General features: G+C 35.5%; 1 protein-coding gene across 1 annotated transcript; it reads left to right on the forward strand.

Annotated features, from left to right (window-relative positions):
• The first annotated feature begins 49,985 nt into the window (after window positions 1–49,985).
• On the forward strand, window positions 49,986–121,472 carry LOC140164876 (uncharacterized). Its single transcript, XM_072188253.1, is given in 10 exon segments — window positions 49,986–50,922; window positions 69,197–69,370; window positions 69,372–69,557; window positions 76,220–76,384; window positions 77,242–77,295; window positions 85,890–85,982; window positions 97,106–97,175; window positions 98,944–99,089; window positions 108,234–108,410; window positions 112,503–121,472. Coding segments are annotated over 10 exon segments (1,458 nt in total). The 5' UTR covers window positions 49,986–50,574; the 3' UTR covers window positions 112,548–121,472.
• Window positions 121,473–132,830: the final 11,358 nt, after the last annotated feature.

Raw genomic sequence — 132,830 nt, forward strand, 5'->3', positions numbered from 1 at the left:
TGAGATCCATCTTCCAGTGAGCCTCTGACAAATACATTACTGTCACATTGCTGTGAAATATCACATGGCAATGAGCATCAAAATATTTCACAATAAATATTGCATGAGAATTTTTATGCTCGTACTAAAACATAAATAATTCATCATTAATGGGGAAATGAGCAAAGAAACGACTTGAGCTAGATATGAGAGGAAACTGTGAACTATACCGCTTCTTAAAGTTCAACGCTCTACCCAAGTCTGATGCAGTTGCTAATGGCGAGCGGCAGCCTGAGTATAGTATCGCGATTCATAATTTGTACAAATCATACATTTTGTTTTTGTCAACAACATATTAAAAGTATCCCCTTCAGGAATAATCTATATGATATAAACGATGTCAATGCTCCTCGCTTTCAAACTTGGATATCTTTTTCTCTGTATTGTTCATAGCATACTGATTATTTTAGTCCAAACTTGATCCTAAAGGGTTATATGTTTTCACCAAAATGTAATGTTATGATTTCTGTTTTATGCATAAAATATGCAGGAGGGAAATGCATGTTTCAAGCATATAGCCCAGAGGTATGAATTGATCATATTTCTTGACAGTTCATATTTTAATACCAAGATTTTAAAATCGAGAATTTCTATACCCAAAAAGTAATTTTTTCAAAGTATTTAAAAAAACGATTTCCAAGTTTTACGCAGGTTTGCCGTCGGACAAGTTTAGAACTGTCAAGCATTTGTAAGGAGTAGCTATGACTTCTTCAGGACAAAGTACATAAGAATGAGACATGTAGACCACCTCTTGCCTATACTGATGGCTCTGAAAAGAGCTGTTCACTGAAAACTGCCCCTTGTGAACAGTGAACAAGCAGACCTCGCCTATCTGCTAATGTTGAAGTTTTTGGTGGCTCTGAAAAGAGCTGTTCACTGAAGATTACCCGTACTTAGGTACTTTGTCCGGAAGAAGTCAGAGCTACTCCTGACATAGTACACAGAGTAAAGGTTTCCATACAAACAAAAGACCACTAATACATATCATGTTTTATATAGTTTTGCATAACAATCTGTATATTTGTGTTACATTGGTAGAATTTGAGCGATTTCAATTTAAAAAATGCAACAATGATTTACAAGTTTCTTATTTTGTCAATTGATATCTGTCAGTGTTTGGTGAAAAGAGATTTGTTGAATAAATGGATTTTAACCAAGTTTGAGTGCAATAATGATGGCAAATAATTTGATGGAAATTGAGTTGAATGATATTTTACTGTACTCATATGCTGTGTGGTTTATAGACATTTATCTCTGCATAGACTATGATGTATCCAATGTCATGTTTTCTATTGATGTCAATAATGTAAAAAGGAAATTTGATATAAATAGTTATTTTTGTAAATTGAATGTTTCTCCAAATCTGTCAATATTTATGAGGCATTCAATCTCTTTCCATATTTCACTGTTGATTACACGCTGCATTATGTTCAACCTTTACAAAAAGATGACACAATAGAGCTTTAAACTCAAATAATTACCCATGTGTCAGTTTTGTTCTCAAAATTGTCAATTTATTTGTCCAGGATTTGCAATGACCTTTTCCTTCTATCTCCAACTTATCTCAAAATCCATTGCCTAAAGTCATCCATTTATGTTGTTACTATCATATTAAAAAATGCAATGAACTTGTTGCAGCTAGAAACATTGGCATATTTATTATGAAACAGTCAATTTTTATGTAGAACCTTGGTGTAATGCCTGCAGTGAATTATGAAATATCTTGTGAGCTCTTTCACTCATCAATTTATATGCTAATTAATGATAGGTTCAAAAATTGTTAAGTTGTTGCATTTTATAAAAAAATAAAATCTGTGAATAGAATATGCAATTTTTTGTAGATATTAGTTTCAGTTAACACATCAAAGCCTGTCAAAGATGTATTGATGGTGTCTTTTTTCCCACCTGTCACATAGCAGACAATAAAGTATGATACATCATTGATGAAATCAAGCAAAACATCTCTTACATGTAGCAAATTTCGATGTCATTTGCTATTTTATAAACCCTCACAATCATCTTGTAACCTATAATTCAGTGAAAACCCTCAGCAAAATGGACTCAACATGCACTCCTCCGTCTTGCGATCATGTCAGGAATATTGTCTTTCATAATATAAAAGACAAAAGAAGTGCTTGCTTTTTTTGGGACCATTTTCTGAAATCAATTTTCTCAACTTGTGACTCAATTTACATGATCACATCTGGAATAGGAGACGGGTTGTATATATCCAATTGCTATAGATGTAGGCTTGATTTCATACTCTTGACAGTACAGTAGTACACATGTTCTAGATATTCCATATGCTATCTGCGGGGGACACTTGCTTGCATGCATGTTGTTGCCTGCCATCTAAAACTCTAGTATAAATATGAGGAATAAATAAACAGGTAAAGGTGAACATGTTGTTGCTCTTGGACAGAATGTAATAGTATGTTGGCATGAGATGAAAGATAAGGAGAAGAAGGAGAGGCAGCTTTTGTTGCTCATAGACGGTATTGTGATTTGATAGTATATTGGTACAAATAATTCAACAAATAAGAAAAGAAGACATCCAAATGGGAAACCATGTTTGTCATGTTTGTAGAAGCATTTCTGCTCAGAGCTATAGTTTTGTGATATGATATACAATACACGAGATAGTTGTTTGGGTGTACCAGTGAGGCACAGCCAGCAGGGATTGGTGAGCATGGTGAGGGGGATATGTATTTCATAGTGATATCATGTCATCTTAAATTGTAGGATTTGGGGCGAACAGCTTTGTGTATGAAATGTGAGGAACTTGCTATACCACTTGTTAAAATTGAATTTGATTAATTATATTTGTTTTTATCAGTGAACATTGTAAGTCATTGTAAACATGCTTGGAGAAAAATTTGCAATTTTACACTTATAGCCCTAAATCAAGGTCCACAGATGAAAAGCATATAATTCACAGGGCACTTCTGGTCGATTTGTGGTTGGTAGATGCATGATCTGGGCAGCCCAATAAGAGCTGTATTGGGGCACTCTGCCCTGCTATGATGTCTCATACAAAATGAAGACTAAGAAGACACACCATAAAAACATTTTTGTATGATTGAGGGACGCAGTTCTAAGTAGCTGCAGAACCCTCACCAGTCTATATCTAGAAATCACCATCACACCCTGTATCAGCTCCCTCAGTGGTCATGCAGGTAAACCAAGAAAATAAGCAGGTATAGTTCCAGTGGAATTTCAATCTGTGGCTTACATCACAAGAAAAAAACTAGTGATGGCACAACTCGGCCTGAAGTCCTTTATACATCATTTAATATTTGCATTAAACTCAGATCTGAAGTACTGTTGATTTGAACAAATTGAGCATTCAAGCTCATTCATGCAGTCTTCCTTTGGCCGTCCATGTCAACAAATATGGCCGTTCAGTATTAGTGGGTCGTCTACAAGATTTGCTTTCTTTGCTTGTCGCTTGCGGTATTTTATACGATGACCATGTCTAGCTGCATCCTGTTATTATTGACTCAGATATATGTAAATATCTATGACCCCGCAATGAGCAGTGTAGCCCCAGGGGTACGTCAATAGTCGATGGGGGACTGGGGGTTGAGACACTAATGGGTGCCTTGGCTGCTGGTGGAGCCATGGTTGATGATCCCAGGGCTTCATCTCATGGTATTTGCTCGTACAGTGCATCATGCTTAAAAATATATAATGTATAAAATAAAAGGAGACTGCATAACCTTGTAAACAAACAAAACAACAACAAAACCAGCAAGCAACCAAACGAGCAATATTTAAGCATATCTTAACCTATTTTTCTGTGATTTATTTCTATCATCGCACAAGGACAGACATGTTTGTGACAATCGGAAAATTTAGGTTACCAAATATGTAAAATAGAAAGCTAGAGTTTGCACAGAACTACTTGAATTTCATATTATCCACTCTACTTTGTTGCAATTAATTCAACAAATCTTAACCTTTTACTTTTAAAACTTAGTATTTACTTTTACTCCATAATTCATCAAAGCAGATGCTATGTTACCCCTTTATGGATGCGAGTGAGGCTCAGACATTTGGTGTGGTTATAACATTATTTGGTTCACAATTGAAGAATTTGGTTTTTATATGTGCATATTTGGAATCTTCATGACAAATACATTTAAATGAGTACAAACATGTCTAGTTTTGGTACAGTGGTACCAGAATTATATTTCTGTCATTTTGCACAAATCACAGAATTGGTTAACCTTATCAGCTGCATATTATAAATACAGACTCTGCTCATGAATTGTACATCGTATTTGAGATAACAATCCATCTACAAAATGCTGGAAAAAACAAACCATTTGAGAATACAAGCAAGAGACGTAAAATCCCAATTCACCGTAGAAAGAAAGATGTAACAGGATTAACTACCATAGCAATAGTTAAAAACAACTTTTGAATATATCGCACTGCACTACAAGAATGTTGCACTCGTCACCTGTGTATATGTCTGCAATCGTAGGTTGAATACAATACCGCTCCTTTCCAAGATACTAATCTTACAGGTGCGAGTGATCAGCATGATATGAATATTCTATAGAATTATGATCCAGGTCTTTATCCCTGTTCTTTGACATTTATGGATCAATGCAGAGATACAGCGTGAACGTAGGAGTGCAGTGCAATATATATTCAAAAATTGTTTGAACCTATTGCTGTGGTAGTTAATCCTGTTACATCATCACTTCTATAGTATTGGTTCAGGGGTTCTTGGGATTTCAGATATTTTACTAGATATTTGATATCAGTAAAAAGAAGTAATGTGAAAACAATTAATATTGATGGTAATATAAAGGGAGTAACCCATATAATGGGAATAACACAGCAAAAAAAATAAAGATGGTAATATTATCTGTAACAGGATCAAGAAAAACAAGTCGTTGATAAAATCAATTTGAGAAATGGTGAAAAAGAAGGCATAAAATCCGTATTGTATTTCATTGTTTGCTGCTTGGTGAAAAATTATCAAAAGTCGAGAAGAATTAAGTTTTTGAGAGATGGTATTCTTAGCATGTAGTTGCTTTTTAATTGAACAAGAATATTTTTAAACTTTATGAAAATATGAACATCGATTTTGCTTTCGACCAGCAACTCATTTTGCTTGGTGGTGCCATATTTGTAATGTAAACTTTGTTGGGTTCAGTGATTTTTAAGACATGGACTAATTGATACCTTTGGATGACCAGAAGTAATTGTATAAGACGAAAAGCACTTGTTCCATTTCTCAATTCCCTAGGCTTCATAAAATGACATATGGAAACAAACAATATAGATGATGATCATTAAGCCTCTCCACGCAGGTCTCCACTGCAGACGACAAGATCCAAATTTTCTTCAAAAATTTAAAAATTCAGAATCGTACATTTTCATGATCATATATATGGAATAAGCATGAAAAATGCATTAAAATGAGTACAAACCCGGGATACAAACAAGCCCGGTATTGGTTCAGTGGTTCTTGATAGTTGAAACAATATCTCAACACTTAGGACTTTTTATGTTGATGCCTATAGCTAGCACACAAGGCATTAAGAGACATACTCGTGAGGACATGACATTGGGTACAACTGCTTATTGATGGTCATCTTTAGACATGATAATACATTAAGCATGTTAAGTGCATGGAGACTGAAATGCTGACCCTTTTCTCCATCTGGTATTTGCTCACCATCTCTATAGTCAAGGTGTTATTGATTAAGGCCTACAGCTAATAAAACTAATTTATACCAAAGACTTATGCCATTTTATATCTTTCCCTGGTGGGTTCTTGTTCGGCTTATTGACAGTTGCTCTACACACTTAAAACTACGGGGTCAAAAAATGACCCAAACGGGGTCATTTTTGACCCCAGCATAGTTATCAACTAAACACCATACCACTAACGGGGTCATTTTGACCCCATCGGTCGGGTCATTGCAATGACTACGTATTTGGGTCAAATAGTAACCCCATTGGGGTCAAAATATTACCACATTTCGGGGTCAAATGAAATAACCCCTTCAAAAGGGTTGCCTTATTGGGTTACTTAATGACCCCATTTCGGGGTCAAATGAAATGACCCATTTGAAAGGGTTGTTTAAAAGGGTTACTCAATAACCACATTTCGGGGTTGTTTGGATTTTTTTAGTAGGCCTATGGTCATGCTGGTCCCACCAGGACATAAGTGTGTTTCTGCACAGAGAAAGCATTACATAAACAGCAAACTGCAAAATGCATCTGTGTATCACACTCACACACAGTCAGTCATCGCCTATGACAGTTCACGTATTATAAGCTTACATGATATAAGCTTATAACAACTGCAGCCAAGACACCAGCCACGACAGCATGAAATTGGAATGAATCTGCGTGCATAGACAAGGGTCTATGCATCCTTGCAGTCTCACTTTTCAACTAACTTTTCATATTCCATCATGCAGACAAGCACACACGACAATCCGCTGAGCTGCACAATCAGAACAAATATGGCGCTGATGTGACCACGTGAGCTGATGCACACCGTGTGTGCAAATAGTTCAAATGCAAGTCATTATAAAGTTGACAAATTGGGTAACCCGGTCAAAAATTAGTTTTATTTATTAATCAACAAACATTAATTGCAGCTCATGTTTAAACTCACTTATGAATTGAGATTTTCAAAGCGGAAGATTGAAACTGATATCAATGCGCGACGGTATCGGCAAAATGACCACTAAGTTTTTGACCACGTTCGTCGTGGCTAAAATGACCTCGTGAATGTGGTCAAATTAAAACAGTACAACCCCCTTGAAGGGTCAAAACAACCCCAAACGTGGTCAATTCAAAATGACCACGGAAAATATAACCCCGTAGTTTTTAGTGTGTACATTGGTCTCATGAGGACGCTTTTCGCTTGCTATGAAGATTCCCTTCAGCATGTTCAGTTGTTTATTGATGTACTGATGATGCCTAGAAGCGAGTTGGTTGTTGGCAAATACTGTCGGCATGCAGAAACCGCTTAGGCAAATTTTGCCTGGACTACTCTACATTTTGCACAGCGATCCTTCGTTTTCAAACATCAAATTTGAAGGAAAAAGAATTTCAACAAATTTTGAAAACTATTCAACTGTATGAGTAGAGCTATTCCTAGCATTGGTTCAGTGTTCTTAAGATGCATTTTCAAACATATCGTAAGTTCTTTTTTTGCACTTCGCTTATACTTTTCAAGGGCTTTGTGGTTTGCGAATGTGGCTATTCAGGGCTTGATGACAAACTTTTTCATTTACAAGGGATGGGGAAGGACTACGATATTTTATACAAACTATTAAAATTTTAAATCATGAATTCTATGTGCCAACATTGCACCAGGAAAATGTCAAAGGAAATAAATAGTAGATTGATTGAGTGCTGTCGTCAATCTTGTGGGACTATTATGTGTACAGGTAAACCATCCAGAAAGTGCACTTTTGAAAATCACCTAGCATTTGGTTTTCTTAGACTTTCGCATCAAAATCTAACAAATAAATTGGTAAGACTGCATGATTCAGCATATTGAGCAATATATATATACACAAATATATAGCTTGCTTTGTAAAATTGTAGTTTGAGCACGAAGTCGTCATACACACGCTGTAGCACATGACCAATCGTAAATTAACCAAAATACATATGCACTTTTTTTGCATATTCTATATACGGAAGAGAATTTAGAGCTTTGCGTCAATGCAGTTTTCATATTCACACTGTCTTGAACAGAATTGATAAAGTTGCTGTACATTTACATCCTCCTGCAGTCAAATTTGTAATTGGATTGGTAGCACTAGTGCACATTTTGTAACGAAATAGAATATATACTAGAGCATGGCGAACTTTGTATCCCATTTACTCATCTTACTTAATGGTAGTCATTCATTAAAGGGGTAGTGAGTGTACTTAGGGGCTAGCCTCCCTAAATGGCTAGGCATTTAAATTGAAGCAGCCTGACGTGTGTAGATAATGGCTTGCGTAGTGTCGAGATCTTGTAAGGCAATGCATTATACAAAAAGTTCAGGTGTCTCGCAAAAACTGGATTAAGATATTTTGGTCATCGATGATGTGACAAACTCTGGGCTAAGACAACCATTATGTTAATATTGTGAATCTATTTAACTGAAGTAAATGTCTTGATGATGAGGTGCGCATCAAATGTGATATATTCATTTACTTGAATTCCAATTTAGGATTGTTTAAATCATTACCGGTTTGTAATTATGATGTAAATTTCTTTGAAGTAAAACACGCTATTATTTATATTGCTGTCAGATTGTAAAATATTAAAGCAAGTCTCTTAATAATATTGGTTACTTGAAATGTGCTCTTTACTCTGGTACATCATCAATGGCAGTGCCACAGGGGACATGGGAACATCCCCCGATTCCCCTGGTAAAAATGCAAAATTAGGAAAAATTCCAAATTTGTTGATTTTTGACCCCGCCCCCAAATTCACTTTTCCCCCAATACCCCCTCTGACAAAATGTCTAAAATGTCTGGTGTTGCCACCATACATCATTATATCAAAAAAAATTAAAAATTATTAGTATTATGGTGCAATTAATCTGTTTTCTTAAACATGTGGAATGGTTCTAATTAGATATATTTACAAGGTTCATCTTCAATATGCAAGCACAGGAAATTCTGCAAGACAGATATTTGAGAAAATCAACGTAATCAATAATGGTAAAATTCATTTGTGCATTTGCTCCACAATTATTGATTTGTAAACTTGTAGAATGTAGCAGCCAATGCTTCCATTATAATAGCCATGAGCATTAAAGGATGTCAAAAACACTGAAATTATTTACAATTGTGAAAATTAGATTTGTACTAGTAGCCGAATTCAGCAGCCATATTGTAAAGCAGATACAATGCAATGAATCAGGCATCTTGCAATTAACCATAATAAATTAGTGCAATCAGAGGAGCTACAGTCTTCCTATTAAATGTAAAGCATATAAATGAGGTCATATCGGTCTGAGTGCAGTGATTTAGCAGAGTGCTAGTTAATTGCGTTGATTTGTGTTGCTGCCATTTTATTTGGACTAAATACATATTTTCAAATTTATAATCATATGAAACTCAAAGTGTTTTTCTTTTCTTTAATTGGCGAAGGAAGGTAATTCCAACATAACATTAGTGTTTATGAAAGGTATTATATTGTGAAATACAAGTACTATTTTTAATGAGGTCATTTCGTAAAAAGAATCATTTATGCTGAAGTAATGATTAAATTTCAATATGCTACATGCTTTCAATTTACATTAACCTAAACATACATAATTTCATGATCATGATGATTTTGAATTAGTGTCATTTTATCAACAATGTTTAATTTGTGATGAGGCAAATGTGCCATCAACATTTGGGACTCTTCATGCGGTTAAAATTGCCGTATATATGCATGAAAAGTGTTATGTGGCACTTTTTTTCCCTTCAGATCAAATTGCTGTCTGAATTCTAAAGACCGTGCTGACGATTTTGAGATGCATAAAAAGATATGCACACATAGCCATTCACGGATTAAGATGAAACAAGATCAGGGATGAGTGTAATAAGTTTCCCAAAAGACAGATGGGTAGATAAAGCTCATGATTCCTTAATCAGTGCAATTATTCATTTTAGGTGCTTCCTTAACTAGTACTTAATCGTACTAATGACAATGACCCAAATTCCGCATGCAGTGTTTTACCACTTGAATATATTCTTCACCTGATTCGTTTCATTAGAATATCAATCATGTTGATAAATTTAGGATATTAATTTGATGAAAAATGACTCTTAATGAAAGCGATGCTACATTAAATTGGTTAACTGATGAGCTCAGTCCCTTTGAACATCCACCAGCAGCTGTTTCTGTGTAATTATGTTTGCAAAATTGATAGGATTTTTATAACTCCCTCTGTATGACAACACAGCGTTAATAGTATTGTAATATATAAAATGTCATAAAAATGTTGATGTGCAAATATGGCTGTGATTTAAGTGTGGTTTCCCATCGGCAATCTATAGCAAGTTTGGATGTTAAATATGGCAGGCTGCATGGATGTATATGTTATGCGCAGACTACACAGCATAAATATATAGCTACAAGCATTGTGCTATTTCAGTTAATATACATACACCCCATATGGAAGATGTGATCTTTATCTTCCACATACAGAGTGTGAATTTCAAATGGGGTTATACCTGAATGGGCGACTGCATTTGAAATCTACACCCCCTGTGTGGGAGATTAAGGTCATGTCTTCTATAGGGGTGTATAGATTTCAACTGGAATAACACATTTGACAAGTTGATCAAATCATTTGCGTAGTGTTCTACACATCATCAGAAGTAGAATAACTAGACTCATTTGCACAGACAGTGCTTTGCATCAATAACCATGCATGTGCGATTGTGCGTGCACATCATGTTATTTTAGTGCCTGTACTGGTTCTTCGTTCAATGACCTGGAAGTGAAAGCGAGATAGGTCAGATAGATGAAAGGTCATGCAGAGTTGTGTTTTCATTAGAAAGAGGAGGAGGAGCAGATGATGCAGGGCTGAGTCATAAACAATGATGACAGATGTGGGAGGAGATTATGGTAGCTGATCCCTGTGATTGCTGTTTCTGTAAATTTATGCATGTCAGGAGATGGAGGAGCCTTTAGATGCTGGGAATAGGGGGTCTTGTTTGGGTTATTCTTGTCTTGGTGGTGGTATTGCACATTTAGGTGATTTCAGAGTGTGTGCATGCTACCAAGTGTGAATGTTGCTGTGTAAAAGAGCTAAGATGAATGAGAATATTCTGTGAGAATATTTTTGTTCAGCATGTGCATTTTATTGGTCGTATTCAGAGTTGAAGTGCCACATTTGTGTGTATATGCCCATGCATACTTGCCATACTGTTGGGAGGGAATTCTAGTATTTAGGTTATACTCTAATAAGCATGGCATAAATTAAAATGGTGCATATTTTAATGATGTAGAATGATTCAGATCACTGACACATACAATATCAAATCCCCAAATATGTGTCAGTTATATATGAAAAAAGGTGACAAAATGTTATATGAAAAAAGGTGATAAATGCTTAGATTTAGATTTGAAAAGAAACCTAATCTAGCGTAAAAAATTGTGTCATCAGGAACAAAATGCAGCTGCATGATGAGCTGTTCATTATGTTAATTATGTTGACAATAACAGAGCCATGATATTTCAATTTCTAAATTAAGCTCTATATTTGATCAAAATAGATACCCAAATGTTGATTTTTTTGTTTCCCTATAAAGAAGGTAACAAGAAAAAGGAAGTATAATTAATAAAAAATGAAAGAATGCTAAAAGATGCAGCCCCTTACATTAGGTTAAGCCCGCTCCAGATTTATAATGAGGGTGCCATCCATTGTTCTACAGGTGCTCAAAATTGGTTTCCATGGTAAACTACCAATCAATATTTTTGTGTTGTGCGAAAAATGTTACTTGTGTAATACTTCTTGCATTCATAATGTTATACCTTCTGCCTTTTGTCTCAACAATATATGTTGTGTAAATTTGAATTTGACTAATTTGTTTTTTATTTTTCTGTTTCCTTTCCATGTGCTGTTCATTGGACACCTATGATTCTCCATTTGAATTTGGCCTATATTTCAGCAGGTAAGTGGCTCAAATGTAATCAATAAATAGTGGGACAAAATGTACAATTTTGTGCCATTGTAAACCGGTATTTGCAGATTTGTATAAATGAAATAAAATCATCAATACCACCTGCTATAGTGTTTCTTGTCCCAAGTTGAGAGTAACACCATATTGGATGTCAGTGGCGATGCAATTTACACTGTTGCATCACCAGCCTACGAGCATCCCACACTTTTACGCATGTCTCGTTGTGTTAGGTTAAAATTCACGATTTGATACTGCCACTGCGACCTCCAACATGGCATTACTCTCAACATGAGATGAGACATCCTGTAGCCCTAAACCCTAACCCTAAATCTAATCTTAATGTTAAGGTGAATGGCCAGTCATATTTGTGTTGATCCTTTACACGGTCATCTCAAAACGAGGTTCTACCTGCAAATTGCATGTTTTGTGTGCAGATGACATACATATGCATGCTTTAAGTAATGTGTATGCTTTGTAAAAGCTTTCTAGTTTATAGCGCATTGCCAGAAAGTATGATGAAGAATCATCAAAAATGCACTTTTTGCGAATGCAGGTGCAGGGAGAACATTATTTTGGTTGCAAGATGGTCAATATATAACTAGGGTGAATACTAACCTTAATTGAACAATAGGCAGGATTAGATGTTTGCACATGGGTGGCTGGTTGGTTGTAGCAGTTGAAGTGACAGCAAAATGTGACATGTTCATGTGCTTGAAAATCCTGTCTTACATCAACAAAACCTTAAACATAACTCTAAAACATGCAGTAAAGCAAGAACAGGGTATCTGACCTGGTATGAAATGTGCAAAAGTAATTACATATGTAAACCATGCAGATAGATGGTATTACACCACTAGCCACCAGTCAATAGCCCCCTCAATAGGCTGGTTCCTGCTCAGGCATATCTACCAGATGTTGAGATCAACCAAGTTACCACCCTAACATGATAGAGACTTGTAGCTACTTATACAATATGCATCCAAGTACCTCACTAGAAATTGATTGGTTGATTGATTATTGATTAATGATTTGATTGATTGATTTGCCGGTTGATTAAATGCCTGCATGCTTTTAACATGTTCAAAAGAATAATAGCTCATATTTCCCCCGGTCTTTGCTTATAAATTCGTAATATTTCCATCAGAATATATATAATATACACCAAAACTTTTCTCTCCTAATATTTCCACCATTTCATACCATATTTCATACATATTCTACTAAAACATAAAATTGTTGGATGCTATTTATGTTCCATACTAAGCTTCAATCCTGCATGTGATATTGAACAACCTGTTTTGTAGTGCTTACACATCCATTTATCAATACGAGAAAGGCAGGCAGATGACTACAACCAAAATCTCAAGTACGTCAAATTATGTTTTTCATAAAAATAGAGTGCCTATGTTAAGCAGACCAAGCAGATAAAGAAAATTCAGCTTTGTAAAAATACTCCTCTCCTCAATGGCATTTTCATTCCAGCGCATTGGGCTATTCAGGTTGAAATCCACACACCCCCCTATGGAAGACATGACCTTAATTTTCTGTATAGGGAGTGTGAATTTCAAATGGGGTTATACCTGTATGGGTGACTCCATTTGAAATCTGCACACCCTGTGTGGAAGATTAAGGTAATGTCATCCATAGGGGGTGTATGAATTTCAACTGCATTGATAACCTGATTCTTTTAATTCAAGTACGTTCAATCAACTTTACTCTGTTCAGCTATTGTAAGCCACTATTTTCGAGGGAGTTATAATTTCACTGAATTACCACGCTTGTTTTCAACTTATGTAATCTGCTGTGAAATTATCTTTGGTTAAACTTACAATATCTGAGAATATAAGTGAGAATTACTGAATTTAGCTCGAAAGTATACAATTTCTTGTTGTTTGTTGTTGCACACAGGAGAGACTTGCTTCTACTCTGAAGGGTGACAAAGTTGGTAGGATCAAAAACAACAAACCAGTTGACAGTATTTCTTTGATATATTCCTTTAATTATCTGATTAAAGCATGGTTTGGGAAAATGAAATCTGTATGAAAGAATTGCTATAGACAGATTTGTTGGAATTGTGCTGACAGTATGTGTGTCTCCAAGACCCACTTTGAGTTGGTTTGAATTGATGAAAATTTATGTTAAAAGGGTTTTTTTCTTCATTTGCAGAATCAAATTGGTATTCTTAAGGGGATCACAGTATTGATTTAAAGTACTTCTTTCAACAAAATTTATCATAAAATGTTCAATTTGCATTTTTAAGTGAAATGATTGTATGAATAAGTTTGTTTTGAAAAAGAATGTTCTAGAAAACAAGATCTGCAACATGTTATTCTTGCTATGCAGACTTTGTGGATTTATGTATATCGGTTGTGAAAAACAGGTATAACAATGACTTTTGCTTTAAAATGTTCTTCAATTTGTTAAATTTATTACTAAATTAGTGATAGATGTTCTGGAAGTTCATTCACTTCCTCTTTTCACTACAAGTTTGAAACGCCCTAAAAAATCAAATCACAGGGATTTTGACAAATGTGTGTGGAGCATTTTTTGCAAAAATATTTTGAAAATTTTCTGATTTTTTCCCAAACAAATTTCAGTCAAAATCACTACATTTTGACTATTTTTAAATTTATACAGCTAAAAAAATCCTCCCCAAAATGCGAACTCTGGGTCAGCCCGGCCTGTAGAACTGTCTTATTCACCTAATATATTTTCCTTTGCATTCATAAGATGACACAGGCCTATTGCGTAGGTTATGACAGATAAGCTATCAATATCCCCAGAAACTTGTAACCAATATGCTGTGAATAAGATGGCAGTTGACCCATTCCAATGTGATCACAACCTACCCGACTCCAGAATTTAAAATAGACATATAATAACATTATTCGGTATAACGTATCTTGGTGGCATATCGGTGAAACTGACATGGCATAGCTTAGGTGATGGATTAGGGGAGAGGGTTATGAATATGATTGAGGGAGCCATTTATCAAGTTGCCGTCGGGGGAGTTGGTGGAACAACTTGAATTAATACAGGTACTGTGCTGCTTCTTACACCTCAAAAGATAGAACTCCATAATTTTGTATAGAATTACTGTGCCCTATAAAAGTGTGACTTTGTTCCAATTAGATAGACATTTTCTAGACATGAAGGGGATTTACGAGACACCCCACCCCTCAAATATTTTGGGTGAACTAAATCAGGATAGATAGAATGAGGGAAAGAATTATTTTTAGTTATTTAAAAAATATTTTGCCCCAATATTAAAATATGCAAGGACGGTTATTCTGTTTTTTGTACGAAATATTGAACAATACACATTCAATATTTCTGAATAGAGTATGGAATGAAACCATGAGTTGTTCTCCAAGATAACTCATCACTAGAAACTCGGCATCTTCTTTACTCCCCATTACTTAACTCTTTGTTACCTAAACTTCTGTCATAAACTGTGAAATATATGCCTGCTCATCAGCCATAACTGCCATGGTAATTTCAGAAGGTAGACCGGGCTAGAAAGAAATCACTGACATAGTTCATTGTAGTTAACAGAAGGGACGCACGAGGCACATGCGGTTTTGCCATATTTGTAAATAGCGTCACAGCAGGACTGCCATCTCTCTTTCCAAATATGGACTGGAAGCTTTCCCATTGACAGCCTGAAGTGTGGCGTACTTTGATATGTTTCCCTTCATTTATGTTTGCTTATTTTGAAAATTTAACATATTTTTTTGGTGTGGTGAACTTTATCAAAAATAACAGGAGAATACATGCAAATGTTCAATAATACCTTGCAAGTATAGGGCAGGACTGAGCAACCCTTAAATTGACAAATCACTGAAGGTTCATTTTCCTTCAAATCACAAAAATGTCTATATGCAAAAATATTGGCTTTTACAGCACAATATTTTTCATATTTGTTAATAAGTCACACTTCTTAAAAAAACTGCTTACATTCAGAACATTTAAAATAAAACTTAGTACTGTAAGTTTCCATTGATTTGTTTTACCAGAATATATCTTATTCACTAAATTACAGTCCCAGGATTACAGTGTGGTGTTTGAATGTTGATTTCACTTTTTTAATGTAAAAATACTAGGGCTCCATATCCCTGTTATTAGAATATTTTCCCATTTGGTTTGTTAATACATCTTTTATTCATGTCATTTTCAATCAAACTTGGGCACAAGCAACTTCCACTTCTAAGAATTCAAAATGTTTTAATATCTATTTTTAAAATTTGTATTCTTTGAATATGATACAATTAAAATAGAACTCCTGGAGCACACAATTGTCGATTTATCTTGTCAAATTTTATCAGTTTGTGGCGCTTGACATGTCATTAATGGCAACAAAAAGTGAAGCTGTTATAGCATTTAAAATAGATGCAATCAAAAATAGAATTAATGAAATGTACATAGAAATACACAGGGTTTGTGTATATTTAAGGCACTGAATTCCTGTGGCAAATTGAACGAGGGAATTCAAAGTACCTTTTGCCTTGCATATTGATCGACATTTAAATAGCTTATCATTTTTACCCATGTCAGTTTTTGAGATGTTTTCTCTTCCTTTACATACGATATAACTCTATAGTAGGTGGCAAGGTTTAATTTAAAAGACAAAAGTGCATTTGGGTTTTTAATTAGAGGACTGCCATCTCTCTTTCCAAATAGTGAAGCCTCTAATTAACTGCGCATCGAAGTGTTATTTGGAGGCATTGTGAAAATCTAAACATTTTGCCTTTGGAACCGAGGAATATCCCGAGGGCAGAATTGAGCAACCCGAGGGATATTCCGAGGTCCAAAGCAAAATGTTTAGATTTTTCACAATGCTTTATATATAACCGATGCAAAGTTATTAACCTCATTCATTCGCACTTTGATCTTTTAACTTTACAAAATAACACAAAATTTTCCTCAAAGTTTGTAAAAATAAACAATTTTACATCTTCCCTTTCCCAAAATCGATCAGGCTAAAACAAAGCGACCAATAATAACAAAAGTGCGTACAGAATCTGTGCAAATATGGTGCGCAATCCAAATATCCTGGAGGCAGCCTTGCCAGCATTTGATCAGTTCGTTGGACGCTATCATTAATGGCACAAAAGTGGCGCACGAGAAGTCAATTGTAATGCGACATTGGAACAATTACGCATTTTGCGGTCAATTGTGAGATATTAATGACCTCGATTTTGCGGCGTTTTCACAAATATAAAATATATGATTGATCGCACGCATCGCGTTTATTAATGAGGTTATGAATGTTAAATAGGTAATTTTTTAAATAATATGTAATTTTTGGATTTTAAAATTAATGTTTAAGCTGTTTTAACAGTTAAAACTTTTCCTTAAAACATGTTTCATTTTCATTTTTGTAGTTATTGCATGTTATTTGATATTGCTATAGCTAAGAAAATTGGTACATGTAGATCCAGACAGAAAAAGTACAAAAAAAGTAAAAATGCATGTCAAATAAGGCCCTGTAGCCTGTTTGACGATGGTATTGACAGAAGACATTTCGATCCCGCATCAGTTTGGCAATTGAGACAACTTAACAGCACTGAGGATTCAGAATTTATCTCAAACAGACAATTGCAGACAGACACTTAGGTGCCGTGGTATAAAATAACCAAAAATGCATCAATATTTCACATCCAACTCCCATGTAAATGACCATTTCATCGAGACTGATTGGTTGTGCTGGAACAAAAAAGGAATCATATTTCATGGTGGTAAATTGTTGATGATGGATTGGGTGGATGGAGTTTTGACCACTTGGGATATTTTCTTGTTTTTGTTTATTTGTTTGAATGTACCATATCAAAAAAATGTTCTGTAAATGTTAATTATTTTATTTGTCAATTCTGTAATAGTTTTGTATTCTTTTGTTATTTGAATTTGACGCTCTAGGCGAAGAAAAATACCAAAAACACCCTGTTTTACTGGGCCTGACCGACCCGGATTTTGCATTTTGGAATGTTATATTTAATTTAGCTAAAATTATGTAAAATCGGCCGTATTTGATCAAACGTTATTATCCCACGCCTCTTTTTTGACTGAAAATTTTTGGTGATATTTTAGGGTCATTTTAACCTCTGGAAAAAAATGAAAAGGACAACAAAATCTCAACCCTACTTCAACACTCCATCCGCCCATACAACAGGGTTGGGTTGTTGTTTTTTATAACATACATGATGCCTACTCTGCCTGGTTAGTTGCATTAGTTATTTTGTGGTTTCCATTGTTTTCAAACATCTATTTGATAGTAGTAGTCATTCTATAGCTTCTGTTGGGCCATAGTCAACCAATTCCTTTTCTGTGTGACATTTGGCTAAGTTTATACTTTTATAGGACTCATGAAAACTTTAAAAAAAGCAAGAGAGAAATTATAAATTTGAATGTCATGATCTTTCTGACGTAGGCACTTATATTTCTCATGTGCTGCGTGCCAGTAATATTTTTTCTTCTAAAAATAGCCAAAATTGTCTTCACCAATAATATTAATGATGCTCACGAAGGGCTAATTGCATATCAGCTGATGGTGAACTTAGTCCTCACAGTTTACACCGGTGTGTGTGTACTGTTTATAAAAATAACTTGAAAACTCATGGACTGACCCCTAAGGAATCCTGCTACCCATTTGGTTTATATGTGATACTAGTAGTAGCTAGGGCTATCTAGTTTGCCAGTCATGCATGTTTTAGAGGATGGTCCAGACATTTATCATATTGCAACATATGTTCAGTTATCATGGTATCTGTGATTAAAGAGACTTGTCAAGTTATCACAGGATTTAAATGGTGCTTTGGGTGCCATCTTGAAAATCGCAACAGAACGGAAATAGATGCATGCATCATCAATAGTCGCCATGGTCACCCAGTTGTAAAACTAAACTCAAGTATTGACCTCATGGGATCTTGAATTTATAGGTAAAGGTTCAACCCTGGTGACTGTAGTTATAGCTTGGGATATAGGAATTTAGTTTGGTCCAATCAGAGGGGAGTTGTTTATGGGCCAAGTGTGCCAGCCATTAGCAGCATGGTTGACATAGCTTATACAGACATTGCTGTAAATCCGCACCTCTTTGCCCTATCAATACAGTTTTGAATAGCAGTAGTGGTGAGATGGACGAAGGTAGGCAATGATTGGAATCTCAGCCAAGTGTTGACTGGTCCATGGTGGAGATGATGAGGCCCCCATCCTAGGCCATGACCATTTTTGACTTCCACTCATAATATGAACACCATTGTGTTGGTATAGTACACAGGATTTTTAAACAACAAAAACTCTACGGGAATCCTGGGTTCTTGTTTTGGAATATTGTTACTCCAATTTACCTAGAGAGAATCTTGGTTGGAGACAGATTACATCCTCTTCAGGTAGGTTGAATTGGGACTACAGATATGTAATTTGTGTTGTTGATAAACTAGCGGGCGCAAAACTACACAAAGCAGCGGGTGTTGTTTATTGCTATGTTGTACCTCTGGGTATAGTCGCAAGATTCAATTACACATGCTCCAGAGAGTGGCTCTAATTAATGTGAAGTAGTAATTAGGAGGCTGATTCCATAATTAGTCGAGTTGGCCCGCAGATAAGATTGTGATTAGAAAGAAAAATAAATCACTCCAGTAGGAGATATTTTGTATTAGTGCATGGGATGCATATATTGGCCTGAATATATGAGGGCATCCATTTTGAATGTTTATTTTTCTAGCAACAATATAGTTGAATAACATTTGACATAAGGTTGACTTCCTACTGGGGAACTATGATCGGACCTCTGTGCTTTGAGGATAAAATTACAAGTAAAAGTCATCAGTTTGATCTAGATCAGATAAGTTGTGTCCAAGATATGCTAATTATGAACTAATGATAGGAGACAACAAAACAAGGACAGGTCACCATGTCAAATATTAGATGTCATGTCAGTCCTAGTGGCATGGTAGATTTTGATACTTATTTTATTTAATACATTCTTGGCAAAGGCAATCCATCCCATACAGTAGGCATTAGGTTTCAATGAGCCTAATTCCTCTTAATGAAAACTTAATTTGTATAAATATTAGCCTCGTTAGGGCTATAACAAGATAACCCTCCTTCAATGTTGATATAAATTATCTTCAAAATATCCTGACTTAACAAAAGATGCGTAAATTGTGAAGAACTTCTACTCTATTTATAAGATATTGCTTGTGACAAGAGATTGAACTTATGACTTCTTTTTGTTAAAAGTTATGAAAGAAATTATGTTGAAAGAAATGATGTTAATTAAGAAAACATATTGTCTACCTCTATCATATTCCTTGAAGTCAACAATAGAAGTTTTCATATATTGGGAATAGAGATTCAACTTGGGAAGATATTGTTTTAAAAGTTAAAGAGGAGTTTTAATAATAAATATAAAAATGAGTTTGGTCAAGTTTGTGTATATTATATTAAACAGCCCGCTGCAGAGATTCAGTTTGGGATGTCATTGTTTTAAAAGGTAATTATTTTTAGAAAACTTGCTCTATTGGATACCTCTGCACTCTACAAATGAGTTGGCCAAGTTTTCATTAATATGCATGACCAATCATCTAGTGATGCATTCAGGCCAACTGGAGACAAGCCTGCTCTACCACCTCTTCATCTTGCTTGGTATTCAAAACAAGCTACTTCATCATGTCTTGTGCATGTTTACAGTGTCCTCTGGGATTGGTAGACATGCCCAGCTAAGCAAGAGCAGAATTCCTTACCATCATAGATAATTTGTTCCTATATTGATGAAACTAATTGTAATTCAGTACACCTATGAGCTTTCCTTTGTTCACAATTTTGTAGTACATGTGATTTGTATACTTTTCTACTGACTTCCTTAAAGATGTGAAAATGCCAGCCCATGTGATTGACCTATCTCAACCGTGTGTAGAATCCAAGAGCTTTGTGTCTCTTGCAATGTGAAGAATGAAATGTACATATTTTTCATTATTTTCTTTGTTTTTGAACACTTTCTGAGTGCCACACAGAAGGATGCAAAGTGCCACATGTGGCAGTAGTGCCACTAGTTGAGAACCCCTGGCCTAGTCTGGCCCAAAGTGAAATGGTGTGGGTTATTTGAGCAACATATTCTCTAAAATTACGTGTTTATGAACTTTATGTACCATAATATAGTATCAAAGTTCAAACCAGCCATTCACCTTCATAGTAAATGATTTTTGGCATGCTACCCATATTTCCCACAAGGTTATCATAGATTAGCTCCTAAGCCAACTTCCACTTCCACCAAAAAACTTTGACATTTCTTTTGTGTGTATGAAGATGAAATTTGTAGGGTCAACAATTGTTTTCCTCATTATTAGTGACCTTATATTGAATAACATAATCAAGTTAATATTGAGTAATAAGCTGGGTTGATTGAGAGGGCTCATCCATATAACTTCATTCCTCTGATTTATCCAACATGAAATAGGATTTTGTATTGGAGCATAATTTGAGGAAATCTAACCCAAGTTTATAAAGTCCTTTTGTTTGGGCAGTTGTGGATTCCCATGGATAGATCTAAACTCACAGAAGCCCGGCACAGAAGAGTGCTCATGCATGCTACTATAATGTGACAAGTACGCAATAAATGAAATTGAGATATAGGCAGTAAGAAGATCCTAGAAGAAGTTATATAGGTCAAATCCGATTCCACACATTCCTACACCTCAATGGCAGCCATTGAAGTGGGCCTCATGACCAGGGAACATTTTGCAGGGGCATGTGAGGTCAAATCCCACCTGAAATGTGAAATGATGCAGACTTTGCACTGTGCAAGGGAATTTTAAACTGTGAAGGTCTATAATAGCCTACATTTTGCATGGAAGTATGCCACTGCATGTCAGCTGGGACTTGGGAATGTTAACATGTTCATTATCAAAGCTTTATGTGCTCATTATGGCAAGTTATTGGTAATAACTCAATTTTCAGCATTTCCTATAATTATTTTGGTCTGCCTGGAATTGACTGTCATATGTCTTCTATACTCAAGATTTCACTCACATTAAATTAAAGCATTTATATCAAAAAGCCCAAAATCAAAGGGAAATTCACAATCCGTGGAAGAGTTTGGAAGATGGAAGTTATGTATCAGGTCCTAGGCTATATAACTATATGATTAAAAAATATAGACACAGATATTAATACATTTCACAACACTGTGTTTCACGCCAAAGCGATCATCAGGTGAATAAATTAAAATTGAAAAACACGATGATCAAAGGCCTTTCCAAAACTCCGTAACCAGCAACTGCTGCAGTGTCGAAAAACACACCTGGCGAGTATGGCGACAACGGTAGGTGGTGTAGGTTATGAGAAAATGAATAGGCCTAAACATACCATATAAAACATTACTTTTTCTTAACATGGCTATGACGACATTTGCTTATCAGCTCACTTCTTTTGTTGCGAGATTCTTGGATTACTCATTTTGAGTTTAAGATTGCCATTTTTTTTTTTTTTTTTAGGTTACAAATTCCTGATTTTCTCATTTTGGTGTTGGTTTTTGAACTATATCCCAACTGATGTTGAACTTTTCATAATTTGTGTTTAAGTCCCCAAACATATTTCGATAGTTCTGTCTCCTTTTTGTATTTTTCCCAAAAGACTTAGTGTGGTTGTTTACCTTTCCTTAAATGTACCGCCTGCTAATCCAATATATTGCTTTGATTCATTGTCTGAGTTTACTGTGGCTTTGTAAACTATAGCTTGAGATAAGCACTTTCCACTGAGAGGACAGCTGTCCTTTTTCTACAATTACACTTTTTTCGGGTGGCTTATCGGCGCCACGTCTGATTTGTGCGTTGTGGGATTTCATAAGCGCACTATATTTCTCATGCAACTATAACTTACTTTCACGCTGTTCTTGTTGAATATTTTAAACAGCTTGCTCCCTCTTAAAAATGCTTATTAATTAGCAAATAAAAGTACCTCCACGTTTGTTTTAACGATTCTTACTAAATGGCGGATTAAACCATATAACCTTTTTTTTCTGCTTTTATTCTTCTTTTTGCTATTATCTTGTTTCGTAATTGATATTCTCCTTTTCACTGTACTGGATTTTTCAGAATAGCCACATGAACTTACGCTTACTGATATGCGTTTAATGGCTGCTTGGTCGAAAATCTCTTTGCTTGAGGACAAAGTAGAAATTCTCTTACTGATTGCTGCAGGTATATTTCTAATAATTGTTGGTGGATGGTTAGATTCATATTTGAGACAAATTGCTGTGCCAATTTATTGGTACTGATCTGGTTTGATATATACAGGTGGATTGTTCGGCTTACTGTAACGGCTTGTAGCTTTCGTTGATAAGATTCAGATTAACATCTAGAAAATTAACTGATTTAAGGTTCGTTTCAACTGATATTCGCAAGTCGTATGATTTGAACATTTCTGTGATTTTCTTTCGCATTCTGTCTGCGTCACTTCCGGAACATTAGAACAGCTAACCCATCATAGCGGTATAGTCCCACGCTTTCCGCTCCAAGGTTTGTTTCAAGGTCATAAAGTATGAACAAACCTACTAATTCGCAGATTTCAGCGCCATCGTAAGCACCCATTGCTATCAAACGCGTTATCGTTATTTTTGATCCACGCTCTGCCAAAATGGCGTCGAACAGGAGAGTCTTTTTGCATGCATGATTGTGTTCTGTTCCAAGTCTGAAATACTTACAAACCGCTTGGCCCAGTTTAAGGCATCCATTAACAGTTTTTCTGAAATAGACGGGTAAAATTCTACTACGTCGAAGGACGAAATGTTGGTTCCGTTTTTCTGTTTAAGCTGTTGAACCATTCTAGAACTGCAGATGTGTTCCGCCATTGTTTTACCTCGATTTTGTCCTTATTTCTGCATTGAACGGTCAACATTATTTTGCTAGCCTTTCCCAGTTAAGCTTTTGTTGGATTTATTAATCTGCATTTTGGATTCATCTCAAAGTTATCTTTGTGGTCCTTTTAAATGAAAGCCTCCTTAGCGTATTTTGTCTATTCTTTCTGTGAGGTTTAACTTCCCGGCAATACTACAAAATTCCTGATCAATTTCCGTTACTGTTTTGGGCTAGTTTTATGCGATTTGAGTTATGTTTTCTAACAGTTTGCTATATTCAGTATTGTCCATTTTATAAATGTTTCTTGATTTATCAGCTTGCACGGAGATCTTATCAGATGAGTTTATTTTCCTAACATCTTCCTTCAGCTTTGTTTGAAATTGGTCACTTACTTGTCTAAATTCGATATTTTCCACCATTTTAAACATATCTTCCTCGAACTCTGACATGTCTTCTATTTGTAACCTTTGTTTAGAAGAAAAAATGGCAATCTTAAACTCAAAAATGAGTAATCCAAGAATCTCGCTCAACAAAAGAAGTGAGCTGATAAGCAAATGTCGTCATAGCCGTGTTAAGAAAAAGTAATGTTTTATATGGTATGTTTAGGCCTATTCATTTTCTCCATAACCTATGTCACCACCTAATTTTCATCATACTCGCGCCAGGTGTTTTTTCGGCTGCCTGGAATTGACTAGGTTACGGAGTTTTTGGAAAGGCCGTTGTTCATCGTGTGTTTCATTTTGAATTGATTCACCTGAAGATCGCTTTAGCGTGAAACACAGTGTTGTGAAATGTATTAATATCTGTGTCTATATTTTTTTTAATAGCTCTACCATTTATTGGTATCGAGCACTGTATAGCTGTCTGTGATACTGTTACTTCTTAATAACTATATGATTATATTGTAATTATTTGATTTTGAACATAATACTTTAGAAAGTTGCAAAAGTTAATCATACAATCAACAACCAACTAAATTAAGATGGCTATAAAAACAAGAATTAAATGAAAACTGTAATGCATACAAATTCAAGATTCAGATTCTATAGTATGCCTATACTTGGGAGGGTCTTGCTGAATGCTGTTAGAAATGTCCTGCAACTTAATTTGATTACTAAATAGTAGCAATAGTAAACCATTAAGGTCATTAAGGTCACACAAACAGACCTGAATCTAATTAAGCCCATGTCTGGTATTAAACTTGCAAACTTCATTCACACAACATGGATGTGGGCTTGGAATATGATCATGAAATAGCAGAGGAAGTTCCCAAGTCTGTCTTTGATGCAATCAAATGCAATACTTCGGCAACCAATTCATTTGTCCATTTTCATATATTATTATTATTCAGCACAGTGAACTTTTCATTGTGTGATAATCAGTGCGTTTCTATTATTCTTGTCAATGTCCATTAATTCTAAAATTCCAAAAAATCAGTTGTATGTTCCTGAATAGTGATGTACATGTAGGCCTAATTGTATTCTTGACCAATTTTCCAAGACCATGTCATCTTTAAGGTTGGGTTCAGCTATGCCCCATTATTTTCAATTTCCTCTAAGGCCCTTTAATACAATTGATTCTTAGTTTCCTGTTTCATGCTTGAAAACAAGGGATGAGGTGACTTTTAATTATTAATTATTAATTAGGCCTATCTATTATTTTCTTTATTTTAATACAAACGGTCGCAACCTACATCAACCCGTTTTGACTAGGAACATGCATTTAATTATTTTACAACTATATGTTTGATTTTATACATTAGTAATGGTACAGTTATGTTCTTTGTTTATTCATCATTATAGTTGATATGATCAAAGTCAGAAAGTACCAAATGGAAGTCATTAAAAGTTATTTTAAAAGAGAAAAATAAAAATAAGACTTTGGACGCGGGCAGGAAACAGGAAACTAAGAATTGATTGTAAAGGGCCTAAGAAGTTAACATTTTCATTCTCTAATTTTCTTCTAAAAGTTCTTCTTATGAGAACACACTGACAAAATCCTGCACAAAAAAAAAAAATAAACAAGATAAAAGTGGGAGTGCACACTACACCTACTTCCATTCAACAATAACTCAACAATTTACTCAAAAAAACCTCAAAAGCATCCCTAAACTGTGTTTAGGGGGCTTGATGTAGGGCGAAGGGGCTACTCGGTGATAATGGGTATTAATTTTTATCCAACACATTCAAAGGTCATGAGTGTTAGTCAGTGTGGTACAAGCATTATTGGGATATAGAGAACTGTGCATGTCCTTAAAACAGATTAAAATCTCACAAAATACTTGTGATTTTTGTTTATGACAACTTGATCAACTTGGCCTAGCATTTAGCATGTTTCTATTAGAAATGTTGCTGAATATTTTATAGCCCATGACCTTTGCACAAACTCTGGTGAAAGTGGGAATAATCTCACCTGTTCTGATGAGTTGCTGTAAACTTTTAACCCTCAACATTTAGAAAGTGGTTTTAGTAAATTTGACAATGTATTTTACCTCCCTAAAGTGACAGTGTGTCAGTGTATTACAAGTCATGGTGATAGTCATGGTGCTTGTCACGTAACCACGTTTGTAAATTATTAAAGAAAACAGGGGGAAATATTTGCTCAGGATATTAGCAGGAAAACAGTGTCCAGTGTCCTTACTAAAATAGGCAAAGGGGAAGTGGTTTTTAATTAGGGCCTAAATTAATTAATAAAAATTGTTTTTACTCACTTGCAAAATGACAGGTTTTTATGCTATCGCATCAGAAGGGGAAAAGGGAAGAAAAACCTCAACTTTCTGCAGCTGTCCATGTCTGACTGTCCATGCCCAACTACCAGTTTATGTACACAAGGGAGCAGACAATGGTTTTGACCATTGAAGATTTTATGTCCAAAATAAAACACATTCCAAAGAAAACAGAAGTTTGTATCAGAAAACTGCACACAAAGCTTTTGAAAGTTCCACAGTTTGTTCGCGCAATTGTTTTTGCGACATTTTTTCATGCTTTTGTGTTGCTTTTTCAATTATAAAAAATAATAATGTAAGGGGGTTAGCACAGCCTTTTTTTGCATTGTTCATGAGACAACCCTCTTTTTTCTTTGGCCTAAGCTAGGTCTTCTTGAAATTCACAAAGCGCAATGACATGAGGACAGAGGAATCCAAAATAAGGGAAGTGTTGCAACCCCAAGAAAGACTGATCTTGAAAGTGTAATACTGCCCTCTGTTGTTGAAATCTTCTGTGGGAAAGCCCTGTGTCATGGATGTGGGATGCATCACTGTGCTGTGTGGCTCATTGGTGATTAACATGTGATGAATCAGTGTGGCTACATGCATCATGGATGTGGATACCACGTGTATGGTAACACACAAAATAGATGACATAGTTCCAATGAAAAAGCCAAAAGTGAAAAGTAATGTGCTGCAAGCGCAAGAAAAAAACTGGATATTAATATCATAGCCTAAAGTGATCACACAATTAAAAATAAGTTGCCTAGATAGGTCTAGATAAGTAAATACATAATAAATGAAGACATGAAAGAATGAACACAAATCAGTTAGTCTGAGAATGAATCAATGAGTGAACACATTTTCCAAACTAATATTATTTGACATGATGACAAACACTTGAAACAGGTCAGAATCCTTTTTGGAATGAGGGGCACATGAATTATATTTTTTCTTCCATATTTGGATCTTTTTTGGATTTGGCTTGGGTACATTCATATGAACAGAAATTACATTTGTGAGTCATTGACATACAATTCCAAAATATAAATTTAACTTTGTCAAATATTCCCAGTTGCTGCGATGGGTTGATACATGTAGAGCCCATAGTGACACACACATGGACATGTAATTAATAATCCTCTGACATTTTCTGATCCAGATTTCAGTTTGTTCCATTTTAATAAATTTCTGCCTCAATGGAATGGGCAGTGATTGCATTTCAGTATGATAACGAACAATGAAGAACATCCAACTAACATGATGGTTATCCTTCTCTTAATTAATTTCCCTGATTGCAAAACAGGATTTGTGCCATAAATCATCACCAGCTTTATCAATTTTCATTTTTGATTGAAATGGACTTGATTTTTGAGTTCATCATCGCAGGATGTGCAGCTGGGCTGAAATGGAATTGCTGGAAATTGGATAGTGGCGAGATTCGTTAGCAAATAAATAAACCACAAATTTTAATATCAATAATCTAAACAGTACTCAAATGCAATCTAGAAATTTCCCATTAGGTTTGACATGTGAAGGGTGAGAGTTCTCATTTAAGTTGCATTGAAAATTCACTAGAATTTCACGTTGTCTAACCTTCGTTTTGTTGCCTTTGTTTGCTTTAGTTAGAAGGGGTGTCACAGGTGAGGTTCACATGGAAATGGAATTTTTCATTTTCATTTTTCTAAAAAGAAATTTTGCATCATATCACTATTTCAGGAGAAGTGAGATCTATAAGTTTGTTAAAGGCCTCACAGAGCACGTACTGCATCATGTTAACTTAGTTAAGGCGTGTCTTCTGAGAAATCACATCAATCTCATTAGCAAAGAAGGTTCTCAACTCTAAATCATAAACATTCCCATTGAGATAAGTTTGTTGCACATATGATGTTGAGAGTGCCATATATTTATCCATGCATGGATGCTGGGTGTATATTCAGTTTAGACCTGGAGTCAGAATTCTACACCATTGTTGACATAGAATATGCTATGTCATCTCCATTTAATTCAATGTCAACTTCTCATCATCGACTCTCTGACTGCTCATGATGAACCTGGACATGTCATTGACCTGACTGGACCAGAGTAGAGGAAATAAAATGGGGAGCTGATACTAGTGCTCAGTTTAGACACTGAACCTGCTTGTTGTGGCAACTTGCCTAAAATAATCCGCAACTTGCCTAAAAAAAGAATAATCACTGATGACTATCTGTTGCTAGCAGGAAAAGCCATTGTTTTGCTGGCCAAATGGAGAGTTTTTTAGTGGCATGTCCAGGGGGGCTTTGGGTGCTGAAAATCATGTAAAAGTAGCCGTTTTTGGCGATTTTAGCCTTTAAGCCCCCGCATAATTCTGAAAGAGGGGCTGAGGCCCTCGCAACAAAAGACCCTGGACACCCCGGTGTTTTTAATAATAATTTTGCTGCCCTTTCTTGGGGCACTTGCCCCCTTGCTATGGCAAATTCATTGCAGCTTGGTACTGAAAATAACAATGTTTAATTTTGTTAATTAAAAAAAGAGTAGATGTAAATGAGAAGAATGTCAATTTTGCTCAGAGTGTCAAATATCATTAAAAATAATATCCCATCTCTCTGCTCATCTCGTAGTTGACATAAACGGTCTACCAGCATTCTTGAAGTTGATTGAAAAGCTTTAACACAGCATTGCAGCTGTTTAAAATGTGAGGAACATTTTTAATGTTTATCTTTATAACTTAGATGCATTATGAATTGAGTATCTTATTTACTTGTCTGCAATTCATGTTAAAGATGCAACTCCTTGAATAAAAAGTCTGATAAATCAATGATATTTTCAAAGCTGTATCAAGATTTATCACTAAATGAATTGTCAAATTCAGCACAGTGATCTATCCATTGTGTGATAATCAGCATGTTTCTACTGAGCAAATATGGGGTAATGCAAGGAATATGTGGTAATGACCCCAGTAGAAACAGCTTGCATGAAGGCTGATGCAGGGTGATGTGAGTTAACCTCACCAATAGTTACACGGTGACGTGCCCAGTAGAAATAGTACAAACCATGTGACAATTTAGTGGGTGACACCAGAAATCTCACTTAAACCCTTCTTTTTCCAGAATCTATGGACAGACTATGTAAAACAAGAATGTCTTTAAAAAGACAACGCCAGCTTGAAGGACACACAATTTTTTTTCTGGACTTCAGCCCTCCCCAGTAATAAGTGGGTAGTGAATTGTTACCCTACTGTCACAATTCTTTGGCATCACATTGCTCATCGATGGAAAGTGAGGTCTGAATTGGCAGGTAGCATAGGATGCCACAACTAGTTTTGCATGTTCAGGGTGCTCCTGTTGGCAAGGGTTACCATGGTTACTAGTATAGTGTAGGTGTCATGGATTTAATACAATGCCTTTGAATCCAAACCAGTCTAAGATCCTTATAAATTGTAAAATTGCATCAACTGTAAATCTTCTGCATAAACTGAAATCCAGATTTGAATTGACTGAGTGACATGTGCCAGTGAAGACTCATTACATATTTACAGTTTGTACACCTTACTATTTGCTTAATCTGGATTTCTGCTGTGTGATGAGCATAGCTCATCAAAAATAGGAGAAGTATAATGAGAAAGTTGTTCAACTTCTCTCTGACACTGGGCCTCTCAAGAAAGTTTTTGAAGTATGACATACTGGCCTAGTTTGATGTGTTATGTTTGGATCAGTCTTGTTGATTCTAAGGTTCAGAATCACTATCATGACCTCATTCAACACATTATTGGTATCCATGTGCATCTTTTTGATCCGGTTCCATGTACATCCACAATCTGGGTCAAGCTGTAATATAGCTCTTAATCAGAGCCTTGTGATTTGATGTATTGGAAGTTTAGTCTAGTGACTAGGGCACAAACAATCCCTCTGATCACCAGACTGATCACCACAAGTCCTGAGACTGCCCCATTTAGTGACCGCCGCCAGCCCAGCAGGTTGATTCACAGGCACATCTAGAACAGCTCAGAGAGGGTAGGTCATGGTTTTCACATGTTGTTTTTAACATGACAACTTTATTGAGGACTCAAGCTCAGAATCTGCTGGATGATGTGCTCATATTTTGTACTAAATGGAACACCCTACAATACATCTTGCAAGCAAATTATATATTCAAGTTGGATCAACTCTGAGCATATGGATATAGTTTGAGATCTAAATCTACATTGATCTGAACTTTGCGTAGCCAGGACTTTTTCAGAGGGGAGGGGGCGTAGACAAGTAGGGGCAAAGTGGGAAATATTTTACAAAAATGGTCAAAAATGGATAAAAGTACAAACAATTTTCAATATCAGGACAGCAAGCAGGGGAGATAAAAGAGGACAAGAGTTCTCACAGGGGGTCAGATTTCCCATTTCCCCTGGCTTTACCACTGATCTGAATCAAAGTTGAATAAAGAAGTAGGGCCTACATTGAAGATAACCAAAGAATTGTTGTGGCAGATTGGTATTTATCAAAGGTTTCTGCATAAAGCAGCTTTCAAAATCGGGGTTAGACTCATACCACAGATTCTAGAATCTGTGCTCATACTGGCTGTGTGCAAACTGCATAGACTTGATTTATAATCTAGGCAGTAATATTCAAGATGGAACACAAATCTTAATGTATAGAGGCACAGATCAAAGACTTATAATAGTAAAAGCATAACTTGAAACTTTGATAAACAAGACATATGATGATGGTACTTTGAACTCTCTAAATACCATTTCATGTTTATTCAGCTCATCCTATTATGATGTGAGGTTTTCTGGCTGCTAACAAACAGCATCTGGAATGTATTGAATGAATCTATTTCCTATTCCAAAAAAATACACCACTAATTTTTGGGGATTACAAAAATATTATCCTGTTTTGCCAAATAAAATATAGGTTGATCTTAATCCTTTGATTAGTTCGAACTGGAAATAAAAGTCAAATTTCAATATTTTTGCAATTTGAGGGGAAATTCAAAGACTTATATTTGGAGTTTAGGCTGTGAGTTTGCTCATAAATTTAGGTTATTGGTAATAAAAGATATTAGAAAACATGTTTTACAAAAATTACAATATTAACCTGAAATTATAGTGTCAGTACAAGTCTTTGGGTTTGATTGTCACAAGTTCACAACATATGCAAAGCACCCTAAAAATACTTTTTGGGGGCCTTTATTGCCAAAAATTGACCAAATATTAAAAGTGGCTTTCATTGCTAGTTAGAACTAACTAAAAGATCAAGATTTAGCTATGTTTCATTTGGCAAAACATGATAATATTTTTTAATCCAAAAAATGAGTGCCATATTTTTCTGGAATAGAGTTCTTGGGTTTGGTTTTGTATTCTGTGTACACCGCCTGACAATGCTTACCACGTATGTTCTCAATTAAGCATGTAGACAAACAGAACAACGCTTCAACATTTAAAAATCTATCAAAGAACCGTATGCTAGAACAACACTTATGAGAGACAGTCTGCTGAACAGAACTCTTCTATCATATTGACAAAATGTACATCAGCTAGGTAAAGATGCTCTTCTATTTAAATAGTCTATAGTGCATAGAATGGAGAACCAACATGAAGCTTTTCAAGTCAGCTACATACACATCAATGTTCTTGTGCTCGTCTTGAATATTTTTGCATTAAAAGCTGTATTTTTACTATGTTCATCTTCGCCAGGGGTATATTCACATGTTTTTACAGGAACCTTACAATGAATGATGTAGGATTATAAATGATTTTTGTATATGGGATTATGCATCTAATTTGCTCCTTTGCTTCTGAGTAAATTTTTGCAGCTCCTTCTCTAAAATATGTAATATGGTGGGACGGGAGGGATTTAGGTTGTGCCTAAATTGACTTATAAATTAAGCGCCAGAGGCGAATCTTTAGTTATTTATGATGTAAATTAAGGGACAGACTAGTTGCCTGCTTACTCAAACTGCATTGAAAGGGGGACAAGCATCAGGATTGCACATCAATCTTCCCACTGCAATCCTTTCCTCATGCCATTGAAAGTCAACTTTCCCCCCAGAGTTCATGCCCTGTTAAATGATGAACATATCATCTTTGTGTGTACAGGTGAAAGTGTATTCCTGACTTTGAACATCTTCTTATACAGTTGGGAGAAATTAATCAAGTAATGATGAAAATAGTGCTCCAGCAAGCAAACAGTCATGTTTCCCCATCTCATGTATGATTAATATGTGAGAGTGAAACTGAAGAAGCAAAACCATCTGCCTCTGTGGAGATGAATGACTGATCGGTTACAAGAAATTGGTGTGTGTGTCAACTTGATTTTTGCATATGAAATTCTACTCATCAACCTATTAATAATTTTGATTATTATTTATTGATATTTTCTCATCAATAGTACACTTTGTGGACTTATTTTGATTGGCAGGTAAAAGAGCAAATTTTCTCATAAAATTTGTACAAAATGCTGCATAATTTATGTAAAATTGTGTACAAAGGCTTATAATGGTGTCACCAATTGGATGTCTTGATTAACCATGAAACCCACTTCGACTAATAAATACTAGTGAAAGCCCCATGTTAGGTGACACTGTAAGAAATTAAAAACAGCCATTTTGTGACCTAAGTGGATTGATTTTGACAAAAAAAATCAGAAATTTGCAAAATATATTTGCAAACAATGTTCAGACTTCTTTAGATTAGTCAAGCTTTCAGTCATTTTTTAGGGCCATTTAGCCTCTTTCATGGAAAAAAAATCCCAACCAACCAACCAACCGACCGACCCTATTTGGAAAGTCCGCCCACTGGTAGAACAGGTTTGTTTTTTGTCGCCTTTTAGACATCATTTTATTTCATAACAAAATTGAAGCCTGGAATGTTTCCATCTGATGAAACATGCTGCCAGCTCATATCATAACAAATTTGTCATACACCAGTATTTCATACGTCATTCAGCTCTCGTCAATTAGTGGAAGTTTCTCCTCTCTCTCCTCTCTTCTAAATCCTCCCTTTCAAAAACCAATAAATTCTTCATAACAAATATATATACATTTGAATGGAAGGCATCAGGCACACTTACCATCCTGTTAGACCTGTCAGAGATAGGCCCTAGCATGATGCATACAGATTTAGAGTCATTAAGGAAAATGAAAAGATAAGGTGGTGTAGAAAAGAGATGATGTACAAGAGCCTAATTGGTAGATGGTAAATTACTGGGTGTTGGCAGGATGGGTATTATACATTGATGCACAGTCACAAAATATAACATAGTGCTAAAATGCATTTACCTGCCATCTAGGCTAAGCATATTACCGTACATTGCTCTAGTGCATTTTGTAACATGTATTGGATTGCTTTTTTGATGTGACATGAACGATAACTTTCATCAGTTTTCTCAGTTTTTGAAGACTGTTACTTAAATTTCATCATCGTAATGGTAAGAAGCTTGTGCTTTAGCATAAGTAGGCTATAGTCTATACAGACTTGCGTAATTGAAAGTATGCTAACCTAATATTTTGCTGCTGTGCAGTTAGGAAATTCAAGTGTTGGCTCAGTATAAAATGGTAAAGTCATATAGCAAGGAACGCATTTGTTTGTTTATTTTGTTCTCTATAAGCTTCTTCAGAAGTAAACCTGCTGAGAATTTCATCCAGGAAGCCGGTCTGGCCAAGTAGCCACTTGCCTCAACTTTTGCTAAGTTATTGGGATTTATAAGTCACACACATATGGCTACCTTATGATAAGTCACATTGCTGCCTTATGATAAGTCACCTGGCTGCCTTATTAATTATACCATGATGGGTTGCCTGGTGCTATTTAGTGATAAATTTGTGAGGTGTTTAATTTTGACAGTCAGCTAACTTTGGTACAACTAATATTACTAAAATATCCTGTACAATGTACATTATATGATAATCACATGTAACATAATTCCAGATTGGATCGTTTAACCCATGGTCACATGACAATGTTGCATGATGGGATTGTTTATCCCATTTTCCGAAATAAGAACCGCATGCCAAAAAAACTTGTGAAGTAGGTCGTAGTTCTACCGTCCAGATGTTACGTCTCTTAGATGATGGCCAAGTTGCAATTCCTCGTATCACCTTCTACCTCCTTCGTCATTCATCACACCCGTTCCAAGCGCTCTATATACATACGAACGTGTATGGTTTCTATAAGAAATACCAATAAGAATGCTAGCAATGGGGCCACAGATGAATGACCAGTATATCCCTCCTCCATCCATCCATCCATCCATCCCCCATCTATCCATCTATCTATCTCTCTCAAACTGGCCATATGTAATGCATTAACCTTGTGATATTTTAATATCTGGTATATAAGTCAGGTTAATAAAGAAAGTTCAAACTTCACACATGAATGTGTCTGTATATGTCGGCATCATTACAATCTGAAGTACATCTTGGTTTTGCATGGATCTTACAAATGTGAGCTATGGATGTGTGCAATTGGCAATGTGGATATAAATTGATATAAAAATGGGTATACTATTATAACGAGTTGTGTGAAGTTGTAGTTATATGTGTCTTCGGCAGTTTGGTCTTTACGGTAGATGTAGAATATGTTGTATTTGTCATTTCATGGCAGGATTAAGGATACTCATTTAGCACTGATTAGGATACCAATATAGAGTTTATCAGGTTTATAGCCAAGTTGTTTGGGATTGCAATGCATTAGTACTTCATCACTCTACCATGTGTCTACTACATGAAGGGTGAATCAGTGGATCCAATGGTACTCTTAATCTTGCAATTTGCATCAGGGGATCGAAAAGGTTTGATTGGAATATGCAAGGAGCTGATCTACTCTGTCAAAAGATTCAGGTGCTTACATACATTCTACTCTCTGGGCCTCAGATGTAACTATCCAGACTTATCTGTCGTCTCTACTTCATTTATGGACCATAGATTGTGTCTGGGTTACAAAGATCGCTGTGCTTGTAAACAAATGAAAATATGTACACATCAAGTTGGACATAATTGTAATCATATTTTTTCTTTCTTGTGATTTTCTTTCATATTTGGACATCTTCTGTTTTGCTCTCCTCTTTGATGTACCGGTACTTGATTCAGGTAAGTGAATGTATATTGACCTTAGTAATGAGTTTTAGTTAAGATGCGGAGTAGATGCACTGCGGATGAATGCTTGGCTGTATTCATCCAGCATGCGTGAGCCTTGTTCAGGTTCACTGGATTGACAGTAGGACAGTACCTTACAACATCATCTTCTCTGCATATTGTATCAATTGCGCCTCATAACTGAAACTTATTAGTATCAGAAAAATATCGGGGCTTTAGGTAGGGAAACCACTTTGATATGGAATCATAAGCTTTACATTTAGGAGTAACCAGCATTTGTGTCCAGGTACATTTATGATTATCAATTGAGGGCTCTACTCCTTCACTATCTATGCTCCAGAGTAGCATTGCTACTGTGTAGTTAGGAAGAGATAATGGTTGAGGTCCAGTGCGATTTAACCTTTTCCTAACCTTCAGGATGATACGAATCTATTATAGTAATCATATTTCACTTTCGTCCATATGAACATCTTTATATCAAGGACTTTTTGAGATTTTCTTTGTTTTTGAAGCAGAGTGATGTTTTAAATTAAACATCCACTGATGACGAAAAGAAAACAAAGTTGGTTCATGCCTTTAATGTGAAGTGTACTGAGTAAGGAGCACATTATTCAAAGCACATTTCAAGAGAAAACCATGAGGTACATGGATAACATTATGCACAACTAACTGTTAACCAAGTTCAAGAATACATTGCTCAGTAATACAGTGTCAGATAGGAGGAATACTTGCTATTCTTTGGTTCACCTCAAGTCCGTATGGCAATGCTTTTCGCAGTTGCTGACAAACCGCCCTTTTGCGTATGTTCAGCGCGATTACCTATACATGCACGATTCGATATTGTGACTAGTGAAATACATAGCTACGTCACTACCAAACTTGAGGCAAACCAATGTATAGGTTGATTAGATTAGGGAGACATTGTTTCTACACAATGGCATTATTTCTTCCTGGTAAAGTTTGCATCTCCTTTGTTATGTTCTTTAACCAGATTCAGTAACCTAGTTTGAATGAAGGCTGCGGAGTAGTTCAACATTTTTCCAGGCATTTTCGGTGTTCCACAGCATTTTTAGGTTCTCCATTGCGACCTTCTGGGGTTTTTTTCGGTTCAAGTGATAAGCTTTGTTTGTTGTTTTGTTTGCCTGATTGTTGACTTTTGCAGGGGCAAACGCTGCGAAATTGGTTAGCCACTGCAAAATAACCCATTGTGTCTGTCACAACTGGTCTTGTACTTGGAATATTATGGTAGCCCTACGGTAGGGGGCTTCCACATTAGCCAAATGTTATGTATCTGTTGTTTTAAAGTTTTTTCAGCAGAAAATTAAAGTAGAATATCAATTGAAGTTGTAGGCCTATAATCCCAGCAACTTCTGGTGATAATATCAATACCTACCAGATAATTGCCACCTTTGTAAGTGCTACATCTGAGCACCAGAAGCAGAAAATGCACCTCCATTCATCAAGTTGAGTTGCATACAGGATGAGTTCATCAATTTACAAGTTGTAATATGCATCAACTTTGTTACAAATGAAATTATTTGTTTTCAACGTTCAGCACCCAGGTTCAGCATAGACATTTATGATTATGTATAGGAAATTGTAAATAACCTAAATAAATATGGATGAATTTTGTGGGTGGGTTGCCATGCATGTTTCCCCTATCATTGCAGCTTTTAGTTTTAGCATGAAATGCAATACATTGGGAGAGACAAGTATAATTTCAGGTTTTGATTTGGTTATACTTTTTCATTATGATGGATTCATCATCTTTTAGTATTCAATATCATGGAGTGTGTGTTCTTGTATTTCCTGCGCTTATCTGTCTGTCGTCAACTCCAGTCTTATATTTCACCTCGGTATCAAATCAATAATAAATATTACTGCTATGATTCAACACAATTTTGCTATTGTAATGTGTGGCCATGCCAGTGAGATCAGTGATGTGAATAATTTTGTGAAATAAAATTTTCATCAAAATCAATTTGAATGTAGAATAAGAGCAAATCAAATGTGCCAGCTGTTTGACCTTTGACACGCATGATTTGAACTTTTGACTTAATATCATTTTGTTTCATGAGAAACATTAACACTGACTCTTAGTGTCAGCATGTTACTGGTAAAAGCCCAACAGGATAGATTGTCACAAATTTATTAGATTGAGTTTAATTCAATCTGGTGAAATGTAGGGTAAGATGTTGTGATTTTATGGATCTACACTCTGCATTATATGATGCAAGAAAAAGAACAGTTTATATGGAACACTAAAAGTGTAAAGTACTTAAGTGTTAAAGGTTTTCAATTTACAATACCATTATAACCAGACAGGATGCCTAACCCTTCTTCATAAAATGGGTCAGTATTCGCATTAAAGCCTGTTGTGTGGTACATGGAAGAAATTTGTGATTTGCAAGGAAAATTCCTTCTAAGATCTTCTGTTGGAAACTACCGACCCATCTCCGTCATTCCTGTGGTGATGAAATTGCTTGAAAGGATAGTTCATGATCAGTTTCATGAATATCTCTCTAGTCATAACATGTTTTCTAGTGAACAATCAGGCTTCAGACCCCAACACTCGACTCAGACAACCCTCCTTGAGGTTTCCGACTACATTCTGAAAAATATCGATGCTGGTCATCTTGTTGGTGCAGTATTTTTTTGGACCTCAAGAAGGCGTTTGATACGGTTTGTCATCCTATTCTTATTAGAAAGTTACAGAGTTTTAGTGTTGGGGGTCTGGAGCTTGATTGGTTCATCTCATATCTATCAAATAGAAAGCAAATTACTCAAATTGGCACTGCCATTTCAGATGTTGCTAGTGTAAATTATGGGTCAGGGATCCATACTAGGCCCTCTTCTATTCACATTGTACATAAATAGTCTGCCTGCTGTGGTTTCTCATTTGCCATGTAAAATCAATCTTTATGCAGATGACACTGCTGTTTTTTTTTTTGGTAAATCAGCTGTTGAAATTGCTAAAAATCTCACTGCATGCATGACTAGAGTTGCAATTTGGATGGAAGAAAATGGACTTACTCTGAATGTATCAAAAACAAAATCCATGCTTTTTGGGTCTCATTTTAAACTAAAGAAAGCTGCCCTCTCAATGTATATATTAGAGATGATCAAATTGAAAGAGTGCCCTCTTTTAAATACCTTGGCTTACATTTTGATCAAACCCTATCCTGGAATGTTCATGTTGATAATGTTATTAAATCTGTGGTGAAATATATTGGGTTGTTCTACAGAATAAGAAAGTATCTGTCTCAGGAAAGTCTTACCATTTTACACAATTCCCTTTTATTGCCAAGAATTAATTACTGTGATATTGTATGGGGCAACTGCAGCAAGTATTTATGTGACAGAATAGAGCGCCTCCAAACAAGATCAGCCAGGGCTATTCTAAGGAAACCAATTCAAGACAAGTAATGAGTATCTTCAGTAAAAAGATGGGGTGGGAAACTTTGGAAAAGCGCAGAAATTACCATCTCAATCTTGCTGTTTTTAAATGTCTTTCTGGGCTGGTCCCAAATGCTTTGTGCAATCATTTTTCACTTGTAGGAATTCACACACTCTCAATACTCGCTCGAAAGTGCTCACGGGAAAATTAGACCCATTAGGCCTTTTCTTGAATATGGCAGGCGCTCATTTCAATATAGGGGGCTCTTGCTTGGAATCAACTCCACAATTCAATCATTTCTCCGCTACAACCAGTACTGGTGTTTTTAAATCAAGATTCTATCCAAAATAGTAGGTTTATAAATTTCTCTTGCCACCAAACATTGGTTTAAAATTTAGGCTCTTTTGTTGAGTATTTTTAAATAATAGGCATTGCAATGATTGTTACAGGATCAACTTTTGCCAAATTTCTTTTGTTTAAATCTTTTGCTGTTTGATTATTGTGTTCTATCCTTATTTTGTAGCCACTAAGTTTTTATCCATTTCCTTTGATTATTTGAATGTAGTTTGTTGTTTTTGAAATCCTGATTTAAATTATTATGCTGGCATGATGTTTTATCATTTTAAAATTTAAATTCTCATAGTGCAATAAGAAATAATAATAATATGAATTTTGTCAATGTATTTGAAAATGTAGTCTAATTAATGCAATATAGTGTGTGCTATGTATTATTTTTTACCTATCTTTTAATATTATTGTTGTACCCAAATAATTTTGGTAATTCATGTAATTTAAGTTAATATAGTAATTATTCTAAGTGTTTTGTAATTATTTATTTGTATTTTTGTATGTAATAACTGGGCCATATGGAAGAACAGGGGAATACTTAAATTTTCCCCTGAATATGGACCCAGTATAAAGAAGAAATAAACAAACAAACAAACAAAGAGGGAGCACCATGGCTTTGTTTGGGCTCTTGATGTACGATGTGAATGCTGCTTTTTAGGTGTCCAGGTGTGATCTAACAAATTGTTTAACCTTTACATGTAGTCATAATCATATACATGCTTTTGTTCTGTTTGGTTCAGACATTAAAATACTCCAAAGAGAACTATTTTTTCTTGACAGTACAGTTCTTTCAGAAGCATACTGTATGTAGACATGGTAGATAGAGGGAGTGCTGTGAGCTGTGATTGTATTGATGATATCAACACCATGAGAAGGGTAGGAATTGTTGTTAATGGGGTTCGGGGAATTCATAGGAAACAGGGGGTTGTTCAAGATCAAGGACAAACATGTTCCTCCCACATGTATTACACAATTGAATGTGTGTATATCATGATTGATTTGCAATGTGGGGGTTTGTGAATTGTGGCATTTTCACCCCCTTCTTGCCCCCTTTTTATTACAATAGTCATGTTTCCATGTTCAGACAGTAACTTACTATTGATGGTACCAATTACCATGATTGCCATCAACTGTCTGCCCATTTTACCTGTAAGTGTAAGCATGCTTGCACAGTTACAGTCACTTCCAACCATTGTTGTTGGTGAGAGCACTAACAACAAAAAATCATGTAGTTAAATGGTTCTAAAGGCAAGTAGTAACTCGTAAGCTAACAAGAAGTGCGCTTACCCAGGCACTACCTGCAAGCTTACTTTCAAAGGTAGCTAACTAAGGTACTTATATATCTGAAAATGACTTATGTTTACATCCAAACATGGGTTTTTTGTATGCTGTTATTTGTTATTTTCTTGTTTGTTGGTTTATTTCTGGAAATAAATACTGAAAAATGAAGATTTACCATAACGAGTAACCCAGCTTTATCAAACTTTCTTACGGAATATCTTTCAATAAATCCGGTGATGGCGTGATCCAAATCAAAGCAAATAGCTTTGACTGATTTAGATGGAGGTTGCGTTTAAAATTGATGGGCACTTACCGTGATTTATCGCACAATAATATGTTTGGCCTATAGGCATATTGATGACGATCAGGTAAGCTACTATGCCAGGTAATAGTAATCAAAAAGTATGATGTATTCAATCCAGTGTGCCAAGACAAAGTACAACAGTTACCAATATTTGTATGATAAATTTTCTTGCTTTATAATTGCTAACAATTTCAATTCACAATGTCAGCAATTTGATTGCCGGCGTTCTTAAAACACTTAAATGTTAATTAAATTATTTGGTAACGTTGCAGTTTAGCTAAAGTACTGCAAAAATTGACTTGAGCAGTATAGTCTAGAGCAGTATAGTCTAGAGCAGTATCCACTTGCAACATTCTACAGGTGGATACTAGTCGATAAGTTCTTTACGTAAAAACCTCTTTGATACAAAATCTGAGATGGCCGCTGGGGAACGGAAATCAGAAAATACTTTAACGTAAGAGGAAGTCTTGGACAGGATGCATATTTCATGAACCAAAAACGGTCAATTATATTGAAAGAAGATAAATGCCTGGCCTCTTTTCTGTCTCCTTTTTCCGTCTTTTGTAGTTTGCCATCAATGGTAAGTCTAATGAGGATTGGTTATTTGTTAACTTTAAACACCTGCTTGCAAACATGTTACCTTACGGATACAAAGTTACAAAAATATGCTGTAAGGTAGTCGGGCCATAAAAGTAAGGGTTTTAGTGAACCAAAATAGCTACATTTTGTACTAAAAATAATCCTTGTCCATACTTTTTGTTATAGAAATCAGTTTCAGTAATTATGCATTAGCCTGTGGAACAGACAAGCAAAGATATTAAAGGGTGTTAAGAGACCTTTCTGCATCCCTGTAACAGTTTTGTCAACTATAACAATTTTGTCCTTTTTAATTAGACCTCTTTTTCTCAGGATCTGCTTTGGAAACAGATATTTTTTGTGTAAAAAATATGCACAAAAACATTCAAGAAGTGTACACCATAGGGAACTGTACATAGGGCTACAAAAAGGTTGCACTGTAAAAAGTAGAAATGTGTTGAAGACTTTTGATGACATCTTACTGTTGACTCTAAAGGGGGGCCTACATGAATTGTTAGATTCTGGCCCTTAGTTTACGGATTTTGTTTTTCAAATCATAACGATTACTGATGATTAAAAAGCAAATATTATGGTGCGTAATGAGCTGTGTAATTTACCTGCCTTGTTGTGGTGCACCTGCATAGCTCAGTTACATCTGAGTGAGGGATAGCAAGGTTTTGGCTGGCAGGGAATTTGAGACATGTTGGTATGGCTTGTTCTGTAGACCTTGTGAGACTCCCTATAGGGCTCAAGGCAATTTGTCTCATCAGGTGGGTTCTCCTTTGTATCCTCGTAAAATACCTTTTAACAAATTACACACGATTTTGTGCCGTTTTTAATCAGGCAAGCTTAATCATTCCACTGCTTATGCTCCTCTGCAAGTTGCTCAAGTGTTGAAAGGTGATATTATTGCACTCTTGTCGCAGCGCAAATGTCTGAAGCAGAGTTGGGTGAAGAGGATAAGAAGAAGTCTGGGTAAAACCATCTCAGCAGTTGTCCCAGCTTGCTTCTCCAAACCAACCTATGCCCTGGTAGGCCCCATGGTATTCCCCTTTCAACTACCCACTTTCACAGCATACTAAGACATGTATATCACGGAGAACACACAGAACAGAGAGAGACAGAGATATACACATGTATCTGTATTTGGCATTAGCATAGGAAATGTTACAGGGCTCTTTTCAACACACATATAACATGTTCTACCTGTATCTCGGAGGTTTGATTTGAAAGTGATAAAGTGTCTATAGCTCTCAAAGTAGCCACCAACTGAATGTAGTAGTCGCTTGGGCTCTCATGTGTCTGTCTACATTGTGCACTTTATATATGTGAGGAAACAAGTGTCTTGATTGAAAGAGGCCTAGTTAGGACTCGTCCGTCTCTCCTGTGTTCTTCATCCTGTGCACCGACCTTACCATCATCATCCGTATCGGGCCTGTAGCTGGGTCGCTCATCTCACGTTGTATGAGTTCGGGATCCATTTGGCGGCAGAGACGGAAAGCCGCACCACCGCCACGACCAGTCTGCCAGGCGAGATGTACCATGTTGTGTATGTTCTACATGACGGAACCACCATGACCCGCAGGCTGAGCGGTGCTAGACACCACCATCCAGTGGTTAAGGTATTAATATTTACCCTCCCAACGTTGCCATCACCTTTAAAAGCGCTTATGAGCCAATTGGTATATAAACACAGGTAACCCCTTTGCACTCGGCTGAACTGTATTCTTAGTAGATAGTAACAATAACGTAAACAGTAAATGCCAATGTAAAATATCACTCCTCCCACGCACAAGGTTTAAACAGTCGTCATTTTGATATGGGTTGATGTCAGTGGGCTTAAACTCTAATCAGTAATAATCATAGGATGCATTTGTACGACAACGACACAACAGGTCGCTGACTGACTTGAAGGTTGTGTATAGCTTGCATGGGTGTGAGGGAGGGGTTCAATTACCTGTTCTGCAGGGGAATCATGACAGTACATACTACATGATGGGTATGGAAAGGTGTGGGCTTATGTAGTACATTGACAGTACATACTGCATGATGGGTAGGAAAGGTGTGGGCTTATGTAGTACATTGACAGTACATACTACATGATGGGTATGGAAAGGTGTGGGCTTATGTAGTACATTGACAGTACATACTACATGATGGGTAGGAAAGGTGTGGGCTTATGTAGTACATTGACAGTACATACTGCATGTTGGGTAGGAAAGGTGTGGGCTTATGTAGTACATTGACAGTACATACTGCATGATGGGTAGGAAAGGTGTGGGCTTATGCATTGACAGCAGCAAGAAGACCACCACCACAAGCACAAGCCGTAATTGCAAAAAACCCATCATGGTGGATTCAGATCTGCCAATATTTTGCCAAAGGGGATAGATACTGTGTGTTGTGCGTTGCTATTTCAAACTTGCTCACCGAAGGTATCTCGCCTCTCCATCAAATAGTTTTCCGCCTCTTGGGATGAGAAGAGTATGTTAATTCTTCCATTCTCTGTAATATTATACTTTTTCACTACTAGTGCTATAGCGTTTATTAACACGCATGGTTTTAGTTGTAAGATTGTTTTACGTGAATTTTTCATGCGAGTTGTCAGACTGTGCGAAATCAGAGGAATGTGGTGGCAGTCTTACTGTGACATCACAGTTGTGTTTTGTTATCAATATTTATGTTCTAAAGCAGCTGTATCTAGTGGATCCTGGTCAGAGGTTATCTATATCAGGGCAAAATATTGCTGTTATGGAATGGTAAATTGTTTAAACAGATCAAGATGGAAGCTAGAAAGTCACTTTTCCAAGTAGCTAAAGAGATTGATCAGGGGTTTAATAGTACTCAGTATTAGCAGCTTGGGCTATTATATAGTAGATTGTGATTTGTGAATCTATACCAGAAATAGGCTATTCTAGTTGAAATCCACACCCCCTATGGAAGATATGACCTTAATATCAAACACAGGGAGTGTGAATTTCAAATGGGGTTATACCTAAATGGAGGACTCAGTTGTGGAGATTAAGGCCATGTCTTCCATATAGAGGATACAGATTTCAACTAGAGTTATGTGAGCCCAATGCAGTTCCATGATTAGCCTGAAATTGTTTTATTTTGAAGTTGCAATTGCGATAACTTTGGTTAAGAAAAATCATCAAAACCAAAAGCATGGAAAGAACAAATCTGTATTTTACTATAAACTTCACCATAAAGCCTGATATAAGTTAAAAAATTTACCAAGTGACACTATATTTAAGTTAATTGATAAAGGAGGGCACACGTTAAGCACATGAAACTTTCATCTTCAATTCCCTTGTGGAGCACCTCCCAAATCAGCATAATTATATGCAAATAAGATGCCATTTAATTGTGATTAAAGTTAATAATCCATGTACAAATTTGAAACCCACTTCAATACCTCTATATCCAGCATCCAAAATGTCATGGATATTATTTTTATGGTAAGTCACTGCAATTCAGAATTTAAAATTAACACTTGAAAAATATGGAGAGATTTGAGTAAAAATATTCGCCGCATCAAATGTCTGCATTAAAGACGATAAAGTGACAGGATATTGGACTGGGTTGAAATGCTATTTACACAAAAGACTTTGATTCAAATCAATCTGGTTCAATCTTGTTTAGGTACACCTGTCTCTTGTCAGTCAGTATACACTCTGCCACTTGCACCCCCACCCCACCCACACCACCCCCATTAATTAGGTTCATATTAGATACCATATACTGCAGAGCTTATCTGTGCACATACATGTAATACACATTGGACCATTATCTCGGGTTCCACACCCCTTTACTTGATCCAGATTTGGTCATCCAGATAGATCTAGATTGAAACGCTTTATGTAGATAGTCCTTGCCTAATTCAGCACTTAGAAGATCATAGATAGTGATAACCTGTTTAAATGAATAAATCTGGGCATTAATAGGTGATGGCTGTTTCCAAGAGTAGTTTTACTCAGAAGTTATGAATAATAGCTTGATTTTGTAGAGATTTAACTCCTTCTTTGATAAGATCTTTGTGTGTGAATAAGGTTAGTGACTCTACACCAGTTACTGTTTAAGACCAAAGTGTTATAACTGGAACTATTTGGTTAAAATGCACATGTTTTGAGGAATTGTTCAATAAATGGACAGAAACTGAAGTTTTTCTGTATATATTATTACAATCTTAAATTAAGGGTGAGTAAACATGGGTTAGTAGAAATTAGGACACCCCAGGATCACAAGGGAGCCTTGTGAGATGACAAAACTCCAGTTGGTCACTTAAGTCTATTGACTCGGGTGCAAACCCTCTGCTCATGCACTCTGAAGGTCTGTGACTGCCATGATCTAAAGTCCTCTGATCGCGAAAGTAGAGTGTTGGTCATCCAGTGGAACATGTGCAGTTTAACCCAGAGAGGGTATATAGGGTCATGGTAGACTCATTTGGGCTCAGAAGCAGAGCTACCCAAGGAATGATTGTTCAAGTATAACAAGAAGCGCTATTATAGTGTGAGTGTCAGAAATGTTCTGATAACAGGTAGTTACAAATTGTATGCATAAAATCAGGAGGGTGAAAGTGCATAGGAACAATGCCGGAAACTACGTCACGCTATTGTTCGACTTAAACTACATCATTTTTAACCCCTTCCATTTCCGTTAATACAGCTTTAGTCTCCTCCACCTTCGCAACACGGTACGTGGAGTGTCTGGAATCACAATGACAGCTGAACAATCACTGTCATTTGATTGATTTACTACAGAATATATTGTATACAAAAAATATAATTTTAAAATTGTAAACCTGTTAACTTATATACTTGTGTACTAAAGTATAAGGACACATGAATAAAATCATGTAGAAGACAAAATGGCCGCTAATCCGCCTATTGTCTAGACTTAAACTACATCTTCCGGTTTGTTACGTAATACTAGGATGCCAGGCCCTGATAAAATCAGCAATTGTGCATAACAAAGGTGCTCACTTTTTTTTGATGAATAAAATCACCACTCACCACTATGAATTAAATAATGAATTAAGTAACGGTGTATGAATATTCATATGTGATGATGTCCTCGAAGAAATATGCGCAGCCTGACTGGATGATATTATACTGAATCCATATGACTGTATCAGTATCATTCATAAAGTGTCCTTTTTGTAGCTCAATGCAAATTCAATTGAAAGCATAGAGGTGAATGCTCCTTAGAACATACACATTGCGTTCAGTGTCATTGTGTGCAGTTGGACCTGATCAGCATTTCATGATGGGGAAACAATACACTACATTGTGTTTCTACTGTGAAAAGTGCCCAGTGTCACACAGTATGGTCTACCTCATGAGATTCAATTTAATGGTTGGGGAAACAGCATCACTCTGAACCAATCTGTTAAACTGCATCATTATATCAGAATTGACTAAATTGAATGCATGTGAGCAAACTGTTTCAAAATAAAGGAACTCAAGCCTCATGAATGCTTTTTACTCCAAATGTTAAAGATGTTGCAATTCAAAAGAACTGTACCAGTTTTGTGACCCACAACTGACACCACTCAATTCAAGTATGGACTGACCACTCATATGACCAGAGTCCAGACTTGTTGACTACTCCGGCCAATGTCTTCTTCACCTCACAAACGTGACTCAACTACTCAAGTTTGTAGTATTTTGCTGCAAAACAATGCTTCGTAAGAGCAGATTTGAGAAGCAAAATTCATGTCAACAATCTCTCTGTGTATAGGGTGATATTTTATATGTCATCCTCCCCAAGTCTTTATTCTGGCTGTATATATAAACAAGTTAGTGATGAATATGTTTTTATTTCATGATGTCTTAACTTCCCCCTGAGGTAAAGAGCTGTCCTCTATGCCCATCATCATCACACATACTACATCTAGACATGCCAAAACTTACAGTATGACCCACTGCCAATTGGTTTTCTAGGAAGACTATTTTAAGAACAGAAGAGGCGAATTACACATCTTCAGACTTTGCGGCGTCCCTTAAGAGAGACCGGAGGGATTGACACCAGGCATTTGATGCATCCTCAAGACCTGGTCCCTATGGGTCAACACAGATGCTATGAATGTGATTTGCACTGTTAATTATGCACAGAATGATGGGAGGAGGAAGGGTTAGAGGATGGGGATGACTTTTCAACATAATATCATAGATGTTATGTTATTATAACAGAATGACTGTGCCTGTTTAGGTGCCTTTTTTTCAGTATTTTTCTCTTCTTGCTTGTCTGCTAGATGGTGATGTAATTGAAGTCAGCTGCCTGTCTAAGTCTGTTAGGATGTATTAAAATATTAACATCAAGTGAGATACCTGAAAGTGAGATAGAAGTGGTGAACGGGGTGACAGGTATTGGAAAGCTGTCACTGAGTAATTGTCTTCAGGATTCTTGGTGTAATCTGAAATCTTTTAACTGATTTGAACGCAGTGGTAGTGGTAGTCAATTAGAAAACTTTATAAAACCAATTTATATTGCCTTAAATGGGCGATTGTTTAGAGATGACAGTGTGAGAATATATACAATTAATGATATTCAAGTAAAAATCTATATTTAGTACTCAGCAAACAATAGCTATTCTATGCAATGTTGACATGACTTTTTCATTAATATAATCAAAATCATACACATTATAATTCAGATAGAGTTTCTTTTATCATTATGTCACCGTGGGCAAAAATCTGACATTTGTTGGAGAAAAATGTATGTTGTATCAAAAATGTCTATTGAGGACATGATAAAGGCAGAGAAATTGTTAATGTATAAATGTATGTCAACATTATACCTATATCATCTTAGCCACCTTTCCTGAGGGTAATTTTTTGCTTTTATACTTCCCTATTGATAATGTTATGCTTCATGCTACTTAACAAGCAAAATCAAGTTATAGCTTTTAAAGGCTTTCAAATTGTCAGAACATGATCATGATGGCTTGTATTTTTGTCAATTTTAGACCTTACACGCTATGAGAATCATTGGTAAAACTGAAGCTTGCTCAGTACATTCACTTGAGTGACTGAAATATACACAATGATCTCAAACAAACTCATCTGCTATGGCACAGTTCTGGAACTCCAATACATTTGTACACTCATAGCATGACCTTTGAATATTCTGGGTACATAAACTAGTAATATTTCACAACTTGAGGTCAATTTTTAAGTTAAAACTGTTGAAGGTTATTGAACGAAGCCCACTTGAAATGAGGCTGTTTGGCTTATAGTGATAACACACAAGATCTTCTTGCAAAGAAAAATTAAGCTTGCTTCATGGAGTAAAATGTCAATACAAAGGACAAGTTTTTATCACAACAAAGTTAGAGAGCTACGGTACTTTGACAGGCAGGCATCCAATATTTTGAAGCTGGTCATTCAATGTGTGTGTTTAAACATTCATTATATTTGAGGAAGTTACTTGGTAAGTGCAGTGCATACATCTGTATATTTGCACTCATCAGGATACAATGTAAAGCATATTAGTATTCATTAATGTCACCTGTCAAAAAGTATTGGTAAATTGACTAGGCATGTTTGTACATAAATACACCAGCAAGTGTGCACAGCTTATGATCAAAGTCATTCTGGCAAAGTGGCTGCTGAAGGTATTATAGAGAGAGAAGGATGTTTAAATAAAATGTTTGAGTTCAAAATTGGTTTGCTAACTCGCCTTAGGCACTGCAATGCGAGAAACCTGCTATACAGAAAGGTTTTGAAAACTTTTTCAAAAAAGAAATGTTTTAATAATTGGCAGGAGATATATTGATAAGAATGATTAAGAATTGCAATCATTTGTTGTCCTATAGCTCACTATAAATGTGAAGCAAATGGCTTTCCAAATTTGCAGAAATTAGTGATTAAATTGATACTTTTGTGCCCCAATGATATTAATGTAGGGAACTTTGCTCCCTTCCTCTATCTCCCCACCATGAAAATAAGCTGGTAGTTTATACAGGTGTTCTTAAAAGCAATAATTTGACTCCTCTGACACATGTTTGCCTCCTTTTGCCCCCTCTATCAGGAGTAGATAACACCGCTGATGGAAACATATTGCAATTTACAGACTAATTCAGTTCAAATTTGATTTGAAGCTTAAAATTGTTTTTTAAAGTTCAAGCAGGCATCAACATTTCATATTTCATGGTGAAATAGTTTCAGAATATGACATAGTATTGATGATATGACAATGGTTTAGCTGTCAATATGTAGGTTTTATAATTAAGTTAAGATGTGGACAGGATTCTGTACAGATCCAGATAAGGGGGTAGAAGATAAGTCGTAAGCTATGAATACGGGGAAGTGATGGGTTTACAAGTAAGCCTGCAGCTTGTTATGACAGGATAGGTAGATGGATGGTGAGAGCAAGAATTTTTTTTCTTATCGTAGTAATAGTTGGTATGTGTCAATTTGCAATGTACACATAATAGTCCTATACAATATCCAGTGGACAACTTGAGATCAGGGTAGGTAGTGTTTTCCATTAGGTAAATGACTGTTTACATTTCTACTTCATCTTTTTGACTAGAGTATGCGTGTCTTATTTTGAGCATCTTGACCCCGCTACAAAAGGAAACAGCGCAAAGTAGGAGGAGCACCATGTAACACAAGGATGTGTTTTCTACTCATTTGCCGACAACGAGTTTTTCCGTGTCAGTGAAGCCACATGTCGCCGAGGGCTTGCGTGATGTCACAAGTATGGACTGGAGGATTAATTGCTCAATAAAGCCTTTTCTTTCTTGTTTTATCCGTGTGCATATGGATGTGTTTTAAGTGCCGGGAGCATAGAGGCATGAGGAAAAATACAGCCAGAGGTGTAAACAGTGCATCGAGCTAGGCCGGTCTTATCCATACACACTCATTACAGAGATTTGTCAATTTGTTCTCCACACACAACTGTGCATTGAGTGAATCATACTGGTTACTCTTGATACAATTAACCGCAGCTCTCCCACCAACTTGCGGCATTGATATTCAAATCAAATCGACTTGCACTTAGATGTTAGACACCCAACTCTGAATAGCTGTAGCTCAGTAGCTAGCTAGCTCTTTGCTTGCTTGCTTGCTTGCTTGCTTTTCTGGTAGCATCTAGCCGGTGTTTACTTGGAAATGGAGGAGACAATAGGACCGTTTACCTATTCACACACATATTTCTTGGAGTGCAAAGGATGAGGATGGGCATTCCCTAGCAGTGGCTACACTACGCATCGGGATTATATTCAGTGTGAAGTGTCATATTACAAGCCCCTTAGGAATACTCTTAATAAGAATGCAGTGGATTTAAGAGGTAAAAGGTGAGACAGAGAGAGAGGAAGATCGATCCATCTACCTCCATGCAGAGGCGCAAACTTGAATTTGCAGGAGAACCGATGCTCTTACCGCATCTCCCACCTCCGCCACCCGTGTCATCGCCATTGTGTCCGCCACCACCGCCGCTGCATCATCCAGGTTTAATTACATGTTGCTTGGATATTAATGAGGAGCACGAGGTTATGATGAAGATGATGTTGAATGCCGCAGCTGCAATGCCGCATGTGGGCTTTGCGCCGCAGCCACCTCCACCACCTGTGCCACCTCCTCATGGACCAGCAGGATTGCGGCAACCTGGCCCACAACCACCACAGTTTGTATATTGTGCTCATTGTCCAGGAGGTGAACTACCTGGTCCACTCATAAGTCAGGTGTGCAACTTATTATTATTTCATTATTATTGTCAAGATTGTCAACTTCCAGTGTGCATGTGTATGGGTTGGTGCATGCATTTGTGTTGGGTATATCAACTGCTCAGTGCCAGAAGTGGGTAAGTAAAATAGCTGCCCTGTTAACACTGAACATTTGGTATTATAAATATACACATAGTATATTGTACTCATCTATACATGGCAGCTATTGCACTTACCCACTTCTGGCATTGAGCAGTTGATATGTGTGTAGGGGTGGGTGGGGGGGGGGGTGCGCTATGCACAAAATGTGTGCATATGCTAATTACATTGTTTGTGTATATATACACATGCTTCTCTTAAATGAGCATAAACATGTCAACAGTTTATACCAATGATGACAGGTACGTGTGACATTGTTCATTGTAAATAGAGATTCATCTATTAAACACCCATTTTCCTATAATAATTTTTCTCAAAAATTATATTGTTCATCAAAATACAATCTAATTTGAGAGCCGGTTTTGCTCTAGACTGCTTTGCAGTCCCTTTTTGATAACTAATTCACCTAGCTATGTCCTTCCAAAACACAACCCAGGGCATCGTGATTTTCAGATGGGAGCGGTTTTCATGCTGAACTTGTAATCATTGTGAGATGAGTTGATATAGAAGTATGAATGTTCAAAAAGGGGCTAAGAAGCAGACTAGTTTTGCTCTTGATATGATCATTTTGATATAAAGTCTTAGCAAGCCAATAACATGTCATCACTATGTCTAGTCCAAATCAGTCTCCATAAACCATCTTTAAGTAGATATTTTGATCTGATAGAAATGTTCACATGAAGTCATCACTTCCATACTAACTCAAAATTCAAATCACATCAACTATTTATAAAATGTCATTCTATGTGCTTATATTTTTTAATTTGTGAAAAATACAAAATGACCAAAAGTGTTGAAACAGTATTGATAAGTGGCAAAAAATGTGAAAATTTGTATCCCTTATATTGCCAACTTGTCATTACAAGTGTGTATATCTGTCACTGAGTATTATCTAATAGAGAGCTCTGCAGTTCTGTATTACCTTTCTCCTTTGATTCTATTAATTGAGAAAAACAAGTTGACTGAAAGAAATTCAAAAAGAAGGGGAACTGAATAGGGGTTTTATTTTGCGGATATGGTGGAATAGTCATCATGATCAGGTCATCTTCATGTTGTATCATCTGAATACTTTTTCTGACTGAAATAATTACTTCATTTATTTGGGAGTCTAAAATAGGTTCTAATCTATTTGGACAAAGTTTGCCATATCTCATTGATTAATAGCAATCAAGAAAACACTTCACAAATCAGCAGTCATTGACTAAACATGTCCTTATGATTCTATGGCAATTGGGCTTATAATGACGTATATTCATACATAGCGGTAAACGTAAAGTAAGCAAAATTAGACTTCTACACTACTCATCAAATTAGGTACAACACTTTCACCGGCTCAACCGGCATCTTCAGTGGATGTCATTGCTCTGGAGATTTGTTGTTGCTAGTGATGTTTAGACACCTCCAATGACGTCACAAGATGTTGTGACACCACCTTGATTCCGGGGGTCAGGAGGTTGTCCCAGACACAGTTAATATCTAACCCTGTGCCTCGACATCACTAGCAAAAACAAATCTTCAGAGCAATAACATCCGCTGAAGATACTGGTTCAGCTGGTGAAAGTGCTCCGGTGAGTGTACCAAATTTGAGTATAGCGTAGAAGTTTAATTTTGCTTTCTACTCACTTGTTTCCAAAGAAAGCAAGGAGCTATGCTATGGTTTTACTCAGTCCATTGTATTATTATGGGATATTTAAATGCTAAAACTCTATCGCATGAAGTACAAATTCTGCATATATGCGTGTAGTATATATGTGTGTAGTATACGTACTTGCCTTATTTATGTGCTAGCATAATTATCAACAACGTACTCAACACTGTGTCAGAACAACATGGGAAATCAGCAAAATGAGACCTATGCCGCCGTTTCTGAATAATACCCACACTTTGCATACAAATATGCGCCATGTACAAGTCCCAGGATACAACCCAACTGGCGGCATTACAAGAGGAATTGTTTGATTTGTAAATACATTAATCGGCAAAATGACGTTAGGGGGTTGGTTTGGTTGTAGGGAAGATGTGAATCGTTTATGATAAACTTATTAGCAGGCCTATAGGTAGCTGTAAAATTAAATTAATTGCCGAGGTAAGTGGGCTAAAATGCATATGCTGGATGTAATGTGTGTAATTATGTATATAATGCAATGAAGACACAGGACGATTGTGGAATGCCACTGACACATGGCGGTACAATGTTAGTGAGTGGTAGCAGAGCTTATAGCCTGATTATTATCATTCAAAGCAAAGACATTGCTTTTGGTTTGAACGTGAGGTGAAAAGTGTGTGTCCCAACACAGTCAGTAGACAAGATTAGATTTTTGCATGTGGATGCAGTACATTGGATGCAGTACATGTGTGACGTCAATTTGATGTGATTGGCTACAGAGGTTGAAATGACATCAAATTGGATGTCGCATGTTCAAGTACAACATCCACATACATCTGGTAACCAAATTCAACAAGCCAATCAGGTGTGCTGGAGGGTCTACGATTATAAAATATACTAAGCTCACCACAGAGCAAACTCCTGAAAGATTATGGTAAATTTGCAGGTGCACTGTACACAAAAAAGTTCCTTTCATGCTGCCATAGAATCTGATCAGGCCCTCGGATGGCAAATGCCCTCAACTTGCGAGAGTTTTTAGTGAGCCTCTGCTATACATCAGCTATACCATGCACCAAGTTGGGTCAGTCAGATCAGTTGTGTGTTTCCTTGGAATAAATTGTCCTAGAAACTCTTGATCTTTATTAATTTACTTTTTTTACACACAGGCTTGTTTCATACATTCCATAAGAAAATACTTGTATTCAGATTCCTTTAGAAAAGACTGTGCACCATTTGAATGGTAACAACAGCACTTTCATGTCTTGTACCAAATACAACACACTTTTCTCTTTTAGTGCCTTTCATACCCAAGCACTGAGTAGATTCTTAATATCGCACAAACTGCCCTTGGAGATAAACACTGTGAATGGTGACTAGATATCTATAGACCTTTTCTGCAGCAAAAACTTGCATGCTAGTCTTGTGTTTTCTTGGTTGATAAAAAATGGGGGCTCGCACTATGATTACTATGAATTACTGCGGTATCCCGGGTCATAGCATGAAGGTATCTTTTGGCTCATTTCCGTCTTTCTCCCTCTCTTATTTCCCTCTCTATTTTGCTTGCATCCTCATTTGTTCTCTTTCGTTATCATTTTCTTTATCTTTTTATTTCCTTCCATGCTCAACCTTTATGTTCCATTCACCTATGCATATTTCCTATCTCTTTTCATGCTTTTCATATTTTATCTAGTGTTTTTCTTTCCCTCTCTCATTTCTCGGTCGCAATCTTTATGCTCAATTTCGCTATATTTTCATGTTCTTCCCCTATTGTGCGCACACTTCAGTTTCCCCCTTAATAATAAAAAAGACTAGCTAGAACTCAGTTGAAGGGTTATTGATTTGAGCAAGCTAGGTTCTATAGTGAATAAACGTACGTACGTATGCCAGTTTTAACCTGAGGTATGATGTCCCTCCCCCTCTGGCCAGGTAATCAAGCAAGGAATTATTTGCATGGCCTAGCTTGAGCCTCATTTCAACCCCTTCAAGAAGTAATCAATGAACTGGGGGTTTAGAGGAATTGATACAAAAAGTCTGTGTGTGTATTATGATGGGGACAAATTCAAAGGTGCATCTATGAGTAACTGGATGCCATTAGGTATATGGAGGAGAATGCACAACGCTTGATAATGATGAGGCAAGCCTTGGCAATTTCAACTCACTTACAGTGGCAGGTCGGGTTATTGGTATATGTGGTTGGTTGGTTGAAGGATGATGAAGATGATGAGAAAGATGTCATCTTCAAAGATCTAGGAAACGGGCTGTAATTCATCATCTTTTCAGATTGAAGAATTCATCAAAATTCCGGATGTTTTTCTAATATTTATGGCTCGGATGCAAATTGAAAATGACGTACTGTAAATGTTAGCCTACCCGAGAGTTAATCACTTGTGGTCGGAAGGCATATGTTGATTGTAATCAATACCACATCAATTCTTATGAACAAAAGCCGCACATTAAAATTGAAGAAAATGATTTGAAAAATTGGATTATTCTTCTTGTTTTAGGTGTGACTTTGAACCCAATTAATGTATAAGTACTAATTTTTGCAAGTTTTATTTTCACATGAATATGAAATTTTGTCATAATTATAATTTATAATAGCGTTGTTAAAGAATGCATTGCATTTCGCATATATACCCACATGCTTTATAAATGTCCCCTTTTCATAAAGTAGCAATTAGCAATACCGAATGAGATGATAAATTTAGATTGGAATAGGTGTAGCGTCATATCACTGTTGGTAGACTTAAATTTGAACTGTTAATATATATAGGTCTTGCAGCGCAAACATGAGAAGGAGCTCTGAAGATGACACTCGCTAGAGTTCATCCCTCTGAGTTATTCATTATTTGTGAACTTAATCAATTATGGATTGAAATAAAATTGAAAAGATTTGTTTTGATTTGTATACTTACTTCAATTTATTCATAAAACGATGTATGTATCAATTATTATTGCTTTTTTTTAAATTGCAACAATAATGAACTGATAATTATTTCAAGAATGCATGGTCTTGCAAAAAGAAAGAAATTAGAATGAAAGGTACCGGATACAAAATATCATAAAAACACTCCTTCACTGAGTATAAAAATGCTGAAAATTGTATTAAATTCTTGCAGCGGATTTACTGTTTACTGATGTAGGTATCATCTTGAGATATCTTGACAGAGTTGATGCTTTTAATATCATATATTCTCTTGATAAGACAGGAGAGGAGAGATGGCTGAGCTGCGGTAATCTATATGAGCTTTCCTCACTCATGATTCATCTTCATCATTGTCATCATCTTGCCATATTGCGATTGTTTAATTTTCCTCCAATCTGCTCCCTCCATGTTTGTTCACCATGCTATATGGATCATAACTCTTAAAAGTCGGTCATTGCAATGTCATCGGCATCCCATGTTTCAATTACTTTGCGAGGACTTTGCGTTTGTCGGAGTAAGTCACTGCGACAGTTGGATTTATTTTTCATTTCCGAAAGACATCCGACTCTTGTGGTTGTGCTTTGTAATTAGGCAGTGGTAGTGATTTGGTTGCCGTGACGATAAGATTCTTCTCGTGACTTTCAAGATCTATGTACCATCATGAGTTTCATTCTGGCGAAAATTCCAACGGTAAGATTTTGGTTTAAGATGACATTGCTTCAGCTGTTGTCAGTTGAGATGTGGCTATGCAAGATAAAAATGTGAAGATGAATCTCTTTGAAATAATCTGAAGGTCTACTTCATCAATTTTCTCTTCTTCATATTATTTTGCATTCTTGTGTTTGAATGTGGTTCTTGAAGGCATCATTGATTTATCTTTATTTATGATGAAGTAAAATATTTTCGCTCTCATAAATTGAGAAGTTTGAAGGGAAAGTAAATGTTCGCAACCTGCACCTGCTCAATTAGTACATGTATTATGCATTAGTCTTTCATAAATTTTTGAGAAGTTTAACAAGTAAAGGAAAGACTACAACTACTGCAAATATTTCAGCACAACCTGCACCTGCTCAATAAATTAGTACATGTAGTTTATGCTATTAGTCTTTCCTTAATAGCCCACAACATACTAGGCTATTAAACATAAGATGCAATTTGGTGAGCTTTGTGACAAGTCTAACTCGTTAATTGTATACAATTTTTAAGTAAGTTTTTGGGATGGATTTGCAAAAAAAGTAGGGCATATATGTTTGCAGGTTGCAGATACTTATTTTCTTCTTAAGTGTTTTTGTTTCGTTTCTGTTGCGGTTTTTGTTAAAAATGGGAGATCATACACTTTAATTCCCTATGATAGTAAATGGCATATTGTAGGTAACACCCACTCATTATGTGACTTTCTTTTTAAAAAAGCTGTTGAATTCTGAAGTATTTTATATTTTATAACAGCATGTCTAGGAAGATCGTTATAATTTGTATATGTGTGAGCATATTATTAAATTTGAAAGTGATTCAACTTGAGCAAGTTTTATGACGATGTCCATGTATTTCTAAGAAAGCATGTAAAAGATGATTTGTGTGTAGGCCGAAATAGATGTGGTATGTATGTATGCATCTTCTTGAGTCAACTTGGTAACCCACTTCTATTTTAATAAGAGATATTGTTAAATCACAGATATATCTGTGGCTTACTCCTTAACCATTTTGAAGGATTGATCTACATCTTGTTGAATTAAATCGGTGACTGCCTATTTTTGGAAAAAAGAAAGGAAATAATTAAAGCATATATGAAAGTAAATCAGTACTTTGTTTACTTGTCATTAATTAAACACCACATCCTTAGGACCATGAGCAACCAACTCACTTATCTTTGGTAGTAAGGTAACCTACTGCTCAAGTGCCCATCAATTTTGATTATTGCATTTCCTTGTTTGATCACAGGAGTTACAAATAACTTGCATAAAAGAAACAGGGTCCTTTCTCACTTACACACCAACAGGTTTGTAAGTGGTCTATTGTTATATTACACAATAGAGCTTGGTAAGCATGGTTGATCACCATCACTAAACCTAATTGCTCTATATTGCAGTAGGTCTTCCTATTTGGTAATCACCTACATCCTCAGACAGCCAAGACTGGACAGGATGTTGCAATTGGGATACAAAGACATTTGAAGGTGTCTATTAATTTGATTTGATTAGTAAGTTCAGGTTGGAAGTGATGTTTAGGGTGTGTGGTGATCATGATAGCAGGAAAGGAATCAGTTAGTAGTTACACTGTGCCACAGTAAGGAAGTGCTCAACTCAGTTCTGCTGGAAAACCATAACTTCATAAGTACTACAGTTTGAAATATTTTGTTCATCTTGTGTGTTGGATTTATAATTGACTGTTTGGAGAATAGACTGTTCAACAGGTTGTAATGATGGGTGAGATGTTAGTGTTACACCCAGGTTATATGCATCCTGATATGCATGAAGAAGAATGGGCTGGATATTATCAGCAGCAGCAGCAGCAAGCACAAATGCAGCAAATGCAGGCAGAGTGTGCTAAACAACAGTGGGAACAGGTACGAAAATTGGTTAAAAATTAAATCAAAATTTCATGTTGTATGGACTACACAAACATACCCTTTGGGCAAATTTCTAGTTAATGGTTGTTTGTGTGGTAATGACACAGTGTCATTTAAATGATTGAATTATAAGGTTTAGGGCAACAATGTATAATGTACATATGCATAAGGAAAAGTTTGAAAAGAAAGTTTCAATTCACTTGCTGGTCCACGTCCACTCATTTACAAATTATACTAGGATACAACTTATAAGTACCATAGCATACATTGTAGGTGCCATTTATCATGATTTTACTTTTACTACATGTATTTGGCATGCCTTGCTTCCAGCATGTTCAGTGCAAGATTCAACCTTCAAAACAAATTATAAGCATTTTCTTATCAGTAAACAACAACTGCTTCTTGATACTTCACTGATAACAAAGTAAAGCCATTATAAATATCTGCAGTAATAGTAATATCAGCCATATTGACATTATACTGTTATTTTAGATGTCACTTTCCTTAAACATATAACTTCTGTAAGATTCAAATTAATTTAGAAACAAATTCTTTCAGCTACATACACTCAGGAACATTGTAGCAATCAAATAAAATGCTCTTTTAATTTCACAAGCTATTGTAGTCATTCAGATATTTAAGAAAGTTATGTGAAATTAAATGGGCATAAACATTTTAAAGGCTAGTAGTAATTCCCAGACACCAGTGTGGGTGAAAGGTCATTAAAAGGTCAAAATAAGGGGCTGCAAGATATAATTTTAGCATCCCCTTGCCCACACAACAAAACAACATGGGGTTAATAAACCCACATACACAGGAAACAATTCCATTTATAAAGTGTAGAATAGCCTATAGATTGCAGTACCGTTATAGTATACTGTTATTTTGGAGACTAAAACCTCTGTTTATACATGTATATTTGAAGTTTTCATCTTGGAACTGCCACCATCTTCTTCTTCCTTATAAATATAAGTGCCTCCCTCATATGTATGAGTATTATAGTGTTTTAATATGTAGAACCATGGTAGAACCTATATCATTCAACATAAATTATGATGCAATATTATTTCAAATAATAATATTGAGAAAAAAAAATTGTAGTTACAGGTGCAAAATTCCCCAAAAAACATTTAGTTAATTTCACATAAACATAAATCCACCATAGGGAATCACAACATCTTCAACACATGCAGTTTGTAGAGCGTGTAAGATTCTTCTTGATTTATCATCATTGTCATCATCATCAATGACATCAAATACAATGGAAAGCTGAATTCTTATATTATTTATAAAATTTATTATTTATTATCCTGATACTGGAGATACGATGTATAATTAAGAGGCCAAGTCAACTCTATCAATCACAAAAACTTACTCAACCTTTTTGTTGGTCACCTGATGAAGATATAAAATTGTTAAGCTAACCCTTATCCTGGAGTCCTATTTAATCCTGGTACCATACATGTATATGATGCAAAGATATGCGGGGTTATTTCGGGGAGCTACATGTTCTGTCATTTTATCGCAAGTATGGCATTATTTAGCCCTAGGTGGAGGGCTAGATTACTCCCCTACATGAAGTCAAATGTCAGATTTGCTGGAACGAATGCAAAGTTTGGTTTATAAGACAACATAGCTAGTAATAAAATGCGACTTTATTATTGCCTATAGATAGGTAGGTTAATATTACCTGTGACATCAAGTTTTCCTCATACTCTACTGAATTTTGGTTTGTAGCATTTTGAGGGTGAAGTTTGTTTGGAGTTAGCTCTGCGGGTTATTTGAAGAGGAGTTTTTTGTCTTGGTATAGGTAAATCTAGGTAAATAGAATGGAATTTAGGTAAATCGATTGAAAGGTCACGATTCTGGTATGAAACCAATAGGTTCTACACATGATCCACATACACTCACAGTTTACAGAGATGATTCTCTAATAATAATATCAGTGAAGTCTGAATATGGATGAATTAGGCCAAAAAGGAAGAGGTTTTGTCTCAAAAGATTTTGTGTGTAGCTTTAAACATTTGAATTTTATTGTTTTTGTTTTTTCATATTTTGAGGATGCTTTATTTTGTCCATTTTCTTCTGAAACAACCTTTTTGGTGGGGATGGAGGGACCAATGGTTGCACAATATTCACAAATTACCATGAAAGTTCATGCATTGCTCATTTTAATTCATTTTAAAGTTGAAATATATGCGACCCAACTCAAGTAAATGAGGCATGTCAGGATTAGATGAAAAGTTGCATGTTCTCTTATATCAAATTAGAGTAACCAGCATCAGCCTCATTAACTCAGGTTAGGTCACATATAGTTAATAGGGCTTATCATTCCTGCGCAATCTGCCTTGCCTGATTTGATGATGATAATCATCTCGGTTATAAAAAATGAAGAGGAATCGTGATCCTGAGGCAATCACTGAATCAAGTTAAGCTCACGACGTATCCATTAATCCTTGATTTTCAGTGTAAATACTTCAAAAAGTCTGATGATTTGGTACTTGATAAACTTTATGCTAATTTGCTAACCATGATATGTTCAAGAGATCCAAACAATGCTAGGCTCGTTTGTACTCATTTGGATGCATGTTTTATGTTGGAACTCTTTGTAAATATTAAAAAACAAATCATCATCCATCAAGCTATTCTGACATGGTTAAGCATTAATGACCCGTGGCCCAAAAAGATTTGACTTGGGAGCAATTAAGGTATACCAATCAAAAATCATGGCAATTTGTAATGCCTCATTATTACAGTTGGTTTACTGAGAGCTACTGAGCCATATCGCACGGTGATGCAAACTTTCTTGTCAGGCTTTCAAGAAAAAAGTCATTTCTGAAATTCTTGTATTTATGTGGGATTAATCAAAGGAAGAAGTCAGCCATTTTGTAATGTTCAGTTGATATATCAGAATGCCTTGAAGGTAGAAGAGTGCAATCTGCTACTTTATCTTAAGTATTTATTCCCATTGGTTTGAATCTTATGTATTACTTGGTATATAATTTGGTGTTGAGTGCCTATTTTCACTGGGGGTACTTCTGACGGTCTGATGAAATCAGTTGAAAATGTACTCTCTCCTTTCTTTTAGCGTTCTTTTCTTGATTTAAGATAGTATGACCTTTATAGAAATGACAGGAAAGATTCGGCAACTTTTGAACTTCTATTAATTTATAGAACTCTTATTTCATTATTAAATTTGCATTATTAAATTGCAAAACAGGGAATCATTTTCATTTTGAGAAGCAAGATAGGCTATCTTTTGCTAAATAACTCATGCTCTGGTTGGTGATCACAAACTAGAACAGATCATTTTCAAAATGGCTGCTAGTGAGTCCATGTTGCTTCTCAAATGATGAATTCCCTCACGTAATCACAGCATATGTACACTCTCTCTCTTTCACTCACTCATTGTTGTGGCATTTTCATCTTCATGCTAACAAAATGTAGCTTGAGATAGAGTGTGAATAACATAGCCTGAAGATCTGCAATGAGCTTTGGAGACGTGGTGGCATTCTCTGGGTCACGATATAGGGCCATGGGATATGAGCCGTGTAGATGAAGAGCCATAGGCAAGCTGCTAAATGTTACATTTAATACTACAGCTTGTATAGCGACTTATTTCTGATTTAATATCAGGTATATTGTTACCCGTATGATCCGTATCCACTACGGAAGTGTGTGTATGCGAAAAGATGAAAAATGTTGGTACATTTTGTATGAAGTTATCATGATCATTTGATAGGGGTTTCTCAAAATCAACAAAATATTCATTGTTTGTTTGTTGCAATACAGCCTTTCAGTCATATTTTGGATGTAAATTACTTTGTTTTGTTACATGGACCCAAATTTTAAGCTTCCTGTGTCATATTCATCAGATCCTGAGCTTGATGTGTCATTTATAGACTGGACACAAATAAATTGGAAAATTAGCACTGAGTGGATTGCTAGCTGAGATAGAGGAAATTGGGTAAATCAAAACTAGTCACTACCAATTGTACAGGATAAAATGAGTGAGGTGTAATAGATAGTGTTTATTGCACCTGTGTATTGCTTAATTAGTGGTTTCGAAAATTAAACTTTTCCTCAAGGTTTGTAGGGTCATTTTTCAGAATGTAGGTCAGAGCATTTCATGCTTGGGCCTCCCATGCTTGGGTGTCCAATGAAATTGAGCGGGCTCAACTTCTGGAAATCAAACCGGGTTCTTCTTTCTTTTGTCACGGGTGTAACAGCCATCCAGGCAAGTTTAGGGGTGATGGTCCATGCTTCGCATCCATAAAGCAGCACCGACTCCACTGTTGCAGCAAAAATTCGAAGTTTGAAACTCCTGGAAAGAGTTGACCTCCATATTTTCTTTAGTTTACTGCATTCTAATATTTAAATTAAATTTTCAAGGTTTGTAGGGTTATGGGTCAGAGCATTTCACTTTCTTTTGTACACTCATTGCGATGTGTTTCATCGCATCCATAAAGCAGCACCGACTCCACTGTTGCAGCAAAATTCAAGTTTGAAACTCCTGGAAAGAGTTGACCTCCATATTTTCTTTAGTTTACTGCATTCTAATATTTAAATTAAACATAATTATAACAGTTCACACCAAACGTTATCTTCCATCAACAAAAATGAACATCTAAACTAATTAACAAGTAGATTGTACAGGGATCATCTCAATCCCCTCTGCTCTATGAATTAATAATAATCTTTTGAAATCACCTCAAATCTTACGTCATCAGGGGATTTTGCGGATGCCCACTCTCTACTCTCCCAGTGGATGCACAAGTGTAGAATCAGAAGCTTATGATTATTTCTCTACGTAGTGTTAGGTGAACGTGTCAAACCGCTGAATCTGTCCTGATTAGGCTGTTCCACTTGAAATCCATACACCCCATATGAAAGACATGGTCTTATCTTCTGCATAGGGAGTGTGTATTTCAAATGGGGTTACCTGGATAGGTGAGTCCATTTGGAATCTGCACCCCTGTGTGGAAGATTAAAGTCATATCTACCATAAGGGGTGTATGGATTTCAACTGGAATAGCCCATATTTCTGAGATGAGTGACAGACAACCTCTGGAATGAATACATTGTATGATGAGCAAATTGTCTCTTAGAAATGAGTCAAAATCAACACATTTAAATTGAAATAGGTTAATATTGGAAAGTAAAACATATTGTGTCAAATGACATAGATCCATGTCCCATCAATATTATATCGGATATTTTGTTTGATATCAATTTCTTCTTGCGGTATAAGCTGAAATTTTTCGCAGTGGTTTTATTTTTTGTGCATTTCACAGTTTGCCATAGGCCAACAAAATTCAACAGCCTGCAAATGTGCTCGATAATGAAGCTTAATTATTAAGAAATCTACAACAGCGAAATCATCACTCCGCGAAATATTAGGGAAGCTTGCAAGTGCGAAAATATTTGTACGCGGAAATATTAGTTTATAGTATTATTATTTATTCCATTACCTGTTTTTGTTGCATTCATATTTCCTTATTATTAATATACCAATGATTCAATTTCAAGTTTTCTTGTAATCCAACTCCAAGGAAATTAATTTTGAGTTGTACTGATACTTTGAAAATTGAAATTAATGAGAGTCAAAGATGTTTTTGGTTATGAATACATGTTTACCAGAAAATATTTGTATCGGTTTGCGTTATTACTGCGAGCTCTTATTGTGTTGATTACATATCATATCCGGGTATATTGTGTTGAACAGTTTTTATTGCAAGTAGTAATTACTATTACAGGTGTGGTGATACCACCAAAGATTTTTTTGTTTTAGCTTGTTAATTTATGGTAGTAATAGTGTGTATGTGTGCGGTTGCCAGCGTACATGGGAAAGTACTTAACAGGGTTTGATATGATGGTGATGGAAAGAGGATGGTGATGATGATGATGTTGGGGTCAGATCCAAGCATATCCTATCAAGGGATCTGTAGAGAGGTGATGTGCATGTGTTAAATAATATCTGCCTGCCTGCGAGATGTGTTATGGTCCACTAGGCCATGCAGCGTGACAGGCTAGCTAGTAAGACTTACCGGGTGCGTGCACAATTAATGAGAAAGACAACCGCCGCTGTCATAAACTCCGCTCCGTCGGTAGTCTGAGACAATTATCCCGACTTGCAAATGACATGATAACTTGTGTTGTATGGTTGGTAAGCTTTGCTATTGCAAAAGCTCATTAAACCTCTGCAAGTGAATCAGGCAGGGTGTACTCTGAACACAGTCTTCCTTCCGGTATATCATTGTGATAACCTTGATTGACACTTGTAACGCCAATACAGCCTACAAGAACGACAAAGCTCCTGCGACGTTGCATTGGATATATCCCACCAGACCATCTTCAGGGATTCTAATGAATTCTTCCCAAGTTGGAGCTCATTCTGTATCTCAAGGCATCGTCATGACTGCCAATGCTGCAAGAGTATTTTGTAGGCCAAAGGTAAAATGGGGTATTAATGTGATCTATTGGTGTCGTTTTATGGTTGCTATAGATAGATATTGTAAATCTCTGTTAAGAATGGCTTTGTATGGCTTTGTTATCCTTTGTTTAAGTGCATCAATTATTGAGTAGGTGAGTTGTGACTTTAGAGCTACTGGGTTGATGATGATTGAACATGCTGTAAAATCATCCTAGTAACAAGGCTGTAGAATTCTACTCCTGTATTAAATATTCAATCTGACCAATTACTTTGACTACAGGGCTGACATTCTGATGGTAGAGTAAACTTCATCTTCTGTTTTTGGCAATGAAATATTAATTCACACAAAAGTTTGAATTACGTTTTTGAGATAACAGATTGATGCTATCGGGAGGGCTCATGTAATGATATCAATGGCTATTATATCACAGTACATGATGTGAAATATGATTTTGCCTCGCATTTTGCTTACAAGATATTGTTCATTAAAGTAAGTAACACCTGCATTGATTAACACTTCCTATGATGAGTCAATCACACTAACTAATATCATTGTGAGGCCAACATATATCATATCATATAATATACCTACATGTATTTAACATTAACAGAAATAACAAGCTGTTACCATCTCAAAAATCCAGATTTGTAAAGATATCATCAATATTTGACCTTTGTTGTCGTTTTACTTAATTGCTAAATTAAAATCAAAGAGCAGCTTGTAATTCAACATTTAAATTTTCAATATTTTTCATTTCATTTTGCAGTTATATGTAAAGCATTAACGCTTGGAAAACCAAATACATGATGATGAATGTGATATTTACGGTCAATTACGCAATGCAGGCAATCCATTCAGTATTTTGATTTCATGCTTTACAAGTTTGCACAAAGAAAACAAATGTGATTCTTAACGATGATTCCAAAATGTCAAGTTTTATTTCAGAGCTCCTTTCCTGTGATTTGAAATTTCTTGTAAATTTATATTTTTTAAGCTACTTACAACACCTGGATTTGGGTCTACTTAAGCGCAAATCATCAAAAAAGAAAATACAATTTTGACGCCGAAAGGAGATATCGTAATAATAAATGCATTTACTGAGACAACAATCCTCCAGGGCATTTTTGAGGGATATAGAACAAAAACATGGATGCTTCAACATTTTGTATTGGGTATAGAACTAGTTCCTGTTCCTAGCCAAGGGGGTTATACAAATTTCTTGGAAGATGTTGGCTTCTATATTTAGTTGTACCCTTGACTTCAGATGACAAATGCACTTCATCTTCTAGATCAAAGTATGCTGTTTAGATGCTTATAGCAAAGGATAAAATGCTGGCTAGATGTCATTTTGAAATGATTTGAAAAGGCTAATGCTTTGAGAGTCACACAATTTGCTTTATGTGCAAGATGAATATGGGCAATGCAATCATAGACTGAAAAAAGATTTCTTTTTAAAGTCTAAGATGCATTTTGTACATGTTTGTGCAAATACTAAAACCTGTTAAATTTATACATATTTAAAAAACGTCCTATTGAATCATTAAATTTATTATTTTTTGTTCAGTTTGCTATTCTACTGTGAGGAGCAGTATATGCCTCATGCAATATTTAGATCCTTGAAAACATTACTCATTCTAGAGAAAAAAATTAAATGCAAACATATACAAATGATGCATGCATTCACAACAATGAAAAGTATAGGCCGATGATATACACTCAAAATTTTGTTTTCAAATTAACAATTTGTTTGTAAACACCTGTGTGTACATTTTCAGACCCATCCGATGCGTCTGAACACTGGTGTTCAAAACATGTTCTGTACTGTTCACTATCCAGAATGTGTTCATGTGTTCACAAATTGTGTTTCAACTTCCAAACATGATCGGCAGTGTGCAAATTGGTATTCCGGTGTTCAAATCATTCATTCATTTACTAGTCCTCCAAAAAAGTTTAAGTTCAGAGCAGCCTTCTTCAGAGCCATTTCTCTCTTTCTTCTCGTCATCTCTGGTTCACAATAAGATGCCAAACACACAGCATCCAGCGTAACATGAAGCGATTTTACTGGACAGACAGCTAACCATGCTAACGAGTACGAGCTAATTTGTCACCTAATAGCACCACATGCCATTCCAACCATTTGTAATGCATGTTGCCAATCATGGCTAATTTTAGCATAGTACTTTTTTCACTGCCGCCTCATTTCTTTATTCCTCATTTACACCTTTATATCCATACCTATGCCAGTTTGCACAAACTATTTCCTAACCTTATGGATGCTTTCAATTCAAATGTTTCATCAAAATAACACTAGAAATGGGAGTGTTTATGACCATATGTACCTGTTATTTCTGTTAATTGGGTACAAACATGTCAAGTTTTGAACCATGTCTGTTGCAGGATATTTTAGTGTGTAGTACATTGCTCCATAGTCGTACACAAGAGATACACAGTATTTGAAGAATTAAACAATCAGCACAGACCATGTCATTAAGGTTTCCTCAGGTGTGAGCGGTAAAAGTAGATTAATTGGGATGCGAGTGTAAACGATAAACATAGTGCACAAACCGCTGGGATATACCAACAGGCCCCTGCCGTGTGATATGGCAAAGTAATGCTGCTGGTATGTCATTATTGGTATCTATACCTGATGCTGCTTCATTTGTTAACTAAGGTTATCGACACTTGGGAGAATGTCTTATGTAAATTTGTTTATTTTTTAGTAAACATGGTAAATAACACTTCAATCGCTTTTATGGATGGAAGTTTAATGATCATCTTAAATTGTGCATATATTTCCTATTTGAGGAAAATTGGTTGTGTTGGAGATAAATTTGTTTATGGGCTGGAATAATGAGGACAATTTTAGAAGCTTTATTTTGGAAAGATTGTGGTGGAATAAATCAGGAGGATATTTTTCCTCACCAATGCTTGATTATCTATTGAATTGTCAATTACAATTAATTGATCATTATGAAAGAGAGAGAGAGACAAGAATGATGTACCACAATGATAATTGTTCTTGGTGGAAAATCTAGTTCTAGTTCTTTGTGCAATTATATAGATGTTATTATGGTGTGAATTGAGTTGGACAGATGGCAGGCGTGGTGAGTACATCTGAGGTCAGTGGTAAAACGCAGTATGAGGTCATGCTAGGGTTGCTGTAGAGGTCATGTTGTCATGACAATAAGCTGTTACTTACTTCCTTGAAATGTGAAATGGAGTCGGCCATGTTGAATCTTAAGTTGTGCAATTAGGTATTTAACACAGAGAGGATATCATTAGTATAATACAAAATGTAGTATTTGTTTTGAATACATTGTTGTTTGTTTTTTTAATGTAAAATTGGTAAGCTTAGTTCAAATGTTGTTAGTGGTAGGGTTTGTGTTTTCTTAGTAAATATTATCTTGCTTCCAAAATGTCTAGAAAGTTTACAAACTATAAATGAAGATATAACTTTATTGTCAGCATCAATACTACATATGTAAATGCCTATTGAATGTGTCTAGAATAAATGTCATGAAAACATTACAATTTGTTATAGTTTAACAGAGACAAAAATCTTGTCAATCCTGAAATAACAATGATTAGAATAATGATTTGTTCCATACTATTAAGTCTAATTTCCAAGCTCCCTGTGGTCATGGTAGCATATTGATCCATCACTTATAGGAGCCACTGACTAATTTAAAATTCAAATAAACGACAGAACCAGGCTTGCTGTAGCCATTCACCATCATGAAATACAGGTGAAAAAAATCTTTCTTGACACAGATTTGTGGCGGTGAACGTCCTTGCTCTATTTAAATGCCACACCGCGACTCAATGGCTTCTCATTTTATTCCGTAACAGATATTTCGCTAGTTAAGCCTTTTGTGCTATTGTAGATGCATGCGCGTGATGATTAGCCCTATATTTTTTAAGTGTATTTTAGCTGCCGGGTAGAGGATATTTCAAGTAAAGGAGTAATTTTTGTGGATGTAGGGATGATACTGTACATGTGTGGGCATGGAGGACTTTGGCTTAGAGATTTGATGTGCTACAGGGTGTCCAACTCTAAGAAGAATAAGAGTATTATTGTGTCAAATTATCCTGAATATCAATTCTATTCTGTATGGCATTAGAAACATGGCTTATGTGGTTAAGCATTACCAGGGTGTATTATTCTAGTCAAATGTAGAGCATTTGAAAATCTTATATCCTATAATAAGAGATGAATGGTGATAGGGATAGTCCTGGATGATATATAGAAATACATGTAGGATAGGGGATAAGCTTATGATAAGGGATAAGCTTATATCTTACATTGTGGATTTACATCATCCTATTGAACGGATTCATGGAGAAAATATAATAACTTTGCATACATAATAACTTTGTACATTAAACAGGATATATATATGCAGATTACAATCAGGAATACACAAGCCTGACATGTATTACATGTATATCAAGCGCCCTCTGTGCCCAAGTTTCTCACTTGTCACTTGGAGCAATCGAGGGACATTACTGTTCATTCTATTATTGTTTTCATCAAAACTTGCATTATCACATGAATTGACAAAAATGTTAATTATCATTTTGTTTGTTTTTGTTGATTGCAGCACCCAGCCGTCCAGATGGCGGGACAGCACCAGCTTACAGCGGCCGCCTACCAACACCAATTCCCACAGAATGGCATAGAAACAGCATACCAACCTGTGGTTACCTCGCATCAAGCATACGTAACAAACCCTGCAGCTGCGGCGGCGGCAGCAGCAGCGGCAGCAGCCCCCACACACACAAGCAGAGACGCCGCCTGCGTACACACAGCCACAAGAAGCGCAATCAGTATATAGTCAACCTCAACCAACAGCAGAGCAAGCTGGAATTGCACTAGCGCAACCCCCCAGCGACCAACCAGGTGCAGCAGGTACACAACCAACATTAATACCGCAACAACCAGTAAGTGTGTTACCTGTACAGGTGGGTTAATAAGGGGTGTGTGATACAATAGACAACACTAGGTCAATGAATGTGAACAATGTGTACGTGAACTTGTGATATCAATTTGGTGCCATTCAGGAGTGCTGATTGGTTAAAGTGCAATCACATGAAATTGTGCGTACCATATTCACGTTCATTCACCTAGTCCTGCCTATTGTACATGCACACAATCATCAGCCTCATGAGTAACTAATGGCTTCACACTTGGGTGTGTGTCCTAATTCCGCTTGATCAGTAACAGAACTAAAGCATCCACATACGCATCCACGTCTATAAAACACACAGAATATTAGGTGTGTATTTGGTGAGTGAGTTCATAACATGGGGCTTGAGTACGTCTTGTATTGACATGACAGGTAGAATGCTGATTCACATTTTCAGAAAATCCCGAAAGCCTTTGCAATTGTATTCCTGATAATGTATCACTGATGCGCACAACTTCACCATTCAACCAGATTCAACATGCAAGATATAGATGTGAGCATGAATGATACATTACCAGGGATTCAATCACAATATGTGGTTTTCTGAAAAGGGTGAATTAACCACGCAACAGATCAGTGTCTTGATAAGCTAGATCTGGTGCTTCACCCACCCAACACACATGGTTGTTGTACACACCCATCACACCTACAGTTGGGTGTTCTGGGTGTGTATGTAACCTCTACAAGGTTGTTGACCTACTTTTTAAAACATCTTGATGTAAAATTGATTAAAATCCTTGAAACTCGTAAGCAATTAAGCATAATTTTGCTGCTTCAAAAATGATAAAGTCAATAATTTAGTTTGCTGAAGTAGCTCAAGTGTATCCGCAGAGAATATTTAAAATTCTAAAATTGACCACGCAAGAACTGATGGATCGTTAGGAGCTTGAGGGTGCAGTAGCACATTGGTTCCTTGGAGTCATTTCAATCTTGTATTGGCTGGATAGATGCATTCCTTTTGTCCATGTCTGTGTCTTATATTCCTCCTCCTTTGATTTGGTACTAAAAGGTTAAGTGATCCCTTAGGATACTTAGCCTGATATATGTATCACGATTTTATAATGGAACGGACGCGCTTACTAATGTCCATACTAAATAACCCAAATTTTTTTTGCGAGGAAATAGTGAGCTTGTCACAACAAATTTTGCATTATTTCATGAGACATTCCTTCTAAAAAGTTACTTTATGGCTTGGACATGTTATTGATTGAAATACCCTATGGATAAAAGTTCTTCCAATGTGCAATATGTATACAAGCATTGAGATTTGGAAAATTATGTAAAGATGAAGAGAGAACTAATGGAAATGGACCATGCAAAGTTAACAATCCTAAGATAACTCTCGCAATACCAAAATAATTTTGAGGCGCCAAGAATCTTGTCAAGTTTATTTTGACCGGCACCATACCTATAAATTGTGAAAGGAAACTGATAGGAACGAAACGCATACCATGAAGTCTAAAAGAATGCCATATGATTTTCAATTCAGGCCTCTCTATTGCATTAAAACAGGCTACATCTGTATAGAGCAATGCAAGAACCACTCACGGTTCCCTTGCCCCAAGTGCTGCATATATTTTTACAGTTCCAGATAAAGCCGACTGTCCAGATTCTGTTTCTTCGATTTCCAAAACGTTAATATTGTTGTCATGCTCTGTGCCAAGGACATTTATATAGCCGAGATATTGAAAATCAGAATCATGGACTCCTGAGACAAGAGGAAATTATATTCTGTTCAATTGATCTTGTCCGTAATGCATTGACACGGTGAAATAATATCCACATACAAGCCAAGACTGGCCAGGCTAAAGAAATGGGAAATTAGTAGTCACACATCACCACCTGCACTGTAGGATGGGTCCCTCTTGTGGTTATGGACAAGGACCCATAATGCACTGCACATTGATTTGAAGTGGCTACGATAAGGAGACTTATGGGATATGTGCAGTAAAAGCAAATAACTGAGAGTTACTGTTATGAAATCAAATGCTTGGCAGAGAAAATATAATAAGGGAAACCATGTTTTGTGATAAACACAAGCTTTAACTTAATACAAAGGAGCCTAGGTGAGAATGGGGGGTGGGGTGGTGAAACACAATTTATTGCTCTTAAATTTGAAATTTAACTTTTGTTTTGAATTTCTTTATGTTGAAGAATAGTTTAGTATGCCGGAATTGTCAATCAACCAACTTGGAAAAACTGTTTCAATCATCATGGTCTACCAGGAAAACTCTTTGCAATTGCAATTTCAAATTAATTTCTTAACAATTGTCTGATAGGAAAAGCCTGATGTTTACAGCAAAAAAATAGAACATGTCGGAAACCAATCGTATGTAATAATCCATTTCTTTCATCTCTACTACAAGCAAAGTCTCCGATATACCAGGCGGGCTGGATAGTACTAGTACTGGTATAGGCATGGAAATTACTAGGCAATATATCGCAATCTCCCTGGAGGCCCAACCATGCAGTAAGCTTAGGAAATTGAACAAAATTTGAATTGAATATGATAAACAAATTGGATCCTGTGGAAAGAAAACTTGGTACGATTGAATTTCAATTAATTAGTAGAATGGAACAGATATGATATGTGATGTGATTGAGACCAATAAGACACATGTCGGTGACATGGGTTGTCAAAATAGAACCAAAATGAAATGAAATATGTTTTATATTTGAACTGTTTTTGAAGACAGAAATAAACATATGACTGAGTCGGATTGCAGTGTGTTTTTCAGCATCATATAACGTAAAAATTAGACATTTAAATAAGACGGGCATTTTATTTCCATTTGATTTTGGCTCACATGACTCACTTTGTTTACTGGCATCATAGACCCTACTATTAATAAAGTCCATGTGCATTGGTAACGAAAGATACGGCTTACGGTGATTGTGATTAAATATATACCCCTACGCAAGCAGTAATGATATAAACATATTGGTCGGATTGTTAAGTTTAATTTTCTTTGGGTAGAGGATTTATGCGAATGTCTTGGTATATTTTGAGTATTTATGATTGCATTCACAGACATATATATATATAAATGAAATGAAATCCGGGACCTTTCAGTGATGACTACATGTTGGTTGCAAATCTAAATTTGATTGAGCTTATTTCATTTATTTTAATTGAAAAACTTGACATAAATATTAAATTTAACATAACTTTCTTTTAATAGCAACTGCAATTTTTTGCAACAACAAGGTTTCAGCTAAAATGCTTTGTCAAAGAAGCCATTTTTAAAACCGTAAAAAGTAGAAATTTAGAATCACAGAAGGGTTTTAAATATAGCATCAACTTGCAAAACAAGATAACTTGAATTCAGAGCGTGTCTAGGCAGCTTTGCTTTTCTCTTGAGTGCTTACCGGCTGGCCGGCCGAGCTGGCAGTAGTCTTGTTACACCCGAGTGCTAACTGGCTGTAATGATGTGCAGAATACAATGGGTTGGCTAGTGTTGACCAGACACCGTGATTTGTATGCCATGTAAAGGCAGGGTTAATTTGTGAAGTAGGGAAAGAGTTGTCAGTGAAGGGTGAAATCATGTTGTAAGGTCAGGTAGGAATGATCAAAGAATTATGTAATGGAGAAAATTATGAAAAATTAGTCCTGGCAAAATGGTCCATTATACTATGACACTTTACCATCCATTTCTAACTCCTATCTCTTGTGAATGTGTCAGGACATCATTAGTCTTTCTCTGTCTGTCTGGGGGGGGGGGGTGTCTGTGTGTCTGTCTTTATTAATTTCTTTTTCTCTCTATTTGCTTTCATATTGCACGTTATAATATGACCGTTGCTAGGTCAACTGGCTCACGCTTTCTTTGTTACGAACCACTGATCGAAATGATCACAATACAAAGCCTGTGGCATATCAAAATTCGGAACAGGTGTATGAGCCCAGGCTTGAACCAGTAACCAATGGTTACTAACATGCACTATGACAGCAAATTTCTCTCTATTCTCTCTCTTGCTCGCTCTTGTGATTCAAATTCAATCTTCGGAACATTGATCAGGCGCCTATCTATATTTCATTTTAAGTGACCCTGTTGGCTTGGGATATTAGTTGTAATTGACAGGGTCTCAGCTGACCTTGTACTCTATATCATTCTATATTGGGATTTGTACACCTGAGTCACTCAAATGACAGGTGCACACTATATAACAAAATAAGGAGAAGGATGAGCAATCTGGTTTCATTGTGCATCATTGGTGGGTAATTTATTTAAGAAAGAGAATGTTCAGAAGAAAATTTCATCACATAGGCCTATTTGCAAACATAGCCTTACCAATAAAAACACAAAATTATGCCCATACATCGCCGCCATAAATGACTACATTCAATACTAGTCAACAGGACCCATTTTCGATGGCCTAGTTTCTCCATTCATCCCAATCATCAAGCATACTGGCTGCAAATGAACACAGACCACTCACAGAGACAGGTGCATAAAGACAAGTCTAATTTCCCTGAAAGCTTGCCATTTTTAACATGTCATTTTATTGACCCGAGGTTATCCGCCATTTTCCTCCTGCTGAATAGTCCATAGGATGGTAAAACTAAAAGGATTTTTTGTGTTCAAATATTACTAAATGACATGGCCAAGTTGATTACTGACAATTTAGAGTTGATCAACCTATCCAGGCCTTTGGCTTGCTATTGAGGAATGCTGGGGCTGCCAATTTCCATATATGTGTAATTCATATATTATTGTTATTACGATTATTTACAACAATTACAATTAATTATGTCCTATTTTTTTGCTGGCTGGCCTTTCCCCATGAAAGATTGCATGATTGCTTATGCTTTATAACTATTAATAATGAATACTTTGTATAATACATTGTGAAATATAGAAAAGAACAAATCCCCCTGTTCATTTTCATTAAACCCACATTTAACGACAGGACGCGTCTCAGATTTGCACAATTTGTCGCATACATATACATACCTTCATTGCGATGTCATGGAAGATAAACGAAGAGCTTCGTAATAATGCTGACCAGATGGTTTATTGTTGTAATCAAGACATGCCCTCCGAGCATAGAATTTTAAATGAAGATTTATTGAGCAGGATTTTTGCGATCAGTTAGTACCGGATGTTCGCTCTTTAATCAATAAATTAAGGGTGATTTTGTATGGAAAGAGGCTAAACATCGCATTTGACATACTCATCAGTTGTCAAAATTAAAAGGATGAAACTAAAATAGATACATATGTGATTAACAAAGTACATATAGTTTGATGAAATTGTAAACAGTATTTAGTTTAAGGTTCAAATATTACTTAAATGCATAATTGTCTCAATGCATCATTCACTTTATTGTCACATTATAGCAGAGATTTAACTAATTATAGGCTCCATAAATTTGCAGTGTCCTTAAGTACACATCCAATTATTCCAAATAGCTTGTAATTGAGCATTTTGTATTGAGATATAATTATAAAGCGGAAAGTAATGATGGTATGTAAAAACGGTTTGTCTTTTAAACTTGCTAATCCATACAACTGAATTGAAAGTGCAAGCTATAGATGTTACTTTGCATATAAGCTTAAACAAAGCACACCATTAAAGGATGAGAATTGTGAACATATGTTCATTACACAATGTTAATACATTAGCATCCTGTACAAAAGGAGTCACCTTCAGGTACCCCCTTAGAAACGATAGATAAAAGATGTTGACAAATGAGCAAGATGAAGAGGATCCATGCCTGTTTTGTGATGATAAAATCTTGACCATATTTGGCTGCATGCTGTGTCTGGTCTGCTACTCTGCTGCTGATGAAAGGCAGATGAGCCGGCCAGACTTGTGTGCACTATTTCTGTTAAAGGGTTACTATTTGGCTGAATGGAAACTAGGCTTATTTGTACTTATTTGAAGGGATGTAGAGTTGATCTACATTTCTCCTCACTTGAATACACTCATCATGCAAATTTGAATGTAAAATGTCCACATACCAATTACATCCATTAAAAGGGGGAAAATCAGTTATTGAATATTTTTAAATGTATGTGAGTGATTAAAATATCTTACATTTGAAACAGTTCTTTAACCTCTTTGTTAGGGTGAAATACGATCACAAAGGTCAAAGGTGACTGATGGAAATGATCATGATGATATGTTTTTCTTTGTTAGGGAATTTGATCATCTGCTTGTAATTTAGGTTCATATAGATACACATCAAAGATACAGTGTGACCTGCAAGCAGCAAGTTTATTTCTAAAAGTCACATTTTCATTAACTAGATTGAGTGGCTCACAGCTAATCAGGAATAGGTCAGAAAATGTCCTAGATTATATTGTCCTCTTAATGCAGGTTCTCAATGTATGTAAAATTGACCAAAACAAAGCAAAGTGTGTCACATTTTATTGATCAAAATGTAGGTTACAACAGGTATGGTGCAGCTATAGATATTGTAATGTGTTGTGTACATCCATTTAAACAATTTGCTTGCAAACAAGTGTACATATTTTGTCATGTTATTAAGTGCATTTAATGATTGAGAAAGTGAGTACACAGTATGCAAGCAAGGTAGTGACTAGGTTTGTATGCAGGTGGATCAGTGAAGTTGATTACTGAACTGATTTATATTTATAAAGACTGTTTAGATTGATTAATCAATTAATTTCATGATTTTGTTGTTCTCTTTCAGGGTGACACACCACCAACCTCACAAGCACAGCAACCCGGCACAGAAGTAGCGGGTCAACCCGTAGTAGCCACAGCACCATCAAAACCAGGCGAATCACCTAAGAGGCTCCATGTATCTAATATCCCATTCAGGTTTAGGGATCCTGACCTTAGACAGTTGTTTGGGGTAAATTTTCTTCTTAATTTTTGCTGTGTTTGTCCTGTTTTTACTTACTTAATTTGTTGTTTTTGTGGCCTGGTAGTATGAAGGGCTTTTATCTTTTATCCCCTAAATATAAGAAAATGATAGTAGAACTTCATTCAAATTTATTAAATAGATTATGCAATTCAGACTTTGTGTGATATTAATGTCAAGGAATATTTGGTCAATGCTTGATGCTATAAAGTTATCGTAAGAAGTTTAATTGGTTCTGTAATTATGACTGGCTTCATGCTCAATCAAGTTTGCAATGAAGTATAAATAGCAAGATGGGATTCCTTATAATTAGACTAAGTTTCTGCATCAATAATTATATGGATCTTTCCACAAACAGTGTTATCGAGCTCATATTTGTACATTTATCAGGGACTCAGGCTAACTGTAGCCTTTGATTACCCAGAGTGCCGTTGGGAAATTAGCCAGGATGATTAAAAGCAAATAATAATGACACCAATTTCAACAGATGTGTTTTCTTTGTTGAAACACACCTGAAGCATTATTTATTCAGAAAAAATAATACAAATTTCATTTGGTATTTGTCCCAAGGCATTTTATAGAGAAAGTATGTCCATCTTTAATAAGAAGTGTTGTGATGTGACAGTCAAATGATGCTTCATACGGGGTAATTACTGAAGAAATGGCATGAAACATTGCATTCTATGAAACGATAGTATTGATACCAAAGCTTGCGCACTATTTAAGCTTAAAAGTACAGTCTTGGGTAATGTCAATGTTCATGGTAGTTTGAAACTGGTTGCAAGTATTCATTTCCTAATCAAAGAACTGGAATTAATCTTATTTATTTTCTTTGGTTTATTTTTCAGACATTTGGTCCTATTTTAGATGTTGAAATTATATTCAATGAAAGAGGTTCAAAGGTAAGCATGCATGTCTTTGTGGCATGTCATTAACATAAATTAACATAAATTAATGAAGAATATAATAAATAATGTGATAAAATATGAATATGATGATAATATTATGATTGATATATGATATATGATGTGCATGACACAGCATGGAATTGATACGTGCATTGTGATATGATTTAATTTGATTTTGATATGAATAACATTTTTTTCAGTGCATGTGGATGACTTGCATCGTGTGATTTTATTTCTTTAACCAAGTTGAATTTTGTCTCCAGCTTGATTTATGGTTATTTCAAATTGAATTTCAGATTATAAAATGTGATAATTCTCTATACAATTTGATTAGCTCCATTTATATTCAAAAAGGAAGATGAAAATTTAAAAGCATGTAAAATAAAACATTCCTGATTTTATGCTATTGTTATTTTGGTATTTGATCATGAATTTTTAAGCTGGAGGTAAAATTTAACCTAGTAACACTAAAACTCTGTCACCAAGCACTGCAACATTTAGCGCTCCAGGGGTCTTTATTATACAACAAATTGATGAAAGATTCAAGATTTTTGCAAAATTATTCAAATTCATGTTTATCTTAACAGAAATGACAAACAATGTATATCAATGGAAAGTATATCAACATGAATTTTGAAGTTGCTATTTCTATTGGGCTATCCCAGTCTGAATCTATACACCCCCTGTTGAAGACATGACATTAATTACCTGAATGAGTGACTCCCATTTGAAATTCACACTCCCTGTGTAGGAAATTAAGGTTATGTCTTCGATATTGGGTGTATGAATTTCAAACTAGAATAGCTGGATCAGGAGTATGAAACTTTGAACGTTATTGGAATTTGTAAGGAGATTAATATCATGCCTTCAAAACAAATCAGTTAATTTAAGTGGCATTAAGAATTTAAAATGTGCTCATCAAAATGATATTAAATGGCATATAAACAGAAAAAGTGTCATTCTGTATTGTGACAAATCGCATTAAATTGGTATTTATTTGCCCTATTTAGATAATTTTAACAGTGCTTATTTGACAATGGCGCCTGTGTGCAGAAACCACACAAAACTTGGAATCTTCATTTTCAATCCAAACAATTTCACAAAGAGCTTGGCATTTACACAAGCCAGTTAAATCTAGACAACCGTCTCTAGCAGACTTGTGTCTTATTATGGCAGAATGACATATTTTGAATTCACTTGTTTATTAGTATATATACATTCTTTGCCTTGTGCTGCATCATATTGTGAACTTTATGCAAAAAGGATGTAACCCATGAGAAAAATAACTGAAACTGTAAAAGAAGACAGTATATGCTTTCAATTATTACATGGGTCATACAACCTTCTTCCATGAATGTAACATGATGTGAATATGACATAATGGCCAAAGGAAAGTATGATGAATATTCATGAAGTGAATTTTGTTGCAAGAGGCCTCTTCAACAGGCCGGTTATGGGAGGGGGTTCACATGATAGCATATACTTCTGGAACAAGTGCAAATCAGATCAACTTTTGTGCCATTGAAGGACCAACTTTGCTCACTGTCACTGTAATTGGACTATTCCAGTTGAAATCCATACACCCTGTATGGAAGATATGACCATAATCTTCCACACAGGGAGTGTGAATTGCAAATTGGGTTACCTGAATGGGTGACTCCATTTGAATTTGAGACCTGCTGGTGGGAGATAAACATCATGCCTTCCATAGGGGGTGTATGGATTTCAGGTGGCATTGCCCTGGCCTTTTCTCTGTCCTTATGATACCTTCACAGTGATCCAATAACTACACTCTCCTTCATTACTATAATAGTACACCTTTTATCGCAAGTTCACTTTAAAGCATGTTATATTGCAGACAGACTCGATATTATATCAATTTGTTTAACCCGATAAAACTCGGAAAGTAAATAAGAGATACTGAGAATGGCGCGGGACATTTGCGGAGTCGATTCTCGGCACCAGCAATGAAAATCATTAGTTTGTGCAAGCGCATACTTGCAAGCGCATGTATGAGTGTTTGAAGACAGAGTTTTTGAGTTACTAGACATTATAGCATGGAGGATGCCGATGCCGATGATGATGATGATTAAACCCAGACTTGAATGATAATCAGCTGTGATAACCTCATCTTGAAAGACTAGAATCCAGAGTTATCCTTTATGTGTGTGTATGAACATCAAAGATAGGGATGAACCGTGCATTGGTGGATTGAAGTTATCCCAATTCCTAATTGACAGTTCATATTCTAAGCACTTTGTAGTACAGTAGCATTGCTGCTACTTGCCTTTGACAGATGAGGTTATCACGGTTTTCTACCAAACTATTATATTCTCATACTTGGAGGCAGAGTTCAGATCAAAGTCCACACCCTTTAAAAATTACTGTTTGTAACAATAGTTCTTATACTAAGCATTCACATGAATATATTCATGTTTTTGTAAAAACGGGAAAAAGCCAAATTTGATACATTTTCACTACAGATTCATTTTAATATTGCCCACCCTTTTGAACTTATCCTGTGTTCTATAATGAACTCTGCATGATAGAATGAACTAAGAATATAATAGTCTGTGTTTGCATTTGAATGAAGCCCTGAATGAGTTTTGAAGCTGATGCTGCATGATAATGAAAGAAAAACATGAAATAATAGACTTGAAAAACAGCTATGTATTTATTTATAATTGATATGACTGAGTACATAATTAGTGTTATTTATTTATTCTTCTACTTCTATCCTCAATTATTAAGTTCCGAAACAATCTCTCTGATGAGCCGTTCAAGTGGTTATTAAAATTTAAAACAATACTTGCTAACAACTTATAACAACATCCTCTCAAGTTAACAATCCTCCAGAAAAGTAATGATTTGAAGATTTAATTATCTATAGGCTGTTCAATCAATATGCCTGCCTATTCCACTTAAGTAACAGGGATGTTTGGGTATTTAATAGCTCATACATTATACTGGCAGTAGGCCTATGTGAGTTGATACCTGAACTCCCCTCTCACATGAGTAGAACAGGTAGACATATTGATTGAATAGCCTACATTTGGGAGATTTGATCAACTATTTTTAGTGGCTTGAACACAGTGGGGGAAAACAATCAAAATTTCAAAGAAGTGAAATTATTTTTTGTTCAGTTGATCTTGTCACACAAAAAGCTACCATTACACTACTCACAAATTCAAGTATGATATCAACTCTGGAGTTGTTTTGTTTGAGAGGAACCCCCTCCTGTTATCAATTTTTGTTCCCATCTCATCTGACATCATGACTAAGTGCTGATTTATCAATGCTTGATCAAAATATAGATCAGAAAACTTCATAATGCAAAAAATAATAGTAATAATAGCTATGGAAATCATGCAGATCCATCCTATGACCAAACAAACATATGCTAAAGACATTCACATGTCCTGCTCTATACTCATCCTATCCACACAAACCTATGTGGAGTGCAATAATGTAGGACTTGACATGGCTGCCAGTTGTTCTTGGAAATTGCATGCTTAGATATTACCGACATCTGTTGTCTGAAAACTTTTAAAACATGGCATGTTTCTCTTGTGTTGGATGCATTTTGTTTTTGGGTGGGTAAGCTTAAATAACCAAAACGTTGTCCTAAATGACTCTCAACTGCAGCAAGACATTCGGACGTATAGTATACAAGCTGATATCTGGACTTGTCTTGACTGAAATGAAAGTTACTTTGTCAACTTCTGAAATTATCTGGCATGAAGAGTCAGTTACTTACCATTGGGTCATGTAACTTGATTCCAATCATGGACAGAAAAGTGCTAAGAAGAGAGTTACTAGAGAACAAAATATGTCGTAAACAAAGAGAAAATGAGCTAATCAAGAGCCAATAGCTTTAAAAATAGAAATGAGATTTCTTCAATGGATACATTGATCAGGGGCATTGAAAACAAGCATCAGCAGCTTATAGTTTCTACATTTTTGCACCTCTCACAGTAATACCTCCTGTAATCAGAAACACAGCCTGATCCTAATGCTTGCTCTTATTCTACCAGCAATGGGGAAGTCAAGTAGACTCAGAATCATATAGGAGTCATAGACTATGGGGTGTATACATGGTACTGATAGATATAGATCAATCTGCATCTTTGTGCCCCTGCATTTTTCACAGTGCATAATACTTGGATCCAATCCAGAGCCGGATTAGGTAATATTGTGTGTACATGCTATATGAACATGTAGTGTATGGTGCACATCGCACATTGCTCACTTCTAGTATCTGGTCTGGATTGCTTCACATCAGGTTGAATTGGATTGGCTCAGTCCAGATTGATCTAAACTGAACAGTCAGTGTGTACACCCATCAGGTCTTGAGGCTGGTGCTTTCCTGAGCAACTCCCCTAACACTACATCCTAGTATTATTACAACTTTTTTGTCTTCCTTTGAAAATAGTTAGTATTTTCTTTATGTTAGCCTGGTCATATCAAGTGTTTATTTATCCTGATCTTGGAATTAGTGCAAGATATTTTCTTTGCTAGCTCGCTGTAAACTACTATACTATGATCAGCTCGTAATAGGCAGAACTCATGACATCTTGGGTTGATATAGAATGGCCTACACACCACTATGCGTAGCAGCAACTATGTGAATTGCGTATTGCCTGTGTGACTGATGCACACAGACTGGACCTTTGATGTGCTCAGTAACAAAAATGGAATAATTCTGCGTATTCTGAGCTGATCATAGTATAGGGTCAATTCATGGGAATGTTTTGACAGTGATTTTGGCAGGAAATAGTGCACTAAAGTGGAAATAATTTTGATCTATAATAAACCATTTCTGCCTTCAACATAATTTCAACATACTGAAGGCTCTTCCTGTGAAAGTTCTTACCTCCATTATTCAGTATGTTCAGGGTGAGGCAAGTTTGAATACCCTTTTAAAGTAATCAGAAAACATATTTTCAGTTTCTCAAAATAGAATTGTGCTTAAGATCAGGAAAAAATAACATCTTGTTTACTGACCAAAAGTTTTAAGGATACAATAATTTGTTGAGTACAAAGCTAAACTGTCATATTAAGTAATTGTAAAGTAGCATTTCTCTCATTGGTTATTGCATGCACAGTTTGCAAAGAAAAATGAAACACAAACCAATCAGATATGATGTTAGAACATTGTTTGGATTGACAGTTTGGCTTAAATTAAGTACTTATCAACATTATTACTAATATAATTTATTACATATAATAAGGCTAAGTAATATTTTAAAATAAACATAATGATCAGATTAGTTCTAATAAGGGAAATTATTAAACTATCAGAGTAAAAGGTATTCAGTTTATATAAAATTATGTATCATAATATAAAATAAATAGTAAGTGGATAAATCATTTACACTAAGATAAATAATAGATTATTCTAAAGTTACTATAAGAATGATTGGCCCTAAAGTTTAAGCTTATCTATGCATTTTGAAACATAATTTTATAAAAGAAATGTAGAATTGAATCATGATTTTAACAACTATCAACATTTAGCATTTCAAGACTTGTGTAAATGTTAGTTAATGACATTATGGTGATAAGTATACATGATAATATAAAGGACTCTGAATTAAGCATTTTAAATACAGCACACCCAGAAAAAATAATGTTTTTGCAACACAGGTAGTCAGGTAGTGAACTCTGCATACCCATATGTGCCCCAAATTTGAATCCTGACTGTTTGAAACATTCTTAACCAGCATGTAATGTTGTGTGTTATGGCACGTCAGGTTTTGTTCATAGTATGATTTCATAAGAGATATGATATTTGCCGTGTGAAGCATGAAAATGACCCCAGAGTCAGTTCATGACTCCAAGATTTTAATGTGTGGTGTGTTGCCTGCTTGTATTTAATATTCTAAGAGAATGCCATAACCTAAAGAAGAGATGAAAGTAAGAATTATCTAAAGTGCCTTGTGGTATCGTACGTGTTTGAGTTACTTAAACAAACAAAAAATTAACTTCTTGCATTGCGTTTGATAATCAGCTTCAAAACCCAAGGGCTAGTTTTAAAGTCTTTTGATTATTTTGTTTTCTTTTGACCTGTTCGTTTATTTGAGAAGCATCGCATTTTGTGCTTGTTGTTTGTTGTCTGTTGCCACATTGAGTAAATTGAGTATTTTAATGAATTAGGATTGCAAGTATAAAGTTGTTTTTTATAAAAATGTATAAATGATAAGTTCAAATTAAATATTACTTTCTGAATATAAATTGATATTGATGAATATGTTTGGAATAGAATCTTCCTTCTGTCGATGGCATGAAATGGTAAACTTATTTGAAAAAAAAAAAGAAAGAAGAAACCAATTAAGCAAAATTTCTCAAATTTTCTCTTGTTGAACTTCATGCAGAAATGGCATCAACCTGCTCCAATGTAGCACAAAGTACTTAACAGACTTGAAATTTTGAATCATTTGTGTGCAAGATCTGCCCAAAGCTAGCACTTATGGCTACCATTCCCTCAAGAGTCAGCTTATAGCACTAGCAGTCACTATACGCAAAAGCAGGCCAACTTGATCCTGGATGAAGATTGTCATCTTCTAGCTTTCATCCAGTACTGGAAGTTAATGGGGTGACTAAAATTGGCGTTGAATATCCCAAAATTGGTTGATTTTGAAGATTTTATAATAAAGTGTTGCGCACTGAACCCTCAATTGTTGGCTTCATAGGGGGTGTCTTGAACAGACACATTTATAAATCTGCCATTACACCTTTTGTGCATGTTAAATTGTTCTCAATTTATGTCCGCATTTTGGCAGAATATTTGTGCGTGTTTTGAAATCTTATATGACAAAACAACATTAGCTCTTTCCAGGTTCTCAGCCATATAAATATACATCTGAATGTAATTTCTTTTGATTTAACAAAAACATTCTGTGTGATATTTGAAGAAATCCATCCATGCATATTGATTTAAGAAGGAAGATTCTATTACTTTATTATGTAATATAAATATGTGTTATTTTATGTATATTTCTATGATGATATTCTATGTGCATTGCTTGTGCTTCTTCTCCATTCAAAATATGGATTGAATTGCCTTTAACATTGACTGCCTGTTGTCAACAAAATGTGTTCATACACCATTTTGCCAATCTCTAACAATTCTAATTACCATCCATGAAACATTCAAATTTGAAATTGTCATTACTCATATAAAATGTTGAATCGTTTATGAGTGTAACAAATCTTGTGTTCGTTGATACACTTGTGTGTGACATGATAAATGCACAATTGGGTGTTCTGGATGAAATCCATACACCCTCTATGAAAGGCATGACCTTAATCTTCCACACAGACAGTGTGAATTTCAAATGGGGGTTACCTCAATGGGTGACTCCATTTGAAATATACACCCTCTGTGTGGAAGATTAAGGTCATGTCTTCCACAGGGGTGTATGGATGTCTACTGGAATATCCTAATTCACATGGATGCATGTTAATAAGAGAAAGAGCACATGGGACTTACTGTCTCATTTTGGTGTTGATGTTTGGTACTAAGTGATTGGCAAGGATCAATTTTGTAATCACTGCAAAATTTGATATATTTTGAAATGCTTTTTTAACATTAAACGGAAGGTGTTTTTATAAATACAAACAGTGCTGGATATATTGAAGGCAATTAACACAATCTATATATCTATCTACTTATACATATGCGTGTGATTAATTACTTGATTAACAGCCTCATTAAAAACCACCAGATTCAAGTCACCATTCTATTGAAGAGTCTTTAGCACATTTTATCCACTTCATAATTTGACAAGACAATCTTTTGTCAAATTCAAAAGAAATAAGAAACCAAAACAAGGAATACAATTTAGCATGTCATTTTTGTTCATACATTTCCCATTACCCATAATGCCTAGCAGAGGAAATTCCCCAGACATGTTTGTGGGATCCACCATGCATAACATCTGCTCGTTTACTGTCCAAGAATGCATCATAACTCGCACATTTTACTAAAGATTTACCTCTCCCATCATGCCTTGGGACATGAATGATGTCATAACTTTCCTCCTCATTTTTCAGGCAGATGTGTGACTTGTGGTCTGTCTGTCTGTCATTGTTATATTTTGCCTTCAGCAGTAGTGCACAATGAACGCTTCATCTTTATACACAATGCTAACTCTCTTCCTCATCAAGAAAGAAATGATAAATCAATCCAGCTATAAATAACAAATTTAACATAAATGAAATACCATTTTTGTTTGTCTATGATTGACCAAAAAGACTATGTTTTCTCTCCTCATAATGCTATGTCATACTGTCTACCATTGATAACATTGTTAGATCAAATAACCAACACTTTTAAAAACAGGAGTGTCAGCCCTCTGCAGAACCATTCATCTGGCCGAGTGCACGTCTTCTTTCCACCAAAAGATTAATAACTAAACAGACCAATGCATCCGCACACACTTTATCATCATATTTTGTTCCTCTTGCTAATGACTTATCATAACCAAAAATCAAACAAAAATGTGTTGAATACCTTGTATATTATGCATGGAATTTTAATCGTGTTGCATGTTCTGTTTTTATTTATTTTTTTCCCATGCATGCAGGGATTCGGTTTTGTAACTTTCCAAAATAATTCGGACGCAGACAGGGCACGAGAGAAATTGAACGGCTCTATTGTTGAGGGGCGAAAAATTGAGGTGCATGTCGTTTCGTAAGAATTTACTATCAATAGTAACCTAGCAAATCTATCTCTTTCTATCTCTACTATCTGAATCTTCTTCTATGTAGGAACACTATTCCTCTCTTTTTTCCGACAAGTATTTTTTCTCTTCTATTGCTATTCTGTGTGAATGGTTGGGGTGATGTATTTTAACAGCTTGCATGATATGAATAAAATCAAGAAAGTATATTTTTTGACGTGCTCTTATGTTGAAATACGTCACTTTAACCGTTTCCAAATGAGTATTGAAGTCTGCTGCCCTCTATTGGCTGTTCATATTCACACGTTCCATCCCATAATAATCATCACATTTTGGCATTAAGCATTTTTTGTATCATTGATGGGTTTTTGGTCTCATTTTGTGCATCTATTGAGGAAACGATCGAGTCATGTTTGTGCATCATGTTTTAAATGTACCTACATTTCTGCTATGTAAAGTGGAATTTGCAACTATTCATGGAAATGGTACAAAGATAAGAATTTTGAAGTTGTTATATTTTTGAAATCCATTTAATGATTGTGTATTGAAAATTTGTTCTCTATGCACTTATGGTAGTCAAAACTAATCTGACCAATGAGAGCCTGGTGATTATTTGAATTGAACCAATCAGACTTCCTGACAGCCATATTTCGGCAGACTTCATTACTACTGTCAAATCTCTGTTCATCTCAATGGAACAAACCCCCAAATGTCTCCATAGAGTCCCTAGAGAACAAAGTTCTTCCATTTTTGCTTTTGAATTTCTTATTCTACCAGAAGGTTTTGAGATCCCAAGAATGAGAATGAGTCTATGAGAATAAAACCCACAAAGACTTTCTCGCACAAATACCGAGTGTTAAGCACTAGAATGGGTCCTCTTATAGGTGAGGGGTAAGTTGGCGCCATATCAGCATACCATGCAATGCATCCAATTTAATACCCAGTGAGTGAGTGCATTAGACAAGCATCGTATCATGAATCCAATTTTTAATTCCCTAGTCAGTTGCATTTTTACAACTACTTTATTTTTTTATAAAGATAAGCATCGTTCTCTAGCTTTGTGCAATTGCACTTTGGCCTTTGTTATAAATTGCAATGAAAAGTTGCAGAAAGGTTTACTTTGAATAATTTCTTGGTTACAAAAATATGAAATATACCCCCATTTGTCCCCAATACAAACAACATTTTCCTTTAAAAAGGCTCTACATGGGCATCCCCAGGCAACAATAGCTACTATATTTATTATTCTGTTACTGCTGCATGCGACAATGAAATCATTACATGAAACAAAACAAAATGAATGTAAATAGTTTTCCCTAACTCCTTTCTCCAAGGCATATTTACTGAATTGTTTGGTATCTGCAAATGAGTTTGATTTATTTGGTTGGTACTTTTTTTTGCTTGCGGTATTTTGTAGTATGTTAAAGCATATTATAGCAAATTTGAGGGCTTTTTTCCTTGTAAATATGACTAAAAACAAAAGAAAACAAAAAAAGAAAAAAAGACGTATGCAAAGCGCCACCCCGGAACGGCTGGGATGGCATTAGCATCCGTATCATTTTTTCTCAAAATTCCTCCCGTCAGTTTTGCTTGCTTGTGAATGGGTCCACCAATACAGTGTGTATTAGCAACATGCACATGTGGTTATGTTATACTTGTCTGACATGTTATGATTGGAACACATCTTGCATTGTTTATCAGATCACATTATTATTGCTCACCAAGTTAATTGATCCTGTTTTAGTTCGATATTATCCTCCCATATAGTTGACACTCTTTTTTTTAAATGGAAAATGCAAGTGATTTTATTTAATGTCCACTGTTACATGAAGTGTATAATAATTTTCATTCTAGATGAAACTGGTTTATAACTATGACATTTTTGTTTGGGGTGACGGGCTTTGAATATCCCTTTTGCAGTATGTTTTTATTTTAATTTTCTATATTTATTTCGTATCTGCCTGCTCAATATGGTATCTAGTATTTTGCAATATTGCATCTCAGCGTATTTGATGCACTAATTGAACGGATTGTGGATTGCTAGCAGTTTTATTTGTACATGAGTACATTCCAATTGTTGCCGCATTCTTTAGGAAGCATGCTGTGCACTGAGACTTGAACAACACTCAAAAGCATCATTTTGTTTGTTTTTATTCTTAGATTTTAGGTGGCCGAGTTTATGTTGCTATTTTTGGCTCGGCCGCAAAATGTACGTCGGTTCAGATGTGAATATGGTGGAGCACCAAACTGGGTGTGGATAAATTTGCATAGTTTGTAGCAAAAGAGACTGAGCACTGTGTTGATTTTCAAGATGAAATTAATGAGATTGGTTTTTACCTTGATTAGATCTAGAAACACTAAAATTAGATCTAGAAACACTAATGGATTGCTGGATTTTAGTAGAAATAAGTACAGGCATGTTATTAATTGAAGTTGAAATAGGGGAGAAAGGGTCCACTGAACAAATACAACGAACTCTGAATATGTTATGCAAACAGTCACAGTAATTAAAAACTAATTAAATATAAATTTTAGATTTATGTTCCCTACAAATGTCAGAAAAATGTTTCCTTTTTAAGAATTGTCTTTCTATGTATCTTCCCAGCCTATATTGGCTATGATCTGTCCTTTCTGAATTAATTCTGTTTCAATTAGTCTATTAGATGTAATTATTTAAAAGTAAACAAAAATTGCATGTGACCCATCCTTGAACATGATAATGCCCTTGCTAGCTGTATATAGTAATTATAAAAAGGGTTTTAGCAACCTCTGTTTTCTCACCCTTTTTATACAGAAATGCAATTCTATCAATAAAATAATTAAATGTCCTCTTACAAAAAAGTGAAACAAAAAAAACTTTCTTTCTTCTACATCCTATCAATATGTGCACTGCTTTCTATTTTGATGGTTTCAAAATGCATATACACTTGCATGCTGTTTGTACATGAGAGAAAAAACCCTGAACTTTGATGTGATGACTTGTGACGAACTTGTTGATCTTTTTTTCATTTTATTTTTTTTTATTTTGTAAAACGAACCAGATGATGATGATGAGGTAGCATCAAGCATCAAGTTTGCACCAAATTAAACACATTATCACCACCAGAAAGAAATGAGATCATACGACAGAGAAAGTAACAACACCACAGTAGTTATAGTATACATAAAAGAGAATGCATTTAACTAGCCAAAACCACTAAAAGATTGTCCATGGCCACTTTTGCATGCCATTTGAACATGTCAATGCCAAAATTCTTCACTGGTAGAAAGTACATCATCCATGGAAAGAATATACCTGCATGCACATTACAGACCTTTTTTGCATGGTCGTCTTCAGCCGTACGTTAGTACTCCTTGGAAACTTACGTCTGGTGTCGTCAATCGTCATGCGTCATACGCTGCATTTATCTGTCGTTAATTCGTTTGTATTTTGTCATTGATATGTTGATTTTTTTAATATGAAAGTTGGATTTTTTCTGGTGATTATTAATCAGGCTGACCATATGTCTTCCATAGTATTAAGTGAATAATAACCAAAAGTCATTTTGCAGGGGGAGTAGGTAATCTCACAGAATTTTTTTATTCAAAATTCCAACAAAAAGATCAATATCATTAACAACTGGTCTAAAACACCATTGTAATTTAATGAGTAAGATACAGCATCAAATATGTGATTTTTTTCCAAAATAATTTTAACTAAAATTTTGAATCATCACAGAAAACTACTCAATTTTGATTTCAATTTGATTTTTGGGATGGAGGGGTTAGATTTGCATTAAGTTCCTGCAAGAAGAAGAGAACAGTAATGTTGTTGTGCATATATTTTGCCTCAATTAAAGAATGCATGTGTGAGACTGCCTACCTCTGGAATGCATTTTAGCTATGCGATGAGAGTGATGATTTTTAGTGAAATAACTGTTATTTGATCACAGGGCTAACTAAGATGGAATCGGCATTCTTTATTGCCATCTCTCAGTCGGATAATGACAAAATTAAGTGGATTATATACGACCAGAAAAACTGGCACCATTTGGGACTTGATCTCAAATCAATAGGTAAACTAAATTTATGTTTGTTTGTTTTTTTTTTTTTTTTTTGACAAAAAATAATCAAATTTTGACTTCAGAAAATTATAATTGTCAAATTTAGACTGCACAAATAGCACAAATTCAACAGAGATAGTTACTATTTGACATATTTGGTAGAGAGGTCAGTTTGCCCTTTTAAGGGAATTTTATATACAATTTATATTCCTCTATTTCCTCTATCAGCTAAAAACCATCCAGTTCTGACATTCAGGCAATTGTACAAGAGAGACGTTGTTCACTGTACAAATTTGACATATCACATCAATGACAGAATCAGAGAAGTGTTTATCACTTTTAACACTTCAAATCCGTACAAAATTTACTACATATAGCATAAATTGGAATTTTCTAATTTGTTCGCTTTTGACAAATGAGGATCTCATCCCACAGATACACACAGAGATTTAAAAGTTACAAAACATACTTCAATCTGGAATATTCAATTAGGCATTGATAGTCCATGTTTAGACGTCTAGGTTCAGGACAGTTTTGTACTCCTCAAATCACTAATAAGGTGTGCCAAGAACGAATACGACTTCCTTATACATAATGCATAGCAGACACTGTCAGGATCTATAATGTTATAACCGGTTTTGATGTTATCACAAAATAGAGATGATTTGTATTATTTATTTTATTGTTGTTGTTGAAAGTGGACCATTATTTAGAAGCAAGCAAGATAAACAGGGAGATGTTATAATTGTGGATATTAATCTACAATTATTGTTATTTTTAATGAGATTTGTCCAGCTTTGCATAGGTTGCGTAAAGAATAAAGTCCCACATCCCATCTTGTCCATTTTAGCCCTTGCATAGTAAAATGGTTCGTGTTATAATAGCCCTTCTAATAGTATGCTTCCATCTTTTGTGGAACTTCGGTTAAGGAAAAAGGGGAAACAAAATAAATAAACTAAAAAGTAAAACTCAAAGTGACTCTTGACAAAATAAGAAGCCCCTATTGTTTGTCAGGGTTTCTACCAGTCGCTGGGATAATTTTGGCTGCAGCACTGAAAGAATGTACTAATTTTTAAATGAATCCCACAATTTAAAGCACCAACATGTTTTCTTTGTGGTCATTTTAGAAGTCTTTATATAAAATAAACGGAATGATATGCCTTTGGGAGACGCTTATTATATACATTTATGCCTTTTTTGCTGCAAAGGGTTTGCTATTGGGAAACATTGCTTTATATATAGTACTATTTGCTTGTTGCGATGCTCTTGTTTGGAAGCATTTGACTTGCCTTCAGGGGGTGGTCATCATTTGCTACTTGAACACACCAAACTGTGACATTTATAATAGCTTTGCTCCACAAATTTGTAGAGTTATCTACTTTTAACACAAAAACCAATTGAAGGTTGCGAATGTTGAATAGAAGTTGATTCCAGTGTAAACTTGCTGCAACTGCTTTCAGGTACATCAGGGATTTGTTATTGTCATATGCAGTAATTTAAACCAAACATGAAACTGTTGTTCAAAACCATCTTAACAGCAAATGATTTGAATGCTAAGAATGCGCAGAAACATGGCTGGAACATAATGGCTTGTTAGGTTTGTCACTCTTGATGATGGCGTTTGATACGACGACCCCCTGAGGGACCTGCCTTGTCTGATGCACACGTATACGTAGGGCCATTTATAAGGGCTTGATGCTTCCTGAATTCCCTAGTGACCATCTGGATGGTGGCTTTCCTGGGCCTCACTTAGACACAGTATGTGCTTCCAATGTGTTATGCCTCAGATTGAAACACTCAACAACTTTGCTTAATGACTTTGAGACTCCTAAGTGGGTCGCTTGTGGTTTGAAGATGTTTAGTTGATGTTGAAGTTGGTAATGTAGCATGTTTCCTATGGTCTTGTAAAGCAGGTGTCTGGCAAAGGATGAGGGACCATTGAAGGTATTGAGGCACGTATACTGTTAAGGTTATAGGCGTAGAACTATGCAATCACAGGAATTATGTAATGAACCATTGTGCAAATATTGCGAATTCAACTTCAGTAAAAATGGGCCATTTGGTGAATACATCATTAACAGGCCCCGATAGTGGGAACAGTTTGTCTCTAAGTATGGCTATAGATGCACACATTTATGCATAGTGAATCTGAAATGACATTGCATTAGGGGGACCCAGAGGTTGGTTAACATCTTGAATTCAAGTAAATCAGGTACCGCAGAAGAATCATTTTCAAATTCAGTGCACATTTTGTGAAACTGGTGGTGAATTTGTTGCCTGAGACTGCCGTAATGTAGCCGACCAAAGGTATCGGTGAGTGTCATTTTACTGGTAATGGAAAGAAACTTTGTCAACATTAGTGATCGATTTAATATTTCTTCAAGGTGGCATTTGCAGTTTAGCTTTTATTTGTTTTTCTATACCTTCCATCTGCCCTTTGTGTAGGGATTATTCACTTAAATTTAGTCAAGTCAAATCAGCCTTTATGATACACTTAGTTGTGTGATACAGTACCTGATAGGTAATAACTGATCAGTAGGTTTCTACATAGTGCTTTCCGCAGGTAATTGTAATTACATCGGTAATGGTGTCCCACAAACTGCACAAGCGGGCGCACAAGTACGTATTAGTACCCATAAATATATAATCATGTCAAAGTTCTGATGACCATAGCGGCTGACCATCTTATAATTTTCAGTATGCCTTTAGACATCCTGGTCACATTTTAAGGAGTGTACTTAATGTTGCTTGCTGTACCTCCTTAGCGCAAGGAGCAAATAAATGCAATGCGTTTGAGCTGAGAGTTACTTGACATGCAAATGGGACAGTGTTTTGATTTGCCTTAAGTACTAGAGTTGGGACAAATATGGCTTGTCATTAGCAATGTATCTAGATCAAACTTATTGTTGTTGCTTGCAAAAGTAACTTGCATTGCTGATTTTGTCCAGGGTATCGAGTGAATTTCTTTTTACTGCTTACTCAGCTCCATTAGTAGAAGATCTGTTTGTTGCAAGTGGTCTTTCGCCTAGTCGGCAACTAGTTTGTACAAAGTCTCTTAGTTGTCTGTGTCTTGGGTATAAGCTTATAAGCCAATTATTCAGGTTTTAAAGTTTCACATGATTGTAATCTAATTGCATTTAAAGCTTTTTTCCATTTGGGTCAGCTAATAGATGTTGAACACAACATTTACAACTCTGATCATGCTAATGTAGTAAATGGATTTTTAAAGGAAAAAAAGATATTTTTGTCAAGGAAGTACATACTGTGGATTTGAACCTTGGAACCCACCAACCATGTGGTGTAGGCTGAAATTGTTGTTTCTCATGTGGCGGAGTCTAATCTTGTTGCCCTAGCAATACCATGTACTGGATTCAAACTCAGGGTATTGGCATAAGTTGACCTACAGGATTTGAACAAGGGACCTTCATCATCAGCAGATTTTGTTTGACCAACCTAGAATTCACATTGATATTGAATTGTTTTGTTTAAGAAGAAAACCTTGCTTTGTTGCTTATAGAGTGGCATTAGTTTCCCCTCCCTTTTTTGCAATAAGAAAATATGCTATTATCAAAAGTATAAAAATAAATGTTATTAATTTAGATTTAAATTTTAAAACAAATTCATTTAAATTTTATGAATGCAAGATGCAATTATTGGCCCAATAATTCCCACTCACAAAGTAAACAATGTTTTTAGATTTTATAATTTCACTTTTTTTTAATGTTTGATTTTTTGTGTGCAAAGGGTGACCTCGGATTTCCCCTTGGTTCATGTCTCCAGAACATGTAATTGTTAGGGTCGTCACATTATTCATTCCCCTTAGAAAAATCCTGAAATTTGGCAAAACTTTGAAAGGAAAAACAGACAAAATTTCCAAATGCAATTGCATGTATGTGAGTATACCTCCATGTGGGTTGCCCTTTTCTTTCTGCTTTCTTGAAATATGTATTTTTTCTCACATTTTCAATTTCTTGACAAATGTTTTAATTTTAGCATCGAATATTTGGTATTTTTGACCAAACCAAAAAAAAAAGAATAAAAAAGTAGATTTTTTTTCAAGATGATTTTGTATTATTTCCCATAAAAATTTATACAAATTCAAGTCAAAGATGTTCAAGAAATTGAAAATGTTGTGTAAGATGATATACTTTGCTATAATGTCAGGTGGTACAACAATGCTTTATAACCAAACAACCCAACAAACCAAGCAGCATTCATTAGCACTGACTGATGCTGTAAATTATACCGCAAGTGTAAAAACAATCGCAAGAGAAATCCAGTGAAATTAGACTCTCAATCTCTAAAACAAGATCCAACAGAACTTTTGTGAAACTGAAGCCGAGTGGCCTGGTATGCTAATTAGCGTGTGATGTAAGCTATAACAAGAAAGGCTGCTTGAAGATTGGATGTCGCATTTTAATTTCAAAGTGCTGAAATGCAAGAACAAATTGATAAAACAGACATGCTTCCGAATCACTTTACTTTAGATTCCGTTTCCAGGTTGGAAGAAATAAATCTTGTACAGCCACACAAGGAATTGATGAAAGACACTTAATGGAATTGCTAAATGAAAGGCTATTTGTGGTAAAAATATCAGCCATGATACGTATCTTAGGTATGAGTGGTCCTTGGCCAGGCCAGAATAGATGCAGGCTTATGCCATTTTGATTTAAGCAAATGAGTCGCCTTTGTTTCAGGAGATGGCTTTGTAATGATAAAGCACAAAACAAAAACACAGACATCTGTATAAGATTGTTTTGAATTCCTTAAATTAAAATTAATTAATTCTTCATTTGGGTTCTAGTTTGCCAAAAGTATTATTGTTCAGGTAAAAAATAATGAAATGCTTGTTGTACCATCTATTCTTCTTTGTGAAATGATTCTATATATCTGCCATACCATATTTTCTTAAAGATATTTTAATTATGTAAGAAAAGGCAACAATAACAACAACATTCCCTTTATATAGTGTTTCTGTTGGTTAGAAAGTGTATGACGAAAATTACACAGTAGAAATATCAAAACAGATGTGCAATTATGTGTTATTTAATTGCCCCTACATATCATTTGTATTTCAAACATCAGAAATTGCAAAAAATTAAATTTGTTTTATATCATCATCCATTGCTACACCATTCTTAATGGTGCTACTTTTTTCATTTAAAACGCAATATCAAATTAGCTCCAGTTTACATCTCATAATGATAATGAAGAACACGTTTGAGTGTAACGAACTGGGTAAAATTGATTAAATTTTGACTCACAAGTTATGAAAAAATAATTAATAATATTGTTATCATCTGGGGCAGTAATAAAGCAAAATTCAGAAATAAGTACAACCATATGTTTGAGTTTAGGGAGCCCAATGATCTGTTGCCTTGTCTTACTAGTAATTATGCATGTGTAAAGGGTATGCAAATTTAAGGTAGTTGTAAGCATAGAGTAGGATGAGGAAAGAAATTCAAGATTATTACAGTACTTCAACTCTGATGTGGCAATTTTGTTTATCCTGACTATAGAGGAAGTACTTGGGTAATTTCTAGTGTTTTGTTTTGCCAACAGCGAGTCCATTTGTATATTTTATTCATTTATTGTTTCTTAATTAAGGTCATGTGGTGTTTATTGAAGACAAGTTATGCATCATGCACTATTTTAATGAGCAAAATTGACTCAAGTGTTTTGACAGTGTTTTTTAAGCAGACTCTTAAAATGAGAAATATTCAAAGATTCATAAATATTGTAATTTGTGCACAAATAATACTTATCAAAATTGATTATCATACCTTGGACAAATATTGGACAAAAAAAATTGTCATTGTTTTACTTGTGCAGTATTTCCTAAACAGCTCATATCATCAAAATGGACCTGCCCATGCAATTTCATATGCGTCATTAACTCCATGCAATGCACTACCAAAAATTAAATTTTTATTAAAATTAAATTGTTCAATATAAAATTGTGGCTTAGCACAATAAACGAGATGTGATTTTCATATGTTCATGACATTTCATACTAGGCTGACTTTGTGATTTGGAATTTCACAATTAAGTTTTGAACAAATTTTTCATAAAGTGTAACTTAATTAGTTCATAATATAACCAGTTCATTACAACCTCAGACGAGATATAAGCTATTTACTCAATGGACCGGCTGTTGGTAGAACAAAAAATTAACATGTTTAAAATGTCATATTAAGGTGGTGTTGGTAGGTTTATGAAATTGATTAGTATTTATATACAAAATTCGCAATAGCATCATGAAAAGTAAGACAATGCATCCCATACCTGCAGTGGTTCTTTCTATAAGTAAGGAGCTCATGATGCATTTGGTTCTGGATGGAATAATAAAAAAAATGAATTTCAATTTGTTCTGGCTGTTGAGAACTACATGTTCATTTCCATTTGATAGCATAGCATAGAAAGCCTCAAGGAACTTTGGTAGGTTTCTACCAAATTCTCTGTTCTTGAGGTAAATGGACAATAAATAAATAAAAACTTGACAACATCACCTAAACATGTCATTTTATGGTACAGAATCATCATTAGAGAACCATATGTTGATCAGTCATGCATAACTTATTAGTTCAGTGTATAACAACTAGCATTTGGGTGTTTTCCATTTCACACAAATGTTGAGAAAAGATTGATTAAACAACGAATCATTGTTTTTTGTCATAGATGCAATTATATAAATAGTAATAATAATCTTTTGGATTAAGCAATCAAAGTGACAAGTATATGATAAACCAAGAGTCGCATCTTAGTTTTCATGGTCAAATTATAATTTCACAACTTTATTATATTTTTTATATAATATTATATAATTTTAATCACAAATATGGTTCTCTAATGTATATAGATAATATATCCAAAGTTAATAATTAAGTCACTATAGGAAGAGCAAAAGCAAAACTAATACAAGACCACATCAAAAAAATTTTAGCCGTTAGAGAAGTACATTAAGTATATATAAGGCTTATTACCAGGCTGTGTTGTAGTGTGTTCGTCAGTACACATGGCCGACAATGTTGTTTTGTATATTCTAACTTGTTATTTCCCCACGCTTTCTCCTGCCAGGTAAATAATGCTACAGCAAGAGTAATGACAAATAAGACAACTCCTGCAACAAGAGGTGCACATACAAATGGTACGTTCATTTAGATTACCGGATTGATTGATACAATGTTATTATGTCCTTACATGTTTAGCTATGTATAAAACTTGATGAGATGATATAAGAAAAAAGGTCTTGGTGTGGATAGCACCAGTTATTTTGAGGATATTTTTAATTTAACTTAAGGCTTGTTTTTCCTTTAATATAAAAAAATCTGACCGGCTGTGTGCAATATGTGTGTAATGGTCAAATCTGACCGGCTGTGTGCAATATGTGTGTAATGGTCAAAAGGAGCATTATTTCTAGGAAAATGTCGTCAGGGCATGAAATAGTATTGCAACAAAAAAAGCTGCCATTTGTAGTTATTTCAAACTCTCAACCTTCTAATGCCCAAGGAAGGTAGTTTACTATCAGTGTATACACATTTTATCTGCGGCAGCCTTTCTTGTCCCATCATGGTAACATCCTTTTTGTTACCCGTACATGGCAAAATTAGCTTCGCAGGTAAATATTTTGAAGCCAAAAATGCCATCAAGATAAGAGTCAAATTACAGCAACTTCAATTTGCTTAGAACGATTACTAGTCAGATTGTATTACCGTGGTGACAAAAAGAGGCAACTAGCGATTGAGAAAGACAAAGTTTGTCTACTAATACATTTGTTAGATACGAAGTGCAATGAAGAGTCGCACAGAGCTAAAGATATATTGAAGACCAAATAGGGTAATTAGATAGTGCGGAGTGGAATAGTTGTGAGAGATTTACGACTCTTGTAATAGAACCTTGATATGTTTTATATCTTGACCATTTTTTAGTTGACAAGATAGCTACTAGTGATACATCTGACATGCATATGTTTCGCATGTCAGTCGTGAACATGACTGTATAAATAAAATAGCCGCCACCGATAAAATACAAAATACCGATGCATCCGAAAGGTATTCATCAAAAGCCAGCAGATTGAACGATGCATCACAAGTTTGGTCATTCATGTCCAAAGATAGTTGGATGATAGTTAAACTTTCTGTCACCATCTATCATCACCAGTATATCATCCCAAAGAGTTATTGCAACAAGCACTTTGGTGAGAAACAGCCCTGCTCTTATCAGATCAGACAGGTTTAAAAGAATACATTATACTGTCTGGTCAGTGATGGAAAGATAGTCAATTCCACCGGTTAACTCCCTGGACACTACTGGTCATCTAACAGCATTTCTGATTGGTTGATAACTTGAAATGCTCATTTTAATAGCCAATTATGACTAGGCTTTATACCTTTTATGGTCAAACTTGCATTTGCAGATGATCTTATTAATACCCTCCTGGATTGGTTCAAAATTGGGCACAATATTCATTTTGGCCAATCGGCAGGTAGTTCTCATGAGGTTAACTCTAAGCCAAACAGCTCGTTTTCAATTTTCATCTTTATCTCCGCCAAGTCGCTTTGAAATTAGAAGCCATACACATTAACATAAATAGCAACCTTTTCAAAGTATACTGCAGGTCATATCGCAAACATTGCATGTCAAGTTTAATCTTAAAGTGAACTTAGTATAGCCTTAATGTTACAGCATTCCTATACAGCTGTGGGATAAACACAAGTAAAAAAGCACTTATTCTGTCAAAGTTACTTTGTACAAACTCACAAGGTGCAATTTGTAACCAAAAAAGTACTCCTCTTGTCAGATGTATTTTGTACAAACTTAAAACATTTTCTAACGATTTTTTCTCATTTCTTGTTTGTTCTTGTTTCATGTCTCGTTTTCATGTTGCCTTCCTTGTCGTAATTCTTACTCAACAGGTGCACTACGGGCACAGGCTTTGGGTAGAGGGCGTGCTGCAGGGCCTACAACCTATGCAGCCGCTTATCGTTTAGCTCCACCCCCGCCAGTGCCTGGTGCTTACACTGCAATCTATCCAGAGGCATATTTCCCAGATAGATATCAGGTATGTACTACTTGTGAACTCTTTAAAGGGCCACTTCCCCATTTTGTATTGCATTGATTCCATCTTCTTCCGTCAGATATTTTTTATTAAATGATTAAAGGAAAGCAATGGACTACAAATTAGTACTTAAACCAAATTGAAAAAGCTAAATCATTGCATGTGGTGCATCTTCACATAATTTATTGGTGAGAATCAACGCAAGTTGCAAGTGGCCCTTTAAGCAATAAACAAAGACTGTTACTTCCTCTGCTGATCTGGAAAATAGTGTCACAGGCTTGGGCAAGGTTACACCGTCACATGACCAGCTATTTTTCTAATTGTCTGTCTGGTCACGTGCGGTGTGCCCATCTAATTTTCAGCAAGTCTGTGGCACTATTTTAGTCTCGCACCGTAGGAGGGAACAACCTGGTTTGTTGGTAAATCTAAGAGTGGTTTCCCGATTGGGCTATTCTAGTTGACATCCTTACACCCCTTATCCTTATCCCACTCAGGGGGTGTAGATTTCAAATGGAGTCACCAATTCAGGTAATCCCATTTGAAATTCACACTCCCTGTGTGGAAGATTAAGGTCATGTCTTCCATAGGGGGTGTATGGATTTCAACTGGAATAGCTTATTTTCTGATTCAATCTTGCGTCTCTAATAAAAGCCAAGGCGTTGCATTGGGTAGACTATAAAGAGACGATGACATTTCACATCCTCCCAATTTGCCTTCATCAAGCTAATCATTTGCATCCAGCAGGTAACACATGACTAATTGATGACTTGGCTTTTGAAACGTAAGATTGGACAGAAATCACAAAGTAATTGCAATGTGACAAGTCAATTGAGGCACTCACAGTAACAATAATAAAAGAAATACATCGCTAGCAATCGAACAGGCAATCTCAAATTCAAAAAGCCATTAATAATTTGTAGTGATCAAATTCATCTTCACCAAAATGTCTCTGGCATGTCAGAAGTGGTGCCTTAAAAGCTTAATACTGTTTGAAAAAATCATATTTAGAATTATTAGTGGGATGGATTGTGAGCAGAAAGTTTTATGGAATGCTTATTCAAGCAACTACAAAATTGGTAATTTGAATTTGAGATTGCGGAATGTGATACTAACCAAAGTTTAATGCACATACCAAAGTATATATATATATTCCACCACCACTGCCACCATCTTTTAATTTTGTTACACTCGTGATCCATTTATGAAAGTCAAGTTTGGTTCATTTTATTGCAAATAGTAGCACCAAGATTGTTTAAATTAAGATTATCATGATAAATCACTTCCATATTAAGCAGATTGTTCCCCATATTTGGTCATCTTTATTCCATATTAGGTAGAAATAACATAGAATGATTTGCATAGGATGTTTGTGCATGTGAATGCCAACTGCAGACAACCATGTCAAATAAATCATAATCTTTGCCAGACAAGAGACATTTTCATTAGAAATCTCAAAATAACCTAGTAATAATCAGTCCAGTATTTCATCAAGTCAATACCAGAAGAATCTTGTATACGATGATGGAGGTACCTGTTGCTATGAGCCAAGGGCAAATTTACAAAGCAAACTGATGAACTCACTAAGAGATCATACTCAAAAGAAGAGAGAGGGATGAAAGGAAGAAATCAATTTTCTTTTAAAAAACGCAAAGTCATGACCAATTGCATGAGAAGGAATCGAATCTGTGAGACAAAAAAAGACAAAAACTGCTTAAATCGTATCGCCATGAAATTGAATCTCAGAGCACTTTCAGTGTGGTGAATCAATCAATAAAAGCCTGTGGAATTTCTCAGGCTATAGGAATCCATGTCTACAATACGACAAGTTATTGCTATGTACATCTCATATTCCAATACCCAGGGACTTAGTTCCATAACCACAATGTATTACTGTGTGTATAGACATCAATGCAGTTATACAGCAGTGTGCAACTTATTTCAATACCTGGGGACCTAGTTCGATGACCTCAATTTATTAGTGTAGGTAAATATCGATGCCTCTAGGTTGGTGGGTATTGTATGAATGCTTTACAAATGAAGGAGGGTAGAGAAAGGTAGGATTAAACTAGCTAAAACAAGTGAAATTATGGGAGAAGAGGAATGTTGATTGAATAATTTAGATATTAGTTTAATTTTTGCACCTTTTAAATAATGCAATTTCATTTAAGGCAATTTGATATCTATTAATTCCGAAGTATTCAAAATTGATGTTTGCTCATGGATTATAATTTTCAAAATTGTGATGGCAAACCTGCATCCGAAATTTTCTCAATCTCCTGAAAACTAAATTTAATCAGAGTATGGGGTAGGTCTCCAATATGCAAGAGAAGCTTAGATATATTTGCATATGCCAGGAAGGTACACAGTATCTGTGCGCCTCAAGTTCCTCTCTTTAATGTTCATAGTACAGACTTAAACAAATAGATGCATTTCATCCCGGGATTTCAACATGTACGTTTTATTTCCCAGTCCGTAAATTTACACCCTCGATCCTTCCTCATTTTTGATGTTATGAAATATTCATCAAGAGAGTTATGATCGCAACGATCCTTCCCTCTTCCTGTAATTGAAGAGTTGGTTTGTGATCAAAATATGACTTGGCATTCCAACAAGGTCATCTCCATCAGCGTCATACAAGATTCTTTTCGTGAAAGTCTCTGGCTTCTTTTATATTTTCCCGTGGAATGAGGTTACAAAGAAATAGCTAGGAATATATATGGTGGTTAATAACTTCACTGGATTGCATTACCCTGGGGGTGTTAAGAATTGTGGGAATATATAGAGAGATATATAGAACCTGTAGTAGTACCTAGGGTAATGAATAGTTAAAGCTTTAGTTGCATGGAATATTGACTGACTGCCGGTGGCAAGATACATGCATGTGCTAGATTTTGTGACAGTGAAAAAGTGTTGCATATTTTATTTCGCTTTTTTGATACCAAATTTTCGGAAGACTTCTGTTGTTGTCATTATAAATCAAAGAATAGAAGATATTTATTCTGATATATGTTGGAAAATTAACAAATGGAAATTAATTGAAAAGAAATATTAGATATTATTAGAAGAATATTCTGAATTGATTTGTTATGCATGGAACTTCCGCAGGAGTATAACATCGCTCGTCAGGAAAAAGTTCTTGTGCATTTATACTCTTACCTGTTTGGCAAATAGTTACAAATCATCCAATTAAATGATATTATAATTTTCAGGGAACAGAAAAAATACATAATTCTTCAAAAATAGTATTCTTATAATAGTTAACTGTGTTTAATGTCCCCCGCAAAATAAAAATCCCATTAAATTTGACATTTTGTTACTGCTCCGTAGTTTCTAAATAGGTAACAGCGTAAATGCGCATGTGAGGTTTTTCCTGCCCAGCAACGATATGTTCAGCATTATTCCAAAATTATTGGCAGAATGAACCTTTTTAAACAGTACAACAAAATTGACAGGAAGGAATTCAGAATGTAGTATCGCAATGTGTAAAACAGGAAACACATAGTGGCTGCATGTGTTTGACAAATTATACTGCCCCAACCATTTGTTTTCAAATACATTTCACTGTGCTTGACACGCTGTCTTGACAAATTTGAGAGAGACATACATAGTCACACATTGAGGCCCACCCCAGACACAACTGGGCCTCAAAAAGTCTCAGGTCTGATAGACTTCAATTATACGTGCATTCAATGTAATGTCTAAACATTTGGGTGGAATATTTTGTTTGTCAATTATAGGGTACTTCAAGTTTAAAACAATAGAGCAAGAATTAATTCATTATTATTGGTACATCGGTTATCAATGATGGGTATTTCAATTTTATATCTAAACAATAAATAATTGGCATTTCATGCTAGAAATATATAATTTAATCAAAGAAGTGAAGATGTCAGAATTAAACTAACCTCAAACCTCTTGAACTTTACGACATCGTCAAATATCAGATGAAAATATACATAAATTTTATTTTTCTGCGACACATACATATGTAACAATATCTTCAGTTCCAAAACTAGCTGCAATTCTACCATCTTGGCCACAGTCCATATTCCATGCACCAACATTGTTATATTTGATGAACCAGAACCTCTGGCTATGATGTAATTTCATCACCTAGATCCCAGAGGGACCGGTGTTGTAATAAATCTTGTTCGGTATAAAGTTAATGCTTATGGTACATAGATTTGTCATGGGGAAAGGTTGCCTAACTAACTTGCATGTTGCATGTTGTGTTTTTGCTTTGCATGAATTGGAATGAAAAAGTGTGATTGTAAACCAGCAATAAGGTTTTTAGTGTGATTGTCTTTCTTTACTTTTTATTTTTATTTTATATTATTTCTTATCTGGTAACAAAGTATTGTGAGGGAAAATTTAATTTAACTTCTTGCTTCCTGCTTTTAATGAAAGGAGTTTAGTGATGTATGTTGCTTCATTTAGGTATGGTATCAATTTAGTAAGTTATTTATAACAAACCAGGGTTAAAGTCAAAAATATAATCAGCAAGGTATGTACAACACTTCAAGTTTGCTTCAATCCAAGTTAATTAGCATTGTGTAAAAAGATTTAACATAGATCATATTAGTTAGAATTATTTTAGGAATAGTGAATGGTGATGAATTGATAATGATACAATCAGTGTTGTTAACACATAGAGTTGTGTAATCTCCAGGCATATATGACAGCTTCCAGTGTCAGACATCACATATATACATTGCATTAACCATGGAAAATAGGTCTGCAAGGTGTATTCAGTTATTCATTAGTTTCTTGTGCAAGGGGAAGATAGTTTCAAAACACCCTTGGTCCCAATTGTGTTGTATTCGTGATCAACCATTGATTGGGCATATTTAATTCAAAACATATTCAGATGTCGATATAAAATCAAAGCTATGTTAAAACTAAAGGTTGTTTAGTTCAGATTGAGTTTGCTCAGACCATTTGATGAGTTTGTCTTGCACATTCCATCTCAGTCGAAGTTTTGGTCATGGATTAAATTGTGTTATATTCAAGAGATAAAAAAAATCAAATCCGAATTTAAAATTTATGCAAAAAGCTTTATGTGACAGCCTACAAAATTTCACCAAACTATGTGAGCTAATATTCATATTACACTATACTGTTGCTTTTTATCAGTCTTCAAATCTGCAAAATGGAAACTTAACACTTACACATCACAGAGTACATTTGAACACTTTCTTGAACTGTGCCAGATTAGTTCAAACATGATATTTTAGAACTATTTGCATTAATCAAGTAGGTTTTTTAAGTACAGATAAAGAAGATTCTCCCATGGTGTGTACACCTGGGCTACTTAAAGTAAGGACTGTTCTATCAGTCCAACACGGCTGGCACCACCCTTGGGGCGACACTTTGTATTTCCCATCGCATCATTTTGGCTCCTCCGTATGCTGTGCCGTTGCTGCAGCATTGTTAAGAGCACGATTCACATCCTAAATTAGATAGGACTTAAACCGTACAATAAGATGTAGGTTGCACAGAGCAATGTTACTCTCTCTGATGTTTCTTTGCACTGAATACTGAATGCATAAAAATCCCGCTCTTTTTTCCTCCAATTTTTTTAGATTGACTTGATTGTAGTTGTCAGTTTGCTTGGTAAATGTAGGTTATCATTGATTTGGGCTACATGGCTATTTTCAAGGTATGGATTTTTTCACAATTTGATAAACATGGAAGATCAGACAATCAAAAGCATAGGAAAGTAAACGTTTAACTTTTTGAACAAATTGGCATCAATTTCCCACAAATATTTGGAAATGGTGGCAATGTGCAAATCAAAAACTGATGGATTGGATTATTTACAAGGGTTCTGCGCCATTTTGGAAATGAATATCGGATATTGATTGTAATGTTTTGATCACCTTAATTTGATATTACCACTGTTTAGGGAGCCGAATCCAACAAATTATGGGCTCAATTTCTAGTCATACTCTGGTTATTCACACGGTGGAAGTCAGGTCCAATTTCTATTTTACTGCAGAATGGAGAAGTTTTAATAAAAGGAGAAAAGGTTGTCATCCAGTCAACCGTCTGCCTAATTTTAAAGCGAGATGAGCATTCAAATTAGACAAAGCCGAGGCCCCAGTCTTTTGTGTAAATATAGGTTAACGAGATATAGCTTGATGAGAGCGCAGGGGATCTATGATAGCTGTCTTTTAAACTTGTTAGTATAAAACTTTGTATCACTGGTCAACATTCAAGTCTTAAGGTAGTGGTTCTTAAGCTGTTGCATAGAGTTATAGTGTCACCTGGTGATAAATTATAAAAGCTGTGGACTCATGAGATGTGTATAGGGAATTCACAATCATTTGAGATATACTTTAGCATCTGGCAGCTATAGCTTGTAGGATGTTTAATACAATGATTACACTGTATAGGAGGCTGATGTGTGCGATCGAATAAGGCATTTAACAATGTTGTAGCCAAGAGGTAGTTGAAAGGTGTACTTTTCTGGGCTCTTGATCAGTAAAGTGAGTTGAAATGTTTGTAGGGGTTCTGTGACAGGTTGCTATGGCCTATTATTGGGCAAGTATTCTGATTTGAATTGGAATCTCAATGCAATATTTTGTGGTTCAAACCATTGTTCTAACTTAACCATCACCCTTTTATCAATCATCTTCATCTTAAAATCACTAGCAGCTCTGATTTTATGTGCATTCACTGACATGCCACTGTCATCACAGACAGCACCCCCACACACACAAACATACCATAAATGTGACATTATGTCCCCTAGTTCTTACAGGCATCAATAGTTCACCAGGTAGTTCAGTTTTAAACAGTCTTTACATGATTAAATAGCTAACACTTCTCAAGATGGATATGGCTAGCCTTTGTTTTCAATGAAGAAGAAGACATCATCTAAAGGGGTAAATCAGGGCTTGTGAATCTAGGTTGGTTGGTGTTTGATAAAATCAGTGTGTTAGATTAAGGCATCAGATATCACAAGTATTTGGTAACTTGGAGTGTTGTACTACCCAGATGTAGGTTACTACATTATTGCTGTAAAATAAGAGGCTTTTGCTAAGGATTTATCTAGGGGCCTATTCATGTTTCAGTGCAGTGCACATTTTTAATCAAAAAGTAGATGTAAAGAAGATAGATAAACTAGCTTACATAAGACTGGTAGTATTATAAATTTATCATAAGATCTTACAAATGGCGGTAAAATAGATATAGTAACTCCACTTGGGTTAGGATTCTATTTTTTAGTTTCATTATGTGAAGAGTAGGGATTAGTTTTCTAAAATGGTGAAATAGCATATGTAGGGCTGGTTATTAAGGGCAGGGGGTAGTGAGACATTTCAGAATTTATGTAACAAGTTGAAATTGCATGTATCTGCCCATCCCGGGCTCAATGATTATTCGGTATTACAATAGGTAAATAGAGTGAATTTATATTGGAGTGTAAGGTGGTGGCATATATATAACTGACATGTTGTGTATATATAACGATAATGAATACTCTCTGGGTTAGTCTCATACGCAGTATCGGCATCAACCATAACATTATATAACAAGATTGGAAGTGTAATTGGAGACCAATTTTGTCATGCATGCAGTCTCTTTTACAAGCTTGATATATTCAACATACCATGGTTATTGGATAGTTTAGAGTTAAACAGGAGACTACCAAATGAAAAGAGTGTTCAGTATTGTTCCCATACCAACACATTTGAAGTCAGTCCTTGGTCAATCCCCCATTTTTTGGTTTGACAAATTTTACATTTTATTTGATTTCATCCCCTCCTCCCCTACAAAAGTGCACTAACTTTGGTTTTGTTGTTGTTATACATGCAAAATGGTGAAGATATAATGTTAACGATCTGCAATCACTATATATGGCCGAGCGAGCAAATGGCCATTCAATTTCACGATCACATCCGAGGTATTGCATTACTTACAAATGGGGGGTGGGATTTCATTTAAAGATCAATTTCTATTATCAGAGTCAGGATTCCAAAAATAGAACAGATATACAGTGAACCTTTTAAGGGTGCTGTATTTATATTTGAATAAATGTCAGCTTTGGTGTTAAAAGGGTATGTATGACATAGGATTTTTACAGTAATATACATTCCCCTGCCATTGTTATTGGCAATGCTTTTACGCCATGGCATTTACAGGAAAAATTGATATAGTGATTGCAGACTGGACTATTCCAGTTGAAATCCATACCCCCTATTGAAGACATGACCTTAATGCTCCACATAGGGGGTGTGAATTTCAAATGGCATTACCTGTATGGGTGACTTCATTTGAAATCTACACCCCATGTGGGAGAGTAAGGTCATGTCTTCAATAGGAGTGCATGGATTTCAATTGGAATAGCCCATTAGTTCCTTATATTTTTGGTAAATTGCTTTTGTTTTGTCATCTGCAGTAGACCAAAATATTAATCATTTTGGCACACTTTCACAGACAAATTTTGAGTTTTTTTTGGCACCCATTGTTGTTTTGCTCGTTTTGTTTTTAGTTAAATTGGTCCCACTGCAGATGATTAATACATTTTAAACTTTCTCAATTGTATTTCTAAGAATTGTGCAAAATACATGGTATAGATATTTCTGTAGATATTAGTCTCTTATTGTGTAGGCATTCATATGAATATCATGTATCTTTTTACATAAAAAGAGGCTAATTTCTTACAGTCATTCTAAACCTTGGTAAACAATCTTTACATTGAGATCTGATTTTTGTTCATAAGACTTGGTTTTTGTTCTAAATCAATTATGAATGAAACATGAAACGGCTTACTTCTCTCATTCATTTTGTACTCCAAAATTGATTGAACATGAAATTTCAATTAGAGATTTGCTCATGTGTATAATTTTATTTTTTAATTGAAAATTTGTATCTTTTATTGAATTTTGATTATTTCTTACTAGTTTCAAAGTTATACATATTCCCTTTTCAAATGGGAATGCAGAAAAAAGTCAAATTTGAACTCCAGAACAAAACTCACTGCTTTTAAACAAGTAATCAGACGTAAAAGTTTCAAAATGTTGCATGTTTGCATTGTTGCATGGTTTGAGGTGTGCATTGTGTCACTAACATCACCTTTTTCTCCAATCTCTCTCTTTCCCTTGGCCCCCATTGTTTTCTTTGTCCCCATTTCTTCAAAACAAGACCGCCGATCTTCTTTTGCAGACTGCAACAGCAGCAGGGTATCCAAGCTACATTAGTCGCTATGCCGCACCTCCGGCGGCGTACGCGATACCATACGGAAGGGAATATACCGATCCTTACCATCCTACCATCACACCAGCCGCCGCGTATGGGGTAAGATACCCCTCTCTTTCAAGGGTAAATTAAGGGATTTTATTCCAATCTCTCGGTGGTTTGTGATTTTTGATTCCATTTGTGTGTGGTCTTGATTGAATAAGTCTGGTGATCCTTGTTGTCAGCTTTTTGTATAATATATATACACACCACGCTTTATTTATATATTCATTATAATTTGAGAATGAAACGACACACATACGTACGACTTGGCTGTTATCACGCATCTAGAGAGCCTGGGTTAATTTGAGCACTCAGTGGCTTCAATTTTTTAACATGTCAGCTTTTTCATGGTTTTTGTGTAAAATCATTAACCATTTAGAAAGCATGCATGTATTTAGATTAATACTTTGCACACTTCTGTCATAGTTCAAGCAGGTGAGGCAATGGATGGCATTGTCAGCATCAGCGCCGTTCCTTATGAACTATGACAGAATTGTGACAAAGTTTCAATTCATCTTAGAGTTGTCATACCACACACTATCTATATCACCACCAAGAATAGAGGTTGCGAAGGGTTTCGATATCGGTAATCAAGGTACCCTGGCTAATCCATACATAGGAGACATAAAGGGATCATTCTATACAGAGTTCTCAGCTTCATAAAGCAGTGGTGTTATAAAGAAAGAAATTGGACATGGAGAAGATATGGAGCTATCCATGTAGGGTTTGCAGGTGACAACCATCTTGAAAAGGGTGGGCTAAATTCAAAATTCAATTCTGTTTAGGGGAAGGAGCATGTGTAGCGAAAACAGAGAGCATTCTGGCCAAACAATTTTGGACTGGCATCATGTTTGTAATCTGTTTGGAATTTAAATTCTTATGCTCTATTATGGACATGTTGGAGGAGACTTCACTATGCATCAAAACACTATATGCACCATAGATGAGTAGTGTTTGTGAATTTGCCTCCAGGCCTGTATCACTGCTTTGTGGAGTGTTTATTTTCATAAGCCATGTTTAATTTCATAAAGATTAGATTAATTAGTCTTAATTTGAGGCCAGGAAATATTTCATCAAAACTGTGACCAGGTAAGTATGAAATAAGACGGGGTAATGAATAAATTAAAAGAAAATGAGAACTCTGTATAGATTTAAAATAACTATAACATAGTACGTGCAATATAAAACAAACCAATCAAAACTTGGTTCTGTGTGTCACTCAGCTCTGCTTTGTCAGCCTTGTCAGTCAGTCTATATGCTCATACATATTCATGATGTACAATTTGCATTTGTTGGCTTTGGCTTGATTGATACAGTGGTGAACCATGTAATCGTTGTAATAGTAGTTTGAATGATGCTTGTTGATTTTTACAAATTTCTATAAATTATGATATTTAGTCTTATAATTAGCTTTCTATATATGTGGAATGACTTGCTTTATAGTAGTAGAACACTGTCCATAAGAATCCCTCAATGGAGTAAGAATGCACTGTTCATAATAACGAGTGATTAATAAAACAGTAGGCATAATTCTGAGAAGTTAAGCGAAAAATGGGATTCTTTGGTCAGTGTTTCTAGTAAATTTCCACCTTTGCTGTGCTTGATACCATTTCTCTATACTTGCCTGTTGCTATCCTGTCTATTATATGTATTCCAAACATGGCATTCTCTACAGTACATCCTAAGCTTTTTGGAATAAAGGCTAGTTAAGGTAACCTTCTTCAAAAATATTCAATTTTGCTGAACCAGTACAGAATTTCTGGAGCAAAGGATTCCTTCTCTTGATGTAAAAATCTCTAGTTTTTAAATATTATTTAGAAAAACCCCAACAAAAACATGTACAAACTTGTCAGATTTTCTCTCTCTGCTATAGGTTCTAAACTGTCCCTCATTTTTCACTTTGGCACTTTTGATCTCATTTTAAACACCTGAAATGGAGTTCTTAAATCAAGAGTCCCAGCCCAACCAGTGAGTGGGTCGCAACTCCATACCCATAGTGGCAAGTTCTCAACTTGCTTTAAACATTCAAAAATGAAAAATACTTAATTATTAATATTTTGATTGAAATAGGATGTGCTTATGAGTTTGCCAAACATTTGTCCATTTATATATATCTTTCCACTATCTCACTGCTTTATATATGTGTGCTGCATCCAATGCCTCTGCATCTCATATTATCAATCGTTGGTATATGTTCATCGACTGAATGTCACCATTGACCGTGAGAATGATTTGAGTAGTTTGCAGTCTTTCTAGTATTGTTTTGTGTCAGTGTTCAGTGTTTTTATCTTAAAGATTTCTTCAGCATTTATACATGACATCTTTCAAGTTATGTTTTCATTCAAACCTTTCAATATTTCAAGGCTTTTTCAGTTATTCAGGTAGAACTCATTACGTTTTGGTCTTCAAATCAATTTCATATTCCTACTATTGGCAATATTTTTCATAAAGATTTAAAATTGAAATGGGAAATCAACTTCTGAGAAATCAACTTCTGAGAAATAAGCCATTATCTAAATTCACAATAACAATTCTTACACATTCATTTATCTATTATAGACTTGAATACTGTCATGTAAATATTTGCTTAAATTTCATTGTTGTTTATGTATGAAATGATGAAATAATATTTGATCAATATTATTGAAATGTTTGGAATTGATAATTTCAACAAAATTGATTCACAGAAATCTCTAAATTATTTTTTAAACTCATTATTGGCCTATACTTAATACCTGTTAATTGTTTCACATACTTTTGAAGAAGTGCCCTGGCCTATTTTTCACAATTTTAAATTTTGGATAAGAAAAATATTACAATTCATTGTAGAAATCATGACAATTCAACATAGAAAACATTACAGAATAAAAACAATTTTCCTTTTTAAAAATCCACTGACATGCCTTCTTAATATCAGAATGATGATCAGCCCTATACAACTAATAAAATCTATGCTATTTGGGAATGTTGTGTTGTGTGTCACACTAACAGAGACAAGACAAGATGTCTCCATCCCCTGATCCTTAATTCACATTAATTAATATTTCTCAAAACACGGAGAGGTTAGGGCATAGTTGAGGGAATAGTACCATACATGTGTGTCAGGTCATATAAGTATCTCATTCATATACAGTGCATGAGACCCTTAAATATATGCACCTTTTTTCAATTGGGATTCAATTGACATTTGATCACATTTCATTCTTTCCATCCTGATTTTACCCCAAAACATATTTATAGAGGAGGCAATTTGTCCCACCCAACCCTTCTGGTTACTCCCCCGGTGTGTCCTATGTTGTTCAGAGCCAGTAATTCTTGGCTTTACAGAGGTTACCAGCCTTGTTCACAAACATAAGGGATTTGCAGTCAAAAGGGGGCTTCCAGTAAGCTATCGGATCAAAAACCTTTCCCCTAAAACAAGAAAAGACAATTTGATATCAATCATATCAGTATCTGATTCATGGAAGGAAGGGTATCAACAATTCATGTCATTCAAAAGCACTGTATAGGATCCAAAGGACCATTTCTGCCATTTTAATTAGAGAGTGTCAAACTATTCATCTCAACTCATGGACCAATTTTCAATTTAGAATAATCACAATGAGAAGACATATCTTTACAAATATCAATGCTCACTGACCCAGCAAAGGCACTTAGATGCATCCTAGCCAGTTCAGCTCAAGTGAAAGGCCCACACAGATCAGATATAAAATTCATCATTGCTGTAACTATGACCTTCTATACACATGTATGGACCTCCCTAAAACATTAATCAGTGACATTCTTTTTTGGATTATTTTCTTTTTCTTTTTAAACTAAATATTAAATAATGTTTTTTTAACCTGTCTCCAACATCATTTTGTGTTTGTCATCAATTCTTCCCTCTCTCTGATCTGCTGTGATTCTTGAAATCTTCAAGGATGGCAAGTTTCTCTAATTCTCTACCCAACAAACCAATCCCTTCATTTAATTTCTGCTCACAACTTACCCAATAAGAGCATCACTTTGTGAAAATGAAAAATTATTATCTTAATATGAAATCTTGATTAAGAACAAAAATCTCAAGCATCATTTGAAAATAATAATCCCTTCTCCAGTATTTCTTATTGAAAACAATGTGTTTATTTGTTATATTATTATCATATTTTCTTCTTTGATTTTTCTCTCACACAGGCAAGCGTGTATAGAGGTGGATATGCACGGTATACCCCTTACTAAATGGACAGCTAAGGGGCACTATCTTGCAATGTTTAATATATAGACTTAAGAACCTATCCCAGCGTATTTGAATTGGAACTTTTTTGACAACAGTATAATATATGCACTGCCCGGCGACCTGCACACAACCTTTGACCCGTCAACTGCCTGCTCAACGTTAAACAAAATGGCTGATTGCTTCATCTCCATGGAGTTGTTTTTTTCCTCTCAGGGGTATTGAAATAAAAATATGTTTTTTTCACGCTATGTGCGTGTTTTTAAAATGGATGTCTGGTTGGAACTGCTGTATCTGCGACGATTATGTAAGAAGGTTTTACATGCATATTGCATTGTGGGAGATGGTTTAAAAAAGTTACTCCTTACATAGGTGTATGGTTTGCAATCATTTCTCTGAAGAAAGGTTCTCCGATGATGCAACGGGAGCATACTAGTGAATGGTCTTCAAGGTGGTGCAATAGTGTTTGCGACAGGTCGACCAGTCAACAGAGGGCGTCGGTGTTTTATATAGCCTGAATTACAGTATATGTGCAAACCACAACAGCAGCGGCGGTGATACCCGGGTTGCATCACATAAACAAATTTTTTATACGCAATGCTAGAACTCCTAATTATTCAGATGATCGGACATTTGAAACCAGCAAGGATATTAAACTGAAAACATGTAAATGTTGTATTGTGCCATTATTGGACAGTGAAAGTGGTCGCCTTTCTGCACCAAATAACTTAGTTGTAAAATGAATTAATACTATACTTAATAGTGCTCAAAAGTTTTAATAATTATTTAAGATGTACAGAACAAAAAAAATGAACAAAAAAGAAATATTCTTCCATTGTTTGATCAGAAATGATCAAAACTGAAAGCGAGCATCTGAACAAATTGATGAAATTAATGGGGCATATTTATGATGTTAATGTTTGTAGATTGTATGTTGACTGCCCACTCTGACTGCCTCACAAATAGGTGCACATTTGCCAAGAGTGTTTTTAAGCTAAGAAAAAATATCCAGAATGGAGTGATTCAATACATTGTAGCCAAAGCACATTTACTATGTTTTATGATGTAGTCAGATATAGATTATGTGATGAAATGGACCAAGTGTTTCTATTCTGTGGCATCAGCTAAACATGTGTTTCTATTTTATGACATCAGTAAAACACCACAAGTTGATGTTTCATTATTTCTGTAACTTGCTACCAATATTCAACAAAATGATATCCTTGCCGCACAATATTGTAAAACATCACAAATGAACAAATCCTAACCCACAGAAAAATGCAGGACTGTTTAGTATCTCATGCAACTGTGTTGTGTGATTTGCAAACAAAATGTTTTGAAAATTGTTAGTTGTTTTTTACATGTGAAAAAAAATCATCATGTATCTTCCAGTATGTAGACAAGTGCAGCATTGGCTGTGTTTTTTGGCAAATGTAGAGCACCCATTTCACCACAACCTTTGAGGGATTCCTCATGTTTTTACAAATACATCTGACATCTTTAGAAATCAAGATTCTTAGAATTAATAGGATCTGTACTGTCAGACCTCACTGTTAATAGAATTCTTGGTAGTTTTGCCTAATTTGCACATATTGTAATATGTCAAGTTACCTTAATGCTAGTGTTCACCAATAAACAAACAATGAAGCAGTATAAATATATATTGCTGTGTTTTAATTTGGAAATAGCAGATTGCCAAATCCCAAATTGAAGACAAGGAAAGACTTGGACCTGAAATAGGTGCTTCTCAACAGGGAAGATCCTGGGAGGAAGATCATCTGGATTATGCACGGACTACAAAAATGAAGTCCCAAATTTATTTGGGGCATTTTTATTAGTGCCTTGCATTACCATGGTATGGCCATGTCTTTGGGGCTGTTTCTAGTATTTTCACTGTCAAAATTCCTGGGTAACACGTTTTTAACACTACAACACATAATACTTAACACTTAAAAGTAAAGGAAGCGTTGCTTATGATTATAACGCTACAACACATTTACAAGGGTATATATCATAACAGTTGTTAACACTCCAACATGCTTAATAATATAAACATGTGGATGCGTTAATAGTGATTGTTATGAAAGTTTCCCCTGTAAATGTGTCATAGTGTTAATTTCTTAGTTGGAAGTAACACCTTCTATACTTTTGCATGTAAGGTATGGAAATAAACGGAATGAAGTGTTAAAAAAGTGTTAGCCACCAATTTTTACAGTGTTGACATATTGTCTATGCAGCTCATACTTGTCGTGTCAGATGTGTTTGTAAAGAAACGGGGGTTTTCCCGTGGGTATTGCTGTATTAGTAACAGTTGCAGCAAGTTTTGTAATCATGTGTATTCACCTATATTGCAGTACCTTGGTGGTGAGAAACAAAAAAAGTGTACATAAAATAACATCACTAGGTGCTAGTCACACACTTAGGTATTTTTTTGTTTTAATGAACAAATTTATTATATAGCAGTATGTCAAATTAGCGTGATTAAGTTGATTAGGACCCCATGAAGGAGATTATGATTTGAGTCTCGGTATAGTGGAATTAAAGACAATATTGTGCAAAATATTTTGTTGTTCATATTATGAGTAGTAATGGGATTAAGCATATTGTAGTTTTTAAGAATTGTGTATAATATATCCAAGCAGTATGGGGAGGCATTACTAAAGCAGTGCATGCTGGATTATTTCAAAGTAAAGATAGTTTACATTTTATCTGATTTTTTCCCTTCGAAATTTTAAATACTGGTGAAATTATTGTTGTAATTTGCCTTGTAAAAGTAGGAAACAGTTTCACATTCGGTGACTTGTTCTTGCTAATCCTCGATGGCTTATTCAGAGTGTAAAAATTAACATTTTATATTGGTAACTATTACCAAATTTTTATTATTTAAATTCTACCTACCAAATATTTGATTTTCTATATATTCAAAATTTGTATTAAATAGGCATTTTCATAAATTTTATGAATATGCACAACTAAGTTATTCTATAAAGCCAATGAACCACATAGTTTTTAATTCACATTTTACCTCGTTTATTAAGTTGTAATTTAATAGAGAAATGCATTCTTTTTAATGAAACCCATGCCGCAAATTCAAAATGCCTAAAGTGCATTTGGATTAAGTTAGTTGTGACTTGCAAGTAGTATGCATAGAGTATATACAGTATTAAAACACAAGTCACAGCAAGCTTAAATTGAATGCACTTTGACCTCACTGCTTGGTCTATATATGGTGGTGCTATCTAGTTCAGGGTGTATCTTTAAAATGATAACACAAAACAGGCTTCACAATACACTAGAAATCTTCTTTACACTTGTCAAAATAGTCTCCTTTCCAGCTATTACTGTGCTGAATTCTGCACTACTAGCATGACCATGAATCTTTGTGCAGTAACTTTGTTCAAGAAACATGCTTGAATTGACAGACTGACTTCACTATGCTTTGATCAGTCCAAAATAAGCCGACCGTATAACATTGTGGAATTTTCATGCGACATCTCACTGATGTCCTATGCGTCGTCTGCTTACTGTTACACACAAAATATGTCAGATATGTCAGCTACATCGCTTTTAAAGTGGGTCTACTTTTCAGCGTAGTACTAAAAGCCTAATAATTCCCTCCTATTTAGTACTGATCAAAGTGTAGTGATGTAATTAATAGAAAGTGGTATACGATATCAAATTCTTACACTTAGTGATATTTCTGAAACTCCCGTTCACTCATTAGGCAGAGGTGCCATATTTAGCGTTAGCTTTGGATATTTAATTATTTTCTATACTTTTCACCCTGGTAAGTCAGGTAGAAAATAAAGAAAAAATTAAATATCCAAAGCTAACATTAAATATGGCACCACTGCCTAATGTTCCTGCAATCTCAGTCTTTCAATTGAATGCAGTAAATAGTAGTCATGAATTCACACTGTCAATATGCTGGACAACCGCCTCAAACATTCAATGCCAAATGAACAACCTATTTACTTGACAAGTGTGCTATGACATATTGCCTGTCTCGGACAAAATAATTATATGTGTAACATACAACATAACCTGACAAACGCCCTCATTTGACAATGCTGAATATGTCGGAGAGTTAGCGTTTGTCAGGTCATGTTGCATGTCATATATCTATATAGTATATAACAGCTCATATATACCTTGGGCAGTGTTTGTAACTCGTAAAAACTGCCACAACTCATGAAAAAAAAGGAACTCTATGATATGATAGAAATGCTATAACTGTATTTTTTTGCCTCGGACCTATTTATTTATTCTTTTTCCTCTTTCTTTGATGGTGTAAGCCTTCATTGCTTTGTACAGTTAGAATATATATAGTCTAGATGTAGCAACTCACTGTAGTTTAGAGCATTCTAAAGAACAACTCTTTCAAGCTTTTGTTGGAGGACAACTAAAGAGAAAAAAGGAGATTATTATTATTGTAAGAAATGTCCCTTTTTTGAGTTCCTATACATTTATATTTATTGTTCACTATATTTGAATTTATAAGCATTTTAAGGCATATTATTGTAAGTGTATTTCAAGGAGAAAATGAGTGCAATGGTTCACTGTTGCTATGGCAACCAAAATAGTCTCATTTCCAAGTGCTATGTTCTACTTCCTTTGCATACGATACCGTAACGTCAACCATTTTGTTTCATGTGCTATTTTCATATCTTTTGGTTTTGAATCCAGTTTTGGATTTGTGGGTGCCAAAATTCCCTGACAATACAGTAACGTGAAGGAATGTGCAGACTTTGTACTTGAGATGAGACTAATCTATTGGATGTATATAGCATTTTTTTTTGTAAATTTCCCCACCTGTATCTGGGACAACTTTGTAGGAAATTGCCAAAAAAATTGTTGTCTTATGTATATTTTTCCTTTCATTTTTTTGTTTTGTTGTTTGTGGGGTCAACACTAGTTGAGAGACACATCTGACTGACTAACCCAGCTATGAACAGTAATATCTCTATGAACAATGCCACCCAGGGGTCACAGGAAGAGGTGTCATGACCTTTGACCTTGTGGTTGGGTGACTTTATTCCATAGGTGATGTATGTTGTGGAAAATTTACCATGGTGGAAATAAATATTTTGTCAAGTAGGCCTATGCTTTTAAACAAAATTAATGACATTATTATGTCAATAACAATTTAGGCAATGCAAATTACAAGAAATATATGTTGTTGATTTTTAGTTAAAAAATTCTTCAACCTACCACAGACCGCAATATCGGCAATGAAAAATGTTCAATGATTTTGGCCAGTTTTCATTGTAAATTTGTTCCCACCATGGTTTGTTGAACATGACCAATTATTGATATACTGATGAAACAGTAGGCATAGTAGTAAGTCACCATAGCTGTGTCATGTTTAATGTCTTTATAAAAAAAGCACCATGCATTTCCCTTTTCTTGAACTGTTTGTCCAATTTTGGCATATTGGTAAACAATTTATATGATGTAAATAAACACCACAGTTGGACGGACATCTGGGACAAATCTTCCATGTGAGAAAAAGTGATTATTTTTTATTCTTCGTATAGCACACAGATATTTAAAAAACAATTGTTGTAATATGTAGTGGATATAACCAAAATGTGTTGTTTTTTGTATCGTATGAAAGGGTTGTTTATTAGTGAATATGAGGTAGGGATAAGCCCCTTGGGTGTGGGCTTTCCCACAGGCATGGGATATATGTGTGAGATTCTTAATATGCCTGTGATGGTTTAGAGGGAGTCTATTTACAGTCATGTATAGATTTTGTCAGCAAAATGAAACGCACCTGTGTAATTTGTGTAACAAAAATCAATGCACAAACATTACCTGAATAAAATTGTTAGTTTTCCATTTCATTAACTGGTCAATCAATTATGCAAGTTGGCAATGTATTAATTATCAGGTAATTTATTATGTAAACATTGAGATTGATTATTATAACAAAATGTCAAGACCTCATCAGGCGTTTTTAAATTGAACTGAATTTGTTGTATCGATGCAACATGAATATAAAAAAAACACATCATTATATCCTCTTCCATTTTTGCTGACCGAAAAAGTACATGACTTGGCACATATGTCATTAGTTAAATGGAGAAAAAAATGAATACAAAAAAAAAAGAAAAAAAGACAATCAGAAAACACCAATCCTCCATGCAAACGTGTGCTATGGCAATGTCAATTAGAGAAAAGGGTTTTTCTAAGAAATCATTTCTTTAAGCTTTGGTGACAATGCTGTCCTTTATTCAGGCCATTTATCTTTTATGTCAAAAATACTATCTTTCACAAAAAACGTAAACGTAAAAGCACTTTGGTACATTAAGGCTGTGCTATTTATTTATATTTTTAGACTATAGTGGTGGGTGTTTGTGCTATTTAGCTAGCCTTTTTATGTAGCCGTCATACATAGTCATTTTGTACAATGACTACTTAGGTAAAAAGTTATTTTAATGATCTCTGTTGTCCCACATACCTTCATAACAGTAAACAAAACTTTTTAATCATGTGGGACAAGAGAATCGTACCAAAGTGCTTTTCACATTTACTTTTATATGTAGAGGGCGCCAATTTTTCAGGTAGACATTTTGTGTGCTGAATGGCTGCATATTTTAGCTTGTAATGTGTTTTAAATTCTGTGTTGTGGTCCCCATTATTATTATCATCTTTATAATGTTTTTTTTTTTTGCAACAAATATTTACAAAACGGAGCACTGTCCATCCGTTTTCTTGATTAAGTGTGCTATATAAGAAGTAGTGATGTGTGTAGTCAAAACACAATTAAATTAACAATGATATGAAGTTGTTAATTGAAGCACTAATATGTTTGGGGATATATCTTATGTTCAACAGATATCATTGTATATAATGATATGTTATATTTAATTATTTTTATTGACTTTTTGGACACCTTGAAATGAAAAAAAAAAACTAGGGGAAATTATTGGAGTCTTTTGACTTTGTTGTCCATTTATCCCCATGAGAACTACCTGCCGATTGGCCAAAAAGAAGTTTTCATTATCGATTGGACCAATCAGCAACATGGTTAGAATAAAAGCGCAACAAAAATGGGGTGAATTATTTGAAAAGCTCCATTCTGATTGGTGATTAAAGTGGAGATATCACATATTTGACCAATGAGAGGCAATGATAGATCGGCAGGTAGTGCTCAGGGGGTTATTGTACATTTATTAGAAATGAACATTTTAAATGTCTGAACAAATCTCATCCTTCAAATGATCAACTCAATACACATCAGAATTGATTACTATTGTTATCAACTCAATAACTCTCAAATTCAACAAATTTGTCCTCATGGAACAAATATGTACATTGTCACATTTCAATGTTTATATATCTTATACCAAAAAAAAAAGTTGGATTTACCATATAGAGTAAATGAACTAATTTGATTTCATTGTTGATCAACTCTCTATCTTTGAATGAACAATGTGTGTAATAAATGAACAACTTTTTTAATATTATGATAACTTTTTAAATGCCATGACAAGTAAAACAATAAACGGTAGGAATAATAACACAGTTGGCTTTCTAAGTAAATGGACTCTTCAATTATTTCAGATGTAACAATTAACAACAAAAATGTGCTAGAAAACAAACAAATTAAATTCACTTTGATATTTTAAACATATTTTACCATGTAAGCATAATTATGAATGGATGAGAATCATTGCAGCTCGGTGAACAAATAAAATGAACAATATATTTAAAATAATCCAAATATAGACATCATACACTTGTTATTATGAAGAACAATTATTTATATCAGATATTTTTATACTGATTATGGGCGTAATGTATTGCAATGACATTGAACAGCTGTGGTATTATAACAGTATAATTATGTATTATGGGCTAAATGGAACAATCATGTATCAGAACTGTTGGAACAAACTTCAATGTTATAATTACCACGGACACCACTTCAGTCCACGAAGACTTGAATTGTTCCAAATCATATGCACATTGTCAGTTTGTGACGTGGTGTTGGATTATTGCATTAAGCATGTGACAACATATTACAATATTATGAATTTAGGAACTGATAATAATTTAACATGTGGTTTAAACGAACAAATGTCATTATTAATGTAAGAAACTCCAATCATGTTTTTGATTAATTTGTTAACTCTATAAGATAAGACCCTAGACAAACATGCGTAGTTTAGTGTAAATTAAGAATGACAGGGAAATCTGCAGCATTTTGAAGTGCAGATATTTTATTCTTTTTTCTTTTAAACATCTTATTATGTGTCATTGAAATAACTATAAACCATTTGTAGTTTGCGCCTTGCCATTTTTATTATATAAAAAATCAAATCTTATTTTTTTCTGTTCATACTCATGTTACCCAAACTGAAATTTTCAAACCTGTTAATATTAATTAGGTTGAATGGATGTCTTTAGCAGAAAAGCCTATATTGATATGCCAGGGTGCAAGCCTCTCACCTCACGATGTGTCATATATTGATCAAGCAGATTTAGTTGTTTATTGTTATTGAATAGAAATTTATTTTGATCTATTTTATTTATCTTTAAATGCTCCATAAATAGTGCCCTAGTTTTGAACCCAATTTGATTATTTTCTGGTCAAGCACCATAACCAAAACTCCGTTTGGTATTGAGTCAAAATCTATGTACCTCTACAATCGTCACTCCACAAACTCTCATAGCTTTTTGAAACAACAAATGAATCTAATTGATCAATATACTGCCATTGTTTGGGAAAGGAGGATTATGGGTAGTTGGGGCATTATGGGTAGGTTTTTGATGTAACCAGGGGTAACAGAGGATTGAATTTGATGTCTTGTAGATGTGTATTAATGGATTATTCTCTCTAGTGTTGGGGACCAGAGTCAGTTGTATTGCATCAAATGCATTAAAAATATGAAAGACCTCATGTGTCTGGAAATTAACAATAATTATGTGTCTTGTGTTTTATAAGTGTCTCAAAAATGATGTGTTGCAGGGATCAGAAAGCACCCTTTTTCTTAAAGTGGACAGCTTTTTAGGATAAAAAAGCAAGTAATATGAACAGGGTTTTTATTATAAGCTGGTCAATGGCATTGAATAAGTCATCTGATAAGGGGGGGGGGGACTGGTTTAGAGTCAGGAATATTCAATTTAATTTTGAGTTTTCTGCTGTATAAAGCATCTGGACAATTCGTTCCAAAGATATGAGCAGTTGAAGTGTGTCCAAAACAATAGGAAATAGAAGAAAGTATTGTTTTTGGCTATATCTCAAAATCAATATTTCCGACTGATTTTGCTTGATCACATCACATTATGTCAACCTTATTAGATCATACTCCCCTCCGACCCACCTCAAAGGCACCATCAGTGAAAAAAATATTTCAAATAGGAAGGAATAGCTTACAAGAGAAGGGTACATCATGGTGTTCCTATGAAAACTGGCTAAAAGGAATGAAACCTCTGTTGAAAATATTGAACTCCATTCAATTGCATGTAGATATACTGTCTGTACGGCAAACAACGCAACTAAAATTTGACATGATACCCTTATACTTGGTTGCTTTCATTCTTACATGGAATGTTGGGCTTGTTGGCACACCTAAACTCGTTATCAAAATGCACAAATCTGAATTCTGATAATTTTGTTTAGATTTCATCTGGTGGAGCTAGGGGTAATCCGACAAGTAGGACCTGTTTTTTTCTTAGTTACCAACTATATGTCTCTTACTTCCATGCTCTGATCGCTCAAGAAAGATTAACCACAAAAATCCACTAACCGATCACTGGACTTTCATGATTCGTCTCTTTTTTGCGCCATATGTGCGATAGTGATCATAGTCTGAGCTGAGTATAGTCTAGTAACTTAGAAAAAAGGTCCTACTTGTCAAGACTACTAGGGGGCAAGGGAGGGCACATGCCCTGGGTACCACCTTTGAGGGGTGCCGAGCCGACCATTTTAGCACCACCTAGATCAATTCTACACCTACTCCAAGCGGTGAAAGTCAACATTTTCACTTACTTTGTGCAAATTTCAACATAAATGCATCATTTTAAGACCGCAAAATTCAACATTATTATAACCAAATTAGTAGTATTTGTGCAATTGTTTCAGGACTGGGGGAGGGCACCATTCTGTATCCTGGTCCCTGGGCACCATAACCCCTAGCTATGCCACTGGATTTCATGATTTTAGTGAATCACTGATAGGTTATGTTATGGTGTAAATCATTCATCCACACTGCAGCTTCTTAATCCACACTGCAGCTTATCCAGCAAACACAAATTGTCAGGTTATATAAAGGGTAGAGAATATTGTAATAACGTTCGAAAAAGATTTTTGAAAACTTTATGCAAAACATTCAAACATAATGTTATATAAGAATTGACAAAATATTTTCATTTCAAACATTTTTAAAATGTTTTCCTGATCTTTAGGCCTATATAACCCAACATTTAAATGTTATTAAAAAGTTTTAAATAAAACCAAAATGGGTTTATAACACCTTGGAACATTTTTTGTGTCTGTAACACGTTTATAACGTTTTTAGAATTTCCAAATAGGTGGAGTGATACAATATTAAATTACTCCATCCACTACCTACTGCTGATAACACACTACTTCATTAACTATCTACTCCTGCTAGCGCACTACTTCATCCACTTTCTACTGCTGATAGCACACTACTTCATCCACTATCTACTGCTGATAGCACACTACTTCATCCACTATCTACTGCTGATAACACACTACTTCATCAACTCTCTATTGCTGATAGCAATAAGCATACTACTTCATCCACTATCTACTGCTGACAGCACACTGCTTCATTCACTATCTGTAATTTGGCAGAGTTGTTGTTATTACCTCTATCATACCCTCTGTAAAAGGAAAAAAAAACGGACAAGTAGATCTCGAGTTAAAACCAAAAAAAATAAATTTTTTGTGTCTACCGCTGATAGCACACTACTTCATCCACTATCTACCGCTGATAGCACACTACTTCATCCACTATCTACTGCTGACAGCACACTGCTTCATTCACTATCTACTGCTGATAACACATTAATTCATTTACTATCTACTGTTGATAACACACTACTTCATCCACTATCTACTGCTGACAGCTCGCTACTAATTCATCCACTATATCTACTGCTGATAGCACATTAATTCATTTACTATCTACTGCTGATAGCACACTACTTCATCCACTATCTACTGCTGATATCACACTACTTCATCCGTTATCTACTGCTGATAGCACACTACTTCATCCACTATCTACTGCTTCCGAGTCAATGTATTATTTAGTACCCAGCTTCTGCATAAATAACCAGGGGAACAATCCAAGTTTGCTCGTATACTACTTCATCCACTATCTACTGCTAGTGATTGCACACTACTTCATTCACAATCTACTGCTGATAGCACACTACTTCATTCACTATAAAAAAGATTCCATGTTGGAAAACCTTTGTAGTACTTACTACTGCTGATAGCACACTACTTCATCCACTATCTACTGCTGATAGCACACTACATCATATACTTTCTACTGCTGATAACACACTACTTCATCCACTATCTACTGCTGATAGCACACTACTTCATCCACTATCTACTGCTGATAGCACACTACTTAATCAACTATCTACAGCTGATAACACACTACTTCATCCACAATCTACTGCTGATACCATACTACTTCATCCACTATCTACTGCTGATAACACACTATTTCATCCACTATCTACTGCTGATAGCATACTACTTCAACCACTATCTACTGCTGATAGCATACTACTTCATCTACTATCTACTGCTGATAACACACTATTTCATCCACTATCTACTGCTGATAGCATACTACTTCATCTACTATCTACTGCTGATAACACACTATTTCATCCACTATCTACTGCTGATAGCATACTACTTCAACCACTATCTACTGCTGATAGCATACTACTTCATCTACTATCTACTGCTGATAACACACTATTTCATCCACTATCTACTGCTGATAGCATACTACTTCATCTACTATCTACTGCTGATAACACATTAATTCATTTACTATCTACTGTTGATAACACACTACTTCATCCACTATCTACTGCTGACAGCTCGCTACTAATTCATCCACTATATCTACTGCTGATAGCACATTAATTCATTTACTATCTACTGCTGATAGCTGACTTCATCCACTATCTACTGCTTCCGACTCGGAGTCAATGTATTATTTAGTACCCAGCTTCTGCATAAATAACCAGGGGAACAATCCAAGTTTGCTCGTATACTACTTCATCCACTATCTACTGCTAGTGATAGCACACTACTTCATTCACAATCTACTGCTGATATCACACTACTTCATTCACTATCTACTGCTGATAGCACACTACTTCATCCACTATCTACTGCTGATAGCACACTACTTCATATACTTTCTACTGCTGATAACACACTACTTCATCCACTATCTACTGCTGATAGCACACTACCTCATCCACTACTACTGCTGATAGCACACTACTTAATCAACTATCTACTGCTGATATCACACTACTTCATTCACTATCTACTGCTGATAGCACACTACTTCATCCACTATCTACTGCTGATAGCACACTACATCATATACTTTCTACTGCTGATAACACACTACTTCATCCACTATCTACTGCTGATAGCACACTACTTCATCCACTATCTACTGCTGATAGCACACTACTTAATCAACTATCTACTGCTGATAACACATTAATTCATTTACTATCTACTGTTGATAACACACTAATTCATCCACTATCTACTGCTGACAGCTCGCTACTAATTCATCCACTATATCTACTGCTGATAGCACATTAATTCATTTACTATCTACTGCTGATAGCACACTACTTCATCCACTATCTACTGCTGATATCACACTACTTCATCCGTTATCTACTGCTGATAGCACACTACTTCATCCACTATCTACTGCTTCCGAGTCAATGTATTATTTAGTACCCAGCTTCTGCATAAATAACCAGGGGAACAATACTACTTCATCCACTATCTACTGCTAGTGATAGCACACTACTTCATTCACAATCTACTGCTGATAGCACACTTCTTCATTCACTATCTACTGCTGATAGCACACTACTTCATCCACTATCTACTGCTGATAGCACACTACATCATATACTTTCTACTGCTGATAACACACTACTTCATCCACTATCTACTGCTGATAGCACACTACTTCATCCACTATCTACTGCTGATAGCACACTACTTAATCAACTATCTACTGCTGATAACACACTACTTCATCCACAATCTACTGCTGATACCATACTACTTCATCCACTATTTACCGCTGATAACACACTATTTCATCCACTATCTACTGCTGATAGCATACTACTTCAACCACTATCTACTGCTGATAGCATACTACTTCATCTACTATCTACTGCTGATAACACACTATTTCATCCACTATCTACTGCTGATAGCATACTACTTCATCTACTATCTACTGCTGATAACACACTATTTCATCCACTATCTACTGCTGATAGCACATTACTTCATCCACAATCTACTGCTAGTGATAGCACACTACTTCATCCACTATCTACTGCTGATAACACACTATTTCATCCACTACACTATCTACTGCTGATAACACACTACTTCATCAACTATCTACTGCTGATAATGCACACCTTCATCCACTATCTACTGCTGACATCACAAGTTATAAAACATGGAAATAACCTCTTCAATGTATTAACTTATGACTGTATGACTTTATGAGCAGTGAAAAAATGGGGGAGGGGGCACTGAGGGGGAAAGTGATATTCAGGGGGGGAATCAACACATTTTCAGCAAAATTGCCGCAAAAAGCAAAACTTTTCGTAATTTTTGTTTTTTACTGGGGGCATCTGGGCATCCCCTGCATATGCGCCGCTGCGCCAGGCTGCGTATAAGCTGCATATGTAGCAATTTCGTTGATATTGCGACGTATAATTTGACGATTGACGTACAACAAAATAACGTACTGTATAAACAGGCTTTTTTACACTGATGAAATTTCTCGGGCGTTTCGCGATCCGTCTGTGTTGAAGCTCGATAACATACGACATCAACGTATAATTTGACATACCAAAACTGTATTACTGAGTATTACTCCCGATTCCAGATTCGTAATTAAAGAATCTGCCCTTGTTGAAGTTAGATAACATACGACATTGATGTATAATTTGACGTATAACGAAATAACTTGACGTATAACGAAATGCTGTACTGTATAAACAGGCTTTACACTGATGAAATTGCTGAAGGATCTGCCTGTGTTGAAGTTTGATGACATACGACATTGATCGACATTGACACATAGCGAAAACCCTTATTACTCCCGATTCCAAAATATCAGCACTAATTTTAGTTTGGAATTTTAAAATAATATTATCTAACTGGGAATATATGTTAGAATTCCATATTCAGTCAAATTGTTGAAAAACATACCTTATTTTGCATGTTTTGTTTTTGCATTCAAAATCCAGCAAAAAATAATGCTCATGATTTCACCTGGGGTTGGGGGAGGGGGCACTTTGGGAACTAAGAACTGATTTTTTGGGGAAAAATAGGGGATTGATGAACTGAAATTTCAACATTTTTGTTGGGATCTGTGAACTAAAATTGGGCCAAATTATAGGCTTTGGAGCTAAAATTGGGACAAATTATAGGCTTCAGCTAAAAAATGTTAAAAACGTTTTCAAATTTGAGCTCAAGAGCTAAAATTTTCAGAGTTTGAGGCTCAATGAACTGGAGCATGATGCAAATGTGGGTCTTAAGCCTGAAAAAGGGACCTACCGCCGCATATACCCGTACCACCTTTACACGTGAGTGACACCCCCATTTTTAAGTGGCATAGCCAGGGGCAAAGGGGGCAGCTCCGGCTGCACACCCCCGTGAGAAGTCTTCCCCCCCCCCCCCCCTTCCCCAGTGACTTGCTCATCCGGACGATCGTAAAAATCATCAAAATTCAGATTTTGGTACCTTTGTCATTGTCATAGATGTGCTAACATAGCCTGTGAGTGGTTCAGCCAAAAGCCGTGCATTTAAAACAAAATAAGACATTTTACACGAATCTGTAATTTAGATAATGGCAGTATCTAAATTAGCTACATGTATTTGAATGGGGCTTCAACTTCGTCAGCACTGCTCCTTTCTTCGTTTTATGCCAAATTTGTCATTTCAAAAATACCAACTGACAATTTGAATGACTTATCCTTCACTTTTAAGCAATTTATAAACAATTTTAATTGTTACACTTGCGCTGGGATCACTGAATGGGTCTTTAAGTTTGCCGCCCTTTAAAGTTGGCTCCCCCCCCCCTCCTTTGCCCACCCTCTGAAAAAGTGCTGGCTGTGCCACTGAGCTCCTTAAAATCAGACACATACATTGAAATATTAGCATCAATTCGTCTTGAAATGGGGGTGGGGGCAATCGGCCTGACTCGTCAAAAAAGTAGTTGAAAAGGACAAAAATTGTTTACCAAAAGGTGTGTCAGTGTGGGGGACACGCCCCCACAGGATTGATGCCCATGGTCACAGCTAGGCCCACAAAAAAACACCATAAATGCATGTTTTGGCCCTTATACCTAAAAATTGGACAAGATGTCCTATAATGAAAGACCTTTCATTGGGGGAGGGGGTCAAAAAGTCTGATTACTTATGTAAAAAACTAGTCAAATTCTCGGTCAAAGTGACCTTTCAGGTTGGAATTTTCAACATGTCACACTTACGTTTCAGGGAAGGAGGGAAGATGTCACCTTCCTAACCAAGACTTCCTTTTTATAGGAAGTCAGTTGATTTGTTCTCGAAAGGATTATGATTGAGATGTTTCATTTGGCAAGAAAATATATTAATTAAAAAAAATAGTGCTGTATTATTCAGGAGTAATCTAGACCTATATGAGAGAATTAGTGGGGTTGGGCATGGGGTACTTCCAATTATAGGTGACGGGTATGTGCCTATCAGCCCTCAAAAGTAAGGGCCTTTAGGATAAAATGTTTGAAAAAAGGTGGTCATGCGGTACAAAACCTGAAAAAAGTTGCCCATTTGGTAGAAGAATGTTAAAAAGGGGGATAGGGCACGAGATTGCTCAAAGGGTCATAATGGGGGTCACTGGGTAGAAGCATGTGAAATATAGAATCATTGGGTAGCAGACTGCAAAAATTATGGTCATGGGTAGAAGGGAAAATAAGGACAATCATTGGGTAAATAGAAGAAAGGGGGTCATTGAAACACATACTCATCACCTGTATATGGAAGTGCCCTCCGGAGACTTGTAGGGACATGTAATATTAGCAACAAAAAGCAAGTTTTAATACAATGGTTAGAAGTGCAACTTTTGAATCTGCATCTATTCATTTTCGTTTTAAAATTTGATGCACAGATTATGAGTTGTCTATTTAAATGTGACCTACCACCACGAAATGAGCATAACCCATAACTTGCCTCAGCCTGCAGCAGGTCAGGTGTTTAGCAACACATAGGGCTATTTCACCTAAACCACCATCACAGAATCAGGGTGCTTCAAATACATTTGTCAAGTTTTAAAAAGGAAAATAAAACACATTTTCCTTTGCGAGATTTGCGGAAATTACATGGAAAGGAAAGGGTGATAAATTTAATGGAAACATTGACATTTACACTTGTTTGTGTGGACTGAGGAAACTTTTTAAGAGAACTATTTTGTTGAAGCATATCATTTGAATGTACTTCTTGTAGCTGTAAACAGAGTTTAAATAAATCTAATACTGGAAGTTGGAACCTGGTCAAGTAGGTCAGTTGCCCGATGAAGTCTGGTGGTTCCAGACGCAACATCGCAAGTTGCAAACAATAAGTTCCAGTATTAGATTTATTTCCCAAATCTGCATACCATTTTATTTATTCGAATGTCTGAAAAAAGAAAACAAGTAGTACAGAAAGAAGCAAATAAACACAAAGAATATTGTAATGTTTATGTAAACATGTTAAACATTGTTTTAATGTCAATAATATAATTATATCAAAATTCCTTTTAATAATAATGAAAGTATAGGATAGTAACAAAATGTGATGGCAAAAAGTTGCAGTACCAAACTGATAAATGAGTTACCCTCACTCATTCATCTCAATACCACAAAATACCTTGGTGGGATAACTAGATTGTTGTGGGATATGGTGGGGGATGGACCAAACACATTAATTTCATTTTTTATCATTTGTCAAACTTACTAGGGGATGTTTATACAAACTCAAAATATTTTGGGAGCATTGTTTCCCCAGAAATCAAGACAAACGGACAAAATGGTATTTTGGAAGGGGAAAACTGGTCCAAACAAATGAAAGAGATTCTCAAAACACCCATTTACTGCAAAAACAAGTCACATCAATTCAATTAAAAATTTGCTTTTTTGAAGGCAACCCCCCCAAAAAAAACCTCTTCAGGGAGAGAAATTCCATCCCATCTGCTGCTTGTACCTATTTTCAGGAATGTCAAGCTAAGATTGATTAAGATTAAATTTAAATCTGGTCACCCAATACCCACTCTTCCGCTGGGTTGTGATGCAAATGACCTCGAGTGGACAACCTCCGGTATTTGAGAAAGTTTTGCCTGGACTCCTCCACGAGGTTGCTGTCCTCACCCTGATCGCCTCTTTCACACCTCAAGGTCATGCACATCACTCAAGGTCATTTGCATCACAACCCAGCTGCTGAAGGTTCATTGGTGCGTCCGTCAAAAATAGGCATGTCTGGTTGATGAGATTAATGCCTTGAGACATCAGACATGTCCCATAAACCCACCCCTGCCTATAGACGAATCCGACGAGCCAAGTGATGGTCAGGATTAAGTCGGCCATAGCTGGGGGTCATCCGTGCCAAACTAGCTTAGTTTGTTTGGATTGCGATCCAAGACGCCCACGGGAGCGCTAAACACTGCTTGCCTGTGATACTGGCGTCGTGTAAAATGGATGAATGGCCCCTAGCTATGGCCGCCAGTGAGGTGTAGGAATGTGTCAAGTCGGATCCGTGTATTGGCTATAGGTAAGTTATTTTAAATGTGTGTTAACAAAATTGATAATAAATATGTAATATACAAAATGTGATCTATTTTGACACTCACACAGAGCTGTTATCTTAAGTATTGGAACATGTACTGCATATTTCACTGTTCGCAGTATCAAAATGTGTGCACTATGCAGAGCATACACACATACAAGGCATTTTGTCAGCAACCCCATAACGGCACTGATATCACCACCAAACAAACATACGGTAAAACAAGGTATAATTTCTGAACACAAGTGATTGACAGTCACTTGACTTCCTTGGTTTTCCACAAGAGATCCAATGCAATTTAAAATTCTTCAAATTTGTATTTATAATGGGCGACAGGTTCTATGGTTGGATCAAACTAAGCAGTTGCTACCAGTGTAGCATTTTTGGGCTATTCCAGTTGAAATCCACACAACCCTTATGCAAGACTTGACCTTAATCTCCCACACAGGGAGTGTGAATTTCAAATGAGGTTACCTGAATGGTAACTCCATTTGAAATCTGTACCCACTGTGTGGGAGATTAAGGTCATGTCTTCCAAAGGGGGTGTATGGCTTTCAACTAGAATAGTTGACCTGCATATGATCACTCTGCCTGAACAGTGGCTAGCTGATAATTGACCAGAAGTTGCTATCATGCTCAGCATTATATTGCTACAAGAACTCACAATCAATTTGTGAGTGACACAAATCAGTTAGGCTATTCCAGTTATAATCCATACACCCCCATGAAAGACATGACCTTAATCTTCCACAGGGAATGTGAATATCAAATGGGGGTTACCTTAATGAGTGACTCCATTTGAAAGAATGACTCCTGTGTAGAAGATTACAGTCATGTATTCCACAGGGGGTGCATGGATTTCAACCGGAATACTAGTAGCTCATACTACAATTGCTAATGTTTGATCATCAGCTATCACTTGATAGTTGTGAAAGCCAGGTATGAAACATCACTGAGCCTTGTTACATAATCAGTACACAGTTTCTCGCACATTAATCTGGTTACAAAATATCTACTGATATACACTATTAAGATAAACTAAACAGAAAGAATAACAAAATACCTACTGACAACATGACAACTAAGAAAAAAAAAGAAATAAAAATAAAAGGGAAAAACAAATTGCTTATGAATTGCTAATGAATTCCAATTAAACGTAAGGATTATTTCTATTTGTACAACATATTTACAATGAATCTGATGGGTTATAATGTTGATAGTTACTACCCTGTCATTGTTACAAAGAGACTCCCTTAATTTGCAACTTGCTTATGATAATTAGTAAGTTTTTAACAGGTTCGCCGTCGGACACGTTTAGCACTGTCAAGCTTTCGTCAGGAGTAGCTCTGACTTCTTCAGGACAAAGTACCTAAGTATGAGACATGTAGGCCACCCTTTCCCTACTGATGGCTCTGAAAAGAGCGGTTCACTGAAAACTGCCTCTTGTGAACAGTGAACAAGCAGACCTCACCTATCTGATAATGTAAGTTTTTGGTGGCTCTGAAAAGAGCGTAACAGAGAAAATAAAGAAGTGGTGGCTCTGAAAAGAGCCGTTCATGATATTGAAACAGGCTAGATGCACATACAGGGTGTGCCACAAAAAGTGGGACCCAACAAATGTTGTATTTTAAGATGTGTCTTTACAAAATCATTCAGTATTCGAAATTTGCAAAAAACAGAGCTTTCACTTAAAATTTCACAAAACAGTTTTGACATTATGATATTGATTGTAAAAATGGCTATAGGACCAATTTTGTCAATTTTTGTGTGGGGCAGACTACATGCTTCCATCCCTGGGTCAAGCTTTCTGTTTTTATCAAAAATTTGAATATTTTTGCAATGTGCTGTAATGTCAGCATTGTCACTTTTTGAGATATTGGACAGGCAACTTTTCCTCAAAATATGCTTTACATTGACATTACATGTCCTGTTTCTTGTTTGCAAGGTATTCAAATCAGTAAGAGTTGGGAAATCAAAGCTTTGTTTTCTATTATTTTTTGAAAGGTTCAATGTACCATATCTCAAACAGGCTCTACCAACATTACAGCCCATTAATGGAGGATGATCACATATGAATCTTCTCTCAAATGGTGAGACAATTTCAAAAATGGCATTCAAATTTGATAGTAGGTCACTGAGTTATTGCTAAAAATATAGAGAATTTTTTATTTGTTAACACTTTTCCCTATATAGCA

This window comes from Amphiura filiformis, chromosome 11, assembly GCF_039555335.1.
Source record: "Amphiura filiformis chromosome 11, Afil_fr2py, whole genome shotgun sequence".
Lineage (NCBI taxonomy): Eukaryota > Metazoa > Echinodermata > Ophiuroidea > Amphilepidida > Amphiuridae > Amphiura > Amphiura filiformis.